Source organism: Oryctolagus cuniculus, chromosome 2 (assembly GCF_051225735.1).
Source record: "Oryctolagus cuniculus isolate XC-2025 breed Fujian yellow rabbit chromosome 2, ASM5122573v1, whole genome shotgun sequence".
NCBI classification, from domain to species: Eukaryota; Metazoa; Chordata; class Mammalia; order Lagomorpha; family Leporidae; genus Oryctolagus; species Oryctolagus cuniculus.
This window is the reverse complement of record NC_142868.1, coordinates 137,771,055-137,908,465: the sequence shown is the minus strand read 5'-3', so window position 1 is coordinate 137,908,465 and position 137,411 is coordinate 137,771,055. Positions and strand designations below refer to the sequence as shown.

At 48.3% G+C, this 137,411-nt stretch overlaps 1 protein-coding gene and 1 non-coding gene across 51 annotated transcripts; one reads left to right on the top strand and one right to left on the bottom strand.

Moving 5' to 3' along the window:
* Window positions 1–29,036: 29,036 nt before the first annotated feature.
* On the bottom strand, window positions 29,037–132,284 carry LOC103347661 (uncharacterized). Of its 50 annotated transcripts, XR_016229298.1 has the most exons (9): window positions 130,910–131,127; window positions 130,410–130,495; window positions 127,626–127,774; window positions 120,306–120,609; window positions 113,420–113,443; window positions 104,103–104,217; window positions 94,546–94,634; window positions 91,566–91,700; window positions 54,307–54,504 (listed from the first exon to the last, which is right to left on the bottom strand). It is a non-coding gene; the product is annotated as an uncharacterized LOC103347661 (transcript). The 50 variants fall into 50 exon arrangements; XR_016229293.1 differs by lacking the exons at window positions 120,306–120,609; window positions 130,910–131,127 and adding an exon at window positions 132,130–132,284; XR_016229312.1 differs by lacking the exons at window positions 104,103–104,217; window positions 120,306–120,609; window positions 130,910–131,127 and adding exons at window positions 55,934–56,025; window positions 132,130–132,281 and having other exon boundaries at window positions 127,596–127,774.
* Window positions 132,285–132,562: 278 nt separating this feature from the next.
* Window positions 132,563–134,044, top strand: PCBP1 (poly(rC) binding protein 1). The gene has a single exon (NM_001082124.1). It carries the CDS (start codon window positions 132,593–132,595, stop codon window positions 133,661–133,663), a length of 1,071 nt encoding a protein of 356 aa, NP_001075593.1. The 5' UTR covers window positions 132,563–132,592; the 3' UTR covers window positions 133,664–134,044.
* Window positions 134,045–137,411: the final 3,367 nt, after the last annotated feature.

Sequence of the window (137,411 nt, the reverse complement as noted above, 5' to 3'; positions counted from 1 at the left end):
TACTCTGGCATCACCCAACCACGCTGTGAGACCCTCACCTGCTGCTGCGGTCTCCCGTGCCTTCCACCAGACGCGGTGAGCCAGTGGAGAGGCAGCTGGGTTCACACCTCTCAGCTCAGCTGCCTGGCTAAGGTGGGGCCGTGGTGGCATTCCAGGCGCCCAGAGGAAGGGGAAATAGAGTCACTGGCAAGGTGTCAAGACCAGGTGGGTCTCGGAGAGGATTGCACAATGATAGCACCTGTGTCCAGAGACAGGGCCTGGCAAGAACAGGAAACCCCTTCTGCAAATGGGGTTTGTGGAGAGATTCCCAGCCTCTGGGATGGGTGTTGTTCTGTGACCCAGGGCACAGACCCTGTGGCTTCCTGGCTCCCTGGTACTCACCACATCAGACACCTGGTCCCCGGAAGTGGGAGTGAGTGAGGAGGCGAGCACGTGACCCAGGGAGGGGGACCTGTCAGCACATACACTCGGATGGGGCCATCCCCAAACGCCTTTCAAACCACGAGGGTAGATGTGGAAGTCAGCACTCACCATGACTCTTAAGCTACGAAGAGGTGGTCCCTTGGGATGTCCCTAGATTTGGTTTGATCTCACTTTGGCAAAGTCATTTCATATCCATCACCTGTGTGAGCGTGGGTGCCTGCAAGGCACACCAGCCCTTACTCCAGGACTCTTGGGCACAAGGAGCTTAAACAGCCTTTCTCAGGCACTGAGCCAGCCAGAGGCTGGGTAAGAGCATTTTGTAAAGCCAAGGAAGTGGGGTGCTGGGCTCAGGAGAGAGATCTTAGGTCTGGGGAAGTCTGGGAGAGATCTTAGGTGGGGGCTTCTGATTAGGGTAGTGGGCTCAGTGGCCAGTAGGCAAGAATTGATTGTTAAATATTCAGGAACAGCCAAGTGGCAGCTTGAAATTGGGCTTGGTGTGAGTATTTATACCACAAAAATTGGCAAATGATGGGGCTGGCATTGTGGCGCAGCAGGTCGGACCGCTGCCTGCACTGCTGGCATTGCAGATGAGCGCTGGTTCAAGCCCTGGCAGCTCCACTTGCGATGTGGCTCCCTAATGTGCCCAGGAGGGCAGCAGAAGATGGCCCAAAGTGCTTAGGCCCCTGCACCCACATGGGAGCCCCAGATGAAGCTCCTGGCTTTGGCTTGGCCCAGCCCAGCTACTGCGGCCATTTGAAGAGTGAATCAGAGGATGGACGATCTCACTCTGTTTCTTCCTCTCTCTCTCTCTCTGTTAACTCTGCTTCCAAATAAATAAGTCTTTTAAAAAAATTGGCAAATGCTAAATCTAGACTCTTTTCTTCCCTGGAAAGCCAGTTTGTCATCACTCCCTTGTATGGTGGCCTTGGTGACCTTGTCTGATGCAGGCAAAGCCCTGTGACCAGTGCTGAGTAAGTCCATAACAGTTCCCACCCCACCTCAGCCACGTGGGCCTAAATCACTTCTCTGAGCAAAGACCTGGCACCCACCTTGCCCCCTCCCCCATCTCCATGTCTCTGGGTTGCTGTGACTTGAGGCAGGCCGCCTCCCCAGGGAGGCCTCCCAGGTTGCATCTGTTCACACAGCTGCACCCTGGGATCTTATGGGAGGAGTCGGGGTCAGCCTGTGGCTGAATTTGGGAGCCTGTCCATGGCTAGGATCAGAGCGTGGTGGAGGAGGGGCTCTCATGTACCCTTAACTCCTGGGAGATGCCAGTACCCCGGAAGTACCCAAGGACCTTGGAATGGCTATGCTGCTGGTACGTGAATGAGCTAAACCAGCCGAGCCAGGCCAGGTGGCATTGCCTCCTCCCAGCGCCCAGGAAATTCCAGCTAATTATTGACAATATCGGTATTGAGGCAGAACACCCTCATTAGTACCCATTAGCATCTCCTGAGTGTGCTCGGAAGCAGGCACGCTGCCCTTGACCCGAGAAGAGGCAAACCAGGACAATCAACAGGAAGGACTGGGGCATCCCCGCCCGCCACACTCCTGCCTGCAGGGTTGTGGGCTGGGAGCTCTGCCAGCGAATTCTGCCCCGCTGCTGCTCGGCTCCCCCAGGAGCATTCAGCAAATCGTCGTGAGCCAGGGCGGCCTCGGTTTGCTGCAGGGAAACCCCTGCTCCCCAGACAGATGCTGCTGTCTGATGACTTCTGGGGTGCACAGTTCCGGGGGGAGAGGAGCCTGAAGGGTGGCAGGCGGGGACCCACAGTGCAGGTGGGAGTGGTGGGCTGACAGAGTTAGACAGTGGGAGAGAGAGAGACAGAGAGAAAGGTCTTCCTTCTGTTGGTTCACCCCCCAAAATGGCCGCTACGGCCAGAGCTACGCCGATCCGAAGCCAGGAGCCAGGTGCTTCCTCCTGGTCTCCCATGCGCGTACAAGGACCCAAGCACTTGGGCCATCCTCCACTGCCCTCCCGGGCCACAGCAGAGAGCTGGACTGGAAGAGGAGCAACCAGGACTAGAACCCGGCACCCATATGGGATGCTGGTGCCGCAGGAGAGGATTAACCAAGTGAGCCACGGCGCCGGCCCAGGGACCCGACCTTCTAAAGAGCCGGCTCTGGCGCAAGGTGCTGAGGGTGACAGACAGCCCATGGAGGCCCCGAATGGAACGGGAGCGTCAGCAGAGGCCAGGTCCTGGCAGCCGCCCCTGCAGCCCCTCTGCAGGCTGCCTCGGCCTCCTCCCCACCCTGTGGGGCTGCAGTCACTGGGAGGGCAGAGGGGGCGCCAGGATTTTTCAAGGAGCAAGGAGGCTGAAGGGCGACGAGACAGTGCACTCCCTCCCGTCGGGCCTGGCACCAAAGGTGGGCACCTCCCCTGAACACCAAGAAGCCCCTGGCTTAGTCTCATGCCCTGTGGTTGCCCCCTGGAAATTCAGGCCCACACTCTGGTTTTTGCACCAGGCCCCTGCAAATTACGGAGCTGGTTTTGTCTCCAGCCAATCTGGTGGTGGAGTCTTTTTTTTTTTTAAATAACCATGGTCCATGTTTTCCTACTGCACTTTTATTTATTTATTTATTTGACAGAGTTAGACAGTGAGAGAGAGAGACAGAGAGAAAGGTCTTCCTTCCATTGGTTCACCCCCCAAATGGCTGCCATGGCTGGCGCTGCGCTGCGCTGATCCGAAGCCAGGAGCCAGGTGCTTCCGCCTGGTCTCCCACACAGGTGCAGGCACCCAAGCACTTGGGCCATCCTCCACTGCCTTCCTGGGCCACAGCAGAGAGCTGGACTGGAAGAGGAGCAACCAGGACTAGAACCCGGTGCCCATATGGGATGCTGGTGCCGCAGGCGGAGGATTAACCAAGTGAGCCACGGTGCCGGCCCCAGTGGAGTCTTTTATTTATATTTTTTTCATTTGAAAGAGACAAAGATCTCCCATTTGCTGGCTCACTCTCCAAAGGCCTACAACAGCCAGGACTGGGCCAGGCCAAAGCTGGGAGCCAGGAACTCCGTCCAGGTCTCTCACACGAGTGGTGGGGACCTAATGATTTGAGCCATCACCTGCTGCATGGTACCCATTAGCAGGAAACTGGAGTCAACAGCAGAGCTGGGACTGGAACCCAAAGCGCTCCAATGTGGGACATGGAGATCCCAATCACTGACCAAACACCTGCCCTTGGTGGTTGATTCTCTCTCTCTCTCTCTCTCTCTCTCTCTCTCTCTCTCTCTCACACACACACACACACACACACGCACATAGCATACTCCTTTCCACACACACTGTCCACAGAAGCACACTCACCACACAGTACACAGCCCTGCACCTGTAAAACAGACATACACAGTCACACTGCAGCTCTCAGTTCAAAACAGCTCAGAAATTGTGTAACGCGCATGAACAGCTCGACTCCCACCTTTCATTTCCCAGGTTTATTTGCACCCACACGGACAGTGAGTGTTAAAATCCTATTTATTGGCAGCGTCTGCTGTTTATTAGCCTCTGGGCACACTTGCCGCTTCAGAAAAGCAGGCGGGGCTCTGTGGCTCACAAGCTAATGAAAACAGGATACGGACGTTTAATAGCCAAGTTTTGAAGAGTTTAAGATCAACGCGTATATCCAGGCTGACCCACTTAAAGCAGCCCCTGTCTCAGCCACGAGGCTTTGAAAGGAGCCGGTTTCTAAGTGGGTCAGCCTGCCTTCTGCTCCCTGAAACCCTGTGAGGGCAAGCACAGGAGGCCCCCTTCTCCCTTCCTTTGGGCACACTTCCCAACAGCTAAGTCCCCTTCCCGTGCTTGCCTAACCCCCGTCCTGTACAACTTAGCACCGGCCCATCCCCAGGTGCCCCATGCCTAGGCTGGTGTGAGCATGCGTGCATAGGGTTGGTGCCACAGCTGCATTCTGCTGCCAGCATCCTGCTGCAGGTGCATGGCACCAGGTCAAGCTGACAAGAGAAACCAAGAGGTGAATTTGCCACAAACATCAGGTCGGGGGTTCTGATCCGAGCCCAGGCTTCTGGGTGTGATGAGAAATCCGAGGCCCCAGCAGGCTGCTTCTCCCCAAACCAACGGCCCGCAGACCCCGGCACTCACGCCCAGCCATGACCACGGCTGTTTTGGCAGGACGCCTTCCCCACACCTGGCCCCCTCCTGGGGCCCCTGCCATGGCCCTCACCAACAGGCCATTGCTCCACTGGGGACCTGCGTGCTCCCGCCCCTGGGGCACATCCCCGACTCTCTGCTGGTCCAGAGCCTCACTTCCCCCCGGGCGGCCTGCCCTCACTCCCTTACTGCTCAGCTTGGGAACCTGCCCACCAGCAAGGATTGTCAGCGATGCCCACCACAGGATCCAACGCCAGCAGACAGCAAGATGTCTGGTGCCAAGTCCTCACCCTGGGAACACTCATCCTGGGCCCCCACGCCATCCAGAACCCTCCAGGCCTGGGGTCGGGGCCAAGGCCAAGGACTGTGGTCAGAAAAGGGTGCTAACTCTTAGAAACCTAATTTTGCCAAAACAGGTTCTCTCCGTTTTTATCTCTCAATCAAATATCAAGATTACTAAGACATCCTGAAGGCCTCTCCTGTCCCCTACCCAGGGCCCAGCCCTCCCAACTGGGTGGGAACCTTTTCCTCAGTTCCTTGTGCCCTCACCCTGACCAAGCCCTCATCCCTTCCTGTCCCAGTTCCTGCCACCCTCCTCAGACCACGGAGGTCCAGGGCTCCAAGGAAAGACCCAGGCAGACCCTATTCCCCTCCCCCACCCACCACAGGGTCCCTGCCACGCAGCCAAGGTTGGGGGCAGGACTTGTAAGACAGGTCCAAACAGCCTTGGGGACATTAAACTGCCTTTGACAAACGTCCCTGCAATTTATGAACTATTCAGGCAACCGAAAGATACGCACTGGGTCATCTCCAGGTCCGAGCGGGCTCCTAATGAGAGCGGACAACTCGGCTGGGAGCTGGACATGTGTGGGACTTGCATACAGCTTTGAATGCCTCAGAGGCAACCTCCAACTGATCTCACTAGCACTGAGAGCGAGGATGTCACGGGACCCTCTCGGCCGGGAGCTGCTTCTTCGGACTCCACTGCCAGGCCAGCTTTGCTCCTGACACTCGGAGGTGGCGGGCGGCGGGCACTGAGGGGCACCTCCCTCCGGCATGAGAGGAAGCGGGAGAGGCAGGGAAGGGAAGCAGGCAAACCCAGCAGAGCCCTGACATGCGTGCAAGTCTCCATGGCCTCAGCATTCAGTGAGCAGCTGCCACGTGCCGGGCACCAGGCTGCTGGTGCAATCCGGCGTCCGGCGCTTGGAGAGCCATGGCATGCATGGCGACGGACAGCACCGAGTGAGTGGGCTGACGGAATTCCACACACATTTATCGAGGCCGACTCTGCCTCACCCTGGGAGATGAATCAGACCCGAGCCCTACCCTCCCGAGTTCACAGGTGAGATCTCAGCTGCAGATCCTGAGAATCCAGAGACGAGTGCGAGAGGCGCACCACACACAGTGGGAGGCTGGGGGCCAACACGATGGCCCCGGGAGCACTGGGTAATGCCTCCCACCAGCAATCAACCAACAGCACCGAATACAAACAAAACTCAAAGGAATGTTCCAGGGGAAGCTTGCCTGAGCGCCAAAACCAGGAACTGAGGGCATCCACAAGTCCAAAGCTTGGGCTGATTCTGCGGCTGACCATCCAGAGCAGGGCTTGGGGAGTGAGACCCGGGCCCTCCGTGCAAGTGGACGCCCAGGCAGGAAGGCTTCTGCGGGCGGGGTCAGTCTGCAGACAAATGGTCTGATGGATGTCCGCAAGTGGGTTAAGCCTGCTTGGACCCCTGCCACTCATACGGGAGACCCAGATGGAGTTCACGGATCCTGGCGTCAGCCTGGCCCAGCCCTGGCTGTTGAGGCCATCTGGGGATGAACTAGCAGACAGAAGATACTTCTTTCTCTCTGTCACTCACTCTGCCTTTCAAATAAATAATCTTTTAAGAAAAAAAAAACTCACTGTTTTAAACATATTTCATACATATGCATAAACACGATCAGAAAGAACCATACCAAAGCAGAGACAGTAGTGCCTTTGGGGTAGCCGCTCATGATCTTAATGGTATCTTCTCTAAGAAAGTCATTTAAATGTGAAGGAACTTGGGTCAGATATTTGGCCTGGTGGTTAAGATGCCGGCTAGGACACCTCCATCCCATAGCAGAGGGCCTGGGTTCGAGTCCTGGCTCCACTCCCGACTCCAACTTCCTCCTCCTGTGCACTCTGGGAAGCAGCAGGTGATGTCTCTCAATACTTGGGTCCCTGTCACTCATGTGGGAGACCCAGACTGAGTCGTGAGCACTGGGGAGTGAACCAACGACGAGAGCTCTCTCTGTCCATCTCCCCCACTCTCCTTTTCTCTACCTCTCAAATAACATAAAACTCGAGGCAGGTGTGGTGGTGCAGCAGGTTAAGCTGCCACTTGCGTGCTCTCGGCCTCAGGGGACTCGGGTCTTGTGAACCTTTGCATTGTGGACTTTCCTCCAGGCCTTCTCTGCCTGCTGGTTTCTGGGACCCGGGTGTTGGAGGGTCTATCTGTACGACCACCCGGCTCCGTCTGTTGTGGGCACGTCCTAGAGGTGGCTCCCAGAGTTCGCACTATGAACCCTCCAAGGCCAGGGGCCTCATGCCCAGGCTGCATCCCTGGCCTCTCCTGTCTCCTCCATCCTGCTGCCCACCTGGCACGCCCTCCCACAAGCGCACCCTTCAACATCACACTTGTCATCGCTCCAGCCACCCTCTGCAGCCCGTGCTCTGTGCTGGTCACATGGCACCACTGTCCAGCCAGTGGGTGGAGTCAGCAACACCTCCCTTTTCCTCTCCCCACCCGATCTGAGTCTCCTCCTCCACCCACCCGCCCCAGCCGCCCTCACTCCACTGCCCTAGTTCAGGCCGCCCTGGTGCTGTAGCTGTCCCACTGGTCTCCCCACTCGTCGGCTCCTCGGGCTGATCTGCCCTCCTCAGGGCCGCGGGAGTCATCCTCCAGAGATGTGAGCCCACTCAGTCACTCTGCTCGGAATTCCTCCAGGGCTCCTCATGCCAAAATGAAGCCTCCCTTGCTAGCACGGGCTCCACCTACACTCGATGCTTGCAGAGCCCCGAACAGGACAGGCATTCTCCAGCCTTTTCACAAGACACTCATCCGCCAGCTGAGTCCTCCCCACCCCCTGTTCTGACGACCCAAGTGCTTCCCTCAGGAGTCAGCTGAGGCACTGCCACCTCCAGGAGACCCCTTGATTTCCCCTCCTTAGAGACTCCCTCCTCTAAGCTCCCATCACGGGACTACATCCTCAGGCCACCTGAGCGCTCCCGAGGGCTGGACGCAGACTCCCAGAGCTGCAGCACTGGCCAAGTCGCGGGAAGGGCATGATGTTTCTGGGCTTTTGCTCGTACACAACCAGGATGTCCAAATCCAGCTCATCCTCACCCTCTTCCCACAAAGCAGTGCCTGACCACCGTGGCTTTTTTTTTTTTTTACTGTGGCCCTGGTAAATAAGGCATTCTTCATCTTAATTGCATACACAGATGCATTAAATTACATGAAATTCGTACACTTACTGCAAAAGAAATGTCAGGAGAGTGAAGAGGCAACCGACAGAATGGGAGAAAACATTTACAAATTATGCAACTGATAAAGGATTAATAACCAGAATCTACGAAGAGATCAAGAAACTCCACAACAACAAAACAAACAACCCACTTAAGAGATGGGCCAAGGACCTAAACAGACATTTTTCAAAAGAGGAAATCCAAATGGCCAACAGACACATGAAAAAATGTTCAGGATCACTAGCAATCAGGGAAATGCAAATCAAAACACCATGAGGTTTCACCTCACCCCAGTTAGAACGGCTTACATACAGAAATCAACTACCATCAGAAGCTGGTGAGGATGTGGGGAAAAAGGCACACTAATCCACTGTTGGTGGGAATGCAAACTGGTAAAGCCACTATGGAAGACAGTCTGGAGATTCCTCAGAAACCTGAACATAACCCTACCACACGACCCAGCCATCCCACTCCTCGGAATTTACCCACGGGAAATTAAATTGGCAAACAAAAGAGCTGTCTGCACCTCAATGTTTATTGTAGCTCAATTCACAATAGCTAAGACAGGGTATTAACCTAAATGCCCATCAACAGAAGACTAAAGAAATTATGGGATATGAACTCTCTAGAATACTACACAGTGGTTAAAAAAAAATGAAATCTGGTCATTTGCAACAAAATGGAGGAATCTGGAAAACATCATGCTGAGTGAAATAAGCCAGTCCCAAAGGGACAAATATAATATGTTCTCCCTGATCTGTGACAAATAACTGAGCACCTAAAAGGAAACCTGTAGAAGTGAAACTGACACTATGAGAAACAATGACTTGATCAGCCCTTGTCTTGACTGTTCAGGAACAGCTTACTATTCTATTCTTTTTAGTATTTTCTTTTTCTACTTAATGCCATTGGTTGAACTCTTAACACACAATTATTCTTAGGTGTTTAAAGTTAACTGAAAATTGATCCCTGTTAAAAATAAGAGTGTGAATAAGAGAGGGAGGTGATGTACAGTTCAGCACATACTCACTGGGACTTACTCCTAATGGTAGTGCTAGAAACGTGCCATGGGACTCCAAATCCCATTAAGTTGGCAGGTACCAATACCATCTTACTAGTTAAAGTGATCAGTTTAAGTTCATAATTGATCATAAAGATAGGATTAAGTATCAAAGGGATCACATAAATAAGACCAGTGTCTGCTAATAATTGTTAGAATTAAAAAGGAAAGAATGACCCAACATGGGAAGCAGGATACACAGCAGACTCATAGAATGGCAAATGCCCTAAACAACACTCTGGCCTCAGAATCAGCCCTTAAGGCATTCAGATCTGGCTAAAAAGCCCATGAGTTTCTCAGGCATGGAAAGCTAAGACACTGTGGCAGAAAATGACCTAAATGAAAGATTTCTGTGAGTGAGATCTCGGTGGAAAGAAGGGGCCATCAAAGAAGGAGGTACCTTTCTCTGAAGGGAAGAGAGAACTTCCACTTTGATTATGGCCTTGTCTAAATAAGGTTGGAGTTTGTGGACTCAAGAGGCTTCCATAGCCTTGGCAACTCATGACAAGAGCCTCGGGTGATTACTGACATCATAAAAAAGAGTGTCAATAACAGGAGACACTGTGCACTTACTCCCCATGTAGGATCTCTGTCCTTAATGTATTGTACTATGCAAATTAACAGTAAAACTAGTACTCAAACAGTACTTTATACTTTTGTGTGTCTGTGTGGGTACAATCTGTTGAAATCTTTACTTAGTATATATTAAGTTGATCTTCTGTATATAAAGATAATTAAAAATGAATCTTAATGAAGAATGGGATGGGAGAGGGAGTAGGTTTGTGGGTGGGAGGGTGGTTATCGGGGAAGAACTGCTATAATCCAAAAGTTGTACTGATGAAATTTATATTTATTAAATAAAAGTTTTCTAAAAAAAGAAAAAAGAAATTCGTACACTTGTTTGGCGCAGTGACTAAGTCACTGCTTGGGAATCCCATGTCCTGCTTCAGAGTGCCTGGGTTTGAGTCCCGGCTACTCCACTTCCAACTCCAGCTTCCTGCTCCTGTGCATTCTGGGAGGCAGCGGGTAATGGCTCCATCACTTGAGTGCCTGCCCGCCATGGAGGAGCCCTTGATTAAGTTCTGGGCTCCTGTCTTCGGCCTGGCCCAGCCCTGGCTGTTGCAGTCATGTAGGTAGTCATTCAGCAGATGGAGGATCTCTATCTACCTTTCTGTCTCTGCCTTTGAAATAAAATGAAAATAAATAACTGAAACAAAATTTACTGCATGTAATCTATTCATATTCTGATATTTTCTATTTGACTGAAATTCTCCTCTTCTTGATGCCAGTAATGCCACACTAGATCAATCTCCCCAACCTCTACTTGGTCCCCACCCTTCGTTCGAGCCGGTGGGGATCACCAAGGGTTTGCAGCAGGGAAGCAATGTGAGTAGCAGGGCTGGGTAGGACAGGGCTTCTCGGATGTTCTAAGGGATGGGAACACCTCTGTAAACTTCCGATCTGTGATGGACTTTGCTTCTTAAAAATATGGTAAAAATGAATTATTCAATATTCTTTAAAAAGTAAGTGCCAATGTGCCACAGTTGCATTCCCTGGACAAGGAAGAGTAGAGAGAGCATCAGCGGTAGGAATGTGCTGGAAGGTGGACGCCAGATTGGGGCCAGAGATGTGAGGTGGCTTTGCTAAGCCTTCCGATGCCCTCAAGCCCTTGATATGTGGCTACACCTGCCCTGGCCATCTCCAAACAGGAGCAACTTGAACTTGCCTCCTCTGGGGGGCTTTGCCATGGATGATTCAGCTCTGCACAGTCCCCTGCCTTATCAGCTGAGCCAGGTGACCTGGAGTTCAAATCCCGAGTCAGCCACTCACTGGCTGCAGGCAGAGTCCTGCTTCCATCCTGGAATTGTCCTGGAGGACTACCCAAGCTGGTCCCGCTCCACCTGCTCTGCGCTCCACCCTCCCGCTCTGGGGGCTGGAACCCTCAGCCTCTGGCTTCCCCCTGGCTCAGCAGCCTTCTTGGCCTCCACGTCCTCCCAGCTCCCTTCTGTGGGCCCCACGCTGACCACTGAGGCCAAGCCCTCACAGCCCTTCAGCACCTCATCTCTCTGCCTCTTGCTCTCCTATGGTGCCTTGCCTCCTACTGGGCTGAGAAAGCCACCTGCCCTGCCCCCTGGGCCAGGCCCTCTCCACCCCGGCCTCCTCTGTCCAGCTTCCTTTGCTGGCTTGGAGTCTATCTTGCACCCGAACACCCCTCCTAGGGGCCTCCTGCCATCGGGGACTCCCTCCCTGTCCTGGGAAGCCTTCTAGAAAGTCACCTGCCTAGTGGGGTGTTGGTATGGGGAAGAATGTGGATATTATTATGAACTGTATGACTATAAAAGTGATAAGTGAGTGTTCTCCCATCATGAATGTTGGTTGACACTTTTCTTTTTAAATTTGTCTTCAATTATTTGAAAGGCAGAGAGAGAGAGAGAGAGAGAGAGAGAGAGATCTTCTATATGCAGGTTTACTCTTTAAATGCCCACAACAGCTGGGCCTGAGACCGGCTGACACCAGCAGCCAGGAACTCTCTGTGTCTTCCCACAAGGGTGGCAGGGACCCATCCACTTGAGTTGTCACCTGCTGTCTCCCAGGGCTCACATCTGTGGAAAACTGGAATCGGAAGCAAAGGCAGGACCCAAACCCAGGCATTCCCAAATGGAGTGCAGGTGTCTCCAAACACCTGGAGGAGGAGGGACCGGGCAGGAGGCAGCAAGCAGCTGGAGGCCTGGAAGCTGAGCAAGCGGAGGGTGGGGTGGTGATGGGTGGCTTGGGTCAGCATCATGGCACTGTGGGTAAAGCCACCACCTGCAGTGCAAGCATCCCACACGGGTGCCAGTTCGAGCCCTGGATGCTCCACTTCCAATCCAGCTCCCTGCTAATGCAGCTGGGAAGCCACGTGGGAGACCTGGAGGGAGTTTCTGGCTGCTGTGGCCATTGTGAACCAGCAGATGGAAGATCTCTCTCTAACTCTGCTTCTCAAATGAATAAATAAATTTTTATTTATTAAAAAAAAGAACTCTTAGGAGAGGCTTGGATTGCAGGGGCAGGAGTCTTGGATTGCTCCAGAGCAGAGTTTGGGAAGGTTCCAGTTCTGGTGGCAACCATGCTGGAGGGCGTGGAGCCATGAGGTCAGGCTGTCCCCAGGAGGCCGGGTCATGGAATCATGACAGCTTCACACCCTGTCACATCTCTTGTCAGGCAGCTGCCCTACAGTGCCATGTGCCACCGCCCAGCAGAGCAGGCCCTGGCTCACAGGCCTGGCAGTACCACCACCAAGACGCTGCCAGGATAGTCCAGGCTAAGGCCTGATCCTCGGACAAGTGGAAGCTGGGGGCCCGGGACAGAGGCACCACAAGATGGAAAGTGGTCCCGTGGCCTCACTGGGAACATGTGGGCCTTGCTGAGTGTACAGGGGAGAGGATGGAGTGTGAAGGAGCTACAAGCCAGAACACTCCTCACTACACACGGCACATGGGAGGTGCTCAAAGACTGCGCTGGCTGACGGGCCCGGGGGCTAGAAGGGCAGCTGATTGACTGCCTCCACGGCCTCCCCAGTGGTCCGTGAATTTACTTCTGGTTTTGGACTTGCTCTGACTGAGCCAGGGTCAATTTCTGCGTAGCCACAGGGCCACAGGCAGGTGTTGGAGACGGCATACCTCAGGGCATGAGGGGGTTACACCTGTTCTTGCTCCAAAGTCACGGAAGTTGCTAAACAGCGCAAAAGAAGAACTGGTGCGCCTCCTACTCTCTCAGCCCCCACCCTCCTCTGTTGCCTCACGAGGGGCCAAGCACCGAGATACCATCTGCGGGACTCACCGCTCCAGAGGTCAGGAGTTAGACACGTGACCACTGTGGCCCCGCCCCCAACACGATGACCAGCTGCTCCCACAGTGTTAGGGTGCAGGTCAGGAGGGGTGGCAAGCTCTGGGCCTCCACCACTGCTCTCACCCTGGCTGCAGGCATCTTCCTTGGGAGCGAGGCCCAGCCCCGCAGCGCCTCACTCCCTCCCGTCGGATCTGGATGAGTTGGTCATGTGAACAGGAAACTTCACCCTGATGCCCAATCCCAGGAGGCTCAGAAACCAGCCCCTGCAGCCACCTGCCAGGAGTCAACTCTGGCACCCTTGAGGCTAACTGGGAGCCCTCAGGCAGGCCTTGGGCCATGGAGGGGCTGAATTCTCTCCTAAGTAGGAGGGAATATAACCACGCCATTTGGCTGGGTATGAAACAAGCCCTGGCTGGTCCTGACACAGAACTTCTGCCCGGAGGTGATTTTAAATTTCTATTTATTTATTTAAAATTGAGAGGCATCTTGTATGCACTGGTTCACTCCCCAAAATGCCTACACCAGCCAGGGCTGGGCCAGGCTGATGTCAGGAGTCCAGAACTCCATCCTGGTCTCCCACATGGATGGCAGGGACCCAAGTACTTGAGCTATTACTCGCTCCCTCCCAGGGGGCACAATAGCAGGCAGCTGGAGCTGGGAACTTGAACTCAGGCACTCCAGTATAGGAAGCGAACGTCCCAAGCAGTATCTTCACCATTGTGCCAAATGCCTGCCCCCAAGAGGTAATTTCTTTTCTAAAAAGAAAAAGATTTATTTTTATTTATTTGAAAGTCAGAGTTATACAGAGAAGGAGAGGCAGAGAGAGAGAGAGAGGTCTTCCATCTGCTGGTTCACTCCCCAACTGGCCGCAATGGCCGGAGCTTCACTGATCCGAAGCCAGGAGCCAGGAGCTTCCTCCAGGTCTCCCATGTGGGTGCAGGGGCCCAAAGACTTGGGCATTCTTCTACTGCTTTCCCAGGCCATAACAGAGAGCTGGATTGGAAGTGGAGCAGCTGGGACTCAAACCGGCGCCCATGTGGGATGCCAGCACTACAGGTGGCAGCTTTCCCCGCTATGCCACAGCGCTAACCCCTAAGTCATTATTTCTTAACTGTTCTACAAAACAAATGAGTGAATGAATGTGCAGACATTGACAATGATGGGTGACAATGACCCTAATTCAGAAGACTTCCACACCTGTATGCTGTGGGTTACCGAAGCCCTCCCCAGCCTCCTTCCTTTCATCCGGGACATGGCAGCCCCCTGGCTCTCCAGGCATGGAGCGGCCCCAGCCAGCAGAATGGCCTGATGTGGCCTCTCCACCCTCCTCACCGTTCCCCTCCTCTGTCATTGTGCCCCATTCAAAGCACACACAGAAAATGCCAACTCATATCCACCTATGTGAAATGGTCTGAAGATAGAAAGTGCTAGAATAGCCCCTTAGAAAACACACGCACAGAGAAGAAACAAGAACTGGTAGTGTGGGGTGGGGTATAAGAATTCAATTTTACCGAGTCTTTTTTATTATTATTATGGAAATTCCCAGTTTCTCAAAAGAGAAATGCAACCCCCAGAGAAGCACTCACAAGTAAACAGCGTGAAGATACTGGCAGGAGGCCAATGTGGGTGGGAAATCACCAGCGCGGGGAACTCTGCTCCCCTCTGCAACTTCTGTGATTGTCTCAGAGGAGTGATTCCTGCTTCTCCAACCACACAGTAAGTTGTGTAAGAGGCTGTCGAAAGAGCACGAAGCTGAAAGGCAGGAAGCTCAAGCTCCAGGGTCCAGACCGCCCCATAGCTGTGTGACCTTGGGCGAGGTCCTTTGCACCTCTGGGCTGTTGTGTGACCATCTGCAAAATGAGGATTTCTGTTGTACTCTCACAGTGCCTGGCCCAGTTCCACCTGAGAAAGTCTTCACAAGTACAAAGAAAAAGAAATTGCCATGGCCAGCACTGTGGTGCAGGAGGTCAAGTCGCTGCCTGCAGGGCCCAGCTGCTCCACTTCTGATCCAGCTCCCTGCTAATGCGCCTGGGAAAGCAGCAGCAGCAGCAGATGGCCCTGGCTTCGATCTGACACAGCCCTGGCTGGAGCGGTCATTTGAGGAGTGAACCAGTGGATGGGACATCTCTTTCTCTCTCCTCTCTATAGCTCTGCCTGCCTGTCTTTCTTTCTCTCTCTCTCTCTTTCTTTCTTTCTTTCAGAATTATTTTATTTATTTGAAAGACAGAGTTACAGAGAGAGGTAGAGCCACAGGGAGAGAGGTCTTCCATTCTGCTGGTTCACTCCCCAAGTGAGTCTGGCAAAGGTAAGAATTGGTTAAGTAAGGAAGCATTTTTCTATAAGTTCATCAAGAAAGTTGGAGGAGAGGCAGGCATTTGGCCTGGCAGTTAAGATGTCCATATCCCATATCCAAGAGCCTGGGTTCAAGCCCTGGTTCCACTATCAATTCCAGCTTCCTCCTAATGCATAACCTAGGAGGCAGCAGGTAATGACTCAAGTAATTGGGTCCCTGCCGTTCACGAGGGAGACCTGGGTTGAGTTCCCAGCTCCTGGCTTTGGCCAGGTCCAGTCTGGTCTATTAAGAGCAGTTAAGGGCCAGCGCTGCGGCCCACTAGGCTAATCCTCCACCTGCAGTGCCAGCACTCCGGGTTCTAGTCCCGGTTGGGGCGCCGGTTCTGTCCCGGTTGCTCCTCTTCCAGTCCAGCTCTCTGCTGTAGCCCAGGAAGGCAGTGGAGGATGGCTCAAGTGCTTGGGCCCCTGAACCTACATGGGAGACCAGAAGGAAGCACCTGGCTCCTGGCTCCATAGCAGCCATTTGGGGGGTGAACCAACGGAAGGAAGACCTTTCTCTCTGTCTCTCTCTCTCTCTCACCAACTCTGCCTGTCAAAAAAAAAAAAAAAAAAAAAAAAAAAAAAAAAAAAAAAGAGCAGTTAAGGGGTTGGCGTTGTAACATAATAGGTTAAGCCTCTGCCTGAAATGGAAGCATCCTAAATGGGCGCTGGCTCAAGTCCTGGCTGCTCCACTTCTGATCCTGCTAATGTGCCTGGGGAAGTGCAGGATGGCCCAGGTCCTTGGAGCCCTTCACCCAGGTGGGAGACCCAGATGAAGCACCTGGCTTTGGCCTGGCCCAATTCTGGTCGTTCCAGCCATTTGAGGAGTGAACAAGTGGTTGAAAAACCTCTTTCTCTCTCACTCTGCCCTTCAAATAAATATAATAATTTAAAAAAAAAAGAGCATTTGTGAGTGAACCAGCAGATGGTAGCTCTCTGTCTCTGCCCCTCAAGTAAAATTTTTAAAAATATGGGGCCGGTGCTGTGACACAGTGGGTTAACACCCTGGCCTGAGCACCGGCATCCCATATGGGTGCCAGTTATAGTCCCAGCTGCTCCACTTCCAATCCAGCTCTCTGCTGTGGCCTGGGAAAGCAGGAGAAGATGGCCCATGTCCTTGGGCCCTTGCACCCGCATGGGAGACCTGGAAGATGCTCCTGGCTTCGGATCGGCGCAGCTCTGGCCGTTGTGGCCAACAGGGAGTGAACCATCGGATGGAAGTCCTCTCTCTCTCTCTCTCTCTCTCTGCCTCTCCTTTCTCTGTGTAACTCTTTCAAATAAATAAATAAATAAATCTTAAAAAAAAAAAGAAGAAAAAACAATGAGATGAGGGTCAGTGCTGTGGCATAGCAGGTAAAGCTGCCGCCTGCAGTGCCGGTATCACTTATGGGCACCAGTTCAAGTCCCAGCTGCTCCACTTCAGATCCAGCTCTCTACTGTGGCAGCTGTGGCCACTGCAGCCATTTAGGGAGTGAACCTGTGGATGGAAGACTCTCTCTCTCTCTGCCTCTCCTCTCTCTGTGTAACTCTGACTTTCAAATATATATATATATATATATATATTTTTTTTTTTTGGACAGGCAGAGTTAGCAAGAGAGAGACAGAAAGGTCTTAAAGGTCTTCCTTTTTCCGTTGGTTCACCCCCCAAGTGGCTGCTACGGCCGGTGTGTTGTGGCCAGTGCGCTGTGCCAATCCGAAGCCAGGAGCCAGGTGCTTCCTTCTCGTCTCCCATGCAGGTTCAGGGGCCCAAGCACTTGAGCCATCCTCCACTGCCTTCCTGGGCTACAGCAGAGAGCTGGACTGGAAGAGGAGCAACCGGGACAGAACCGACGCCCCAACCGGGACTAGTACCCAGGGTGTTGGCGCCCGCAGGTAGTAAAACCGTGGTGCTGGCCCAAATAAATAAATCTTTAAAATATTTTTTATTTTATTTTTTTTTATTTTTATTTTTTTTTTATTTTTGACAGGCAGAGTGGACAGTGAGAGAGAGAGACAGAGAGGGAAAGGTCTTCCCTTGCCGTTGGTTCACCCTCCAATGGCCGCTGCTGCAGCCGGCGCACCGCGCTGATCCGATGGCAGGAGCCAGGAGCCAGGTGCTTCTCCTGGTCTCCCATGGGGTGCAGGGCCCAAGCACCTGGGCCATCCTCCACTGCACTCCCTGGCCATAGCAGAGAGCTGGCCTGGAAGAGGGGCAACCAGGACAGAATCCGGCGCCCCGACCGGGACTAGAACCCGGTGTGCCGGCGCCGCAAGGTGGAGGATTAGCCTATTGAGCCACGGCGCCGGCCTAAAATATTTTTTTTTTAAATAAATTTTAGGGGCCGCCGCATTGGCTCACTTGGTTAATCCTCCACCTGTGGCACCGGCATCCCATATGGGTGCTGGGTTCTAGCCCCAGTTTCTCCTCTTCCAGTGCGGCTCTGTGCTGTGGCCGGGAAGGCAGTGGAGGATGGCCCAAGTGCTTGGGCCCTGCACCCGCATGGGAGACCAGGAGAAGCACCTGGCTCCTGGCTTCGGATCAGCGTAGCTCCGGCTGTAGTGGTCATTTGGGGGGTGAACCAACGGAAGAAAGACCTTTCTCTCTGTCTCTCGCTCTCACTGTCTAACTCTGCCTGTCAAATAAATAAAAATAAATATAAATTTTAAAAGAAGTTGGATGAAGCACACTGTTGAGGGCCACCAGGTCTTGGGATTTTTTTCTCCACGGATCACTCACCTAATAGGAAGGAGACAGGTGGGATCAGCAGGAGTAGGTGAGGGGTAAGGAGGAAGGATGTCACAGGAACTCCCGGGGGACGCTTGAGCAGTACCATTGCAGGCATGTCGGCTTTCCTCCCATTCATGGGCTCAGAAGAGAGCATGTGTGTCCTCCTGCAGATGGACCCAAACCCAAGTTCCACCCGGCTCAGTGAGGCAGCCAGCTGCACTGTTCTGGGGCCTCCTTTGCGGGCTGTGCACTGGCAGGGTCCCCTGCCTCATGGCCAGCCAGTGACCCCAGCACTCTGAGAGCCTTGTGCCAACCCCCAGGGAAGCTGAATCCCCAGGGGACTCCATGGCCCCCTAACCCTCCCCACATCCTCTGTCCTCAGGGACATAGGGACCCCGAAGGCTACTTAGGGAGGGTTTTCCACGCCTGTAGCTGACTTTCGGTTTCTCTACCCCACTGAAGGTACAGACCCAGAAAGCTGGAGAGCTTGGCTTGGGGGTCCGGCCAGCCCTGGCCACTCCAGCTGGGCCTTTCCTTTCTGCACAGAACGTAAACAGGTCCAAGTGTGCACGCAGCTCCGCAGTGTCTGTGAGGGGCCATGCTGACCCCTGGGGCAGCCGGGCACCTCACAGATGAGCCCAACAGGCCGCCGTCCAGCTCTGTCAGCAGCCATGACAAGGGTGTGGCCTGTGGGGCAGGGAAGGGCCTCTGCAGGGTCTAGGGTCTGGGGCTGGTTTTTTTTTTTTTTTTTTTTTTTTTTTTTTGACAGGAGGCAGAGTGGACAGTGAGAGAGAGAGAGACAGACAGAAAGTCTTCCTTTACCATTGGTTCACCCCCAAATGGCTGCTATGGCTGGCGTGCTGCAGCAGGCGCACCGCACTGATCCGAAGCCAGGAGCCAGGTGCTTCTCCTGGTCTCCCATGCGGGTGTAGGGCCCAAGCACTTGGGCCATCCTCCACTGCCCTCCCGGGCCATAGCAGAGAGCTGGCCTGGAAGAGGGGCAACTGGGACAGAATCCGGCGCCCCGACCGGGACTAGAACCCAGGGTGCTGGCGCCCCAGGCAGAGGATTAGCCTATTGAGCCACGGTGCCAGCCTGGGGCTGCTTTAATTGGAGGTCACTCAGGCCTGCCCACACTTTGTACAACCGAGGGAACTCTAGCTCTGAGGGGGCACGCTGGAGGCCACAGGGAAAGTTCCGGAAGCTCCGGCAAGAGGGCAGACCGTCCTGTTTCTTCTCCCTGTGGCATGATGGTTTCCTCCCATACTCACTCCCATCTAGACCGATGCATTTTTCCTTTCCCTCTCATTCCAAGAAGGTCATGGGCCTGTCCTCTTTGGGCCCCTGGCCTCAGGGGAACCTCTGGGTTTCAGGAGAGGCCGAGGCTGGCCCCAGGCCCTTCCTGACTTCGGGCCTCCCTGAGTCCTAGCCCCTCAGACCCTGGGAGGGGGGAGCAAGAGGGAGATGGGAGGAGGCGGAGGAGCAGAGGCTGCTTCTGCTCTCCAGGGAGCCGGGGCAGGCCTCTGAGGCCAGGAGGCTGGTCCCTAGGAAGGGCACAAAGGCCCCCACGGCAGCCTGGGGCAGGGTGCGAGCCTCACAGGCCTATGGGAGTGAGCGCCCGCCAGGGTCCCACCGGCCCTCCTGCCTCCATTTTCCCGGCGGCAGCACCGACCTCCTGGATGGGTTCTAAGGTGGCCTTTCCCTGGAGGAGCAGGAATTTCCTCCTTGTCCAGCAAGATGTGGGCTCAGACTGGAGCGAGGTTGATTCCAGGAGTACCTGCGGCCAGTGTTCTGAGGTCATGCTCCCCACAGGAGGTGCGGCTCAGCCCCTTCCTGTGCACAGTGCTTCACAAAGCCGCTTCCACGGTGGTCCTCCCATTCCTGCACAGGCCTGAATGCGTGCCCATTTAACAGATGAAAAAACCAGAACTCAGAAAATGGGACGAATTTGCTCAAGTTGACACAGGCAGGAAGAGAACCAAGAGGAAACCCCAATCTCTGTCATCTGGTGTCATCTTCATCGGGGCTGCACTTCTGCCTGGCTGGAGCCCGTGTGCTCGGTGACAGCAGGAGAGACCAGTAGTGCAGGGGGCATACGCAGTCTCGGAGACTCAGCCTGAGCAGCTGCGGCTTTCAAAAGCTCACCCCACACTGGTTGTGTGTCACCTTGAATGGTAGCTAAAAGCCTAGACGTTGACAAAACCCCCTACAGGTGATTGGGAAATCAAACATACAATTAGGGGCTAGTGCTGTGATGTAGTGGGTAAAGCCGCAGCTTGCACTGCCAGCATCCCATATGGGTGCTGGTTCATGTTCCAGCTACTCCACTTCCAATCCAGTTCCCTACTAATGCTCCTGGAAAAGCAGTGGAAGATGGCCCAGGTCCTTGGGCCCCTGCACCCATGTGGGAGACCTGAAGGAAACTCCTGGCTCCTGACTTCAGATTGGCCCAGCTCCAGCAGTTGCAGCCATTTGGGGAGTGAACCAGAAGATGGAAGACCTTTCTCTCTGTCTCTCTGTAACTCTGCCTTTCAAATAAATAAATCAATCTTAAAAAAAAATATTGTAGGGGTCAGCACTGTGACATCGCAGGTAAAGCTGCCACCTGTAACACTGGCATTCCGTATGGTTGACTTTTCAAGTCCTGGCTGCTCCAGCTCCCTGCTAATGTGCCTGGGAAAACAGCAGAACATGGCCCAGGTCCTCAGGCCTCTGAACTCATGTGGAGACCTAGAAGAAGCTCCTGGCTCCTAACTTTGGACTGGCCCAGCCCTGGCTGTTGTGGGCATTTGGGGAGTAAGCCAATAAATGGAAGATCTCTGTCTCTCCCTTTCTTTTTGTCATTTAAATAATTTTTTTTAAAAATCTCCTTTTTAAAAAGTCTTATAAATATTCACACCCTAAATACAACATGGTATCTTGGATTGGATCCCAGAACAGGAAAAGGACATTCATAGAAAAAAAAGTGAAATCAAAATAAAATCTGAAGCTGAGTTAATAATATCATATCAGTGTTAATTTATTAGTTTTGGCAAATGTCTTTTGGGTTAGGTGAGATCATAACAGAGGAAGCTGGGTGAAAGGTAAGTGAGAACTCTCTGTATCAATCTTTGCAACTTTTCTGTAAATCTAAAATTATTTCCAAATAGAGGTTTATTTTTAAAAATGTTCACACTCTTTTTCCCAGAATCTCACTTCTAAGATTTAATCTCAAAACTTATCAGAGATGCAGAAAGACATGTGCGTACAAGGATGTTGCATCACTTGAGATAATCACAAAAACGTAAATTATCTACATCTCCCAGCACAACAGGTAGACTCAATAAGTTCTGATGTGTCTGGTGACAATACAGTATAAAAAGAATCCCATTATAATAAGATTTATTGAAGTGGAAAAGACTTACAGTAGAAGGTAAAGTAAAATAATTAGGACTCAAAACCATGCATAGTTTAAACTTAATACGTTTTTTTTTTTTTTTTTTAAAGATTTACTTGTTTGAAAGGCAGAGTTACAGAGAGGTAGAGGCAGAGAGAGAGAGAGAGGTCTTCCATCTACTGGTTCACTCCCCAGATGGCCTCAATAGCCGGAGCTGCGCCGATCCAAAGCCAGGAGCCAGGAGCCTCTTCAGGTCTCCCATGTGGGTGCAGGGGCCCAAGGACTTGGGACATCTTTTGCTGCTTTCCAGACCATAGCAGAGAGCTGGATCAGAAGTGGAGCAGCCGGCACTAGAACTGGTGCCCATATGGGATGCCAGCACTGCAGGTGGCGGGGCTTTACCCACTATGCCCCAGCACCAGCCACCTTAATACAGTTTTTATGTACTTAAGAAAGATATAAAGGAAATATATTAATATATTAAAGACCATTTATTAATGGGCCACATCATTACAGTTATATTCTCAGTTCATTTACATTTAAGTTTCTCAATAAATGTATGTTTATAATCAGGAAAAAAATATTGAAAATCCCCTACATATGGCAGTTCCTCAAAAAGTTAAACAGAATTATCACATGACCTAAAAATTCTGGTACTAGGTATATGCCCAAGAGAACTGAAAATTTATGTCCACAAAACGAACTGTACATAGCAATGCTATTCGTGAGAGTTAAAAAGTGGCAACAACTCATCAAGGGAATCAAATGTAGCAGGACGTTACTTAGCACTCAGCACGGAAAGCCTGGACAGTGCTGTGCTGAGTGAGAGAACTCACACAGGTCACATACTGTATGACTCTTTTATACGAAATGTCCAAAATAGGCAAAGCAATAGATGCAGAAAGCTCATCAGTCATTGCTGGGGACTGAGGAGTAACACTTAGAGGCTCTGAGGTTTCTTTTAGGGGTGAAGAAAACATAGAAGGGGCTGGTGCTGTGACATAGCAGGTAAAAGCCGCTGTCTGCAGGGTCAGCATCCCATATAGGCGCCAGTCTGAGTCCCAGCTGCTCCACTTTCCAACCAGCTCCCTGTTAATGGGCCTGGGAAAGCAGCGGATGATGGCCCAAGTGCTTGGGCCCCTGTACCCACGTGGGAGACCTGGAAGAAGCTGCTGGCTCCTGGCTTCAGCCTGGCTCAGACCTGCCCATTGTTGCCATTTTTAGAGTGAACCAGCAGATGGAAGTGCTCTCTCTTGCTCTCCCTTGCCTCTCTGTAACTCTGCCTTTCAAATAAATAAATCTTTTTTAAAAATATTATGGAATAAGGTAGTGGTCAAAGTTGTACAACTTTGTGACTACCATAAAACCACTCAATGCACACTTTAAAGGGTGAATTTTTGCATTACTATATCTCCAAAGGAAAGGAAAGGGAGGAAGAAAGAAAATATGGAAAGAAGGGACAGAGAAAGGGAGGGCGAAAAGGAGAAAGGGAAACAGAAAAAACAAATCCACTATCCAAAAGCCACATCTCACAGCTTCTCACAATTTTTTGTACTTCAAGACGCTCAGGTTGGTAGAGTCCTGCTGCCCCCAGAGCCAGGAGCAGACTCAAGAAGTGACTGTGGCTGGAAATCTCTCCCTGCCAGTGCCTCCCACGATTTTCTCCCCTTTCTGCTTCCACCCACCCAGTCACACATCCACCCATCCATCCATGCATAAATGCATCTAGCCACTCAAGTTACATGCAGCCACTCTTCCAACCTCCCACCTACCCATCCACCCACGCATGCACGCATCCGTCCACCAATCCAGCTATGCATAAATGCATTCACTCACCCATCCATCCATGCACTCAACCACCATCCATTCATCCATTCACCCACCTTCCATTCAGGAATTCATCTACCACCCACCCACCCATACACACATACATACATCCTCTCAACCACTCATCATCCATGCAAAAATGCATGTACACATCCATTCATCCACACTTCCATCCATGCAAAAAGTTATCTATCCATCCATCCATGTATCCATCCATCCATCCATTCCTCTTCCTCCATCCCTCAGACACTAAATCTACCCTGCCCAGGGGGCCTCACAACCAAGAACTAATCCTCACAGTTACCCTTTGAAATTGGCGCTCTGTCATTTAATCTCCCCTATTAAAATACAAGTTTTCCGAGATTTAAAAATGTACCACATATGTGAGAATTAACTCATCAGGGGTTTGTAGCCACAGAGGCAGCTGAAAGGGAAGGAGACACAGGAGAGACTGGTTTTAATAAGGGGGAAGGGTAGGGGGGAGGTTGGCAGCAAGTGGTTCCACTGGCATCAACAGATCTCGGTGGGAAGATGAGGACATGGGACACTAGGAATCTTGGGGCAGGAGGACAAAGGCGGAAAGACACAAATATTGACTTACCAGTCCTCAGGGAGCTTGGAGGCCCTTTAAGGACACCCTGAGCAGCTGTTCTTGCTGTGACAGAATATTGGACCAGAGAGGGCTGGCGCAGCTGGGCGCCTCCCCCAAGCCTTCTCTCCCATGCTGTGGGGGCCTCAGGAACCCTCCGTGCTCCTGGTCTCCATCAGTCCCAGTGGAGCACCTTGTCCTACTGGATACCGTTCTCCTAGTGACCTCCCTGAGAACATATTTTCTGTAGAATTTGGCCAAGAGTAAGTGAAAGAAAAAAGAGCCAGTTTTGGAAAAGCAAAATCAGAAAGAAGCAAATGGAATGTAACAATTGGTGTGAAGGTCTTTCTTTAAATATTTACTTATTTATTTGAAAAGAGAGATGGAGAGATAGGGAGAGAGCGCTTCCATCTGCTGGTCTACTCTCCAATTGGCTACAATAGCCAGGACAGGGCTGGGCCAGGTGGGAGCCAAGAGCCAGAAGCCAGGAGCTTCCGGGTCTCCCAAACGGGTGGCAGGGACCTAAGCAGTTGGGAAATATTCCATTGCTTTCCCAGGCGCATTAGCAAGAAGCTGGATCAGAAGTGAAGTTGGGACCACTGCTGTTGGCCTCACAGGTGGCAACTTAATTTGCTGTGCCACAACACTGGCTCTGGTAAGAGGGTCCTTTGTGTGGGGTGAATAGAGCTGTGCAGAGAATAGATGAGCACCTGGCCTGGAAATCTTGGGGGCAGATGGGAGGCAGCAGGAGGCCCTGCACAAAGCTGCCACTCTCCAGCCAGGGGCTGGACAGTGTGTTGAAACTGCAATCAGTGGAGGAATGTGAAGAATGGGAGAGGGTGGAGGCGGTGGTAATTACACAATTCTGCACATGAAGGGCAGCCTGGCAGAGCCTACATGGGCACCAGAGAGGAGGGGGGATTTTTTTAAATTATTGTTTATTTATTTTACTTGAGAGGAAGAGAGACAGAAAGACAGACAAAGCAATTCCCATTATTTGCTGAGTGTCTGCCATTTGGCAAGAACAATGGGAGGCTCACTGCGTACATCCATTGAATTCTTGTTCCACAAAGGCAGAAACCAGGACTCACAGAGTAATGCCGTGTCTAGTTATACAATTAAAAGAAACAGAAAGGAGATTCAGGTTCAGCTTGATCTGGCTTCCAGGCCTAGGCCTTTGCTTCCTTCCTCTCTCCTTCCTCCCCTCTCCTCCCCTTCTTTTCCTTCGTCTTCCCTCTCCTCTCTTTTGCATTCAGACCTCATGAGAGAGGGCTGAGTTACCCACATTCCTCAGTTCCCAGCACTTGTCACCACTGGTCCATGCAAAGCCTCCCTCTTGTTTTATCACCCAGGTTCTTCCCACCTCACTGAACCACTTCCCACAGCCCGTGGTTACAGATCACATGTGGTAGGGGCTGACCTTTTGCTACTTGGCGGCTGAGTCAAACCTTTGGGCTTCTTTGTTTTCTCCAGGATCAAAATCCAGCTTGGGGGCATATGTTTGGCCTGGCAGTTAAGACACTCAGAGTGACAGAGCTCGAGTCTCATCTCTGGCTCTTGACTCCAGCTTCCTGTGACTGCAGACTCTGGGAGGCAGTGGTGATGGCCCAAGTAGTTGGGTCTCTGCCATACATCTGGGAGACCAAGATTGAGTTCCTAGTTCCCGGTTTCAGACTGGCCCAGTCCTACCTGTTGTGGACATTTGGAGAGCTAATAAATGGGAGCGTGCTCTCCTCTCTCTCTCTGACTGGGACACACTCTGGGGCCTCGGCTCTGTGTGCCTCGGCTCTGTGTGCCTCTCACTGTGTGGGAGAGGCCTGGGAAGTCGTTAGTGTGCAGAGGGTTATGCTGCTCCAGGCTGGGTGGAGAGGGGGTCCGGTCACAGCCCAGCTCTGCAGAGAACATGTGGCTTCCTCTGGACTTGGAGATACGAGTGGCCTTGGATTAGGAAGAAAGGAGAGGAACAGGAATGGTGTGCCCAGGAGGTAGAGCAGCCTGAACAAAGGTGCTGAGGATGGGAAGGGGAGTGCGATGGGAAGCCTGGCCTGAGTGAGAAGGCACAGGGAAGGAGAGTTCTGGAAAACAAGAGCCTCCCCAGTCCAGCCTCCAGCTCCTCTCCTGCAGCACCAGGTGCAGGCAGGGGTCCAGCAGTTATGACAGCTTGAGACACGCACATCCCGTATCAGTCCCTGCGTTTGGGTCCCGACTCTGCTTCTGAGCCAGCTCTCCACTGTTGCACACCCTGGGAAGCAGCAAGTGATGACTCAAGTGCCTGGGCCCCTGCTACCCTCATGGGAGACCTGGATGGAGTTCCAACCTCCTGGCTTTAGGCTGACCTAGACCTGACTGTTGTAGGCATTTGAGGAGTGAACCAGCAGAGGAAAGATCTGTGTCTGTGTCTCTGTCCATATTTCTGTCTCTCAAATAGATGACAGGTAGACAGATATAGCTAGACAGACAACAGATAGATGATAGACAGATGATGGATGATAGAGGAGATTAAAATTTGGAAGGGATGCTTCCTGAGGGCCAGGTTCTTCCGGGCATCCCCTGTGTCCCTTCTCCCACCCGAGCTATGCAGATATTTGGGGAGTGAACGAGCAGATGGAAGGTCTCTGTCTGTATCTGTCTCTCAAATAAGTAACTTTTAAAAATTAAAAAGGGCCAGCGCCACGGCTCACTAGGCTAATCCTCTGCCTGCAGTGCCAGCACCCCGGGTTCTAGTCCTGGTTGGGGTGCCAGATTCTTTTTGTGCCCCTCTTCCAGGCCAGCTCTCTGCTGTGGCCAGGGAGTGCAGTGGAGGATGGCCCAAATACTTGGGCCCTGCACCCCATGGGAGACCAGGAGAAGCACCTGGCTCCTGGCTTCAGATCAGCGCAGTGCGCCGGCCACAGCAGCCATTGTGGGGTGAACCAATGGAAAAAGGAAGACCTTTCTCTCTGTCTCTCTCTCTCAATGTCCACTCTGCCTGTCAAAAAAAAAAAAAAAATTAAAAAGGAAAGTAGGATTGTGGTCGCCAGAGATGGCGGCTGGGGAGTTAACAGGTGCAGACTTTGAGTCTGGGCTACTGAGGAAGTTCTGGGGATGATGTTGGTGATGGCTACACAATTTGTGAATGTACTTAGGGATACCGAAGTGCACCCTCAGAAATGGCTACAATGATAAATTCTGTGTTATGTATATTTCCCCACAATTAGAAAATAAGCCAAAAACAAACCCAAAGCCTGCTGCGTGGGACTCAGGGTCCCCAGGGCTGCCGGAGAGGAGCTCATTATCAGCTGCAGAGCGCTGCACCCAGGACCCCGCTCACACACAAATGCGGCTCTGTAGAATCCTCACAAGGGCGGGTGTGAGGGATCTGTCCTCACCTGGAACAGTCCCCTTCTACCTGTTGTCAATTTTGAGCACAACAGATAAAATTTGGTTTGAAACAAAGACCACCCTGGGTTCTAAACACTGTTTTCCTAAACCACTGCAGCCGTCTTCTGTGATGATTGCTGAAAGAGAAGGGAGTCCGCCAGCAGGAGCAGGTGGCTCCCCCCGCTGGAGGGGTCTGCGGCAGCCTCCCGCCCTGGCCCTGCTGCAGTTCCATGGTTCCATCTCATCCTGGAGGGCAGGGTCAGCTCCCAGCTGAGTCAGCTCCGGCGAAGCCCAGGGTGGGGTACAGCTACGGCACCTGATTTGGGCACTGGAAATCTTGGCTCCGAGTCTTGGCTTGGTCCTTTATGCGACACTTAAGGTCCCAGCCTGTTTTCCTAGCTGTAAAAGGGGGATGACCCTGTCACCAGCCACGGCCCTGGGTAGGACAAGTCACTGTGTCACACTGCAGCACAGAGGATGCCGGCGCGTGTACACCACCCAGGGGGCTTTCTGTTCGGCCCGAGACCCAGTATTAGGGGGCTGCGAGCACCAGCTGTGCCAGGAGGCCCCAGTGCTGGGCCCTGCCTCCTGGGACCTGCCTGGCCGGCTAGGCCAGTCCTAATATTCCCTTGGGGCATGGAGGGGGCGCCCTGTGCAGCCACCCCCAGAGCAAACAGCCAGGAAAGCACAGGACCAACAAAACACCGCATGCCTCGGAGCCGCGTCACAGTTTCAGGAGCTGCTTTCCAAGACGCCAGCTGGCCCACTGCCCCAGAGGACTTCCAGGCTGACCCTGTTCGGGTGCCAGCACTACGTCCCACGAAGTCCCCTACCCAGCCCCAAGGTGACAGGCCTGTGCCTTTCTATCCAGGGTGGTGACTTCTTGAAGGCCCTCCCCAACTCATCTCTGCCCCCCCAGCACAGACAGCCTCCTCACTGCGTGGTGAGTCACTGATGATGCTGGTGACAATGACAGTCACAGCAGCTATCCAGCACACAGCCTTGCCCTGGGTGTAGCCCAGTCCAAGCACCTTGATTTAACTCCTTTAAACCACCCCCAAATCCTCACAGGTGTGCATTGTTCCATGCCCTCCTTTTTTTTTTTTTTCTTACTATTTATTTATTTATTTGAAAGGTGGAGTTACAGAGAGAAAGGGAGAGACACACAGAGAGATCCTGCATCCGCTGGTTTGCTCCCCAAATAGCAGCAACAGCTGGAGCTGAGCTGGTCCAAAGCCAGGATCCAGAAGCTTCTTCTAGGTCTCCCACATGGGTTCAGGAGCCCAAGTACTTGGGCCATCTTCTGCTGCTTTCCCAGGCAATAGCAGAGAGCTGGATAGGAAGAGGAACAGCTGGGACTTGAACTGGCATCCATATAGGATACTGGCACCTGAGGAGCAGGGAGTGGACAAGCCTGCAGCCCCCTCCCCTGTCCTGGACCCTTGCTCCGTGAGTGGCTGGCTGTCCCTAGCCTCCCACTCTGGGTCCACATGGAGCCTTGCAAAGCCAGCCTCCCCTGACCCGTAGGCCCCCATTACCCACTCAGACGATTAATTTTAGTGAATTCAAGTATTAAATATTACATCCCTCTTTGTAAAAACTTTCTCCTTCTATCCCCACTCTGACAAAATTATTTTGAATCCTGACTCTGTAACCCCACAGCTATTTACTGTCCCTCCCAGGGCTGGGCCATCTGCAGCCCGCAGAAGCCTCCCTGCAGGGTGTTTCTTGAAAAAAATAAACCAACTGCTGGGCGGCACGGTTTCTGGTTCCCTCGTCTATGTTTAAATCTGGACTAACGCATGGAGTTGTGTCTGGATAAGCCACCTCTCCCCAGAAAGACTGCTTCCAAGGCTCTGGGCCCTTGGGGGATATGACAAGTGGGGTCTTGCTCTGAGAAGGAGTTGGGGGGCTCCACTAACATTCATTTCACTCTTTAAGATATGTATGCCTCTTCATTTTATTTGAAAGGCAGAGAATGAGAGCAAGAGTGAGAGATCTGCCATCTGTGGCTCACTCTTCAAATACCCACAACGGGAGGGACCCAGCCAGGCTGAAGCCAGGAACTCCATCCACACCTCCCACATGGGTGGCAAGGACCCAAGTACTTGAGCCATCAACGGCTGCCTTGTAGGGTGTGCATGAGCAGACACTGGAATCAGCAGCAGAGCCGGCACTTGAACCCAGGCACTTGGATAAAGGATGCAGGCATCGCAGGTGGCGTCATCTCCGCTGAGGCAAAGCCCCCGCCTCCCTCCGGCCCCTGAATTTCACCTTAGTGATTTTCATGTCGTGCTCTGTTCTCAAGGGCAGTTGAGGTGGAAACAAGATGGGACTCGGGAACTTCTTCCTTCTCGATGATGTTAATGCTTCGCAGCTCCCCCAGCACAGGACAGCCACGCCGTGCCCCTCCTCTTTCTCCAAAGAGACAGGGAAGGAAGCAGAGGAACCACCTTGGAGCCAACCAGGATTCCTTGACAATCCCTGCCGATTCTGGGCATCCTGACATCTCACGATGAATGCATTCTGCAAACGAGAGAAATGAGAGACTTGGTGGGACCTGAGCTCAGGTGGCTGATATGACTGCTGCCTGCCCCTTTTGCTTTCTAGGATTTATTTTATTTCTTTGAATGGCAGAGTGACAGAAAGAAAGGGAGAGACAGAGACTGTTCATCTGCTGGATCACTTCCAAATGACCATAGGGGCTGGGCCAGCCTGAGGCCAGAAGCCTGGAATTCCATCCCAGTCTCCATGTGGGTGGCAGAGACCCAAGAAATAGGGCCATCATCGGCTGCCTTACTGTGTGCTTTAGCAGGGAGCTGGAGGGGAAGTGGAGCAGCCAGGACTTGAACCACCAATCACATGGGATGCCGTGTTGCAGGTGGTGGTTTAACCCACTGCGCTAGGACACTGGGCTGTGCTTGCTCCTTTTCTCCCTATGAATATCATTTGTGATTTCACCATCAGGATGTAATGCCCACCAGTTAGAGTACTTGCATTGCAGAGGCTTTTCTCCACCGAGTACACATTATTGCATTCCCACTGAAATGGGAATTCCGCAGGCAGTTTCTTGAGAGCACTCCTGAGATGCGCCCTGCCCCGTGTCCATGTCATGAGCGGCTTTGTGAGCCCTCTGTAGTCTCTCAGACTTGTGATGCTATGATCTGAGAGAACTGCATCTTAACCTCAGTATCTGCAGGGGGTCAGCTTCACACCCTCCATGGATACCAAATGGTACAGAATCACGTAACGTTTGCGTATAACCTACACACATCTTTCTGTATCCTTCAATTCATTCCAGATTACATCAGGTAATAAGGACAAGGGGTGGGGGGAGTCTGCTTGTGTTCAGGACAATTTTTTTTTTTTCCAAATTTTTTGGTGGAGCTTGCTTGAACTTGCAGAAATGGAAGCTGTGGTGCAGAGGGCTGACTGTGTTGCTATGTATTGTTATCCCCCCATCGGAGGGAAGTTTCAGAGTGGGCATTTGGCAAACTGGCTGAACCTCTGCTTCCAATGCCCAAATCCCATGCTGCAGTGCCTGCGTTCAAGTCCTGGCTCAGCTCCCCATTCCAGCCTCCTACCATCGCACACCCTGGGAGGTAGCAGCAGACAGCTCAAATGGCTGGGTCCCTGCCACCCATGTGGGAGACTTGGATTAAGTCCCAGCTCCTGGCTTTGGACTGGCCCAGCCCTGGCCATTGTGAGCATCTGGGAAATAAACCACTGGACAGGAGATCTGTCTTCCTCTCTGTCTTTCAAACAAACAGAATAAAATTTCTCAAAAAGCAGCAGCAGAGTCCGGCGCTGTGGTGTCGTAGGTTAAGTCTCCACTTGTGGTGCCAGCATCCGATATGGGTGCTGGTTTGAGTTCTGGCTGCTCTACTTCCAATCTGCTCCCTGCTAACGTACCTGGGAAAGCAATAAAAGATGGCCCAAGTGCTTGGACCCCTGCACCCACGTGGGAGACCCAGAAGAAGCTCCTGGCTCCTGGCTTCAGACCGGCCCAGCACCAGCCATTGTGGCCATTTGGGGAGTGAACGAGCAGATGGATGGCTTCTCTCTGTGTCTGTAACTCTGCCTCTCAAATAAATAAATCTTAAAAAAAAAAAATCAGCTTCACTATTTTGTAATCAAACAGCATGTGCAATCGGCAGTGTGCTGCTACAAGGCATGTGCAGTCATCTGCTGGAAAGACAGCCTCCTGGGCAGTCACAGATCCTCAGCCTGCTGCTCCCACCTCAGGCCGCCTGCCTTTTCTCAGCGACACCTGGCTGTCCTGGCAGGCCCCCTCACTGATTGCAGCAGCCCTGAGGTCACCAGCGAGTCACAGGTGCAGATATGGGGAATGAGTAGCCAGAGAGCCTTGAGGGGACAGGCGAGTAAGGACACAAGGAGCCCGCCCGCCTCGTGTGAATGGGCTGCCCTCTCTTGGACAAAGAGGTGAAGAGGCTGGACTCTGGCTTCAAGCCCACTCCACACTACACCCCAAACCCAAACATCTGTCCCCTTGCACTCACCCCCACCCCCACCTGCCAGACCAGGACTGCCATCCCTAGGGACTGCGCAGCTGAGAGCCCTCTTCCACACCTGTCTCCAGGGCTCAGCAAGCTTGCAGCCTGAGGAGGAGTCACTCATGCACTCAAGCTGGACAACAAAGGAGCCCGCCAGTGACTGGGCTGTGAGGCACACTGGGCTGGGCGAGCATGGCTTGCCCAGCGCCTGAGGTCACCCCACGAGGGCTCTACACAGTCTGTGCACTCCCAGGCTCGGCAGCTTCTTTATGATCTGGATCATAGAGGGTCCCATGAGTGAGTTTTTCTGGAAAGTAAAAGCTCAATCGCCAAGGAACTGTTTCAACCATGCTGAAGGGAAATCTTGCTAAAAGTGGCCCACAATGCCCTTAATCCTTAAAAACAAACAAACAAACAAAACAAAACAAAAAAAAAAAACACAAGCAAACGAAAAACCTTGGGCTAGCACCATGGTGCAGCAGCAGATCAAGATGTGGCTTACAGCATCTATATCCATATTGGCCCCTGGTTCCAGTCCCAGCTGCTCTACTTCTGATCCTGCTCCCTGCTAATGTGCCTGGGAAAGCAGTAGAAGATGGCCCAAGTACCTGGGCCCCTGCACCCATGTGGGAGAGCCAGATGAAGCTCCTGGCTCCTGACCTCAGCCTGGCCCAGCTCTAGCCATTGCAGCCATTTTGGGAGTGAACCAGCGGATAAAAGCTCTGTCTCTGTAATTCCACATTTTCTTTAAAAAAAAAAAAGTTAAAAATCAATAAACAAATCATCTCCTTTTCCCACTGAAGTGGTGGTCGTGGTTTCAAGCTCTCCCTAGGGAACCAGCAGGCAGTGCTGTGCTAGCTTGGTAGCCTTCCCTGCTCCCAGGCCTTATCTTCCCTCATACAGAGTGGGAAAGCAGAAGGCCACTCCTGCTAACACAGTGGTTGGGAAGTGGCAGTGGAGCTTGGTTGGAGGCAGGGATTTTGATGGAGCTGTGTGAGGGGCCTGTTTCCAGGACTGCCAGTTTGGAGCTAACATCCAAAGGGAGATGAGACTCTAAGACTCATGTGTGTCTTTATCCCCAGCAAGTGAATAATTCAAATGGGTGGCTTCCCCCTAGGAACAAGACATCTTTCATTACTTCTAGGGCACCTATGATTCTAGATACAAACGCTTCTAAAGGAGGCACTGGAATGACTCACACACTGTCTTAGCCAGTCTGAGGAGACAACCCCTTGGGGGTGCAGGGATGTGGGAAGTGGAGCCACGCCCCTCACCTGGGGAAGCTGCTGGAGAGGGTTTGGAAACCTCGTGACCCGAGTGGGAAGGAAACGACCACGGTGTTATTCAGTTTCAGAGGAGGAGAGTTTACTGCAAGTGCTCAGTAGCAGCTTTAGCAAGCTCTTTACGTCTGGGGAGCGTGGAGTGAGAAGCACACACAGCCCTTTGCACGAGGGCTACCTGTGAACTCCCCTCCCTCCATGCGGGCTCTACGACCAGGCCACACTGATGCCTCCCAGAACCACAGCACCTGGCCAAGCCTAGAGAAGTAAATACTAACTCATCACCTCCATCAGGAGCCCAAGAGAGAGGCCACATTGTCCCCCGTCCCCAGGCCCACCACTCTTCTTCCTGTACCCCAATCTGGCTCCTCCTCTACATGCTCCTACCCTGTGAGTCACCCTGTGCCCCTCCCTTGTCATGGTCACCACCTCTTGGTCACCTCACACTCCACCTCTGTCTGCCCAGCTTGGCATCTTCTCCAGCCCCGCCCAACTCGAACCTGCCCTGCCCTGCCTCCTGCTGGTCTCCGTGCTTGCAGTCACGGCCACCTTCATCCCAGTGTTCTTCAACATGGATGAGCAATATCATGACCTGTGAAGGTGTCTGAAAACTGGCTCCTGACTCAGGGGCCCAGCTGGGTTGAGCGTGTGTATTTTGCGCAAGGGCCCCAGGTGATTCTGATGCATACTCTCAGTTAAGAACTCCTCCTCCTCCTCTTCCTCATGAGTAATAACAACAAAAACAACAATTAGCATTTTTTGTGCACTTACCTGCACTGTTCCGTGTAATCTGCATGACAGGCCTGTGAGGCAAGACCTAGCATCTGCTCCCATTTCACAGTTGTTGCAACCAAGGTACAGAAAGTCTCATGACTTGTATGGAGGAGGGCCAGAACACAATGCCAATCCCAACCCCACAGCCCTCCACACCCCTTTATCACCTGACAGCTTTAGATAGTTCTAGAAAAAAAGTCAGTATGAGGACACCTGCAGTATCCCCTTCCCCATCCAACCTCCCACCATTAGCTTCTCCACTCTGAAAGAAACATCTTGATGGGGAGAGTAGTTCCACAGGGAGTATCTATGGGAAAATTCACTGACATGTATGCTCGGGAATTGGGACTTCATGATCCTTAGGTGTCAATAAGAAAGCTCCCGAAAAAAGCTCAGTTAAGGAAAAAAAGAAGGGGGACCAGCACTGTGGTGCAGCGGGTTAACACCCTGGCCTGAAGTGCTGGCATCCCATATGGGCACCGGTTTGAGTCCCAGCTGCTCCACTTCCGACCCATCTCTCTGCTGTGGCCTGGGAAAGCAGTAGAAGATGGCCCAAGTCCTTGGGCCCCTGCACCCACATGGGAGACCTGGAAGAAGCTCCTGGTTCCTGGCTTCGGATCGGCACAGCTCCGGCTGTTGCAGCCAACTGGGGAGTGAACCAGTGGATGGAAGACCTTTCTCTCTCTCTCTCCCTCCCTCCCTCCTTTCTGTGTAACTCTAACTTTCAAATAAATAAATAAATTTTTAAAAAAGAAAAAAAGAAGGAACCCCAGCAAATGCAAAACAGGGGGAGACACACACCCACCAAAGAAACCAGGAAAAAGTCATCAAAATGCCAGCAGCTGTGAAGAGTTCTCTCTGGCAAGAACATGGATGAGACAGATTAAGAAACGATGCCCAGAGCTCACCCACAGGAGCCCAGGCTTGAGGGGGCACTGGCTGAAGGCAGGAGAACCTCAACACAGAGCCCTGGGGAAAGTCGAGGTGCAGGGTGGGTGCCATAGCAGCAGTAGCAACACAGGGACTCTGAGGGGCCACAGATCTGTCTTAGGGCCAGAGGCTGAGGCTTTGCCACTGGAAGGGCAGTGACAGTGGGGAAGAAGGCCCAGCCCCACCCAGCCCAGTTCCTGGTTCATCTGATGTTTGCAGACACCAAGAGTCCACCAGGGACCCACAATCCCAGCTCCCACTGAACAGTCCCCAGGAGTAGGGCTTGGCAAAATGACTTAGAAGTCCATTCTTTTTTTTTTTTTTTTTGACAGGCAGAGTGGACAGTGAGAGAGAGAGACAGAAAGAAAGTTCTTCCTTTTCGGTTGGTTCACCCCCAATGGCCACTGTAGCACCACACTGATCCAAAGCCAGGAGCCAGGTGCTTCTCCTGGTCTCCCATGGGGTGCAGGGCCCAAGCACTTGGGCCATCCTCCACTGCACTCCTGGGCCACAGTAGAGAGCTGGCCTGGAAGAGGAACAACCAAAAAAGTATCCTGGGCAAAAAGTGTGAGGAAGTGCACCTGCCCCCGGCAAGTATTGAAGTCTAGAAAGACAGTGGGTGACAGAGACGAACTGATGTGGGAACGGAGTTCTACAGAGCAGGCCACGAGAGAGGGACACCTGGAAATGGGGCGGCCAGGAGAGAGACTGTAACCATGGGTGACTTCTGGAGAACGAAATTAACTCCTCCTGTTTCACAATTCACCAAAATACCACCTGTTCCTCAGACGTTTAAACTTCAATGCAGGCCGGCGCCGCGGCTCACTAGGCTAATCCTCCGCCTAGCGGCGCCGGCACACCGGGTTCTAGTCCCGGTTGGGGCGCCGGATTCTGTCCCGGTTGCCCCTCTTCCAGGCCAGCCCTCTGCTGTGGCCAGGGAGTGCAGTGGAGGATGGCCCAGGTGCTTGGGCCCTGCACCCCATGGGAGACCAGGAAAAGCACCTGGCTCCTGGCTCCTGCCATCGGATCAGCGCGGTACGCCGGCCGCAGCGCGCCAGCCGCGGCGGCCATTGGAGGGTGAACCAACGGCAAAGGAAGACCTTTCTCTCTGTCTCTCTCTCTCACTGTCCACTCTGCCTGTCAAAAAAAAAAAAAAAAAAAAAAAAAAAAAAAAAACTCCAATGCAGAAAAACCTAGGACAGTGTTAAGGCACACTTTATGTGAATATATACTTCTGTAGCAGAAAGCACCCCTCTGAGCCCAATAAAAGGACAGAAACTGGCCCATCCTAGAAATCCAACCAGGAGCCTCCTCTCAACCATCTCAAAGGGCATGATCCCAATCTGTGTCCCCTGCCCTGCGCTCTCTGCCTCCACCTGCCCACTCCTCATCCAGGTCAGCACCCCATGAGTCATCCTGAGCCCTCCCACTGCCTCCTTCCCCTGCCAGGTCACCACCTCTCCAGCCCCACCTCTGCCTGGCAGAGTTTGGAGAGCCTACGTACGCTGCCTTGATTAGGGGCATTCTAGACTTAAAAAGCTTTTAAGAGATGGCAAAAAAGCAAATGGCCATCTAGGATAAAATATTTCTTTTTTTTTTTCTTTTTAGGATAAAATATTTCAAACACTAGCCTAAATACAGATCAAGCCCTCTTGTAAGTAAAAACACAACAGAAAGAACTCACTGTACTAAATAATTTTCGAAAACTGTACCAGTGCAATGGAAACAACAGAAAACTAGATAAAGCACAAAACTGGATAATTCATCACCAACAGGCCTGTCAAAGAGTCATAGTACTAAAATTATAAAAAGGAAAGCAAACTAAAACCACAATGAAAGACTCCTCCCTCTTTTTTTTTTGTTTTGTTGATCAAGTTTAAACAAATGTAATACCTAATATTGGGTAGGAAGTAGTGAGAGAGACACATCACAGGACTGGTGGCAGGAGCCTACGCTGGTGCATGCTTTCTGGAAGGCGACTTGGCGATATGGATCAAAATCCTTGCAACCATGCTCATCCTTTGACCTAGCAATTCTACTGATATTGCGTGTTCTAAGGATAAAAATAAAAATGTGCTGAAGTCCGTATTATACATATGAGAAGGCTTCAAAAAGTTCCTGGAAAATGGAATGAAGAGAAGTTTATTTTGGTGCCAAAAAAAAACATGAAAGCCATGCATAGTTTTTTCATACAATGCATTTTCCAGGAACTTTTTGAAAACCCCTCATATCAGGATTTCAAATTTTTTGCACGGGGGGCCAGTGCCGTGGCTCACTTAGCTAATCCTCTGCCTGCAGTGCCGGCATCCCATATGGGTGCCGGGTTCTAGTCCTGGTTGCTCCTGTTCCAGTCCAGCTCTCTGCTGTGGCCCGGGAAGGCAGTGGAGGATGGCCCAGGTGCTTGGGTACCCACACCCGCATGAGAGACCAGGAGGAAGCACCTGGCTCCTGGCTTCAGATCGGTGCAGTTCCAGCCATAGCAGCCATCTAGGGGGTGAACCAACGGAAGGAAGACCTTTCTCTCTGTCTCTCTCTCTCTCACTATCTAACTCTGTCAAATAAAAACAAAAAAAAATATTTTTTGCACCAAAATAAATTTCTCTTTAAACTCCATTTTCTCAAGAACTTGTTGAAGCACCTCCCCACCAGCCACACACACACAGCCCCAGGGTGACACAACTGTTACCAATCTAAAGCGACAACCATGAAGGATGAATTACATCAGGGGAAGTGTATAGTACATAAGAAGTCGATTTACTGGCCAGGAAAAGTGTTCATAATTAGTTGCTAAGTATGACTCATTTATGTAATAAAATATATCACGCACACACACACACACACACACCTAGGAAAAAAGATCATATAGGACAGAACCAAAATCCTAACACTCTGATTCTGGCAAACGTTACTAGCATGTCTTCTTATTTTCTTCTTTGGGTTTCCTGCCTCTTTCACAAGAAGCTCACTGTGTGTTCTGGCCACACCTCCCAGGAATGCAGGCCCCCACACCTGGCCAGTACACAGCTCCCTTTTGTTTTTCTTTTTCTTTTTTTTTTTTTTTAAAGATTTATTTATGTGGTTGGTGCTGTGGCACAGTGGGTGAAGCCCTGGCCTGAAGTGTCAGCATCCCATATGGACACCGGTTCTAGTCCTGGCTGCTCCTCTTCCGATCCGGCTCTCTACTATGGCCTGGGAAAGCAGAAGAAGATGGCCCAAGTCCTTGGGCCCCTGCACCCACATGGGAGACCTGGAAGAAGCTCCTGGCTCCTGGTTTCAGATCAGCACAGCTCCAGCCATTGTGAACATCTGGGGAGTGAACCAGTGGATGAAGACCTCTCTCTCTCTGTCTCAACCTCTCTCTGTAACTCTGCCTTTCAAGTAAAATAAATCTTTTTTTAAAACATTTATTTTATTTATTTGAAAGAGAGCTACAGAGGTGGAGGGAGAGAAGGAGGAAGGGGGGGGAGGGAGAGAGAGAGAGAGAGAGAGAGAGAGAGATCTTCCATCTGCTGGTTCACTCCCCAGATGGCTGCAATGGTCAGAGCTGCATTGATTCGAAGCCAGGAGCCAGGAGCTTCTTCCAGATCTCCCATGTGGGCACAGGGGCCCAAGGACTTGGGCCATCTTCTACTGCTTTCCCAGGCCATAGCAGAAGGCAGAAGAAGGCAGAAGAGCTGGATCAGAAGTGGAGCAGCTGGGACTTGAACCAGCACCCATATGGATGCCAACACTGCAGGTGGTGGCTTTACCCGGCTACACCACAGCGTTAGCCCCACAACTCCCAGTCAGCTGGAGTACTCCCACCTTGCCTAAGGGGCAGAGGGGATTTCTCTTGGGGTGCTGTCTTAACTTTTCAGGCTTCATCTTGTCTCCTCGGTTCACCAGACCTCAGGCAAGGCTCATATTTCTCCTGGGCCCGTCAGTGCCTGGCTCATCACAACTTCTCAGCACATACTCGTCGCCCAGGAAAGACGCATCACTTCTGCACCCAGGCCCCTGTGGGTTGGCCAGGCCAGGGCTGGTCAGCCCCACAGGTGTGGCATTCAAGCCCAGTTCTCGGCCAGCCTCGAGGCTCTGTGTTGTGGGCCACCTGTCACTCTAGTTCTATGATGAGGCCCATTGTCGCTGCTAATTATGGGTGAGTGATGGGGCTATCTGTTTAAAGCGTAGGTTACTGTCCCACACCCAGAGCCAAAGCCAATCCGATGGCATCCTATAATTAATGAGCCATTAAGTGTTTCCGCCTTGCCGCTAGTGCAGATTTGGCTTTGATCCAAACATACCACTTCCCACTGCTGCAGCTATACCCTGTGAACACCCTCACGTCTTAACTGGGGGAGGCCCCCTCCAAACTGTGGGCCCACTCAGAGCAGCCTGTGGCCCAGTGGCCTCAGTGCAGATTCAGCAGCCCGCCCTGGCCTCTGCGGTGATGAAGTCTGCTCTCAAGTCTGTGCAAATCTACTACCCAAACAGCTCAGCTGTTCACAGGGGACACAGTCTGTCCTTTTACAGCCAAGGTATCTCAGCCTGGGCACTACTGACACTCTACTAAGTCTCTGCTGCGGGGCTGAGCTGTGTACTGCATGATGTCTATCAGCATGCTTGGCAAGGAGTGTGAGCAAGCCTGCATACACACACACACACACCCCAGCTGTGACAACCAAAAGTATCTCAGACATCACCAAATGTCCCCTGCTGAGAGCTGCAAGAGCAAAATTGCCCATCTGAGAACCACTGATAATAGTCCCATAAATACCACAGCTGTGGGGCGGGCACCCAACCTAGCAGTTAAGACCCTGGTTAAGAAGTCCATGTCCCATACTGGAGTGGCTGAGTTCAATGCCTGCCCCTAGTTCCTGACTTTAGCCTCCTGCTAACATAGACTGGGGGATGGAGGTAGATTGGAGAAGCAGTGGTGATGGCTCTATTGATTAGTTTCCTGTCACCATACAGAGATCTAGTTTGAGATTTTTTAAAGATTGATTTATGGGGCCAGTGCTGTGGTGCAGTGGGTAAAGCCACCACTTGCAGTGCTGGCATCCCATATGGGCACCAGTTTCAGTCCCGGCTGCTCCATTTCAGATCCATCTATGCCCTGGGAAAGCAGTAGAAGATGGCTCAAGTCCTGAGGCCCCTGCACCCGCATGGGAAGACCTAGAAGAAGCTCCTGGCTCCTGGCTCTGGCTATTACGGCCATTTGGGGAGTGAACCAGCAGATGGAAGACTCTCTCTCTCTCTGCCTTTCTGTAAATCTGCCTTTCAAATAAATAAATAAATATTTTTTTAATAAAAAAGACTATTTATTTGAAAGCCAGAGTTACAGAGAGAAAGGGAGAGATAGAGCTAGGGACAGAGAGAAGAGAGATCTTCCATCCGCTGGTTCACTCCCCAAGTGGCAGCAACAACCAGGGCTGGGCCAGGCCAAAGAAAGGAGCTTCATCTGGGTCTCCCATGTGGGTGCAGGGGCTGAAGCAATTGGGCCATCTTCTGCTGCTTTTCCAGGCACATTAGCAGGGAGCTGGATTGTAAATGGAGCAGCCATATGGGATGCTGGAGCTGCAGATGGTGGTTTAACCCACTATGCCACAGTGTTGGCCCCTGGATTGAGTTCTTAGCAACCAGGTCCCAGCTTCAGTCTAGCCCAGCCACAGCTACTGTGGGCATTTGGGGAGTGGACCAGAAGATAGACTATCTTTAAAAAAAAAAAAAAGAAAGAAAGAAAGAAAAAAGAAAAAGAAAAAGAAAAAAGATTGATTTATTTGAAAACCAGAATCACAGAGAGACAGAAAAAAAGATCTTCTGTCTACTGGTTCACTTCCCAGATGGCCACAATAGCCAGAGCTGAGCCAAACTGAAGCCAGGAGCCAGAACCTTCATCTAGTTCTCTCACATGGGTGGCAGGGGTGCAAACACTTGGACCATCTTTTTTTTTTTTAAACTTTTATTTAATGAATATAAATTTCCAAAGTACGATTTATGGATTACAATGGCTTCCCCCCAATACTGTCCCTCCCACCCACAACCCTCCCCTTTCCCACTCCCTCTCCCCTTCCATTCACATCAAGATTCATTTTCGATTATCTTAATATACAGAAGATCAGCTTAGTATACATTAAGTAAGGATTTCAACAGTTTGCTCCCACACAGAAACATAAAGTGAAAAATAATAGATGATTTTTTTTAAATGATGATGAAATCAGATCAGACCTATTGTCATGTTTAATCCCAGTGAGAGTCAAGTTGGGAGTTGATCCTTTCTTTTTTTTTTTTTTTACAGAGGATCAGTTTAGTATGCATTAAGTAAAGATTTCAACAGTTTGCACCCCCATAGAAACACACAGTGAAATATATTGTTTGAGTACTCGTTATAGCATTAAATCTTAATGCACAGCACATTAAGGACAGAGATCCTACATGAGGAGTAAGTGCACAGTGACTCCTGTTGTTGACTTTACCAATTGACACTCCTGTCTATGGCATCAGTAATCTCCCTATGCTCCAGTCCTGAGTTTCCAAGGCTATGGAAGCCCTCTGAGTTCTCCGATTCTTATCTTGTTTAGACAAGGTCATAGTGAAAGTGGAGGTTCTCTCCTCCCTTCAGAGAAAGGTACCTCCTTCTTTGAAGACCTGTTCTTTCCACTGGGATCTCACTCACAGAGATCTTTTGCCAGAGTGTCTTGGCTTTCCATGCCTGAAATACTCTCATGGGCTTTTCAGCCAGATCCGAATGCCTTTAGGGCTGATTCTGAGGCCAGAGTGCTATTTAGGACATCTGCCATTCTATGAGTCTGCTGAGTATCTCACTTCCCATGTTGGATCACTCTCCCCTTTATTTATTCTATCGGTTAGTGTTAGCAGGTACTAGACATGTTTATGTGCTCCCTTTGACTCTTAGTCCTTTCATTATGATCAATTGTGAACTGAAATTGATCACTTGGAATAGTGAGATGGCATTGGTACATGCCACCTTGATGGGATTGAATTGGAATCCCCTGGTATGTTTCTAACTCTACCATTTGGGGCAAGTCAGCTTGAGCATGTCCCAAATTATACATCTCTTCCCTCTCTTATTCCCACTCTTATGTTTAACAGGGATCACATTTCAGTTAATTTTCAACACTTAAGAATAACTGTGTATTAATTACAGAATTAAACCAGTCATATTAAGTAGAACAGACAAAAAAACTACTAAGAGGGATAACGTATTAAGTTGTTCATTAACAGTCAGGGCTATGCTGATCAAGTCACCGTTTCCCATACTTGGGCCATCTTTTGATGCTTTTCTCAGGCCATCAGCATGGAGTTGGATAAGTGAAGCAGCCAGAACTCAAACTAGATACCAGTTACCAGATCCCAGATGGAAGATCTTTTGCTCTGTGTCTCCTCCTCTGTCACTCTGCTTTTCAAATAAATCTAAAAAAAAAAAAAAAAAAAAAAAAATCCACAGAGAAGCCAGGCCTCGCACTCTGACTTCTCACCCCACTGCAAGTCTGGCAGGGACCAGGGCTGGGCGGTCGCAGGATGGGGCCCCTCGTGGCTATAGGTAGGGATGGAATGTGGGGAAGGCAAGGAGCCAATTCAGGTTCTCTCTGGAGCTGCCACTTCTCCTCTTGCAGACAGAATAGGTTAAGAGGCCTATGTGGCTTCTAACTGGGAGGGACCCTCCCCTTGGGGGAACGAAGAGGAGCAGAGAAGAGGAAGCTGGGGGAGGACTTCTCCAGCAGCCTTTGGACATGGCTTTAGAGGGCACGAAAAGGGTTTCCAAGGACCCTGGGAGCCCAGAGGGAAGAAGGCAGGATAGGGTTCTGAGTTGAAGCCCTGACCAAGCAGGAGGACACAACTTCCTCAAAAGGGCTCCTGGGGGCCGCACTGTGGTGTAGTAGGTAAAGCCACCACCTGCAGTGCCAGTATCGCATATGAGCGTTGGTTCGAGTCTCGGCTGCTCCACTCTCAAACCAGCTCTGTTATGGCCTGGGAAAGCAGTGGAAGATGGCCCAAGTCCTTGGGCCCCTGCACCCACGTGGGAGACCCAGAAGAACCTCCTGGCTCCTGGCTTCAGAGCCACTGTGGCCATCTCAGGAGTGAACCAGCGGATAAAAGACCCCTTTCTCTCTCTCTCTCTCTTCTCTCTCTCTCTCTGACTCTCTGTAACTCTGCCTTTCAAACAAATAAATATTAAAATGAAACTACATACTTCCCATACTTCTTTAAAAAAAAAATAAGAAGGGCTCCTTGACACAAAATAGCAGGAAAGAAATGGGCTCTGGGCGGCCGGCACCGTGGCTCACTAGGCTAATCCTCCGCCTAGCGGCGCCGGCACACCAGGTTCTAGTCCCGGTCGGGGCGCCGGATTCTGTCCCGGTTGCCCCTCTTCCAGGCCAGCCCTCTGCTATGGCCAGGGAGTGCAGTGGAGGATGGCCCAGGTGCTTGGGCCATGCACCCCATGGGAGACCAGGAAAGGCACCTGGCTCCTGGCTCCTGCCATCGGATCAGCGCGGTGCGCCGGCCGCAGCGCGCTGGCCGCGGCGGCCATTGGAGGGTGAACCAACGGCAAAGGAAGACCTTTCTCTCTGTCTCTCTCTCTCACTGTTCACTCTGCCTGTCCAAAAAAAAAAAGAAATGGGCTCTGGGCTTGCTTATGAAAAACACAGTGTGGGGCCGGTCCTGTGGCACAGCAGATAAAGCTGCTGGCTTGCAGAGCTGGCATCCCATGAGTGCTGGTTTGAGCCCAGGCTGTTCCATTTCTGATCCAGCTCTCTGCTATGGCCTGGGAAAGCAATAGAAGATGGCCCAAGCACTTGGGAGACCCAGAGGAGGCTCCTTGGCTCCTGGCTTCGGATAGGCCCAGCTACAGGTGTTGCAACCATTTGGGGAGTGAACCAGCAGATGGAAGACTTCTCTCTGCCTTTGCGTAACTGTCTTCCAAATAAATAAATGGAAGGAAGGGAAGAAGGGAAGAAGGGAAGAAGGGAAGAAGGGAAGAAGGGAGGGAGGGAGGGAGGGAGGGAGGAAAAAGAAAGAGAGAGAGAGAGAGAGGGCACAGTGCATCACTCTTTCCATAAATAACATCCTGATCTGTCAGCAACGTCAAAGTGTAAAAGTTCCTATCTTGACCCAGCAGGTGCACAGCAGCAGGTATACTTTATGGAACAACCAGCAGAAGTGCCTGAAGTCTCCAAAGGGCTATGCATGGAACCCATGCTTGAGACAGATTGCCTTGGCTCAAATCCCAGATCCAGCACCAACTAGATATGTGAACTTGCAGAAATTATTATGGACCTCTCTGTGATTCATTTGTTCATGAAGTAGGAGCAATAAGAGGGCCAATAACACTGGACTGTTATCACCTGCCATCAACAGTGTCTGTGGCCAATACATGCTAAGTATTCCTTCTTATTGTTTTGATACATAATCATTGTACATATTTATAGTGCACATCATGTTTTAATGCATGTACACTCTAACAATTCTCATGTCCACTGTGCACTTAATTTGTAATAGCCAGAAATCTGGATACTTAAATGCCAATCAACTGATCAACTACACGGGACACATCCATTCTATGGAACACTGGGAAGCCACTGAAAGAAATGAAGGAGAATATTTAACAGTTAAGCAATAGGGGCCAGCGCTGTGGCACAGTGGGCAAAGCCACACCGGTATCCCATGTGGGCTTCGGTTTGAGTCCTAGCTGTTCCACTTCCAATCCAGCTCTCTGCTAATGCTCTTAGGAAGACAGTGGAAGATGGCCCAAGTGCTTGGGCCCCTACACCTGCTATGGGATACCTAGAAGCAGCTTTTGGCTCCTGGCTTCAAATCAGCCCAGCTCTGTCTATTGTGGCCATTTGGGGAGTGAACCAGCAGATGGAAGATTTCTCTCTCTCTCTCTCTCTCTCTGTAACTCTGCCTTTCAAATAAATAAATAAATCTTTTTAAAAACAATAGTCATAAATAAGGCCGGCGCCATGGCTCAATAGGCTAATCCTCCACCTAGAGGCGCCAGCACACCGGGTTCTAGTCCCAGTCAGGGCACTGGATTCTGTCCCGGTTGCCCCCCTTCCAGGCCAGCTCTCTGCTATGGCCAAGGAGTGCAGTGGAGGATGGCCCAAGTGCTTGGGCCCTATACCCGCATGGGATACCAGGAGAAGCACCTGCCTCCTGCCTTCGGATCAGCGCAGTGCGCCGGCCGCAGCGTGCCGGCCGCGGTGGCCATTAGAGGGCGAACCAACGGCAAAAGGAAGACCTTTCTCTCTGTCTCTCTCTCACTGTCCACTCTGTCAAAAAAAAGTCATAAACAAAAGTATACTATGTATAATAAATGATGGGAAAGTTTCTATTACATATAATAGAAAACATAAGTGCAGAAAAACATACATAGGTTGAACTTTTTTGTATATACAAAGAGCTAGGGGGAAAAAAAAAGAACCAGGGGCTAGTATTGTGGCTCAGGGGGTTATGCTGCTGCTTGAGACACTGGTATCCCATATCAGAGTGCTGCTTTGAGTCTTGGCTATTCCATTTCTGATTCAGCCTCCTGCAAAGGCACCTGGGAAAGCAGTGGAAGACAGCCCAAATACTTGATCCCCTGTCATCAAAGTGGGAGACCTGGATGGAATTCCTGGTTTCTGGCTTTGGCAACAGCCCTGGCCATTGCAGTCATTTGGGAGTGAAGCAGTGGATGGAAAACCTCTCTTTCTCTGTAACTCTTTCAAAATAAATAGATATTTTTTAAAAAATTGTTTTGAGTGGCAGAATACAAACACTGTAAGTCAGGGGAGTGAATCTCAGCTCACAAATCCAGGTGTGTAAGACAGAAAATACTAGTTACTGTAACTCAACTTAGTGTTGATGGCAAGCTTCCATGTGAAGATAGGAAACTTAATTTCAGGTGGGTCTGAAAGCCTCTGCTGCTCCACGCCTTTTGTGCACAGCTAGGAACCCTGTACCAAGTCCCTGTTTTCCCACCGCTTGGCTCAACCACATGCCTGCTGGGATAGATGGTGGGGTGGAACTCCAGATAGGGGAGCTAAGGGCTGAAAAGAGCTGGGGGACTCTTCCTTAGAGGAAAATCTTCTACCGTATGTCTGGTTAAGCCAGTCAGTCTGTACATGAATCCTTGTCCTCTGATGAACTACTCAGCAAGTCCCTGAGGACTTAAGCTTCCAGCACAAAGACCAGAGGTGTTCACAGGTGGATTCCATTTTCTAACCTGAGTTACTCTTGGGGAGGTAATGAACTCCATGAATGTGAGGGCAGGAAAGGAAAACATTTGGGGCATTAAAAAGATAAACTGGGGCTGGCGCTGTGGCACAGCAGGTAAAGCCACCGCCTGTAGTGCCAGCATCCCATTTGGGCGCTGGGTTGAGTCTTGGCTGCTCCACTTCCGATCCAGTTCCCTGCTAATGCCTTGCGAAAGCAGTGGAAGAAGACCCAAGTGCTTGGGACCCTGAATCCATAGGGGCGAAACACAAGAATCTCCTGGCCTAGGCCTAGCCCAGCCCCAGCCATCACAGCTGTTCTGCAGGTGAACCTGAAGATGGAAGCGCGCTTTCTATCTCTCACTCTCTCTGTAACTCTGCCTTTCAAATAAAGACAAATAACTCTTCTAAAAAGGAAAAAGATAAATTTCATGGTCAAAGTTGTGGAGCAGCAGGTTAAGGCACCACTTGCAACACTGGCATCCCATATTGGAATGCCAGTTAGAGTTCCAGCTGCCCCACTTGCGATCTAGCTCCCTGCTAATGCTCCTGAGGAGGCAGCAGATGATGGCTCAAGTGTTTGGGTTCCTGTCACCCACATGGGAGACCCAGAAGCAGTTCCTGTCTCTTGGCTTCAGCCTGGCCCAGCCCCAGCTGTTGCAATCATCTGGGATACCAGTGCGTGAAAGATCTCTCTCTCTCTGTCACTCTGCCTTTCAAGTAAATAACTCTTTAGAAAATAAGTAAAAACATAAATTTCCCAAATGTTATTTCAGCCATGTGTGTGTGTGTGTGTGTGTGTGTGTGTAAATGCACTGCAAATACCTGAACACTTCTACCAAATAATTCCCAGCACCTACCTGTGAGACATGCTTTCAGATGGGGGAGGGGACGTGGGAGAGTGTTAGCTTCTTATTCTATATGTTTCTAAATTGTTTGGGCTTTTTAATGATGAGACTGTATATAGCTTTGTTTTCATAACTTATTACCTAAATAGATAAATAAATGCCCACATGTCTTTTGCCTCCAGGTGGTGATGGAAGCCAGGGCTGGCCGTGCCTGTCTGGCACGCTTGTGAGCAGCCCTTGGGAATCCTGTTTGCACAGAGGCTGAAAGGCCCTCTGGGAAAGAACTCTCTCAAAGGGAAGAAGGAAACAGGCACAACAAGCTGGCTCAGAAACAAAGCCTTGCTCAGTGGAAAGAAAGTGACTGGGGTTTGTGACGTAGATACACCTGTGGGGCCAAGTCCCATGGCTCTCTAGTGGGATGGGACCAGCAGTCCCACAGCACTGCTCCCACAGGGAGACCAGCAGGAGAGGCAATGACTCCTGCAGGGGCAGCATGTCTGGCAGGCGTGGCAATGTCCAGCAGGACTGATACCTCCCTGGGGTGTGGTAGGGGCAAAGGGAGGTTACAGAGCTGGAGGAGGGGAAATGAAGGGGGTGGTAATGGCAGTGGTCTAACCTTGTCCACTAGCACATGGGAGACACATACCCTGGGGGTACCCAATAAGCTAGCAGGGAGAGGATATGGGAAGCAGGCAGGGGCTGGGATCCTGCACTGGCACTCAGGAGCAAGAGACATCCACGTGGACAAGCTCTAACACAGGGACAAATGCAAAGTGGCATGTGTGTGTGTGTATAGGTGGGGAGCATGCACGAGCCACAAAGTCTACAAGGGAGGGGTCAGTGCAGGTGATTCAGAGGTCGACAGGCAACAGGGAGTGGGGTGGGAAGGGCGGGAGGGCATGAGGAACCAACCATCTGTGCCCACGCCTGGAGCTGAGAGAGTGAGAGAGTGTGTGTTTGGGAGAACTGAAAACAGCTCAGGCTGATTACCGTGACGACAGGGAAGTGGTGGAAGATGAGGCCACAAAGGTTATGTTCTGTGGTAAAGAATTTGGACTTTACCCCACAGGCAGCAGTGAAGCTTGGCAGAAGCCATTCAGCAAGGAAATGAGATGACGGAACTCACCAGGAAAGCCTCTCCCTGCCACACTCCCACCCAGCTGGAGAGCTGCTTCTTGCAGGACGCACTACCCAGCTGCCTACTGGAAGCAGCTGGTCCTCAGCTAACACTGCCAGGGGTTCCCCAGCACCTCAGACATCTCTCCCCAGTATGCCGTGTCCTAGCAGCTCATGCTGGGTGCTCGCCTCTCCTCCAGGCACTGTGTCGGCTGGAGGTCGGCAGCTGTCTGTTGTGTCGATGCCACACTCCTCCCCCTGCATAGCGCCTGGCATGCTAAGTCCGCAGTATAGATCGACTTAATAGAAGACAAAAATGTGAGGAGAGAGCTCTATGGTTAGAAGTGGGTACTGGGGGGACCAGGAAGCAGGCTCTTGCAGGAGCTTGGGTGGGATGAGACACAGGCCTGTGGCAGAGCCAGAGAGCAGGCAGAAGTTTGGAAAGTATCTAGGAGGAAGAGCTGATGGGCCTAGGTGATCAGATGAGGCAGCCAGATAAGGGGAGGGGGACTCCCCGGCTTCTGACTGAAGCAGTTGAGTGGACGATGGATCAACCAAGATAGGCTGTTCAAGAAGAGGCAGCCATGGGGAAGCTGAGCAGATCAGTTTAGATCTGCTGACTGCGACCCACCCATAGAGCATAAAGGTGGAAGCCTAGAACTGGAGTCTGTGACAGACATCACCTTGAAGATTAGAGCTTGATGGGGAGCTGTCAGCCTGCAGTGACGGTCCAGGGCCAGGGAGAGAAAGGGGTGAACAACATGGAGGATGTCAAACTGTAAGGGGCGAGCTGAAGAAGGGCCACAGAGAGAAAAGGAGGCAGCAGGCCTGCAGTTGCTAAGGGAGAAGTAGCTTCCAGGACCAGTGCACAGGGGCCAGCATTGCGGCCCAGGCCACCCCTGCCATTGAGAAAACAGAGCCAAAGGGCTGATGAGGCATTAGAGGCCATGGGCTGGTGGTGCTCACGAGCATACAAAACAATGGCCTGCAAATCATGATCCCTGGACTCCTGGCAGCCCCATGACCCTTCCATCGGTGTCCATGAGGTCACAGCCATTTTCATAAAAATACCAAGTGGTTTTTTGCTTTGTTTTGTTTTTTCGCAATATTCACTTTATGGACATTTGCCACAGTGGGTAAAACTTCTGGGGACTTCACCCAGCTTCCATGGTACCAAACTGAACCAGGAGTCACATTCTTCACACCCACATACTCAGTTTAACAAAAGGGCCATCTTCGTGTAGGAACGTCCATGATGGAGCAATAATTATGGAACTTAGAACCCTTAGGCCAGCGCCGCAGCTCAGTAGGCTAATTCTCTGCCTGCGGTGCCGGCACACCGGGTTCTAGTCCCGGTCGGGGTGCCGGATTCTGTCCCGGTTGCCCCTCTTACAGGCCAGCTCTCTGCTGTGGCCAGGGAGTGCAGTGGAGGATGGCCCAAGTGCTTGGGCCCTGCACCCCATGGGAGACCAGGAGAAGCACCTGGCTCCTGCCTTCGGATCAGCACGGTACGCCAGCCAAAGTGCGCTGGCCACAGTGCGCCGGCCGCGGCGGCCATTGGAGGGTGAACCAATGGCAAAGGAAGACCTTTCTCTCTGTCTCTCTCTCTCACTGTCCACTCTGTCAAAAAAAAAAAAAAATGCTTGAAATCATCAAAAGCACAAGCAAAAATAAACAAACAGACAGGACTACATGAAACAAATATTTCTGTATAACAAAAGATATAATTAATACAAACAATTAGGTAATCCATGGAATGGAATGGGAAAAACGTTGCAAATATCTGAAATGAGTAATACCCACAACATATGAAAGTATTTCTAAAATTCAACAACAAGGGGCGGGGCTGTGGTGTAGTGGGTAAAGCCCCTGCCTGCAGTGCCAGCATCCCATATGGGCACCGGTTCAAGACCCGGCTGCTCCACTTCTGATGCAGCTCTCTGCTATGGCCTGCGAAAGCAATAGAAGATGGCTCTTGGGAGTTCTTGGGCTCCTGCACTCATATGGGAAGACCCAGAGAAAGCTCTTGGCTCCTGGCTTTGAATCAGCGCAGCTGCAGCCATTGCAGCCAATTGGGGAGTGAACCAGTGGATGGAAGACTTCTCTCTCTGCCTCTCCTTCTCTCTCTGTGTAACTCTGACTTTCAAATAAAAAAAAATAAAATCTTTAAAAAAAAATTCAACAACAAAAGGCAAAAAAAAAATTATTTTAACAAATGGCAGGGGCAGGACTATGATGCAGTGGGTTACACTGCTGCTTGGGATTGCCCACATCCCATATCAGAGCGCCTAGTTCAAGCCCCAGCTACTCATCTACTCAGCTCCTGACCCAGCTTCTGGCTAATACACATCAGAAGGCAGAAAATGATGGCCAAGTACTTGGACCCTTGCCATTCAACTGGGAGACCTAGATGGAGTTCCAGGCTCCTGGTTTTGGCCCAGTCCAGGCCCAGCTATTGTGGACATTTGGGGAGTAAACTAGTAGAGAAAAGATCCCTCTCTCTTTCTCTCTGTCATTCTGCCTTTCAAATAAGTAAATAAATCTTAAAAATTAAAATGGTTAAAAGACTTGAATACACACTTCTCCAAAGAAGACATACAAATGGCCAACAAGCATATGTAAAGATGTTCAACATAACTGATCACAGAGAAAAGCAAATCAAAACTACAGAGGTATCATTTCACATCCATTAGTTTGGATACTACCAAAATGCTTAAAATAGACCCAACTATATGCTGTCTATAGGAGACACACTTCACATTTAAGAACACACAGAGATTGAAGGTGAAATGATGCAGACAGTCCATGCAAATGGGAACAACAAAAAAAGGTGTAGAGATAGCTATCCTTAGAAAAAAAAATCTGAAAATTAAATAAGGGGCAGATGTTTAGCTCAGCCATAAATACACCAATCTGGAGGCCTGGATTCCATATCAGAGTGCCTGGATCCAAGTTCTGGCTCTGTTCTCCACTTCAGCGTCCTGCTAATGTGCACCATGGGGGGCAGCAATTCACCCATGGCTCAAGTAGTTGGACCCAGTGTGAGTTCTGTTTTCCTGGCTTCAGCCTGGCCTAGCTCTAGCATCTACAGGCATCTGGGGAGTCAAACACAGGAAGGAAAATCTCTGTCTCTCTCTTTCAAGATAGTAATGTTTTTAAAATGTAAAATAAGGGGATGGCACTGGCACAGAGGATAAAGCCATATAAGAAGCATCTTATATGGGCACCGTTTGGAGTCCTGGCTGCTTCACTTCCGATCCAGCTCTCTGCTATGGCCTGAGAAAGCAGTGGAAGATGGCCAGAGTCCTTGGGCCCCTGTGCCTGCATGGGAGACCCAGAAGAAGCTCCTGGATCCTGACTTCAGGTTGGCGCGGCTCTGGCCATTGCGGCCAATTGGGGAGTGAGCCAGCGGATTAAAGACCTCTCTTTCTTGGCCAGCGCCGCAGCTCACTAGGCTAATCCTCCGCCTTGCGGCGTCGGCACACTGGGTTCTAGTCCCGGTCGGGGCACCGGATTCTGTCCCAGTTGCCCCTCTTCCAGGCCAGCTCTCTGCTGTGGCCAGGGAGTGCAGTGGAGGATGGCCCAAGTACTTGGGCTCTGCACCCCATGGGAGACCAGGATAAGTACCTGGCTCCTGCCATTGGCAGCACGGTGCGCCGGCCGTGGAGGCCAATGGCAAAGGAAGACCTTTCTCTCTGTCTCTGTCTCTCACTGTCCATTCTGCCTGTCAAAAAAAAAAAAAAAAAAAAGACCTCTCTTTCTCTCTGCCTCTCCTTCTCTCTCTGTGTAACTCTGACTTTCAAATAAATAAATAAATCTTTTTTTTAAAAAAAGGCAGCAGCTGTTCTTCAAAAAAAATGTAAAATAAGACAAAGAAAATCATTATATAACATTATATAATAAAGGGATCAATTCATCAAGATGACATAAAAATTGTAAATATAAATGCTCCTAACATTTGGAGCTAAATAAATAAAATATTAATAGATCTGAAAAGAGAGAGACTGAAATTCAATAGTAAGGAACTTCAATACTCATGGACAGATCCAGACAGGGAACACTGGACCAAACGAACCATAACAGACGCCCATAGAACATTCTCATCCAGCAGCACAGAACACATCTTCTTTTCAAATGCACACTCAACATTTTCCAGCTTAGATTGTGTTACACCACAGAACAAGTCTTAACAAATTTAAGACAACTCAAATCACATCAAGTATTTTTATAAACCACAACGATAAGAAACTAATAATAGGGGCCGCTTCTGTGGCTCAGCAGGTTAAAGCCCTGGCCTGAAGTGCTGGCATCCCATGTGGCTGCCAGTTCTGGTCCCGGCTGCCCCACTTCCGATCCAGCTCTCTCTGTAGCCTGGAAAAGCAGTGGAGGATGGCCCAGTGTTTGGGCCCCTGCACCCACGTAGGAGATCCAGAAGAAGCTTACTACCCAATCTAGTAAGTCCACTCTGGTCACAGACACAACAGAATGGAAAGCAAGGTCTCTAAGAGACATTTGTACGTTCCTGATTCTAGCAGCAGCATCACAATAGCAAGCAGGTACAAGCAACTAAGTGTCCATAAACAGATGAATGGATGTGTAAAATGTGGTATACACAAACAGTGGGGGTCTGCTCAACCATAAGCAAGAAGTTCTGAAATAGACACACATGAATACTGAAGATACTGTGCTGAGTGACGGATGCCAATCACCGATGTACCCTACAGTTCCATTACTTGGGGTGCCTACAATAACAATTCATGAAGACAGAGGGTATGGTGGCAGCCAGTGGTGGGATGAAGAGGGAAGAATGGGTACCTCTTATTTAATGGATATATGGTTTCAGTCATTAAGATAAAAAGAGTTTTGGAGATGGATGATGGTGATAGCTGCGTAACAGTATATAATATGTAATACCACTGAATTGCACTCTTTAAAACAGTTAAGTTTGGGTCAGTGCTGTGACACAATGGGATAAGCTCTGCTTGCAATGTTATCACAGGCCTGATTCCAGTCCCAGCTGCTCCACCTCAGATTCTTAGCTTCCTACTTCCTGCTAATGCACTTGGAAAAGCAGTGAAAGAAAGCCAGAGTACTTGGGCCCCTGCCACCCACATGGGAGACCTGGATGGAGTTCCAGGCTCCTGGCTTGCCCTAGCCCAGCCCTGGCTGATGTGGCCATCTGGGGAGTAAACCAGTGGATAGAAGATATCTCTGTCTCTCCCTCTGTCACTAGGCCTTTCAAACAAATAAATCTTAAACAAATAAACAAATAGGGGCTGGTGCTGTAACGCAGCAGGTTAACGCCCTGGCCTGAAACGTCAGCATCCCACATGGGTGCCGGTTCTAGTCCTGGCTGCTCCTCTTCCGATCCAACTCTCTGCTATGGCCTGGTGTCGCTCCTCCGCGAGCGGAGGAGTGGCACTGGACCGGACGCTGTTATTCCCTTTCAGTCGGTTTTTTCTACACAGTAAAGCAAGCACAAATAAAGAGAAGAACGAACAAACGAAATAACGAACTACCCAGTGAGCTCTCCAACCAACTCCCCACCAGACCGGAGACAGTAGTTGTCCCAGAAAGTACAGTTGAGTCCCCTTTTATAGTCCTCTTCCACCAATCCGCGCTCCGCTGCCCGCATGCTGAGCACACCGCTTTCTTCCAGTCAGAGGTAGGATCAGCTCCTGCAGCTCTTAGTCAAATTGATGAAGCAGCCAAAGCCAAATTTGTTTACCCCCTCTCAGCGCCATGTTGTGGGAGCCGGGCCCTGCTTCCCACAGCCTGGGAAAGCAGAAGAGGATGGCCCAAGTCCTTGGGCCCCTGCACCCGCGTGGGAGACCTGGAAGAAGCTCCTGGCTCCTGGCTTCGGATAGGCACAGCTCCAGCCATTGTGGCCATCTAGGGAGTGAACCGGTAGATGGAAGACCTCTCTCTCTGTCTCTACTCCTCTCTGTAACTTTGTCTTTCAAATAAATAAAATAAACAAAATGCCAAACATACACAAAAGAATTTCAGAGACGATGGGTGTGTTTAGCATCTCAGTTGTGGAGAAGGCATCACAGGTGTATCACATACCCAAACTCATCAAGATGTTTATGTTTAGCAGGTGCTGGGTTTTATGTAGCAATCATACCTCAATAATGATTTTAAAAGGAGTCAGACAGTGTGAAAGTGTCCTGAGACCTGCTGACAAAGCCTACCCGTTTCCATTCCGGTCTCCTGATTCCTGAGCTCTGCTTCCACACACCTACCCTTTCCACTCCCTTCTCCACAGAATACAGAATTTAAAAATTCTTTAACGAAATCAAAAGCAAATGCTGGCTGAAGGACTAACACAACAGCAGGCACTGTTAGCCCAAGAGAGACTAAGGCTCTCTCTCTCCCTCAAAATCACTTTCCTTCAGTGGCAGCCCTGTGGGTAACTCTGCCAGGTCAGGCTGGGCTCAGCCTCAACCTTCCCTGCTGCCACCATGGAAGAAGCTTGGAGTAGGGCCTGGGGAGTGTCCAGGTGTCTTATCTCCTCCACACTCAGTATCTGAGATACAACAGTCACAGAGGTAAGACAGGTGGGGTCATTTTTTATTAGTCACAACTTGCAAGAGAAGAAACAGAAGTCTTGCCTCACGCCAGTAAGTACGAGACAGGGCTGGGAGCTGGACGGCCTCCTGGCAGCAGTGCAGTCATGGGCACTGGCTGTAACAGGTCCCAGTTTCCTCTCTTCTCTGCAAGGCCAGAAGTCTGCCATTAAAGACAGGGCTGTAGGAAAGAATTAATAAGCAATGTCAATGTCTTTCAAAAACAAGATTTATTTATCTGAAAGAGTTAGAGAGAGATGGGGGGGGGGGAGAGAAAGAGAGAGAGAGAGGTCTTCCATCTGCTAGTTCACTCCCCAGAGGCTTCAAAGGCCAGGACTGAGCAAAGTTAAAGCCCGGAATCAGGAGCTTCTTCTGGGTCTCCCAGGCAGGTGGTAGGAGCCCAAGCACTTGGATCATCTTCTACTGCTTTCCCAGGCCATTAACAGGTAGCTGAACCAGAAGTGGGGCAGCTGGAACATGAACTAGTGCCCATATCAGATGCTGGCATTGTAGGCAGTGGCTTAACCTACTGTGTCACACTGGCCCTTGTCAATGTCTTTCTTAATCTTTGTCCATTCTTTTAGATTGTTGTTTTTTTTTTTTTAATAATTATTGGTAAGACAAAGTGATCCTCTACTACTTTCCAATTACAAGATGAGTTTCTAAGTGATTCAAAAGTTAATAAAATAGAAAAACAATAAAACATTCACTCTTAGAGAAAGAGGACAGACCACTTAGAAAACTGATCAAGAATAAAGGCTGACACATTAAATAAGTGGTATTTGGAATGAAAAGGGATGGTGAAGTATAGTAAGGGTTTGAAATATACCACTATTAAAATCTTATGCTAATAAGTTTTCAAGCTTTTTGAGAAAAGTAAAAATTACCAAAGTATGAAGGGGCTGGTTCTGTTCTCAGCAGTCACACTACTCCAAGATGGGACCACACTAGCAACACATCCTCCAGCTGCTTCTTCAAGAGGGGGCACCCCTTGCTCAGCCCATGCCATGCCCATAATCCCCTCCTCATTCCTCCTGTCTCCTCCTCTTCCCCATCTTCATTGCTCTTTCTGCTTCCCCTCTCCTATCTTCTGTAAGCAGATAGGTGATAGCTGTCCAGCTCTTAGCCCTGGTAGTGGAATACAAATCCACCATGTACACCTTGCATTGTCTGTAGCCCACAGAAATGTCCCATAGATGCAAACACTACTGTATTTCAATTTGTCAGTGTGGTTGGATGAAATATACTTGTTATTCTCCACATACCAGCTTGTGAACACTTATCTCAATAAACACACTAGAAGTTGCTACTGTGACATGCATATTTGTGTGTGTGTGTGTGTGTGCTGGGGATGGAAATTCATTAATATTTTGATGACAGAAAAGACCCATCTACTTTAGGAAAATTATGGGGATGATCAGAGTCCATGATATTGCCATGGTCAAGTTTTGATGTCTCTTTATGGTCCTATCCACAGGGTAGGTGGGAAGGGGCCACAATGAAGAATTTCAGTTTTGGGAGACAGGACTCCTTTGCAGATCCTGCCAATGATTCAGTACCCCATAAATCCTTAGCAGCCCCTAAGCAAGTGTAACAGGTAGATTCCCTACCTTACTCCAAGTCTGATGGGTAGGAGGGAATGTGGAAGGCAAATATGACTTGTGATCCTCAGTGCTAACACAGAAGGTGTGGAGTGGCACACCTGTCCAGATACAGAAAAACTGATGCTGTAATGACAGTAACCATATTCAAGGCCTCATTCAAGAACTCAGATGTTCAAGTGCATTAATGGACATAGTAGGTTGGTAGCATTAAAATCTGGACCATAGGGACAGGCATTTGGCCTAGCTGCTAAAAAAAACATGTTGTTTAAGACACATGCATTGGGACCAGTGTTGTGGCATAGCAGGTAGGGCCAGCATCCCATATGGGTGCTGGTTCAAGTCTCAACTGTTCTATTCCAATCAAGTCCTCTGCTGTGGCCTGGGAAAGCAGTAGAAGATGGCCCAAGACCTTGGGCCCCTGCATCAGCTTGGGAGACCCGGAAGAAGCTCCTGGCTCCTGGCTTCAGATCCATGCAACTCCAGCCATTGTGGCCAAATGGGGGGTGAACCAGCGAATGGAGGACCTCTTTCTCTCTCTCTCTCTGCCTCTCCTTTCTCTGTGTAACTCTTTCAAATAAATAAATCTAAAAAAAAAAAAAAAAAAAAAAAGACACGTGCATTCCGTTTCAGAGGACCTGGATTGCATCCCCAGCTCTGGCTCCTGCTGATGCAGACTCTGGGAGACAGTGGTGATGGCTTAGGAAGCTGGGTTCCTGCCACTCATCTGGAAGAGCTGGAATGAGTTCTGAGCTCCCAGCCGTGGCCCAGTCCAGTCTCGGTTGCGGTAAGCATTTGGGAAGTGAACCAGCAGACAGGAGCTCTCTATCTCAAAAAATATATATTATATATAATATTGGTATCTTGGTGAGAGTATGGCTAGGAATCAGAGAACTAAAACCCTACAAGAATAAGAAAGAGATGCCTTGGGCTGGCATTCTGGTGCAGTGGGGTAAGCCACTGCTGCAACTATGCCAGCAACCCATACCAGTGTGCCAGTTCAAGTCCCGGCTGCTCCACTTTTGATCCAGGTCCCTGCTAATGTACCAGGGAAGGCAGCAGATGATGGCCCAAACACACTGGACTCTGCTACCCACACATGGCAGACCCTGTGGCTGCTGGCTTAGGCCTGGCCCAGCCCCAGACATTGCCACCATCTGGGGAGTGAACCAGACATTGCCACCATCTGGGGAGTGAACCAGCGGATGAAGATCCCTTTGTCTCTCCCACTTTCTATGCCACTCTGCCTTTCAAATAAATCTTTTACTAAAAGGGGGGGGGGGGGGGGGTCAGGGGAAAGAGATGCTACAGCATGAAGCAATTCTGTGTCTAGGGCACCGTGACTGAAGGTCCCAGATTCTCCTTATCTGGTGAAATGATGCCTAACATCCCTAATGAGAGCTGTCTTCCTTTTACTGCAATTCTAACAGGCTGGGCAGTGCTGGGTCAGGCAAGGTGGAGGTGGGACTGAGCTGTTGGAACTCCTCCTCTCCAGTGTAGATGCAGGCTCTCAGAGTAGAGTGTTATGGTGTAGCTATAGGAGTGGACGGAAATAACGAAGAGAAGACAGCCTTCTAATACTTCCTGTGACTAACCCTATCGACCACCTAGACTCTGGTCTCCCTAACCACAGTGAACCTCTCTGTGCAGTCTTTGGCAATTAATGAGCTGCTTTCTCAAAGTAGCCACTACTCCCTACAACCTGAGTGTAGAAGTAGGATGCTTTCTGCATGGGTTCCAAACAGGCTCAAGGGCTGTTAGTAAGTGATTAACTCAAAACCTCCCTCCATGGGTGCTTCTGGACGTAACACAGTAGGACATTTCATGTCTGTGTGTTTTTTATTTTTATTTTTATTTTTATTTTTATTTTTGACAGGCAGAGTGGACAGTGAGAGAGAGAGACAGAGAGAAAGGTCTTCCTTTGCCGTTGGTTCACCCTCCAATGGCCGCCGCGGCCGGCGCGCTGCGGCCGGCGCACCGCGCTGATCCGATGGCAGGAGCCAGGAGCCAGGTGCTTTTCCTGGTCTCCCATGGGGTGCAGGGCCCAAGCACCTGGGCCATCCTCCACTGCACTCCCTGGCCACAGCAGAGGGCTGGCCTGGAAGAGGGGCAACCGGGACAGAATCCGGCGCCCCGACCGGGACTAGAACCCGGTGTGCCGGCGCCGCTAGGCGGAGGATTAGCCTAGTGAGCCGCGGCGCCGGCCCATGTCTGTGTGTTTTTTAAAGATTTATTTTTATTTATTTGAAAGGCAGAGTTACAGAGAAGGGAGGACAGACAGACACACACACACACACACACAGAGAGAGCGAGCGAGCGAGCTTTCCATCCATTGCTTTATCCCCAAAATGGTTGAAATTGCCCAAGTTGGGCCAGACCGAAGCCAGGAGACTGGAGCTTCTTCTGGGTCTCCCACATGGGTGCAGGGGCCCCAAGGACTTGGGCTATCTTCCACTGGCACACTGGCAGGGAGCTGGATCAGAAGTAGAGCTGCTGGGTCTTGGACCAGCACCCATATGGGATACCAGCATCACAAGCAGGGGCTTTACCTGTATGCCACAATGCTGGCCTCAAAGCTTGGTATTTTACTGCCATCTGTCAGGCTCAGCAGTTCTCCTTCCAAAAACGTCCTCCTTGCTCCAGACCCAGCTGGCACCTACCGTTTTACAATTACGGAGTCCTTAAAGTTGCTCAATAGTGCTTCAAAAAATTCCAAATATCCTGGCCAGCGCCGTAGCTCACTTGGTTAATCCTCCGCCTGTGGCGCCGGCATCCCATATGGGCACTGGGTTCTAGTCCCAGTTGCTCCTCTTCCAGTCCCGCTCTCTGCTATGGCCCGGGAGGGCAGTGGAGGATGGCCCAAGTCCTTGGGCCCTGCACCCGCATGGGAGACCAGGAAGAAGCACCTGGCTCCTGGCTCTGGATTGGCACAGCGTGCCGGCCGTAGCAGCCATCTGGGGGGGTGAACCAACGGAAGGAAGACCTTTCTCTCTGTCTCTCTTTCTCACTAACTCTGCCTGTCAAAATAAAAAAAAAAAAAAATCCAAATATCCTTTAACTCAGGGTAGGAGAAAGAATCGATGCCAACTTCCACAAGAACAAACCTGTGGTAGCCCTGGAATTCCTCCATTAGGGGCAATCCAGTGGGGAAGGGGTAGGGGTTGAGAAGTGACAAGGTTAGGGCTATCCATTTTAAAGCTGTGCCCTCAAAGTGGGTACACAGTTTTTTCTTTTGTTTTGTTTTGTTTTAAGATTTATTTTTTTATTTGAAAGGTAGAGTTACAGAGAGGCAAAGGCAGAGAAAGAGGTCTTCTATCCACTAGTTCACTCCCCAGATGGCCACAATAGCCAGAGTTGTGCTAATCCAAAGCTGGGAGCTTCCTTTGGGTCCCCTATGTGGGTGCAGAGACCCGAGGACTTGGGCCATCTTTCACCACTGCTTTCCCAGACCATAGCAGAGAGCTGGATCAGAAGAGCAATAGCCGAGACTTGAAGCAGCACCCATATGGGATTCTGGCACTACAGGCAGCGGCTTTACCCACCAGCCCCAGATACATAGTTTTTAATCACAGTGAGTATTTATTTGGGGCGACTTTGGCCAAAGAATAGATAGAGATTTGACAAAGACTCCTTGTTAGTAAAATGGCGCAGTCTCATCTATGGTGCAATCCTGGCACCCCCTCCCCCCAAAAGTTTTAAAAGGACCTGTTCCTGAACACGTGCGTGTCCCCCTCTCTCTCGTCTCCTGATCTCTCTCCCTCTTGATCCCTCTTACGCTCTGCCTCTCTTTCTCCTTCTTCACCCCTTCTCTCCAGTCTGTTGGGTTTTCTCCAATAAACACTTTCCCTTACTCCAGTGTTTGCTGTGTTTTGTGGTCCCTTACACTCCTCCCATCGGGCCAGTGTTGTACTGCAGCGGGTTAAGTTGCTGCCTGCAATGCCTGCATTCCATACAGGAGACCAGATTTGATTCCCTGCTACTCTGCTTCTGATCCAGCTCCCTGTTAATGCGCCTAGGAAGGCAGCAGAAGATGGCCCAAGTACTTGAGCCCCTGCTACCTATTAGGATACTTGGATGGAGTTCCTGGCTCCTGGCTTTGGCCCGGCCCCAGACCACTGAAGCTATTTGCGGATGAACTAGATGATGGAAGATCTTTCTCTGTCTCTTCCTTTCTTGCTCACTCTGCCTTTCCAAATACATTGTTAAAGACAAAAAGACACCCTCCCCCTAATAAGTCACCCCTTGACTCCATCACCTCAACAAGCTGAGTGGAAAGACCCTGGAAAGCAAGACAGGCGTGCTGGATGTGCTGGGGAGGATATCAAACTCAACCACCTCCCCTCAGCCAATGTGCCTGTCAGAAGCAGGTAGATACATCTAGATTGTGTTAAGAAATATCCTCCGGGGGTGTTGTCCTCAGAACCCTCAGCACAGCCCCTTCCAGGGAGGAGGCTGAGGAAGTGAGCAGTGCAGGCCCTCAGGCCAGACGGCAGGAAAAAAGCACAGTAAATTGTGGGCTGTATTATCCAGTCACATGATGTGACCTCATTGCTTGTCACATGATAGCTTTTTTCCCTCCTCCTCTGCTCTTTCCCTCCCCTCCATTTGCTCTGTTTTGATTTGGTTAAAATAGATGCAAACTCTGGTCTTTTCTATTTTAATACCCAGCCATTACATAATCCACACCGTAAGTGCTGACTTGAAAAACTATTGGCAACAGTAGAAAATCCCCGGAGTTTTAAACAGGAAAAGGATTATTACGGCACAAAAGCTTCTGGCAGCTTTACTGACTGGTAAACGGTCTGTTCTCGTCACTTGCCAGTGGAAGTCACATGGGTCCTGGGAAACACTGCCCCCACCTCAGGGAAAGCAAGCTGGGGGAAGGGATGAAATGCCTGGGAGGAGGCAGGCTGGTGGGTGGGGAGCTCAGACTTGAAGGTTTCTCCAGCCAGACATGCTAAAGGAGTGAGCTTCAGATCACCCCAAGGGCCACCTTTTCTTGTTTGTTTCTTGGTAGGAGTGAAGTCCCCAGCAGCCAGGGCCTTTCCTTCAGCAACCTCCTGGCCTCCCTAGTGCCTCCAACAATTCCTGCAAGAGCCTGAGGAAGGGTGGCCTACCCCCAATTAAGTGGGTGATTTTATACAGACACAGGAGCCAGGTAGGCTGCTTGTTAATCACAAAGGGCTTCTGTGAAGATAATTGGGACAGACTACACACTCATTCTTCATTAAAATGATCCAATAAAAACATCAGAACTAGTGGTTTGATAAAGGGTTTCACAACCTGATAGAAATTAAACCACCTCAGTGAAACCAAATCCTTTATGTGTGGATTGTGCAGGAGATATGGAGGGGACAGGGACTACTGTCCCTGACTTCTGCCAGTTCTGTCATAATCCTACCCACAGTAATCAAGAAGCATCAGTCCAACTCAGATACTAATACAGGACACACTGGATTGAGTGCTGGGGATGGAGCAGTGGGCAAAATCACTGCCTGCAGCGCTGCCTGGTCAGTGAGGGAGACAGACTTTCATCAGATTACAACACACCCCTAACATGACAACCATGAGGCATTTGGAACCAGGGTACCAGAGAGAGTCCTGGACTTCAGAGTCTGCCCCTCCTCATTCCCCTCCTCTCACCCTCCACCCTTTGCTTCTTGGAGTTGAGATGTACTGTTTTCTCCTAATGTTAGTTTCTTTACATACATGGTCTCATTTGCTTCTTAAAATTTACAATTCAGCACTTTAAAGGAAAGGATCTACTGAGAAAAGCTGAACAGTGTTCTGTAACAAGAACTACATACAATTCATGGCACAGTTAAGACTCTTCTGGCTAAAGGTGACAAAAATTCTAATCAAACTTTCAGAAGGAAAATTTTAAAAACAAAAGCTTGGTCTCATGTAAATGAGCAGGTTAAAGCTTGGTTAGACGTAGGTACCCAAGAAGTGTCATCAGGTCTCCATCTCTCCATCCCACAGCTCAGCTTTCTCCTGTGCTGGCTTCCCTCTCATCCTTAGCAGTGTTCCCGCTGGGCTGGCAAGAGGGGCCCCAGAACTGTGAGGCTTCTATTCTACAGGTTTGGCAACTCAGCTAGAAAATAACTAAGAGTTTGTTTCTTAATAGTGCCAATGAAAATCCAAATGGCCCTGACTGGCCTGAATCTGGGACCATGTACACACCAAGTGCTGCTCTCTGATCAGCAAAGGCCTGTGTCCTCCAGTGGATGGACTCACCCCAAGCAAACCTGGTCTGAGAATGCGGAAGGAAGGAGTAGTCTCCCAAAGAAAAACCAAAGTGCTCTAAGGGAAAATGCATGTGAGCAAAGCCCACTTGTCTCTACTGCCCTCAAAATTTAGAATTACAGTAGGCCAGCGCCGCGGCTCACTAGGCTAATCCTCCACCTGCGGCACTGGCACCCCGGGTTCTAGTCCCGGTCAGGGCACCGGATTCTGTCCCAGTTGCTCCTCTTCCAGTCCAGCTCTCTGCTGTGGCCCGGGAGTGCAGTGGAGGATGGCCCAAGTCCTTGCGCCCTGCACCCACATGGGAAACCAGGAGAAGCACCTGGCTCATGCCGGCTGCAGCAGCCACTGGGGGGTAAACCAACGGCAAAGGAAGACCTTTCTCGCTGTCTCTCTCTCTCACTGTCCACTCTGCCTGTAAAAAAAAAAAAAAAAAAAAAAAAAAGAATTACAGTGGAAGACTATACAGTATGCTCTTCCAGGAACCAGGCATTCCTCCTTGAGGAATGAGAAAGAGTGACTGTCCAATGTGGTCTTGCCTGGATTCACCCTGGTCTGACCCCAGTAGCTCAGAGACCTTGGCTTCTTTCTCTAGGGTACTCACTGGAGTCTTTTTTCCCCCCCAAGATTTATTTTATTTATTTGAAAGGCAAAGTTAGAGAGGGAGAGGCATAGAGAGATCTTCCATTCACTGGTTCATTCCCCAAATGGCCACAATGGCCAAGGCTGGGCCAGGCCAAAGCCAGGAGCCAGGAGCTTCCCCTGGGTCTCCCATGTGGGTGCAATGCATTAGCAGGGAGCTGGGATTGGAACTGGAGCAGCCAGGACTTGAAATGGTGCCAATATGGGATGCTAGTGTCACAGGTAGCAGCTTTACCCGCTATGGTACAGCACTGGCACCTCACTGGAGGTTTTTTTTTTTTCTTTTAAGATTTATCAATTTATTTGAAAGGCAGTTACAGAGAAGGAGGGTGAGACAGAGCAAGAGAGAGGAGAGAGATCTCCCATCCACTGGTTTACTCTTCAAATGGCTGCAAGGGCCGGAACTAGACTGGTCCAAAGCCAGGAGCCAGGAGCTTCTTCCAAGTCTCCCACGTGGGTACAGGGGCCCAAGCACTTGGATCATCGCTGCCTTCCCAGGCATGTTAGCAGGGAGCTGGATTGGAAGTGCAACAGCCAGCACTTGAACTGGCATCCATACGGGATGCTGGCATCACAGGTGGTGGCTTTCCCCGGCTCTGCCACAATGCCGGCCCATCACTGGAGTCTTGATGTTTGCTTAGATCCTCACTCAGGGCAGGCAGACTTACCTGAAGACTTTGCCCACCCCCTTTTACTCCTAAGTGATGCACCCTTATTAGTGTGGCTAAGGAGGCTGCAGTTTTCTGATTCTTTAACCAGTGTCCCTGGGTTCTGTGTAACCCACAGGGAGAGAAGACTATGACACAGTCCTTTATTAGGAAGTTTTGCTTCTCTTTTGTAGTCTGAACTGAAAATGGTTCCCACAAAGTAGAAAGAAGGAATAATGCAATAGCTAACGAAGCATCCACACAGCAGGATCTCACAGGATCCCTGTTAAATATGCTGAGTTACCCCTACTACAGAGGGGTATCAGAGTCAGCTGCAACCATCCTGTTTGGGCATGTCTTAACAGCTGCCTGGATCCCCTAAGATCTGCAAGAAGTCCAAAGACCTTCAAAGAATTTCTGCAGATTCCCAGTAGCAAATGCTCTTACAGTCACTCTGGGGCCGGCGCTGCAGCTCACTTGGCTAATCCTCCACCTGAGGCACCGGCACCCGGGGTTCTAGTCCCGGTTGGGGCGCCGGGTACTAGTCCCAGTTGCTCCTCTTCTAGTCCAGCTCTCTGCTGTGGCCCAGGAGGGCAGTGGAGGATGGCCCAAGTGCTTGGGTCCCTGCACCCGCATGGGAGACCAGGAAGAAGTACCCGGCTCCTGGCTTCCGATCGGCGCAGCGCCAGCCGTAGCAGCCATTAGGGGAGTGAACCAATGGAAGGAAGACCTCTCTCTCTCACTGTCTATAACTCTCTCTCTGTCTCTCTCTCTCTCTGTCTAACTCTGCCTGGCAAAAAATAAAAATAAAAAAATAAAGTCACTCTGGCTCCAACTCTTGCTGGACTTGTGACCACACTCACATCTCACCTCTGAGGCTGGTCTCTTCCCTCTTATCTAATCTGTCCCAGATATAGGACTTGGTTCCCTGTTTCCATGCTTCACCAAGAAGAAAAAAATACAAATATACAAACTCACTCAAAACACTGTGTGGGGGCTGGCGCTGTGGAGTAGTGGGTAAAGCTGCTGCCTGCAGTGCCAACATCCAATATGGGTGCCGGTTCAAGTCCCAGCTGCTCCACTGCCAATCTAGCTCTCTGCTATGGCCTGGAAAAGCAATGGAAGATGATCCAAGTCCTTATACCCCTGCACCTGGGTGGGAGACCAGGAAGAAGCTCCTGGCTCTTGGCTTCGTATCAGCGCAGCTCCAGCCACTACAGCCAATTGGGGAGTGAACCAGCGGATGAAGGATCTCTCTCTCTCTCTCTCTCTCTCTCTCTCCTTCTCTGTGTAACTCTGACTTTCAAATAAATAAATAAACCTTAAAAAACCCAAACCACTGTGTGTTCATCAGAACTTCTCCTGAAGTGTCCCTGAGAGACACAGAGGTCTTAGATTACCATGCTGCTTGGCCCCTTCACCTTCTCATGCTGTATGCTGGGAGTAGGGGTAGTATCTCCCCTTTCCTCAGGAAATTCAATTCCTTTTATATAATTCAGAGCAACTCAGCTCTCCATCCCCCTTCCACAGCTAGGGTCAGCCCCACTAAAACCCATCTACTCCAAGTTCTACCCATGACCAGCACCAAGGAACAGAAAGAGTTTTGAACTTTTGGTCTCTCACTACCCACATTCTGTAATGGCAGAGAGAATGCAATAACTTTTTCCCTGTGAGAATGGATTATGCCACTCCTCTCCAGAGGCAGAACTGGTCACAGCTAGTTTTAGAGTTTCTGCTTGCTTTTGAAGTTTTTACTTATGTATTTCAGAAGGAGAGAGACAGAGATAGCCTGACAGAAGGAACTGTTAGTCTGCTTATTCACTTCCAAAATGCTCTCAGCCAGGAGCTAGGAATTCCATCCAGGTCTCTTAGATGTTTTGTTTTGGTTTTGACAGGCAGAGTGGATAGTGAGAGAGAGAGACAGAAAGAAAGGTCTTCCTTTGCCATTGATTCACCCTCCAATGGCCGCCACAGCCGGCACGCTGCGGCCGGCACACCGTGCTGATCCGAAGGCAGGAGCCAGGTGCTTCTCCCGGTCTCCCATGGGGTGCAGGGCCCAAGCACTTGAGCCATCCTCCACTGCCTTTCTGAGCCACAGCAGAGAGCTGGCCTGGAAGAGGGGCAACCGGGAAAGAATCCAGCGCCCTGACCAGGACTAGAACCCGGTGTGCCGGTGCCGCTAGATGGAGGATTAGCCTATTGAGCCACGGCGCTGGCCTCTTAGATGGGTTTTAGGAACCCAACCACCTAAGCCATCACCTGCTGCCTCCTAGGGCCTGCAAGCTTTAGTCAGGAGCCAGAACCAGGTATGGAGGCCAGTACTCCGGTACAGGACATGAACATTCTAACCAGCACCTTATTAACTTGAAGGCCAAGTGCCTGCCCCAGGGTAAGTATTTCTTTGGATGAAATTGCAATTTGCTCTGCTGTGATTTCTCTATTTGTATTCTTTGCCCATTTCCTGTTGAGTTTATTATCTTTTTCTTACTGATTTGTAGGAATCTTCAATAGATTACAGATACTAATCCATTGTCTAATATGTATATTGAAAAATATCTTCTCCCAGCCTTTTGGTTGTCTTCTTTGCTTTTTTTTTTTTAATTAATTAATTTATTTGACAGAGTTACACAGAGAGAGAAGAGGCAGAGAGGGAGAGAGGTCCTCCATCCACTGGCTCACTCCCTAATTGGCCACAATGGCTGGAGCTGCGCTGATCCGAAGCCAGGAGCCAGGAGCTTCTTCTGGGTCTCCCAAGCTGGTGTAAGGGCCCAAGGACTTGGGCCATCCTCCACTACTTTCCCAGGCTGTAGCAGGGAGCTAGATCGGAAGTGGAGCAGCCAGGACTTGAAACAGCGCCTATATGGGATGCCAGCACTGCAAGCAGTGGCTTTACCCACCATGCCACAGCACGTGCCCCCACCCTTTTTAAGATTTATTTCTTCTTTGCTTTTAATGACTTCTCCCAGACAGAAGTTTCTCATTTTTATGTGGCAAAATCCATTACAAACTATTTAGAAAGTACTGAAACAGGCTGGTGTTGAGGTACGGCAGGTTAAGCCTCTACTTGTGATGCCGGCATCTCATATCAGTGTGCTGGCTCGAGTCTTGGCTTCTTTGCTTCCAATACAGCTTCCTGCAAATGTGCCTGGGAACTGTCACTCATGTGGGAGACCTGGATGGAGTTCCTGGTTCCTGGCTTCAGCCTGGCCCAGCCCTGTTGCAGACATTCGGGGAGTGAACCAGTAGATGTAACCGGTGGAGGCACACCTAATCGCTTGCGCTGGCGCTCTCTCTCTCTCTCTCTCCTCCCACCCCTCTCTTCTTCCCTCTCCCTCTGTTACTCTTTCAAATAAATAAATAAATCTTAAAATAAAATGTTGCAACAGCAGTATATGCTAAGCTCTGAGCCACACAGCCTCTTCTGCTTAGGTTCCTATGGTGAAATGGCTGCTTAGGCAATTATTTTCTGAGCTGTTCACATCTGGTTTTGTAGTAAGGGTGGTGGTGAAAATGGATCAAGTTAAGGAAGGCAAAAAGAATTGTGAAGATTTTTATTTGTTTGTTTGAGCTATTTGGAGGTTTCTTTTTTAAATGTTTGGAGTCATCGACTAACAATGTTGAAAGAATCTTGAACCACTGAAAATTCAAAAACTTCTTAACAATTATCTGAGTATTTCCAGATTCTTTCAAACTATGTTGGCCTCAGGGCATTATTTGTTGTCACCATGAAGGGAATGACTGAACACAGCCCAGGAAAAATAAATTTCAGACCCCACAGGAATGGAAAGGCTCAAAGTCCACTGACTCCTACAGTTTTATGCAAGAAACTTTTTAAAAGTTTCCATTCAACCTTTCACAGAAGATCAGCACTGGACCAATCTGATCCTGAACAGTTATAAAACAAAACCTACTGGGCAAATGGGATTTTGCCTACAAGAGGTCGGTGAGCTTTTCCCCAAGATTACTTGGCCCTTGCATCTGCAAAGGCAGGCCCAGGACTTTGTGGAGATGATCCTGCTAGGCCAGAACTCACACCCTGCCCCCATCGAAACTCTACATAATTTAGGCAGGCAGTGCTGAAAGCAAGCCTGTAAGATGGTCAGGGCCAAGTTCCCTCTAGCTTAAACCTGACACCCCTTTAGGAACTTGCTTTCTGGGCAATGCACGTTACACCATAAAATCATTCTTTAGTATCTAGCAGTACTAGGAGAAACAGACTTTGTGTCTCAATGCTGTTTCAAAGCCATTCTTCCCACAACCTTACAACAATTCCTTTCTTTGCTGAGGCTCCTGCAAAACAACTCCTCACTGTTGTCATCCGTGACCTGCTCATCAAAAGCTTTGAGCCTCTTGGTCAAGGTCTGTCTTTACACCTCAAGTCAGCCTCTGCATGGTCATGACCTCTTGTATTTCTGGCTCTCCTCACCTTTACTTCTACAACTTTTGTTCTTACCTTCATTGAGAATTCCAGCCCACCAAGCCCCCTCTCCATAATTTTGCTGCCCATTAGTCCTCTCCTGGATTTCCTTCTCTAGCCAGCCAGAGGACAACCACTCCCTTGCCAACGCCCTAGACCCTCCTCCTATTCCATGCCTTCCATCTGCCTCACAAAATGCAGGCTCCTGACTGAATACAAATATCTTCCTCTTTAACTCCCAAGTTATTTCATGCTGCTAAAGCAACCATTAAGTCACAAGGACTGCTTCTTTCTAACTTCATGGTCTCCAACACTGGCTGGGTCTTTAGCATTGCTCAGTTGTCCTACTAGAGAAGCTTTGCAAAACCATACCCACTTGCCCCTAGATGATTAACCTCAGCTTCTCTCAGAGAAAACAAAGCTCAAAAGAAGGAAACCCAACTTTCTGTCTCTCCAAATCTTAGCAAATCCCTCTACCTCTTTACATCCTCTGGCCCTATCAAATAGGACTTAAAAGCACTCAGCAGTGTTGGTAAAAGGCAGGAAAGCAGTAAGTGATGGTAGTGGTGGTATTCATCTAAGTTGGCATGTTCCTTTTTTCAGTTCAAATCAACAGAGGTATATGCTGTGGCCCGGAGGTTGACCTGCTGCTTGGAACACCTGCAGGTCACACTGGAGTGCAGGTTCACAACCCAGCTCCTCCAGTTCTAATCCAGCTTCTTGCTAATGTGCCTGGGTGGTAGCCAGATCAGAAGTGGAGCAGCCAGGACCCAAACCAGCGCCCACATGGGATGCCTGCATCGCAGATGGCTGCCTCACCTACCACACCACAGCACCGGCCCTACTTCTCACTTCTAAAACAAGGAAGACTATCTAGAAAAAAAAAATATCAAAGAATTTTTTCTGATGCCTGTGAATAACTGCACATTACTTACAATTTGAAACTCAGATTTTATTTTGAAAAGCATATCTGATACTTACAGAAACCCTGTGGTAAATCCTCTTCTGGTAAAAATACCCTCCAGGGGCCAATGCTGTGGTGTAGTGGGTAAAGCTGCCGCCTGCAGTTCCAGCACCCAATATGGGTGCTGGTTCGAGTCCTGGCTGCTCTACTTCCAACCCAGCTCTCTGCTATGACCTGGGAAAGCAGCAGAAGATGGCCCAAGCCCTTGGGCCCCATACCAGCAAGGGAGACCTGGAAGAAGCTACTGGTTCCTGATCAGCTCGGTTCTGGCCATTGTGGCAATTTGGGGAGTGAACCAGTGGATAAAAGACTTTCTCTTTCTCTCTCTCTCTGACTCTGCCTCCGCCTCTCCGTAACCCTTTCAAGTAAATAAATAAAATATTAAAAAAAAAAAAAAGAAGAAGAAGAAGAATATACTCCATGTTCCCCAGAGTCTCACTACAACTGTCAGACCATCAACAGAGAGACTGTAATTCTCCCAAGGCACAGCGTGGAAGCTGCTGTCAGGAGCTTCTCCCCTAGCACTGGCATTCCCACACACCCTCCACCTCTACCCAGTCTCTGAAGAAGCAAGTCCGTCATCCTTAACAAGGCAGAATTATAGGCTGGAAGGAAGTGAGTTAAGGGTAAAAAGGTGGCCAGGAATGCATGCCAGCAAACACATCATAGGGTCAGGTGACAGGCCCCACTTGCTCTGGAGCCAGAACTAGCACCTCTCAAGTTTGCTCTACCCTAGTGGAAGGTATTTCTAGCAGGGCTAAAAATTGCCAGTGTCATGTGGCCAGAGGGCAGGGCCAGGCTTGGTAGGAAAAAGCTAGAGATGAACCAGAGAGCCTCCTGATTTAAAATCAGGTAGTGGGGCTGGTGCCATGGTTCACTTGGTAAATCTTCTGCCTGCGGCGCCGGCATCCCATATGGGCACCGGGTTCTAGTCCCAGTTGCTCCTCTTCCAGTCCAGCTCTCTGCTGTGGCCCGGGAGTGCAGTGGAGGATGGCCCAAGTCCTTGGGCCCTGCACCCGCATGGGAGACCAGGAGGAAGCACCTGGCTCCTAGCTTCAGATCGGCACAGTGTGCTGACCATAGCAGCCATTTGGGGAGTGAACCAATGGAAGGACGACCTGTCTCTCTCTCTCACTGTCTAACTCTGCCTGTCAAAATAAAAAAAAAATAATAATAATAAAAATAAAATCCAGTAGTGAGGAGGAAGAGGGTGGAGAGGTTTGTGCAGAGGGCCCATCAAGCAGGTAGGTAAGATCCAAGTCCCCAGTAGACAGTCTCCTACCTCCGTGGGCCTCCCATTGGCTCCAGACTCTCAGCAACCTGATCTTTTAGGAGGAAAGATCATGTGACTGGGACCCAAGTGACACCAGCTTATCAGTTTTGGAAACGCACCTTCTCTGTGGAGTAACCAGCTCACAGAGCAGAAACTTCCCATAATGCCTTTATTCTGCCTTCACCACTACGATCTCTAAGCAATTATGACTTGTCTCAGAATAACTGGGCAAGGCTGTAGTATGCAGCTGTGGGAAGATCATTCCAGACTTCAGCATGCCTTAAGAAAAAAGAACCTGTCAGTCCATTGCTCGTGCACTCACTCACTCATTCGACACTGCTTCCTGACTGCCCAGTGCTCCAAGTGCTGGGCTACAAGGATGCCTTGCAGATCACAGTCTAGCAACTGCAGGGGCACACAGCCCTGTTGCTTCAAAACTTGTGACAGGAGATAACTGCATTTTGTATTTATGCTATCAGGATGGGTTAAATAATTGAATATGTTAAGAATGACTGCAGGGGCCGGTGCTATGGCGCAGCAGATTAACCCTGGCCTGAAGCACCAGCATCCCATATGGGCGCTGGTTCGAGACCCGGCTGCTCCACTTCCCATCCAGCTCTCTGCTATGGCCTGGGAAGGCAGTAGAGAATGGTCCAAGTCCTTGGGCCCCTGCACCCATGTGGGAGACCCAGAAGAAGCTCCTGGCTCCTGGCTTCAGATTGGCACAACTCCGGCCGTCGCAGCCAATTAGAGAGTGAAGCATTGGATGGAAGACCTCTCTCTCTCTCTCTCTCTCTCTCTCTCTCTCTCTGTGTAACTCTTTCAAATAAATCTTAAAAAAAAAAAAAAAGAATGATTGCAGTTTGAATACAGTGTTTTCTACTCATTAAAGCAGGTCCTCTTATGATCTCTCCCAGCTAGCAAATATACAAGTGGAGGTACTATGGGATTCGAAAAGTAAACAAACCTAATGAAACTTTTTTTATTTTAACTAAGTCAGACAAGCCCATCCCTCACTGGTCTAAGTCAATACGCTTTTACTGTATTGCTTTCAAAGGAATGAAGCCAGAATTCAATAAACCACTGAGCCACCACTAACTCTGCCATAATCAAACTGGACAACCTACTTCTAAAATACCTCACAGCTATTTATGGACAGGTTAGGAATTTTTTTTCCCTTTTTCCTTTGCACTTTAATAGAACAACCAACATTCTCTGGTTTAGGAAAATGTCAGGGTCAAAAAGGTCCAGAGGACAATGCAGCGACTTAGTAAGGGCTACGGTTCTGGCCTTGTTTTTCCATGCTGCTGCTTTTGCACTAACTTTTCTTTCCTTAGAAAATTCATCTCCAAGAGATGGGGATACAGAGAAGTGGGAATTGGATTTGAGGCTAAGTACCTAAGTTGCAGTCTTAAATGTATTTCCTAATTGAGCTCAGTGTCCATATAAAAGGAAAAAGTAATACACAAAGTATACAGGACGGTGTTAATGAAGGAACTCCATCTGATAGTGAAATGCTGCTGTGGCTGTTGTTCATGATGATGACTACTGCCCATCACCACCTCTTCCCAAGCTCTGCCCTCAGGTTCTGACTGAGAACAACGCCACATTCCTCATCAGTTTCTCCCAGCAGGAAAGGGAGAACAAGACACCACCATCTTTCCCCACACTTGTCAACTTAGGGATTCTCCAATCACCTACTACTTTTGTTTTACAAGTAATATCTTCTCTAAATGGAAATCCCTAGCCTATAGAGCATTTCCCCTTGGATGCACCTCTAGCTCTTCAAATTTAACTCCAGGAAACAAATTTATCTGTCACTTCTCAAAGAGTAGTTCCTCTTTACTTCTAATTTCACAGGAAAGACAAACGCCTTGCATTATCAGTGAAATATTATTTTTTTTCCTCTTCCTGCCTGCTTATCAAATCAGTGGCTGTTTCACAAAATGTCTTTAGCTTGATCCTTCTCCTTATAATCCCACTGCCCAAACTAGTTGATGCCTTATTATTGCAAGCTTGTATGGTCACTACAGCTTCCCTTGTGGTTTCTCTACCTCATTTTCGGCTTCATTCATTTCACATAATGTACCATAAACCTTCCTGCTAATCACTACTTCCATCACCACTATCTACTCAAGAGCCTACAATAGCTCTTCAGTATTTGGTTCACCAAGGTAAAATAATTTTGTCACTACCCTCAAGTCAGAAGCTATCTGTTGTTTCTTTAATATGTATTGTCAAAATTTTTATTTATTTTAGAGACTAACAGAGACAGAGACGGAAAGAAAAACCAAGAGTTAGCATCTGCTTGTTCACTCCTCAAATGCTCACAACAGTCAAGGCTGGGCCAGGCAAAAGCCAGGAGGCAAAAACTCAATCCAGGTCCCCTACATGGGGACCCAACTATTTTAGCCATTACCTGCAACCTCCCAGAGTCAGCCTAGCAGGAAGCTGGGATCTGGAGCTGAAGCAGGGAATTGATCCAGGCACTCCAATATGAGATGTGAGTATTGTTGACGGGCATCTTAACTGCTAAGTCACTATTTTTTTTTTTTTTTTTTTAATTTTTGACAGGCAGAGTGGACAGTGAGAGAGAGACAGAGAGAAAGGTCTTCCTTTTTGCCATTGGTTCACCCTCCAATGGCCGCTGCGGCCGGCACACTGCGGCCAGCGCATTGCACTGATCCAAAGCCAGGAGCCAGGTGCTTCTCCTGGTCTCCCATGCAGGTGCAGGACCCAAGCACTTGGGCCATCCTCCACCGCACTCCCGGGCCATAACAAAGGGCTGGCCAGGAAGAGGGGCAACCGGGACAGAATCTGGCGCCCCGACTGGGACTAGAACCCGGTGTGCCGGCGCTGCAAGGCGGAGGATTAGCCTATTGAGCCGCGGCACTGGCCAAGTCACTATTTTTTTAAGTGGCTATTTTTTTTCCAAATCAGAAAAAAATTATTTCTGTTAACACTGTGTTATCTGACTTAAAACTATATACATATAGCTATGGCTATATTCATTTATTTCAACTGAAAGAGGTTCATATGTTTTTTTCAAGTGCATCCTGTAGCCATCTTTCCTATCAATATTATAGACCTATCTCATTTGTCAACTTATGTATATATAATAATCTGGTCAGTTCCTTATGATTGCTCATTTTAATTGCTGTCTATAAACTTTGCAGTACCAAATATCCTCATACATATATCTGTATATATTTTCCCTTGAAATAAATACCTAGAAGGCAAATTCCTGGCTGAAAAGCATGTATATGGGGCAGGTGTTTGTTCTAGTGGTTAGGACACTGCTTAGGACACCAACATCTCCTATTAGAATACCTGGGGTCAAGTTCCAGCTCTGCTTCCAATTCTAGCTTCCTGCTAGTGTGCACTCTTGGGAGACAGTGTGATGGCTCAAGTATTTGGGTCCCATTACCCACAAAGGAGACCACAAAGGGTTCTCGGCTCCCAGCGTGGCCCAGCCTCAGATGTTACAGGCATTTGGGGAGTGAGCCAGCAGATGAGAACTCTCTCTCTCCCTCTCAAATTTTAAAAATATTCAAAATGTATACACCTTAAATTTTGACACATGGTAAGGCATTTGGCACAAAAGTTAGGACAACACTTGGGACACCTTCACCCCACAAGGAGTACCTAGTTCAAGTCTCAGTTCTTCTGGCTTCTAATTCTAGCTTGCTGCTAATTTACAACCATGGAGGCAGCAGATGATAGCTCAAGTACTTGGGTCCTTGCCACCCATATAGAAGACCTGGACTGAGTTCCAGGCTCCTGTCTTTGGCCTAGCTTTTGCAGGTATCTAGGGTGTGACCTAGCAACTGAAAGATTCCTCTCTCTCAGCCTTTCAAATAAAATGAAAAAAAGTAAATAAAAATTTTAAAAGATTTTCATACACACTATCAAACGTTAACTTTAGAGATACTGTACTAATTTATACTTCCAAAATCAAACTTTGAGTTCCTGTTTGTTCAAGCCCTAACAGCAGTAGGTATTTTCTCCATTTCAGCATTTTTCAATGTATTAGGTGAAATATGGAATCTCACGTGTTTGTCTTCTGGATTGTAAGTCAAACAGCCTTTTTCTATATGTTTTGTTGGTCATGTATGTTTATTCTACTATGGCTTTGGCCCATTTTGTTTTTGTGGTACTTGTATTTTCTCCCTATTGATTTGTTAAGAGCTTCATGCATAACAGAGATGTGTTGAAAATTCTAACCAGTTTGTCATCTACTTTTAATTTTTTTTGTGGTATTTATTGCTTTTTAAAGTTATTTATTTTCATCTACTTGAAAATCAGAGTAAAAGGACAAGAGAAAAAGAGAGAGAGAGAGAGAGAGAGATCTTCTACCCACTGGTTCACTTTCTTTTTTTTTCCCCAGGTGCATTAGCAGGGAGCTGGATCAGAAATGGAACAGTCAGGACTGGAACTGGCACCCATATGGGATGCCAGCCAAAGGTTTAACCTGCAGTGCCACAGTGCTGGCCCCTAGTTCACTTTCAAATGGCCTCAACAGCCAGGGCTGGGCCCAAGCTGAAACAAAGAGCCAGGAACTCCATCCAGGTCTCCCACATGGGAAGCAGGGTCCCAAGTACTTGGTCCTTCTGCCACCTTCCCAGGTGCATTAATAGGAAACTGAATCAGAAGCATCTAGGATGCCAAAATCCATCATCACAAGCAGCAGCCTAACTTGATGTACCACAACAGAGACACCATTTTTTTTCTTTAATGCTAATCTATCAAACTTTCCCCCTTACAATTTCTGCCTTACTAACAAGGAAGCTAATTACCTTGAAGCTCATTTATTATTTTGCTCTATGGTGACAAAGTATTTTTTTTTCAGTGGTGAGCTGGTTGTCCTATATCTTTGGCCTAATATTATTCCTTCCCAGTGAAACCTAGGCCTGTTTCTGGACTTTCCAACATATTCTGAACTCTACTTCTCAACAAGAACTCTTTTTCTTCTAGTTAGATTAGGTTTTTTTTTTCAATATCTACAACAAGTTTTATGAAGGTTGCTATCTATATTCATATTTTTGTCCTTGCCTGAATAATCCTCTTTCCTCCATAAATCCTTCAATGCAAAAATCATTATGGAATAAGTAGTAGTAAATGCTATTTAAAACAAGAAATGCAAAATCACAATGAGGTATCATCTCACCCCTGTCAGAATGTCAATTATCCAAAAGGCAGACAGCAACAAATGCTGGTAATGAGATAGAGAAGGGAAAATTCTTATATACTGTTGGTGGAAATATAAATTAGTGCAGCCACTGTGCAAAACAGTTTGAAGGTTTTTTTGTTTTTGTTTTGTTTTTCAATTAGGGTTACTTTTTCTTACTGAGTTTCAGGAATTGCTTGCATATTCTAGATAATAATTTCTTGTTAGTTTTAGACACTGCACATATTTTCTCCCATCTTGTTACTAACTTTTATTATTTTTTTAAGATTTAATTTATTTATTTGAAAGTCAGAGTTATATAGAGAGAGGCACAGGGGCTCTCGAGAGGAAGAGAGAGAAATCTTCCATCTGCTAGTTCACTCCCCAAATGGCCACAATGGCCAGGGCTAGACCAGGCAAAAGCCAGGAGCCAGGAGCTTTACCCAGGTCTCCCACATGGATGGCAGGGGCTCAAGCATGTGGGCCATCTTCCATTACTTTTCCCAGGTCATTAGCAGGAAGCTGGATGGGAAGTGGAGCAATTGGAACATGAACTGGTGCCCATGTAGGATACTGGCATCACAGGGGAGGCTTTAGCTGTTTTTTTTTTTTTTTTTTTAACAGGCAGAGTGGACAGTGAGAGAGAGAGACAGAGAGAAAGGTCTTCCTTTGCCGTTGGTTCACCCTCCAATGGCCGCCGCGCTGCGGCCGGCGCACCACGCTGATCCGATGGCAGGAGCCAGGAGCCAGGTGCTTTTCCTGGTCTCCCATGGGGTGCAGGGCCCAAGCACCTGGGCCATCCTCCACTGCACTCCCTGGCCACAGCAGAGGGCTGGCCTGGAAGAGGGGCAACCGGGACAGAATCCGGCGCCCCAACCAGGACTAGAACCCGGTGTGCCGGCGCCGCTAGGCGGAGGATTAGCCTAGTGAGCCACGGCGCCGGCCCGGCTTTAGCTGTTATACCACAATGTTGGCCCTGGAGATTTCTTAATAAACTAGAAATATAAGTATCATATGATCCAGCAATCCCATTACTAGGTATATACTCAAAAACACAAACTCAGCGTATCAAAGAATTGTCTGTTCTGTTTATAGAAGCACTGTTCACAAAAGCCAAAATATGGAATTAACCAAGGAGTCCAATATCAGATGAACAGACATAGAAAGACAAATGCTATGTGCTTTCTCTTGTATGTTGGAGCTAAAGTTAAGGGGAAAACCTCAATCTGAATATAGAATGTTGATTATTAGAGGCTGGGGGGGGGGGTGGTAGAGGAATCAAAGGAGTTTGGATTTAAAAAAATAGAAAAAAATGCCTTTAAAGAGGGAAGACAACACCAGAAAAGAATATATCAGAGATTCTACAGGTGATCCTTTGTGAGCTTGAAGAAATGGGTGAGCTATTTATTCAGCTTAGCCCTGTGGTAGGCTTTGGACATACAGAAATGAACCCAGAGTTCAGCTAGTGAGAGTGCAGCTGCTTTGTAAAAATAGAGTGAGAAACATTTAGAGTTCTTAGTGGTAATATGGCAGGTAAGGTCTGCAAAGGAAAAAAAGAAGAGAGCAAAGTCATACACATGGGTGTTATGAACAGTGATGAATTTCAAATGGAGAGGTGGGTAAAGAACTTTCAAGGAGGACACCAGTATTAGAATTTAAGTTGTGCAGGCTGGTGTTGTGGTGAAACAAGTAAAGCTGCCACCTGCGATGCTGGCATCCCATTTGTGTGCCCATTTGTATCCCAACTGCTCTACTTCCCATCTATCTCCCTGCTAATGGCCTGGGAAAAGCAACGGAAGATGGCCCGAGTGTTTAAGTCTCTGCTACCCATGTTGGAGACCTGGATGAAGCTCCTGGTTCCTGGTTTCGGTCTGGCCCAGCCCTGGCCCTTGTGGCCGTTAGGGGAGTAAACCAGCAGATGGTAGATCTCTCTCTGTGTGTCTCTCCCCCTCTCTAACTCTGCCTTTCAAATAAATAAATAAATCTTTAAAAGAAAAAGGTATTATTTAGGGGCCAGAGTTGTGGTGTAATGAATTAAGCTGCTAAGCTGCCACTTGCAACATCAACATACCATATGGTGGCTGGTTCATATCCTGGCTGTTCCACTTCCAACCCAGCTCCCTGCTAACCCCCTGGGAAAAGCAGTGGCAGATGGCCCATGTGTTTAAGTCTCTGTCATCCATATATGGGAGACCTAGATGAAGCTCCTGGCTCTTGGCTTCTGTTTGGCCCAGCCTTGGCAGTTGCGGCCATATAAGGTGTGAACCAGTGAATGGAAGCTCACGCTCGCATGATCGCTCTAGCTCTCGCTCCCTCCTCTTCTCCCTCTCTGTAACTCTTTAAAATAAATAAATAAATCTTTATTTTGAAAAAAAGAACATAAGTTGTATACTTTGTTACAATGTAAAATTCTTCCCATTACCCCAAACCTTAAATAAAATCTGCTACACATATAGGCTTCTTCAAAGATTTCTATATCTGGGTCAGTGTGGATGGAAACAGGGACAGCATGCTTGAGACAGTAAATACAATAATCTGAACTAATTTAGTGCAAGCAAGAGTTTAAAATCAGGCCAGTGTGGTGGTGCAGTAGGTTAATCCTCTGCCTGCGATGCCAGCATCCCATATGGGTGCCAGTTCTAGTCCCAGCTGCTTCTCTTCCAATCCAGCTCTCTGCTATTGCCTGGGAAAGCAGTAGAAGATAGCCCAGATCCTTGGGCCCCTGCACCTGCATGGGAGACCCGGAAGAAGCTCCTGGCTCCTGGCTTCGGATCAGTGCAGCTCCAGCCATTGCAGCCATTTGGGGAGTGAACCAACGGACGGAAGACCGTTCTCTCTGTTTTTCCCTCTCACTGTCTGTAACTCTCTCTTAAATAAATAAAAAAAAAAATCTAAAAGAGTTTAAAATCAAAGTTACCATAAATACAAGAGCTTCCAGGAACTTAAAGAAATCTAGAAGGTAGAATCAGACTTTCTACATATTGTAGAATAATACTTTGAGCTAAAATTTTACATGTTCCCATTTAGGAAGAATGATAGGGTAGGCCAGGAATATTCCATCTTTAGAACGTTTTAAAAAGAACCAAAGTGCATGAAGTTCAGTAGACTTTTGGAAGCAGCAAGCAAGGGGATGCCAATTTCTCTGCTCACACAAGGAACAAACTAAGGATCATGCGCCCCACCTTTTCGCTACTCTTCTCCCAAAGGGGTCCTTTTGGCCCTTACTTCACTAATGGGTGGCCTTGATCAACTCTCACCTCTTCCATAAAGTTTTGTTCCAAGGTTTTTGCTGTCAGATGCTTCCTTCCTAGAACTTACATTTTACTTAAACCTGAAACTTACTTTAACTTTTTTTTTTACAGATTTATTTATTTATTTGAAAGTCAGAGTTTCAAATAGAGAGAGAGGAGAAAGGAGAGACAGAGAGAGAGGTCTTATATTCACTAGTTCACTCCCCAGTTGACCACAATGGCCAGAACTGCGCCGATCCAAACCCAGGAGCCAGGAGCCAGGAGCTTCTTCCTAGTCTCCCACATGGGTGCAGGGGCCCAAGGACTTGGGCCATCTTCTACTGCTTTCCCAGGCCATAGCAAAGAGTTGGATCAGAAATGAAGCAGCTAGGACTCAAACCAGCGCCCACATGGGATGCTGGCTCTTCAGGCCAGGACATTAGCCCACTGTGCCACAGCGCTGGCCCCACTTACTTTAACCTTTAATTTTTCTTAAATATTTTTCCATTAACTGTAGATGTCTTGCAGATAAGAACTATTACTCCCCCTTCCCAAAGAGGAGGTAGGTGGAAGGGAGGATACAGACAGAATGAAACAACATCCTAAATATCTTTTTTCTTTTGTTTTTAATTTAACAGGCAGAGTTAGACAGTGAGAGAGAGAGACAGAGAGAAAGGTCTTCCTTCTGTTGGCTCACTCCCCAAATGGCCGCTATGGCTCGCGCTGCGCCATTTCGAAGCCAGGAGCCAGGTGCTTCCTCCTGGTCTCCCATGCGGGTACAGGGGCCTAAGCACCTGGGCCATCCTCCACTGCCTTCCTGGGCCATAGCAGAGAGCTGGACTGGAAGAGGAGCAACCGGGACTAGAACCCAGCACCCATATGGGATGCCAGCACCGCAGGCGGAGGATTAACCAAGTGAGCCACGGCGCCAGCCCATCCTAAATATCTTACATTATACTTACAGCCTATTATATACAGGGGCTAGGAAAGGGGGTAGTTAACAGGCATCTGGCACCACATTGGAGTGCCTGGAACTGAATCCAGGCTCCACTTTCAATTCCAGATTTTTGCTAATGAGCACCCTGGGAGGCAGCAGGTGATGGCTGAAGTACCTGGGTCCCAGCCACCTACATGGGAGACCCAGATTGAGTTCCAGGCTTCTGCTGCCTTCAGCTTAGCTCAGCCCCAGCTGTTGCAGGTATCTGGGAAGTGAACCAGTGGACAGAAGTTTTGTCTTTGTCTCTTTCTGTTTTTCAAATAAATCAAAATCATATATATATATATATGTATGTATGTATATGTATGTATACACGTAAGTATATAAATATACGCATAAACACACATACATATGTATCTTTGTGTGTGTGTATTTTTTTTCTGGTGATGAAACAATGGAAGATAGTGAGGAAAAAGCAAGTTAACAAATGATTGAAGATGATGATGCTCCTAAGTCAAGGATCAAAGGAGGAGCAGGTTTGAAATATGAGAAAGAAAATGGGTTAATAATCTGCCTTGGAAACTGTTAACTTTAAGATGCCCAAGAGTCACTGAGGTTAAGGAACTCAAAAGAGAGATCTGAGTAGGAAACAGAAGTTTGAGAATGTTTGACATATCAGCAGTAGCTGAAGCCATACCCACTGATGACATCACCGGGGGTAGAATACAGAAGGAAGAGAGAAGTAGGCCAAGGACAGAATCTTAGGAAATGGTTTCACTTTAAGAGCCTGTTAGAAAAAACAAGTCTTTGGCTACAGGCCAACTGATACTTAACAAAAACCTACAGGTGGAACAAATAATTGGTTCTATTTAAGCTTTCTTAAGGCCCATTTCATTTTAAAAAGATTTATTTATTTATTATTTGAAAGGCAGAGTTACAGAGAGGAAGAGGCACTGAGAGAGAGAGGTCTTCCATCCGCTGGTTCACTCCCCAATTGTCCACAATGGCTGCAACTGTGCCGATCCAAAGCCGGGAACAGGAGCTTCTTCTGGGTCTCCCACATGCGTGCAGTGGCCCAAAGATTTAAGCCATCTTCCGCTGCTTTCCCAGGCCATAGCAGAGAGCTGGATAGGAAGTGGAGCAGCCAGGACTTGAACCAGTGCCTACATAGGATGCTGGCACTGCAGGTGGCAGCTTTACCCACTACACCACAGCACTGGCCCCTCATTTTTTTTCTAAAGATTTATTTATTTATTTGACAAGCACAGTTATAGACAGAGAGGGAAGGAGAGACAGAAAGAGAGATCTTCCATCACTGGTTCACTCCTCAAACGGCTACAACAGTTGGAACTGGGCCAATGCAAAGCCAGGAGCTTCTCTGGGGTCGCCTATGTGGGTGCAGGAGCCCAAACACTTGGGCCATCCTCCATTGCTTTTCTAGGCCATAGCAGAGAGCTGGATCAGAAGTGGAGCAGCTGGGACTTGAACTAGCACCCATATGGGATGTTAGCACTGTAGGTGCCCTGAAGTCCCATTTTGTTGAATCTAAGGGCCAATGATGTCTGTGGTCTTGGTGGTATCACCCCACTTACCACTTCCCATTTCAACTGGAGGAAAGGGGAAGAAGATCAAAAGGGAGAGAAAGAATGGAGAATCTTTACCTCCTCACCACCTTGGAGTTCCACTCCAGATCAGAGCAAGCTTATACCAAGAAACAGTAAGCAAACACAGAGGATGAAATGCCAGCAGAGACAGCTACACATTTGGTGCCGAAGAGTATCATGAGGTATTTCCTGCATCTAACGGATTTCTTTCATTGACTAACATATTGCCTTTACTAGTAATTACTCCATTTACTATCTATTCTTTCTGCTGTACACTCTTTCTGCAAGTATATTCTACCAAACCCCATATTGTGTGAGGTCTAATATCCAGGGGCTGGCATTGTGATGCAGCAGGTTAAGCTGCCTCCTATGGCACTAGCATCCCACGTTAGAGCAGGTTTGAGTCCTAGCTGCTTCATTTCTGATCTAGCTTCCAGAACATGGCCCAAGTGCTTAGGACCCTGAAACTCATGTGGAAGACCCTGATGGATTTCCAGGCTCCTCATTTCTGCCTTACCCAACCCTGGCTGTTGTGCCCATTTGGGCGAGTGAACCAGAGGACAAAAGATCTCTAGCTCCCTCTCTTTCTGTAATTCTGCCTTTCCAATAAATAAAAATCTTTAAATAAATAAATAAATATGGCTCTGGGGAGAAAAATAAGTGGTTCTCTAGTTAAATAAGGCTGGAAAACGATACAGTCCTTATTTCCATTTTGGAATTTCACAGTAAATATTAAGATCTTTTTGTGGGGGTCAGCGCTGTGGCATAATGCGTAAAGCTGCTGCCTATGGTGCCAGCACCCAATATGGGCACCGGTTCAAGACCCGGATCCTCCAATTGTGATCCAGCTCCCTGCTAATGTGCCTGGGAAAGTAGAGGCAGATGGCCCAAGTCCTTGGGACCCTGCACCCACATGGGAGACCTGGAAGAAGCTCCTGGCTTCTGGCTTCAGATCAATCCAACTCCAGCCGTTGCAGCCATCTGGGGAGTCAACCAGTGGATGGAAGTGTCGCTCCCCCTCTTCGTGGAGGAACAACACAGGACCCTGCGCTGTTCTTTCATCTGCTCGGCCCCTCCCGGGTTTGCTGCTGGTTCTTCCCGGGTTGGCTACTATCCCTTCCACCTCCGTGGAAGGGCAGTTCCCCCTGGCCGCATTCCCCACTTCCGCAGGGGAGCGGCACACCGCCGGCCGGCTTTCTCGGGGGCTGCACGGGTTCCCTTAGATGTTCCCCATAGATGTTCCTGGTGCATGCCGTCTCTCTCCTCCTTTATAGTCCTCCTCCGCCAATCCCAACTCGGCTGCCCACACGCCGAGTACGTTGCTCTCCTCCAATCAGGAGCAAGTCCTACAGTTCCTTGGTTGAACTGGAGGCAGCTGTGTAGAAGCCTCTTTCTTCTCTCCCAGCGCCATATTGTGGGAGAGCAGATGCATAGAATAAGTCTTAATTCCAGTAACAATATAGTCCGAGTTGCTCCCCACAGTGGGAGAGCAGATGCATAGAATAAGTCTTAATTCCAGTAACAGTATAGTCCGAGTTGCTCCCCACAGATCCCCCTTTCTTTTTATTTTTTTTTTTGGCGTTGATACGCGCCTGTCTTCGGTGTCCCGCGGCACACACTCTGCTCTGCTTGCTAGAGTTGCCACAGGTTCTTACAAGTCCTATCAATCAGGCAAACCGAATCCGGGTCCTCTCTTCGCCATTGTGAGGAGGTTTTTAGGCACTGATGCATGCCTGTGTTCGGTGCCCTGCAGCGCATGCTCTACTCTGCTAGAACTGCCTGCAGGTGCTTACAAAACCTATCAGGCAAACCGAATCCAAGCCTTCTCAGCGCCATATTGTGGGGAGGCTTATTGGTGTTGATTCGTGCCTATCTTCGGTGACCTGCAGCTCATACTCTGGTCGAGCTGCCTGTCGGTGCTTACCGCCCTAATCAGGCAGACCGAATCCAAGCCTCCTAATTGTATTGTGGGGAAGCCTTACTGATGTTAATTCGTGCCTGTCTTCGGTGACCTGCGGCGCATAAGCTGCTAGCCGCCCAGGTGCTCATCGCCTCACTTAATCAGGCAGACCGAATCCAAGCTTTCTCATTGGCATGTTGAGGGGAGGCCTTTCTATTTCTCTATTTCTCTATCTCCGGGCATTCCTATTTCTCCCATTTTACTTCTATCTTCCAGCATTCCTATTTCTCTCACTTTACTTCTAAAACTTCTGTTTCTCTTATCCCTGCGGCTTTCCGGCGCCCGCCCCGAGACTGCTTCTCGGCGGCTTCCCGGCTCTGAGCCGCTTCAGCCCGCGCTTCTCCGATCTGCGCGGCTTCCCGGCTTTGCGCGGCTTCCCGGCGCCTCGCCCCGCGGCAGCTTCACGGCTCTGCGCGGCGGGTTCCCGGCTCTGCGCGCACGCTCCGCGGTCTCCACGCACTTCGCGCCCGCACCACGGCCTCGCGCCAGCCCCGGCGTTCCCCATCTATTCACGCCCCGTGCTCTCTCTGCACGCGGCGGCTTCCGCGAATGTTTCCGCCACCACCGGCATTCAGTCCAAGTTCCCCGGACTAACCTGGCGAATTTCAACCTGGCGGCCCACGTCTCTGCCTCTGGTTCCAGATCTTCGCCTCTTGCTCCCCGGGGTGACTTGAAGAATTCCAAGGTGGCTTATATCTCCGCCTCGGCCTGCACTCGCGGCTTCATCCTCCCTAACATTTTTCTCTACCCGGTATGTTTCCTTAAGTTTTCTTCCAACAATATTCCTCTCATTTCTCCTGGCCTCTCCCCACAGTCCGTATCCGAGTCCAAGCCTCCTCCAGGTTTCACTTTCGCTTTCAATCTCCTAGCTTCCCCGCCATAGTCCGCATCCGAGTCTATGAAAGCTTTCACTTTCACTTTCAATCCTAACTTCTTTCCCACAGTCCATATCCGAGTCTATGCCTAGGCTTTCAATAGCTTCTTCCAGCACCTAGGCTCTTTGCTAGTCTCTCTCTCCGGTATTTTCCCATTTCTTCCCGTTTCTTCCCTCCTAAGTTTCATATCCGTCCTAGGTTTCCTATCCGAGCTAGGTTTCCTATCCGAGTCACGGCACCATTATGTCGCTCCCCCTCTTCATGGAGGAACGACACTAAACCCTGCCTAGGCTTCATATCCGAGTCACGGCACCATTATGTCGCTCCCCCTCTTCGTGGAGGAACAACACAGGACCCTGCGCTGTTCTTTCATCTGCTCGGCCCCTCCCGGGTTTGCTGCTGGTTCTTCCCGGGTTGGCTACTATCCCTTCCACCTCCGTGGAAGGGCAGTTCCCCCTGGCCGCATTCCCCACTTCCGCAGGGGAGCGGCACACCGCCGGCCGGCTTTCTCGGGGGCTGCACGGGTTCCCTTAGATGTTCCCCATAGATGTTCCTGGTGCATGCCGTCTCTCTCCTCCTTTATAGTCCTCCTCCGCCAATCCCAACTCGGCTGCCCACACGCCGAGTACGTTGCTCTCCTCCAATCAGGAGCAAGTCCTACAGTTCCTTGGTTGAACTGGAGGCAGCTGTGTAGAAGCCTCTTTCTTCTCTCCCAGCGCCATATTGTGGGAGAGCAGATGCATAGAATAAGTCTTAATTCCAGTAACAATATAGTCCGAGTTGCTCCCCACAGTGGGAGAGCAGATGCATAGAATAAGTCTTAATTCCAGTAACAGTATAGTCCGAGTTGCTCCCCACATGGAAGATCTCTCTCTCTCTCTCTCTCTCTCTGCTTCTGCCTCTCTGTAACTCTGCCTTTCAAGTAATTAATTCTTTAATGGAAAATAAAAAAGAGAGCTCAATAAGTCCAAAGAGTACTCAGTTTGGAGGCTGGTACTGCAGCCAACAGGTTAAGCCACAGCCTGCAGCACTGGCATCCCACAGCACCATAGGATGGTCTAAGTGCTTAAGTCCTTGTACTCATGTAAGAGACTTGGATGAAGCTCCTGGCTCCTGGCTTTGGCCTGGCCCAACCCTGGCTGTTGTGGCCATTTGAGGAGTGAACCAGCAGACAGAAGATCTCTGCTTCTCCCTCTCTCTAACTCTGCCTTTCAAATAAATTAATAAATCTTTAAAAAAAAAAAAAAAAAGTAGCGGGGCCGGCGCCATGGCTCATTTGGTTAATCCTCTGCCTTCGGCACCAGCATCCCCTGTGGGCGCTGGGTTCTAGTCCTGGTTGCTCTTCTTCCAATCCAACTCTATGCTGTGGCCAAGGAGGGCAGTGGAGGATGGCCCAAGTGCTTGGGCGCCTGCACACGCATGGGAGACCAGGAAGAGGCTCCTGGCTCCTGGCTTTGGATTGGCTCAGCACCAGCCATAGCAGCCATTTGGGGAGTGAACCAACGGAAGGAAGACCTTTCTCTCTGTCTCTGTCTCTCTGTCTCTCTCTCTCTCACACACTGTCTATAACTCTACCTGTCAAATAAAAAAAAAAAAAGTAGTAGGTGAAGTTAAAAATGGTTAGCACAGGGAGATCTGTGTACAGGCAGGTCTCTACCTACCGATGCCTAGATGCAAGAGAAGGCTCTTGTATCAGAGAAGCACCTTAGCTGAGGCCACAGTCCCTGGTGAAGGACTGACAGCGGGGTCATAGTCCTGGACAAGGGCAGAGAGTCCAGGCAGAGCAATTGGACAGAGTGTGGTATTCCTAGGTTAAATCTTAAATAAAGGTGACATGGAGGGAAAGTAGAGAATTGTCCTTCAGGGCATAAAACACATACTCAAGGATCTCTGCTGGCTCCAAAATCCAGGCAATCAATAGAACCAGCTATGTCACTAGATTTTGTGTATGAGACTGGTGGGTTGGTTGGGAAGGAAGGAGAACTTCCACAGAGTTGTACTGCTTCATATAAGGAAGAAGGTGCAGCATTTTCAAACTCTGTCGGGGGAGGTTGGTGGCCATTTCTAGGAGAGCCCACTGGAGAAATGTGCTAAGAAAAATGGGTTAGAATCCAGCAGGCCTGAGAGAAGCCAAAAGTCTGGGTCCAATGGAAAATGTTCTGGAATTAGGGCAAGGATATGTACAGAGCTGAAGGTGAAGTCCAGTATAAAGGGCATCCATGAACCCCACTATGAGGAGCTGGGAAAGGAACTAAAATCTGAAATCCCTTTGTCAAAGACCCACCAGGGAAGGAAAAGCTGGAAGAATTCAAATCCTAAAGGCAGCTTGAGAGTATTAATGCATGAAAGATGATGCCTGGTCAACCAGGAGGTTTTCTTTTTAGAGGAAGTCAGGCCAAGAGTATTATGTCTAAATCACAGGGAATATCCTCGCAACTTCTGCATCAACTATGTTGGTTCTAGTTAGTAGATGGGGAAACTGAACCTTTGTGTGGCCACCCTGAGAGTCACTGCTTTTGACATGGCTTATTTTGTTTTCCGGTAAAGCCCTATCTCAGCACAGCTCATTGGGAAACCGAGACCAGAAGTTGTCTGTGACCAGTAGCCACTGAGGAAGTGCCTTACCCTTGTTGTCAGTGGCAGCATCTTTTGCGCCACCATTTTGCATCATTTCTGGGAAGCTGTGCCTCTCCCTTCCTAAGATCTATGACAGTCCTGCCTGAGGACATCACAACAAACCACAAACCCAAAAGTCCTACACTCTGGGTTACATTCTGGCTGTCAGCTGCTCTCCAGACTACACTGTGCCTGCATCCCAGCATGCTGGCAGGAAATCTCTATCCAGAACCCCCTCTTTTTTTGGTCTGTCCCTAGCACTATTAGCTGCTGTCTTTCATCACACAAAACCATAAAGGAAACAAAATGTTTGTTAGGGACCCAACTGCTCTTTTCAGAACCTTTATCTCAAACTTGCTGGTGACTTCTTACTGTCCCTACAACTGAGGAACAGGACCCTTCCTCTCTATCCCTTCCTTACTCTTGTTCTCAGATACCAACGTCAGGGGCCAGCATTATGGCACAGCGGGTTAAGCTGCTGCCTATGATGCTGACATCCCATATGGATGCTGGTTCAAGTCCTGAGTGCTCCACTTCCTATCCAACTTCTTGCAGAGGAAGATGGCCCAAGTCTTGGGCACCTGCCACCCACATAGGAAACCTGAACAGAGCTCCAGGCTCCTGGCTTCGGCCTGTCCCAGCCCCAGCCATTGTGGCTATTTGGGGAATGAACCAGCAAATAGAAGATCTCTTTGTCTAACTCTACCTTTCAAATAAATATTTTTTAAAAATCTCATAAGCTCATTCATTCTTCCACTTAAAAGACCAAGATACAATCAAATCCCTTCCTGGAGTCTCTGCATTTTTAACAGGGTCTCAAAGATTTAAATCAAGGGGGAAAAGTTTCATTTCTGGAATTCCAAGCAACAGCAAACAGCTGAGGCAAGTCCTTAAGGGGCAAGGCATATTCTTGGTGCCCCTGAAATTACACCACTAGACAGTCCAGCCATCTTCTGATTCTGTCACTATCTTCTTTGCTAGCCAAGAAGCCAAGATCTCCTGGATCTGTGCCAGCACCCTTACCATCTGGTCTTCCTTGGAAGGGTGAAAGAGAGACTTCTCTTGTTTACTCAGTAATAATGCAGTCTAATAAGTCACGTAACTGGTGCCACCAGCTCCAGTACATACAGTAAGGGCACACCACACCCTCACCCCTGCCCCTCAGGGCTTACTCCTTGGGACACATCAAATTCTATAGGACAGAGTCACTTCAGCAATAAACCAGTTAACCAGTGGTGTTTTGACACTTGTGGGCCACACTGAAACAAGGATCTAAAGAACAAATACTTTTTTTAAATCCTCCCTTAAAGCCAATTGGCATCTTATCCACACATGTTGCTGCAGCATCTCTATATATAGAACCTCATATTAAATGGAATGCTCTGGCTAAGCACATCACAACATACAAAATAGGTAGAGAAACATAGCATCGCTCTAACTCCCATTCTTTCCCCTACCCTCCTTTGCAAACTCTCAGAGACAGAAACCTGCATGGGCTTTGAGGCTGGACAAACCTGAGGAGAAATAAATCCTAGCTAAACCTTTTATTAGCTTTATGACTGTGGTTAGGTTACATAACTTCTTTGACTTTCAGCTTGCCCACCTGCAAAAATGAAGATAATATTTTATTGGTTTATCTTTAAGTAAGAAAATATACTAAGAGGGGCCAGCGCCATGGCACAGTAGGTTAATCCTCTGCCTGCGATGCCAGCATCCCATATGGGCACTGGTTCTAGTCCTGGCTGCTCCTCTTCCAGTCCAGCTCTCTGCTATGGCCTGGGAAAGCAGTAGAAAATGGCCCAGGTCCTTGGACCCCTGCACCCGCATGGGAGACCCGGAAGAAGCTCCTGGCTCCGGATCGGTGTAGCTCTGGCCATTGCAGTCATTTGGGGAATGAGCCAACGGAAGGAAAACTTTTCTCCCTCTCACTGTCTATAATTCTAACTCTCAAATAAAATAAGTAAGAGAAAGAAAGAAAGAAAGAAAGAAAGAAAGAAAGAAAGAAAGAAAGAAAGAAAGAAAGAAAGAAAGAGGAGGGAAGGAGGGAAGGAGGGAAGGAGGGAAGGAGGGAGGGAAGGAAGGAAGGAAGGAAGGAAGGAAGGAAGGAAGGAAGAAAAGAAAGAAAAGAAAGAAAAGAAAGAAAGAAAAGAAAGAAAAGAAAGAAAAGAAGGAAGGAAGGAAGGAAGGAAGGAAAGAGAAGAAAGAAAGAAGGAAAGAAGGAAAGAAGGAAAGAAGGAAAGAAAGAAAGAAAGAAAGAAAGAAAGAAAGAAAGAAAGAAAGAAAGAAAGAAAGAAAGAAAGAAAGAAAGAAAGAAAGAAAGAAAGAAGGAAAGAAAGAAAAGAAGGAAGGAAGGAAAGAAGGAAGGAAGGAAGGAAGGAAGGAAGGAAGGAAGGAAGGAAGGAAGGAAGGAAGGAAGGAAGGATACACAAAAGTTATCTATTACACGCCTGGCTCTCAAAGAATTTGAGTTTCTGTTCTTAGCCATCAAGTTCCTCCTGTACCTGGTGGTACCCTTAAGCTATTCTCTGGCTGTCCAAAGTCATGGTGTGTGCCCCACACAAACCTCCCTTCTTGTCCTACACCCTATCAAAGTTTCTACCCTTTATAGGACTTCTCTAATTACATTGTTACGAAGAAGGAAATTATGATTAAATGAATTCAAGTAAAACAAATAATATAACTGGGTTCCTGTATTAACTCTGAAGGTGTTACTGTTTTTAAGAAAGAAGCCTGGGCCGGCACCGCGGCTCACTTGGCTAATCCTCCTCCTGAGGCGCCGGCACCCCAGGTTCTAGTCCCGGTTGGGGCGCCGGATTCTGTCCTGGTTGCTCCTCTTCCTATCCAACTCGCTGCTGTGGCCAGGGGAGGCAGTGGAGGATGGCCAAGTCCTTGGGCCCTGCACCCGCATGGGAGACCAGGAGGAAGCACCTGGCTCCTGGCTTCAGATTGGCGCAGCGCGCCAGCCGTAGTGGCCATCTTGGGGGTGAACCAACGGAAGGAAGACCTTTCTCTCTGTCTCTCTGTCTCTCTCTCTAACTTTGCCTGTCAAAAAAGAAAAAAGAAAAAAAATAAAGAAGCCTGGAGGGGTAGGCATTTGGTATAGTGGTTAAGAGGCCACTTTGGATGCCCATATCCTATACAGGAGTGGCTGACTGGCTTTGGTCCTAGCTCTATTCCTGATTCCAGCGTCCTGCTGATGTGCCTTCTGGGATGACGGCTCAAGTAGTTGGGTCCCTGCCACTGACATGGGAAATGTGGATCAAGTTCCTGGTTCCTAGGCTTTAGTCTGGGTGCTGTGGGCATTTGGGGAATAAGGTGGCAAATGGGAAATCTTTCCCTTTTCTCTGCCTTTCAAACAAATTTTAAAAATGTATATTTTTTGGAAAAAAAAAAAAAACAAAACTAAACTAAAAGGAGCCTGGAATTTCAAGTGAAAGAAAGAACATTTCATGGTAAGACTCTTCTAAAGGACAAGGGACCAGAGCATCACCGCTTTCCCTGTGAGTACAATATCTATTACTCTGTAATGGAGATGAGAAATCAATCAGAGCTACAGAATATCAGCTCAAATTGCTAAATGTCACACCTGAAATCAACAGCAGGTCCAGAATAGAACTTGGGAACCTCAATGACCCCTCCTGCTCTAGCCAGCACACACTATTTCCTCAGCCAGGAAGTTACAGTGATACTTTTTTCCTAGAACCTTTCCAACACTATTTTAAACTCTGGAATCAAGCAACAGGGTTTGACTATGGTCAAAGCGTGGAATAGTCAACAGTGAAAGGCCTGGGCCTCACTTCTAGCATCACACCTTTCTTTTCTGAATGTTCTCAACAAGGTCTAGATTAATACAAGAGGCAGAATGGGCCTGCATGTTGACTTTTCTCTCAGTGATCCAGGAAAGAGGGCCACAAGGAAACTTCTAGGCTTTCCATTTACATTGTCACAAAAGTAAATTACAGCTGAAATCTGCCTAAGCATAATCACCTGGCACATTCAGTATGGTGTTCTCATGAAGCACTCTTTAGAAGTGTGCATGGGGGCTGGCGCCATGGCTCACTTGGTTAATCCTCTGTTTGTGGCACCGGCATCCCATATGGACACTGGTTCTAGTCCTGGCTGCCCCTCTTCTAGTCCAGCTCTCTGCTATGGCCTGGGAAAGCAGTAGAAGATGACCCAAGTCCTTGGGCCCCTGTACCCACATGGGAGACCAGGAAGAAGCACCTGGCTCCTGGCTTTGGATCGGTGCAGCTCTGGCCATTGCGGCCATTTGGGGAGTGAACCAACAGAAGGAAGACCTTTCTGTCTGTCTCTCTCTCTCTCACTGTCTATAACTCTATCTACCCAAAAAAAAAAAAAAAAAGTGTGCATGTTCTAACTGTCTTTCCTGCGAAGCCCCCAGGGAGCCAGAGGCTCTAGCCAAGGCTGGAGTCTCAGGAGCCAGACACCCTTGGGAGTACAGAAAAGGCCCCTTCAGCACATGTGTAAAGAAGAACTGAAGGTGAAGTCTAGGTGAGGGAGAGATTGATCCAGCCAGGATTACCCAACAGCATGTGCTTAGAGAACCAGTGCCTAAGCAGAAATAACAACTACAAACATCCTAAATTATTTTACAAAATAGTCATCAGAATTTTGCTGCAGCTTCCTTATACTTGTTGGATTTTACTTAATTTTGTTTCTGAAATATATACTGAGGGCAGAAAGCATGAGGGACATCACAGTATTTCTATTGCTTAGGATCCTAATGTTTTTAATCTGGTCTCTGGCTTCAGGAAGAAGCATGGAAAACTAAGAGTTTGAAAGCTTTAAGGTCAACATTAATTTCTTTGTTCAACAGACATTTCTAGAGGGGCTCTTAAGTGCCAAGCTTCTGCTCAGTCCTGAGACAGAACAGCAAATAAAACAGACGTGGTTCCTATTTTCCTGGAGCTCATAGTCTAGTAAGAGCAGCTGACAGTAAGAATGGGATCCAAAGCCAGAGGTCTATACTGGAAACCAGGCATGCTTCAGCAGCCAGCTGAGAAGAGCCCCTGAGCAGGCAAGGGGCTGATCAGGGGGATCATTACCTTGGCCATGGGAGAGCACCACTGTGGTGGGCTGAGTCCATCAGTAACATGATGACTAGCGCTCTCACAGTCAGTGATGCCAGGAAGCTCTCCTTCTCTGCCCACCGCCATGAACTGCCATCTATATGCAAGATTCTGAAAGAGATAAAGAAAAGCACAAGACTTGAGCTGTTTTCTGATAGGAATTCCAGCTGATACAAGCCAGAAGTGAGAAGCATGAACACACCTACCACAAGAGGCTGAGCAATCTCCCCTCTCCACTAACTCCGCTAACCTCCCTTCTCTGACACTACATAGAAAAGAAAAATAAAGGTGGGGTGAAGAAGGGACCTGGTCAAATGGTCAGGCTGCAGCCAGATGCCTCCTGAGAAGTTTCTGCTTGGCAGTGTGAGGTCGGCAAGGATGGAAAAGCTATGTGTTAGAGAAGGGAGCCACTCCAGCAGCTCAGCTCCAGCACTGCCAGAGGTTGACAGCTGTGGTGAAGGTGGAGTGCCAACAACAGCCACCTCAGGAGTTAGAGTCAGTATACAGACCACAGAGCAGCGGCCTACAGAAATCTCAAAGTATTTGACATCTCTGGGCCTCATTTTCATTTATCTGAAAATAAAGATGAAAAGAGCATGTAATAGTTTCCTAGGACCACTGAAACAAATGATCACAAACTGAGAGATTAAAACAACAGAAATGTATTCTCTCACTGTTCTGGAGATTTCACAGCCTGAAATCACAGTGTCAGCAGGGCCAAACTCCCTCTAAAGGCTTGAGAGGAGAATCTTTCCTGGTTTCTTCCAGCCTCTGGAGGTTGCCAGCAATCCCTGGAGTGCCAGAGCCATTCCTTAGCTAAACTCCAATCTACCTCCATCTTTCCAAGGCATCTGCCCTCTGTATGTGCCTCTCTCTTATAAGCCCACTAATCAATGTATTAGGATCTGACAAGACTTCATCCTAACCTGACTACATGTACAAAGTCTATTTCAAGTAAGACCATTTTCCTAAGTTCTGAGTGTGAACATGAATTTGGGGGATAAATTCATCTCAGCACAGAACACCTACCTCAGAAGGAGAAGGTCATGTATATAAAGTTCTTTCGTCTGTGCCTGGCACATGTGTGTGCTATGTAAAGGTTAGCTACCTTTCATCATTTCTGGAAGACAGCAGCTACCCATGTGATATGTGGATGTTTTGTCATACAAGAATCACTCTTCTTCCATCATGAGTCAGAGGCAAGACAATAGATGGAAATACCCACAAAACGAGCTGCACAGTTTATAACCATTTGGGGTAGGTGCTATGGCTTAGTAGACTAAGCCTTTGCCTGCAGTGCCAGCATCATATATGTGCCCAGGTTCAGGTCCCAGCTGCTCCACTTTCAAACCAGCTCCCTGTTAATGGTCTGGGAAAGCAGCAGAAGATAACCCGAGTGCTTGGGCCCCTGCACCCCCATGGAAGACCCAGAGGAAGCTACTGGCTTCAGCTTGGCCAAACACTAGCCCTTGCAGCCATTTGGGGAGTGAACCAGTGGATGAAAGACCCCTCTCTCTATCTGTAACTATTCCTCCAAAGTAAATAAATCTTCATTAAAAAATAAGTTTATGATCATTCAATAACCCCTCATCAATATGCTATTAATAACCTCAGACTGGAATGAGGAAGTATTTGTTGCAGTCACAAAATATATCTATCCAGGCCAGCGGCACAGCTCACTAGGTTAATTCTCGGCCTGCAGAGCCAGCACCCCGGGTTCTAGTCCCGGTTGGGGCACCGGTTCTGTCCCGGTTGCTCCTCTTCCAGTCCAGCTCTCTGCTGTGGCCCGGGAAGGAGAGGATGGCACATGCTTGGGCCCTGCACCCGCATGGGAGACCAGGAGGAAGCACCTGGCTCCTGGCTTCAGATAGGCACAGCGTGCTGGCCGTAGCGGCCATTTGGGGGTGAACCAACGGAAGGAAGACCTTTCTCTCTGTCTCTCTCTCTCTGTCTAACTCTGCCTATCAAAAAAAAAAAAAAAAAAAAGCCGTATATATGAAATTTGTCCCCTCTATATAAATAATATATATATAATACATATGTATGTGTGTGTGTGTGTATATATATATATATATATATATCTCCAAATGAACAATGAACACTTTAAAACAGTTCCCTTATTAGGATCTGCTTTGGAAGGGTCCCCAGAGCTACAAGACAGACAACAGTCTCGTCACTTAAGAGTCAGACTGACTTCTGATCCAAAACTGCTTCGCATAGCATACTCATCCCACAGGTTGGCCACCTATATGACCTTTGGCTCCATCCAAGCATTAAATCCATTCTCTGAAATGAAGATTTGCTATGTCTGAGGCTATGATAGTCAAGGCTTGCTCCTTCTTCAATAAGTTGGTGTCAAACAGCTACCCAAGTGAAAAGGGCCAGATCTCAAGTACTCTTTTCAGATCAAAATATATTTCAAGTGGATCAATGATTTAAATGTAAAGATTGAATGTAAACATTTAGATATATATACACAGAGTACTCAAAAATAACAAGTAACCTTTCATAATTTTGAGGTATGGAAGCATGCTTTCTTCACTGGTTTTGTAGGAAATTATCTAAAAATTTAAAACTTTCAGACAGAAAAAAACTATAAACTAACTTGAAAGGCAAATGAAAAAATGTAAATAATTCTGCCTTTTACATGACAGTGAACATGTTAACTCTTTTAAGTTAATAAGGTGTTAAAAAATTAATGTGCGAAGGACATGATTAAGTGCTCCAAAGAAAAAATATAAATGTCTAAAATAATTTCAATTATGTTCGATCTTTACTCTTCAAAGAAATGCTAATCAAATCATATTTGCTGAGTGCTATAATCACTTGCTACTCTAATCATTTACTTGGATTAACTGATTTATTCCTCACAATAACCCCATAATAAAATAGATGTTATCATTACCCCTACTTTACCAAACATGAAACTGAGTTACTGAGAAGGTAAATGACTTACCCAAGGTCACACAGTAAATGGCTGATCAGAATTCAGGCCCCTAGGAAGCTGCCTCCAAAGTTACAATGTGCAACAAGATTATGTCTCACCTGTCAGATGGAGCAAATGAAAAACACCACCAGATGTTAGGAAAACTGTCAGGAAGCAGGTACTGTTGGTAAAGTTCACATTCTTTTTTTTTTTTTTTTTTTTTTCTGAAAGGCAGAGTTAGAGAGGGAGGGACGGAGAGAAACAAAGAGGTCTTCCATCTGCTGATTCACTCCCCAAATGGCTGCAATGGCTAGGGCTGGGCCAGACCAAAGCCAGGAACCAGGAGCTTTTTCCAGGTCTCCCATGTGAGTACAGGGGTGCAAGCACTTGGGCCATCCTCTGCTGCTTTCCCAGGTGCATTAAGCAGGGAGCTGGATAGGGAGTAGAAGAGCCTGGACTCAAACTGGCACCCCTTTGGGAGGCCAGAACTGCAGACAGAGGCTTAACCCATTATGCCACAGTGCTGGCCCTCAAGTTCACATTTTTAAGAACAGTTTGACTCGAGGAATTTACATTCTAAACGTGAATATGTTTTAACTCAGTCATTCCTCCACTTCTTGGAATTTATCCTAAAAACAGTGGAAAAGTATGAAAAGATATATATACCAGGATACTTATCACACAGTACTCACAATAGACAAAATACTGCAAATAAAAAAACCAACAAAAAGTGCAACAAATTCATTCACTCAACAAATTTTATTGAGCTCAGCTGCCTATCAGGAATTATTCTAAATACCAGGTATAAAGCAGTGGTATAGAGCAGGACAGAAAAGTAAAATAAAATAAAATCCTATCTTTACAAAGCTTACATTCTAATGGAGGGAGTCAAGCAATAAACAAATAAAAAGGAATAGCATCCATTATAACAGTGATATTAGATGCTATACATAGAGAGAAACAGAGAGTCAGAGACGGAGAGAGACAGCGAGCAAGCGCGCACACATGGGTGCATACAATGTTCCATCTGTTGGTTTCACTCTCCAAATCCCTGCAACAGCTTAAGCTGGGCTTGAGATTGTTAGGGAGAAGTTAGAGAATATTAGTACTAGACTGTTCCTTAGTAAAATGACCTTCTTAAGAAAATATGAACAAAATCTACAATACCATAAAAGTTGAAAGGTGATTGAATAGAACTGCTTCTTGGGCCGATGCTGTGGTGTAGCAGGTAAAACTGCTGCCCGCAGTGCCGGCATCCCATATAGGGCCTGGTGCAAGTTCCAGCTGCTCCACTTCTGAACCAGCTCTCTGCTGTGGCCTGGGAAAGCAGCAGCAGATGGCCCAAGACCTTAGGCCCCTGCACCCGCATGGGAGACCCAAAAGCAGCTCCTGGCTTCTGGCTTAGGATCGACACAGCTCTGGCTGTTGCGGCCAACTGGGGAGTGAACCAGCAGATGGAAGACCTCTCTCTCTCTCTCTGTGTGCCTCTCCTTCTCTATCTGTAAATCTGACTTTCAAATAAAATAAATAAATCTTTAAAAAAAAACTGCTTCTTGACCATATTAGAAAACTAATGCCACTCTGCAAGCTAATAAAAGAAACTCTTACTTTGTGTGTACCTTTTCCTATTGCTTTTTTTCCAGAGCTGTGCAGTGAAATATCCCATTTGTAAAGTCTACTAAAGGGAATCAAATTTTTCACCACGAGTGCATGCATACACACACACAAACATTCCCACTTTGAGCCACTGAAGAAGCCCAAGTCACATTCAGGTCCAGTTGTCTCACTGACCATTAAATATCCAGGTTTGATATTAGGAAAAATATAGAAATCTGAGGTTCTTCTCAGGGCTGTGACAGAAAAGTCTCTCTACATACTATCAGGCCGGAGCCTTCAGGCCCAATCAGACTTCTATTCCCTTTCTTGGGCTTTCAGCAGGGGTGTGCACACACACACACATAAATACACACACATTCGTATAAACTTTTCAGAGTCATATTTATAAAGGGAAGCAAAGCGCTTTATTTTTCTGTTTATTTATTTGAAAGGCAGAGAAACAGAGAGTGATCTTCCATTCACTGGTTTATGCCCCAAATGCCTGCAACAGCCAAGGCTGAGCCAGGCCAAAGGCAGGAGCAAGGGACTAGGAACTCCATCTGGATTTCTCACATGGGAGGCAGGGACCCAAGCACTTGAGTCATCATCTGCTGCCTCCAAAGATGTGCTGTAGCAGGACACTGGATCAGGAGTGGAGGCAGGACTCAAACCCAGGTGCTTTGATGGGATACAGGATGCTAATGTCACTCCCAGGCAGTGGCTAAACTGCTATGCCACAATACCCACTCCCAAAGTACTTTAAAAGGAGAGAAATTCTGTTACATGCTATAACATGGATGAACCTTGAGAATATTGTTAAGTGAAATAAGCCAGTCACAAAAAAAGACAAATACTCTATGATTCTACTTATGTGACATACTGAAGTAATCAAATTACTAGAAACAGGGCCAGCGCCGAGGCTCACTAGGCTAATCTTCCGCCTGCAGCGCTGGCACCCTGGGTTCTAGTCCTGGTCGGGGCGCCAGATTCTGTACCAGTTGCCCCTCGTCCAGTCCAGCTCTCTGCTGTGGCCCAGAGTGCAGTGGAGGATGGCCCAAAAACTTGGACCCTGCACCTCATGGGAGACCAGGATAAGTACCTGGCTCCTGCCATCCGATCAGCGCGGTGCACCGGCCACAGCGCACCGGTCGCAGTGGCCATTGGAGGGTGAACCAATGGCAAAGGAAGACCTTTCTCTCTGTCTCTCTCTCTCTCACTGTCCACTCTGCCTGTCAAAAATAAATAAATAAGTAAATAAATAAATAAATAAAAATGATTAGAAACAGAAAGTAGAATGATGGTTACCAGAGAGAATGAGAAGGAGAAAGGCAGAGTTTGTTGTTCAATGAATATAGAATTTTAGTTTTAACGATGAAAAAGTTCATGAACTCTGTTGTACAACAATGTGAAATACCTAAAACTACTGAAATGTAGACTTAAAAATGGCTAAAATGGTAAATTCTATGTATGTGATTATTTTTTACCAGTTTGGTTTTTTTATTTTTTTATTTTTATTTATTTATTTATTTTTTTTGACAGGCAGAGTGGACAGTGAGAGAGAGAGACAGAGAGAAAGGTCTTCCTTTTGCCGTTGGTTCACCCTCCAATGGCCGCCGCGGCCAGCGCGCTGCGGCCGGCGTACCGCGCTGATCCAATGGCAGGAGCCAGGAGCCAGGTGCTTTTCCTGGTCTCCCATGGGGTGCAGGGCCCAAGCACCTGGGCCATCCTCCACTGCACTCCCTGGCCACAGCAGAGAGCTGGCCTGGAAGAGGGGCAACCGGGACAGAATCCGGCGCCCCAACCGGGACTAGAACCCGGTGTGCCGGCGCCGCTAGGCGGAGGATTAGCCTAGTGAGCCGCAGCGCCGGCCCTGTTTTTTTTTTTTTTTTAAAGAAAAGCAACATCCACATGAGTTAAAAAATTTTTTCAGGGGCTCGCATGTGGCACATGGGTTGGGCTATTCTGCTGCAATGCTCACATTCCATTCTAGAACAGGTTCGAGTGCCAGCTGCTCCACTACCCTGCTAATGCACCTAGGAAAGCAACAAAATATGGCCCAAGTGCTTAGGTCCTTTCTACTCACATGGGAGACCAGGATGGAGTTCCAGGCTCCTGGCTTCCACCTGGCCTAGCGCTGGCCTTTGTAGCCATTTGGGAAGTGAATCAGCAGATGGAAGATCTCTTTGTCTCTCTCTCCTTCTCTCTGCTTTTCAAGTAAAAAAAAATCTTTATTTGAAAAAAATGTTTTCAGTCGGTGCTGTGGCACCGTGGGTTAATGCCCTGGACTGAAGTGCCAACATCCCATATGGGTGCCGATTCGAGACCCAGCTGCTCCACTTCCGATCCAGCTCTCTGTTTTAGCCTGGGAAAGCAGTAGAAGATGGCCCAAGACCTTGGGCCCCTGCACCCACGTGGGAGATCTGGAAGAAGCTCCTGGTTCCTTGCTTTGGATAGGCGCAGCTCTGGCCTTTGTGGCCAATTGGGGAGTGAACCAGCGGATGGAAGACCTCTCTCTCTCTCTCTGCCTCTCCTCCCTCTGTATAACTCTTTCAAATAAATAAATAAATCTTTTTTAAAAAATGTTTTCAACAATACAGAAGAATATTTTTTAAAAAACTCCAGGAACAGTCTGGGTATACACTAAGTATAAAGAGTTCTCCCTCTTTTCATACAAACACTAATACTTGCACACGAGTCATAAATACTATTCTGTACTTTCCTTAGTTTTCTATTATGACAGATCTTGGAGACTGCTCCATATCAGTGTTTGCATATATCTGCTTCATTTTTTAATAATTTCATAATATGGCACTACCCACTAAAACTTACTCAATAAGCCCTTTGTCAACATATACTAAGATGTATTCTTTTTTTTTTTATTTTTTTATTTTTTTATTTTTTGACAGGCAGAGTGGACAGTGAGAGAGACAGACAGAGAGGAAGGTCTTCCTTTGCCGTTGGTTCACCCTCCAATGGCTGCCGCGGCCGGCGCGCTGCGGCCGGCGCACCGCGCTGATCCGAAGGCAGGAGCCAGGAGCCAGGTGCTTTTCCTGGTCTCCCATGGGGTGCAGGGCCCAAGCACCTGGGCCATCCTCCACTGCACTCCCTGGTCACAGCAGAGGGCTGGCCTGGAAGAGGGGCAACCGGGACAGAATCCGGTGTGCCGGCGCCGCAGGCGGAGAATTAGCCTAGTGAGCCGCGGCGCGGGCCATATTCTTAAGTTAAATATATATTAAAGGCTTATTTTTCCATCAACAAAAATGTTCACATTTTGTTGTTTATGTATGTTCTAAGAAACTATGAACTGATAATTGTTATTTGCTTTAATTTACATTGAACTGTGTTTCCGCTCATTCCTACTGGGATTATGTTGGCTTTGTCAATATGACAAGAAGTCACCAAGGAGGGCTGGCACTGTGGTGTAGTGGGTAAAGCCGCTTTCTGCAGTGCCGGATCCCATATGGGCACCAGTGCAAGTCCTGGCTGCTCCACTTCCAATCTAGCTCTCTGCTATGGCCTGGGACAGCAGTAGAAGATGGCCCAAGTCCTTGGGCCCCTGCACCCGTGTGAAGAGACCTGGAAGAAGCTCCTGGAGATCAGCACAGCACCAGCCACTGTGACCATCTGGGGAATGAACTAGCAGATGGAAGACCTCTCTCTCTCTCTTGCCTCGCCTTCTCTGTGTAACTCCAACTTTCAAATAAATAAATAAATCTTTTTAAAAAAATAATAATATCATTTAGGGTTGAGACAGACCAATTTAAAATTAAAGTCACCCTTTACTCTGTCATCCTTATTAATGACTCATCAATAGTATTCACTTTACTGCATTTAACTCTGAGGAAATAAAAAATATTTTTAAAAATTTTTATTATTTAACTAAAAATAAAGTTATTTTACCCCAGTGAATCTGGGTCTGCAAACTGGTTTTCTTAGAAGGACCACAGTAAGATAGAATGAGAGGTCCTGAGACACATCAGGGTTCAAATATCAGTTCTGCCATCCCCAAATTAATCAAGCAATCAGAGTTCTGGCTTGTCCTCTGTAAAACAGAAGCAATTCCATCTAACTCCTACCTAGATGAAACCATAGCATGGTGTGAAAAGCCCATTCAAGATTAACAAAATGCTGTCTCTGTGGAACTAGCACTACTTGGGGAAGTCAAACAAGCGCTCAGAAAAGCAGTAAAGGACAAGAAAGAACCTGACACAAGAGAAAGGGTGACAAGAGAAAAGGTGTTTGTGCCTAAGGCAATGGCCCCCATGGTGCAGCACTTAGGGCCACACCTGAGATGCCTTCATCCTGGGCAGGCAGAGGGGAAGTCTTCCACTTCTGATTCAGCTTCCTGAAAATGTGCACCCTGGGAGCAAATGATGTTTCAAGTACTTAGGTTCCTGCCACTCACATGGGTCCTATTCTCCTGGCTTCAGCCTGGCACAGCCCTGACTGCTGCAGGCATTTAGGGAGTAAAGCAGCAGATGGAAGCTCTCTGCCTTTCAAATAAAATGAAAATAAATAAATAAATAATATTGAGTCCAGCACTGTGGCCTAGTAGGTTAAGCCTCTGCCTACAGTGCCTGCACAGGTTCAAGTCCCAGTGTATGGGCACAGGTTCAAGTCCCAGCTGCTCCACTCTTGATCCAGCTCCCTTCTGATGGCCTACGAAAGCAGCAAAAGATGGCCCAGTTTCTTGAGGCCCTGTACCCATGTGGCAGACCCAGAAAAAGCTCCTGGCTTCAGATCAGCCCAGCTCTGCCTGTTGCAGTCATTTGAGGAATCAATCAGCAGATGGAAGACCTCTCTGTCTTTCCTACTCTTTGTAGCTCTGTCTCTCAAATAAATAAATAAATCTTTAAAAAAAAAAATAAAGGGGAAAAAAGGGGGTGGGCCCAACATTGTGGCACAGTGGATTCAACCACTGCTTGTGACTCTGGCATCCCATATCGGAGTACTGGTTCAATCCCAGCTACTCCACTTCCAAACCAGCTCCCTGCTAAGGTGCCTACAAAAGCAGCAGAAGATGGCCTCAGTACTTGGGCCCCTGCCACCCATGTGGGCAACCTCGGTGGAGTTCTAGGTCCCTGGCTTCAGCCTGGCTCAGCCCTGCCCATTGTGACTATTTGGGGAGTGAACCAGAGGATGGAAGATCTCTGTCTCTGTCAATCTCTCCCTCTCTGTCACTTGTGCTTTTCAAATAAACAAATCCTTAAAAATAAAGTTGGAGGGGGAGACTTATCAGAGTACTTATTGAGTGCCTCTACCCACTAGGCACTTAAAATACAATAATGAATGAGAAGGTCTCTGCCCTCAAGGAGATTATCTACTTGTCAGAAAGACAACAGGTAAATAGCAGTAAGTGGTTGAATGGAAGCAAACTGATGCTAAGATAGTTTCTTTTTATAGAGCAGTCAGAAAGTGATCAGGAAATAACCCATCATTAACAGCTACAGGCAAGGATAGTTAAGGAGGTGAACAGCAGAGTAAAATGTGTTTCAGGAAGAAACTTTAGAATCCTGCAAAAGCCCTAATGAAAGCCAGTTGGAAAAGAAGTCCAGGAATTATGAGCTGATGAGCAAACCCACAGCAGGGAAGGAGGTGATGGGCCTGGGATAAGACTTGAGAAATATGCAGGGACCAAGATATTATAGGACCTTGTAGACCACAATTTGGACCAAATTGTGCAAAAGTGTGTATTCCAACTTGAGACATTTGGACTTGTATAACAATCAGGGATGCAAAAGGAGATTTTAAAAGGAGAAATACGAGATGAGTTTGTTTTAAAGGGGGATGGGTAGAACTGGTATGGAGGAGGCTGGCTACAATGGGGAATAAAGACAGCTTTTAGAGACCACTCAAGAAAGGCCTCCCCTCCCCTCCACCCTCCTGTCTGTCTCTCTCTTTCTACCTTTCAAATAAATAAATAAATCTTTTAAAAAAATAAAAGGCCTAAGGAAGAGTCAATATACACAAAGAACTCCAGAGGCAAATCTAAAGTGTGACTGGAAGCCCTCAGGTTCTACAACCTGGCCTGTTAGTCCCAAAGGTACTGACCTGCAATGGGAGAGCTGTTTAAGCCCTCCACTGCATCGGGGCTCTGACCCTACTGTGACAACAAGAAGGGGGACCAGTACACAGAGATAATTATCCACTGTCTCTCTGACAGATGACAGACTAAGGTTCCCAGGACCTTTGGATTCAAATTCCCTTCCTGCCCCTTTAGGGGTGAAGCACTGGCAGATCCCTTTAAGTCAATTTCTCCAAATACCAGGGGCTTCAAAATATTCATGGAAAATTCATATTATAATGTTATTTTTCCACAAATTTTATGAAGCCTGCTCACATGGTCTGCAGATGATGACTGGTGTCAGAATCACCCGGGAGTTTGAGCAACCTGCAGAAACCTGGTCACCATCCCATACCTACTCAATCACAGTTATCCAGGAGTAGAAAACTAAAATCTGCATTTTAACCCAAGTATTCTATCTTCTATCTTCACTCCCATGGATAAGTCTGACTGGAAAAAGGCCCTTACTTGAAGCTGGCTGGCAATGTCAAAATGAGAAGATTGTATAGAGCCAAAGCGTCAAGCCTACACACAGAATAAGGATCTGGAAAGAGATGTCATGAATAGATTAAGGAATTTGAAGGCCCCAAAGCAGAAGGCAGAACATCAGAACATGGGGCTTAAAGAAAGGGACTAGAGTTGGGCTGCAGTGGGTTGGTTAAGCTATCACTGGTGATAGCTCATCCTATATGAGCACAGGTGGAGTCCTGGCTGTTCCACTCCTGATCCAGCTCCCTGCTAATGTGCCTGGAAAAGCAGCAGCAGATGGTCCACGTATTTGAACCCCTGCATCCATGTGGGAGACCAGATGGAGTTCTGGTTCCTAGTTTCAGTCTGCCCCAGCCAACTGAGGAGTAAACCAGCAGATAGAAGATCTGTCTGTAACTTTCAAATAAATAAATATTAAAAAAGGAAGGGAGGGAGGGAGGGAGGGAGGGAGGAAGATTTCCTTGGGGAAATCACCAACAACGGTCACCATCACCAGCAACCTTGGGTTGGTTTCCCAGAAGAACTCTAAGAGGACAGTGCAGGTGCCTCACCTTGCATAGGCCGGATGACTGGGTCATAGATTACCCAATCTGTGCACACAATCACTCTACCCAACCTTCAGAAGAGAACACACCCCTCTTCATTAAGTACTATTTCTGTACTCACAATCCTCTCTCAGCCTGTGGGGAGAGCTCCAGCCCACACAGAAAAACACAGAGAAAACTGCCACTAAAGGCTACTGACTAGCACTACTCACCAAGACTGTCAACTTGGCATGTCAAGGACCATTCCACATCACAAACCTTGAAGCCCACTTCTACATACTCTCAACTCCCACCATCTATGCCCATCTAGCTAGTCTTTTACTGTTTACAATCATGTCTTAGAGAATCCCACCCTATATTCTCATAATCTTCCCCAAAATTCAGAGAAATTCCACAGGATCAAGCTCAGCAGACTCCTGAACTCTAGAAGCTGCTAAAGCCTGTTCCTCTTCTGCCTGGTTCAGTGGGACAAGCAGAAGAGGGGAGAGGAGAGTACTTACTCCCTTCATACCACCTAAAGGGAGCTCCAGGACTGCTGCAGGCTTCTGTATAGGAAATTCATTCCAAAGATAAGCTAGCTGAACTTGGTATATTTTAAAGAACACAGAGTAGAATCTTGGCAGCAAAAGGTGAGATGGGGTGGGGGGCAGTGGAGCAAGGTAGGATTTCTGGGGATTTGATTTTAAAGTAAATAGCACGCCAGCGCCTTGGCTCACTAAGCTAATCCTCTGCCTGCGGCGCCGGCACCCCGAGTTCTAGTCCTGGTTAAGGCGCTGGATTCTGTCCCGGTTGCTCCTCTTCCAGGCCAGCTCTCTGCTATGGCCCAGGAGTGCAGTGGAGGATGGCCCAGGTCCTTGGGCCCCGCACCCGCATGGGAGACCGGGAGGAGGCACCTGGCTCCTGGCTTCGGATTGGCACAGCGCGCCAGCCACAACGCGCCGGCCGTGGCGGCCACTTGGGAGGTGAACCAACGAAAAGGAAGACCTTTCTCTCTCTCTCTAGCTCTGCCTGTAAAAAAAAAAAAAAAAGTAAATAGCACAAAAAATGCAAAGAAAGTAATAGGCAATCTCACTCAAACCCTTATATGTCAAATAGTTGATCCTTCCTATAATCCAAAACCTGGTCCCAGATTAAAGAGGTAATAATAATAAAGATGACTGAAGTAATCCCCAAGATTATTTATGACTCTAATCCTGATTCACTTGTCCTGTCCCTTTTTACACTCCACCTACTATCTTAATTCTCTAAGTTTCTAAGCCAGTGATTCAGCTTCCTGTTTCAGTTTTGCCTTACCTTATCCCTCAGGCCTTTTGCTTCTTTCCTTGTTTAGGATTGCACTCCACTCTGAATTACTCTACCTTCAGCCACCCAGAGTAAACAGACTGCCTACTCAACTCTTCATTGCACATGTCCCCTCGTTCAGTCTGTTTACCCTGTGTTCGTGAATGTGACTTGGAGAGACACACACATGTTAGATGGCTCATCCTAGTAAACACTTTGGAATCACCAAAGACCATTGGGTAAGGGAATGACAATGAGCCAAGGACCAAATTCTGAATGCAAGAGACTACAAGCAAATATGCAAATAAGCCAGAAAAAAAAAAAAAAAACCACAGACTGCTATGCTATGCAAAGAATTAAAGTAAGTTATGGCACAGTGGGCTAAACTGCCACTTGGGACATCACCAGTTCCAATTCTGACTACTTGGCGTTTGTGGTCTAGCTCCCTGCTAATGCACCTAGGAAGCAGTAGATGATGGCTCAAGTATTCTGAGGTCCTGCCACTCACGTAGGAGACCTGAATGGAGTTCCTGGTTCATGCCTTTGGCCTGGCCCAGCTCTGGCTGCTGTAGCCAACTGAGGAGTGAACCAGCAGACAAGAAATGGATCTCTCTCTCTCTGTCACTATGCCTTGCAAATAAACAAATATTTTTTTAAAAATAAAAGAAGGTAATAATAAGGTAATATGAAAGTATATGGGTGGCTACTGAGAATCATTGGGTGGTCAGGGAAAAGCCTTTCTGAAAAGATGACATTTAAAAGCAACTATCTTGGCCGGCGCCGTGGCTCAACAGGCTAATCCTCCGCCTGCAGTGCCAGCACCCCGGGTTCTAGTCCTGGTTGCTCCTCTTCCATGCCAGCTCTCTGATGTGGCCCAGAAGTGCAGTGGAGGATGGCCCAGGTGCTTGGGCCCTGCACCCCATGGGAGACCAGGAAAAGCACCTGGCTCCCAGCTTCGGATCAGTGCAGTGCGCTGGCCGCAGCACGCCAGCCGCAGCAGCCATTGGAGGGTGAACCAACGGCAAAAAAGGAAGACCTTTCCTTCTGTCTCTCTCTTTCTCACTGTCCACTCTGCCTGTCAAAAATTAAATAAATAAATAAACAAATAAATAAATAAAAGCAACTATCTCAATAAAATGAAGCCAGCCATCCAAAGACCAAAAAGAAAAGCATTCTAGGTGGGGCTAACAACATGTGCAAAAGTCTAGTGAGAGTACCACTGACATTTCTGTATAATCAAGGAATGATATCACAGTCATTTTCACATTTTATAAAGATCACTCTGCTAAAGTGTGGAAAATGCAATGCAAATGGGGTAAGATGAACTCAAGACTAGAAGCAGAGGTGACAGCAGGTTATATGGACTAAGAGGAAAGGACAAAGAGATTACGACTATATTCATATAGCATTTACTGGGCATCAATCTATTGTTCTAAGCATTTTGCTCCATTTAATCCTCAAAAATGTTCTATTTTATAAATAAATAAACTAAGGTACAGGGTAGTAGCAATGAAGAAGGAAAGTGATTAGACTGAATAAATATGGAGGAGGTAAGGTGGACAAGTCCTGGTGACTGAGAGATGTGAGAAGGTAACAAAGGTCTTACCAAACACTAGCAGGTTTTGACAAACAGCTTCTGCATAGTGTTTACAATGTGTATGATATAGCACCAAAGAAGGAGCAAGTGGGAAAAAGCAGGGGGCCTCATTTTGCCATGTCTACAGGACATCTCAGCAGAGCTGTTCATGTGAGTAGTTAGGAATTCTGGTATTAGGTGTTCTGCACTGGGGACTTTGGAATTATCTATATGCAGACGGTAACTGAAGTTGTCAGAGAGGTTGAGATCATCCTGGCAGAGTGCAAGAAAAGGCCATGGGCAGAACGCCAACACAATAAGGGGGAACCAGCACTGTGGCACAGTGGGTTCAAGCCATGGCATGTAATGCTGGCATCCCATATAGGCACCAGTTTGAGTCCCAGATGTTCCATTCCCTATCCAGGACCCTGCTGATGCACCTGGGAGAATGGGGGAGGATGGCCCAGGTCCTTGGACCCCTGCACCCGAAAGGGAGACCCAGACAAAGCTCTTGGATCCTGGCTTTGGCCTGGCCCAGCCCATGGTTACGGCCATTTAGGGAGTGAGCCAGCAGATGGAAGATCTCTGTCTCTCCTTCTCTCTGTAATTCTGGCTCTCAAATAAATAATATAAACCTTTTTTTAAAAAAAGAAAACACAAGGATCACTTCTAAAGAACAAAAGCTGGAAATGCCTTAATTTTTCTCCATAGGAAAATAGCTAAATAAAACACATATACGCATTCCATGAAATTCTATACAACAGTTAAAAGAGTAAGATATATCTTTAAGAACATGGAATACTATCAAGATACATTATTGAATCAAAGCAGCAAATATCTGAATGCTATATAAAATGTGATATTATTTGTATAAATAAGTAAAACAAAACAACCTTTAAATTTTTCTGTGCTCATATACCTATATGGAAATACATAGAAAAAGGTCTAGAAGGTACATTCCAAATCACTAACATGTCATCTCTGAAAGAATACAGAATAATTGAAATAGTGGCAGGTGACGGGATGGGGAAAAGCCAGTAGTAGTTAAAATATTATCAACAATGATTTCATATTTTCTTTTTATAAAAGATTATGTGTTGGGGTAGGCATTATGGCATGGGGGATTAAGCTGACACTTTGGATATCTGCATCCCATATCAGAGTACCTGGGATCAAGACTTGCCTCCACATGGCTCAAGTGCTTGGTCCCCACCACCCACCATGGGAGACCTGAATGGAGTTCCCAGCTCCTGGCTTTGGCCTGGCCCAGCACTAGCTGTTGAATTTGTTGAGTAAACTGGTGGATGAAAGACCTCTCTCTCATTCTGACTTCAGAATAAATAAGCATTTTTAAAAGATTATTTATTGGAGCTGGCGCTGTGGCACAGAAGGTTAAAGCCCTGGCCTGAAGCATCGGTATCCCATATAGGCGCCAGTTCGAGACCCAGCTGCTCCACTTCCCATCTAGCTCTCTGCTATGGCCTGGGAAAGCAGTAGAAGATGGCCCAAGTCCTTGGGTCCCTGCACCCACGTAGGAGACCTGGAGAAAGCTCCTGGCTCCTGGCTTTGGATCTGTGAAGCTCCGGCCATTGCAGCCAATTGGGGAGTGAACCAGTGGATGGAAGACCTCTCTCTTTCTCTCACTCTTGCTCCCTCTGCCTCGCCTTCTCTGTGTAACTCTTTCAAATAAATACATAAATCTTTTTTAAAAAAGATTTTTACTACATTCTCTATCCAGTAGTCTTCAAAATATTTTTTTTTCATAAAAGAAAAACCAGAAGAGGCAGTCTACAAAGGATATCTTTCACTTCAGATACTAAATGTTCTCTGTTCCTCCCACCCTCCACTGACCTTGATGCTCATTCTCATCTTCCAGCTTCCCATCTGCCTGCATCTGAAATGTTAATACCAAGGGGCTGGCACCATGGCTCACTTGGTTAATCCTCCACCTGCGGCGCCAGCATCCCATATGGGTGCCAGTTCTAGTCCTGGTTGTTCCTCTTCCAGTCCAGCTCTCTGCTGTGGCCCGGGAGGGCAGTGGAGGATGGCCCAAGTCCTTGGGCCACTGCACCTGCATAGGAGACCAGGGAGAAGCACCTGGCTCCCAGCTTCAGATTGGTGCAGTGCCAGCCATAGCAGCCACTTGCGGGGTGAACCAATGGAAGGAAGACCTTTCTCTCTGTCTCTCTCTCTCTCTCACTGTCTATAACTCTGTCAAACAAAAAGAAAAGAAAAGAAAAGAAAAGAAAAGAAAAGAAAAGAAAAGAAAAGAAAAGAAAAGAAAAGAAAAGAAAAGAAAAGAAAAGTTAACACCAAAATCCTTAATTCCACATTCTGTCATGAATCCTTGGCCCCACCAATCCTTCAGCCTGGTCCACCACCCCAGAAAGGGATACAGCCACACATGAGGGACATGGGTGCAGATGCCAGCTTTAAGAACAGGGATCAGGCTGGCGCCGCGGCTCAACAGGCTAATCCTCCGCCTTGCGGCGCCGGCACACCAGGTTCTAGTCCTGGTCGGGGCACCGGATTCTGTCCCGGTTGCCCCTCTTCCAGGCCAGCTCTCTGCTGTGGCCAGGGAGTGCAGTGGAGGATGGCCCAAGTCCTTGGGCCCTGCACCCCATGGGAGACCAGGATAAGTACCTGGCTCCTGCCATCGGATTGGCGCGGTGCGCTGGTTGCAGCGCGCCGGCCGCGGCGGCCATTGGAGGGTGAACCAACGGCAAAAGGAAGACCTTTCTCTCTGTCTCTCTCTTTGTCCACTCCTGCCTGTCAAAAAAAAAAAAAAAAAAAAGACCAGGGATCAGCAGGGCAGGTATTGTGGTACAGTGGGTTAAGCCACTTCCTGCAATGCCAGCATCCTACGTGAGCAGAGGTTTGAGTCTCAGCTGCTCTACTTCAGATCCAGCTCCTTGCTAATGCAAAATGAAGTACCTGGGCCCCTGCCACCTACAGGAGAGACCATATGAAGCTCCTAGCTTTGACTGGCCCAGCCCTAGCCATTGCAGCTATTTGGAGAGTAAACCAGCAGATGGAAGATTTCTTCTCTCTGTCTCTGTTGCTCCCTAACTCTGATTTTAAATAAATAAATAAAGCTTTAAACAATTTTTTTTAAACAGGCATCAGGTGCCCATGCTGATCAGCAGAAATCTCAAAGGAAAACATAGTTGAAGTTTTGGGAAAAGCTCTGGAGTGCTAGGGAAAAGGGCTTGGCATCAGTCAGGCAAAGTCAGGGAAGTAGTGTGAGGTGACCTACAGAGCGAGCTCCTTCCTTTGGTAAAGAAGTGCACTGCTGTAAACACGGCATAAACCAAACCTCTGGCAAAAGGAGCTGGGGCGAGCTGCATTCTGTGAAAAGCCTGGGGTGTGTGTGGGTGGGAAAGTGGGGGTGTCTAAGACAATCTACAGGAGTCACAACACAAAGCAGCAATTCCAGTAGGCACAGTATAAAATTGAATAGCTGGAACAGCAGGAGGAGGCTAGAGACTTGACTAGAAAGAAGGTAAGGAGACTCTACAAACAAGGAGAGAGGAAGCTGAGATAAAACCTTTCCTTCTTCAGCAAACAGATCACAGACAACTCTCAGGTGACTGTACTCCTAACTTTCAACTTTCTGTGGTTGAAAGACCATGTATTTAGTCATGTTTTCCTGGTTACCCAAAGAAATTATACTGCCCAGGCATTGCCCAACAGCTGATTCACTGTCAGTTAGTCTCTATCACAGCCTGTTAACCCTCACACCTCACATGGTCATATACCACACAACTCTGGAAAGAAAACAAGCCAATGTGAGCTGTCAAAGTCCTCTGCACACCTGACCTCGCCCTCTGGGGTAAGTTTCATTTCAAAACTGAAAGAAACTGCAAGCTGGGGAAATCCAAAGATCAACAAATCCAGGAATAGGTGGTTCCCAGCAGAAAAGGGTCCCAGGCTACAACTTAAAACAGAAACCAGACCACTGATAAGACATGGTTTATGATGTCTGTCTCCAAGCTTTCAGATTCCTTTTACAAACCTCATGTATATTTTCAATATTTACAACAGGGCATGGCCATACTTATCCAGTGCCTGACTATTAAACACCTAATTCTCCAAGTACTCAAGCAACTTCCTTGTTATTAAATTTTAGACCCACAGGTAGAGAACTCTTTCTACCAAAGGCCATTTGAATATTTATAACATCATTCATGGGCCATTCAAAATTGCCAACTTAAAAATTAGCACAAGCCGGTGCCACGGCTCAATAGGCTAATCCTCCGCCTTGCGGTGCCGGCACACTGGGTTCTAGTCCTGGTCGGGGCGCCGCATTCTGTCCCGGTTGCCCCTCCTCCAGGCCAGCTCTCTGCTATGGCCCGGGAGTGCAGTGGAGGATGGCCCAAGTACTTGGGCCTTGCACCCCACGGGAGACCAGGAGAAGCACCTGGCTCCTGCCTTCGGATCAGCGCGGTGCGCTGGCCGCAGCACGCCGGCCGCGGCGGCCATTGGAGGGTGAACCAACGGCAAAGGAAGACCTTTCTCTCTGTCTCTCTCTCACTGTCGACTCTGCCTGTAAAAAAAAAAAAAAAAAAATTAGCACACAATATTTATTGAATTTTGAGTCCTGCCTGCAGTTGCTTTGGTAGGGCCAGACCAAATAATGTTTCTACCCATTTTAGACCTTAGGGAGAGCTTTAGTAACTGAGAAACCAGGAGACTTGTGAATTCTTCAGTTCTTCAAATAAGTTAAGTTAAGTTTTAATTGTAATGAATTTAGCAATTCCTCCTTTTTTCATCTCCCCAAAAACCCTTGGCAAAGTGTTTTTTTTTTTTCAACAAAAAATTTATTTATAACTCCATCTGGGTCCTCCTATGGGGTGGCAGGGGCCCAAGTACTTGTGGCAGCCTCCGCTGCTTTCTCAGGTGCTGGGAGCTGGACTGGAAGCAGAGCAGTCAGGACTTGAACCAGCTCTCCAATATGGAAAGCTGGCATAAAAAGCAGCAGCTTAGTCTGCTGCACCACCACACTGGCCCCTTTGGCAAAATTTGTCAAAAACTGTCTAAGTTGTTTATAATGGCTCTCTCACTGAGCAATACTCAATATAAAAAAAAGTTTAGTTCATCAAAGGAGCCAGACTATTTGCTTGAGGTCCATTTGTGACTAGCTGTTTGACCTGGGGCAAGTCACTTCACCTCTCTGGGCTGAGTTGCTTCCTCATTTGTAGAGTAAGGAGGCTAGAAACAAAAGGAAGGAGAATAATAAAATGTCCCAGAACGAAAAACAGACTTTTAAGTTCCTAAGTCTAAAAGGCTCAACAGGTACCCAGCAGGGTTATTTCAAAAAGAAACACATCTTAGCATACTATGGTGAAATGGTGAAATTCTTGGTATAAATAAAAAATTCACAAGCGTCTAGAGAGAACAGGCTACTATTTACAAAGGAAAAAGAATCCTACTGGCACTGGATTTTTCATTTACAACACCAGAAATTCAAGACAGTGGAAATATCTTATATACTTTATATAAAGACTATGTCTGGTATCAAAAATTGTAAACCTTGGGCAGGCATTTGGTGAACTTGTTAAGATACCATTTTAGGAGCTGGTGCTGTGGCATAGTGGGTAAAGCCGCTACCTGCAATGCCAGTATCTCATATGGGAGCCAGTTCAAGTCCCAGCTGCTCCATTTCCAATCCAGCTCTCTACTAATGCACCTGGGAAAGCAACAGCAGATGGCTCATGTGCTTGGGCTCCTGCCATTCAAATGGAAGAACTGGTTGTGCTCCTGGCTCCTGGCTTCAATCTGTCCCAGTCCTGGCCATTGTGGCTGTGCTCCTGGCTCCTGGCTTCAATCTGTCCCAGTCCTGGCCATTGTGGCTATCTGGGGAGTGAACCAGCAGATGGAAGATTTCTCTCTCTCTGCCTCTGCCTCTCCTTCTCTGTAACTCTGACTTTCAAACAAATAAATGTTTTAAAAAAAGATGCTCTTCAGAAGCTGTATACCATATTAAAGTTTCTAGATTCAAGTTCTGGCTCTGCTTCCGCTTCTAGCTTCTTGCTAATATGTACCCTGGAAGACAACAGGTTGATAGTTCAAGTGGTAGGTCTATGGCAGCCATGTGGGAGACCCAGATTAGGATCCAGGTTCCTGGCTTTGGCTTGGCCCAGCCCAGCTGTTGTGGGCATTTAGGGAATGAACCAGGGAATGGACAATCTCTCTGTCTTTCAAATCCAGAGAATGGAAGACCTCACAGTTTTTCAAATAAAATGAAAATAAATAAACTTAAAAAAAAAAAAGGGAATCCCTAACTGAACCAAGACATCAATGAAGATTTTATAAAAATTGGACACTGTCTCTCCCTCTAACTCTTGCCTTTCAAATAAATAAAATAAATATAAAACCACGGTGGGGAGGAGGGGCAGCATTCTGGTGTAACGAGTTAAGCTACCTACAATGCCAACATCCTATATGGGCACCAGTTCATGTCCTAGCTGCTCCACTTCCAATCCAACTCCCTAGGAAAGCAGCGGAAGATGACCCAAGTCCTTGGGCCCCTGCACCCATGTGGGAGACTCCGATAAAGTTCCTGGATCCTGGATCCTGACTCCTGGCCTCGCCCTGGCCTAGTCCCAACTGCTATAGCCATTTGGGGAGTGAATCAGCAGATGGAAGATCTCTCTCTCTTCCCTTCTCTCTCTCTGTAACTCTGCCTTTCAAATAAATAAAATAAATCTTAAAAAAAAAAATTGGACAAATAGACTGTGAAAGTATTACCCATGCCCCTCTTCTAGGAAAATCACTCAAAAAAAAAAAAAAAAAAAAAGTCCCAGATTAATAATTAAAATTGGGACAGAACTGAGAAATACAAAATACACAAGAAACACATGTTTTCTCTCCCAGAAAAAAAAACTCTTAATGAGGTTGGACCAGATGACTTCTGATGGCCTTTCTCAGCACAAACTATTCTGTAGACAAGGCTCTGGCAGTCTGGGATCATGAGTTGGTTCATCACCTAGTGGTCTGATGAAGGAAATGCAGTTCCTCAAGTGCCCGGATAAACTTCCAGCCATTTTGTGAGCTCAGTGTGCAGGGCAGCAACCTCACCTCCAAGCAACTACAAGCATAAGAGACTGAAAACCTTGTTCACTCATTCATTCTCCAAGTATGTGGGGAAGGACCATTTTATGCCTAGATAATCCTAAGAAAGGGAACACAGATCTGTTAGGATGCATTTGCAAACTAGTGAAAGGTAAAGATTCTTTCTGTGCAGATAGCTCTGAATTGAAAGCAAGTTTAAATGCTATGACAAAACTGTAAATATGTCTTATAAACAGGAAAGTTCACAAGATTGGCATGTGGAAGATGGATTATATTTACCTTGTATGAGTCCACGAGACTGGCCTAAAATTAATGAGAAGTTTCAATTAGACTTCAGTTCAAAACACACATAACTTTCTACCAATAAGAGCTATTAACAAGCAAATAATGTTCTCAAGAAGTGATGACCACCTCATCTTCAGATATATTCACATAGAATTGGAATGATCATTTGTTGGGGGAACATTAGAAAGCTTTTTTTTTTTTTTTTTTTTTTTTTTTGACAGGCAGATTTAGACAGTGAGATAGAGAGAGAAAGACAGAGAGAAAGGTCTTCCTTTCCGTTGGTTCACCCCCCCAAATGGCAGCTACGGCCGGCGCGCTGTGCCAATCTGAATCCAGGAGCCAGGTGCTTCCTTCTGGTCTCCCAGCAGGTGCAGGGTCCAAGCACTTGGGCCATCCTCCACTGCCTTCCTGGGCCACAGCAGAGAGCTGGACTGGAAGAGGAGCAACTGGGACAGAATCCAGTGCCCCAACCGGGACTAGAACCTGGGGGGTGCCAGCACCACAGGCAGAGGATTAGCCAAGTGAGCCATGGTGCCGGCCTAGAAAGCATTTCTGTAACCAAATGGCATAATGGAGACCCGGAATATTGTATTAAATTACCTTACAGGCTCTTTCCAGCTCTAAGAGTCTATTGTTCCAATGCAGTGTTTAGTTTAGTGGTTAAAACATCCCTATCCAGGGCTGGCGCTGTGGCTCACTTGGTTAATCCTCCGCCTGCGGCACAAGCATCCCATATGGGTACCGGGTTCTAGTCCCAGTTGCTCCTCTTCCAGTCCAGCTCTCTGCTGTGGCCCAGGAAGGCAGTGGAGGATGGCCCGAGTGCTTGGGCTTCTGCACCCGCATGGGAGACCAGGAGGAAGCACTGGGCTCCTGGCTTTGGATCGGTGCAGCGCCAGCCATGGTGGGAGTGAACCAATCCCTGTCCTACACAGGAGGGCCTTGGTTCAAAGACCAACTCCAGCACCTGACTTCAGCTTCCCACGAATTTGGACCCTAGGAGGCAGTGGTAATGACTCAACTAATTGAGTTCCTGCTACCCTCATGGGTCATCTGGAATCAGTTCCAGGATCTTGGCTTCAGCCAGCCCAATCCTGGCAACCACAGCCATTTGGAGATGATGAACCATTATGGGAGCTCTTTCTCTGCTTCTTAAATAAAAATTAAAGAGTTTATCATCCTGGGTCTGACACTGTGGCACAAAAGGTAAAGCTGCTGCCTGTGGTGCCAACAGCCATATGGGCACCAGTTCCAGTCCCAGATCCAGCTGCTCCACTTCCCACCCAGCTCCTTGTTAATGCACCAGGGAAAGCAGCAGATGATGGCCCAAGTCCTTGAGCCCCTGCACCCTTATGGGAGACCCAGTTGAAACTCATGGCTCCTGGCTTTAGCCTAGCCCAGCCCTGGCCAATGCAGCCATCTGGGGAGTGCACCAGTGGATATAAGGGCTCTCGGCCAGCACTGCGGCTCACTAGGCTAATCCTCCGCCTTGCGGTGCCGGCACACTGGGTTCTAGTCCTGGTCGGGGCACCGGATTCTGTCCCAGTTGCCCCTCATCCAGTCCAGCTCTCTGCTGTGGCCCGGGAGTGCAGTGGAGGAAGGCCCAAGTCCTTGTGCCCTGCACCCCATGGGAGACCAGGAAAAGCACCTGGCTCCTGCCTTCGGATCAGTGTGGTGCACCGGCCGCAGCGCGCTGGCCGTGGCGGCCACTGGAGGGTGAACCAACGGCAAAGGAAAACCTTTCTCTCTGTCTCTCTCTCTCACTGTCCACTCTGCCTGTCAAAAAAAAAAAAAAATTTTTTTTTTAAAAAAAGAAGGGCTCTCTCTCTCTCTCCCTTCCTCCCTCCCTCCCTCTCTGTAACTCTGCCTTCAAATAAATAAACCTTAAAAATAAAAAACTCTACCATCCTAAGTAAAACAAAACCAAAACCAAAAGAAAACAAACAAAAAACACTATTAATGGTTCCTCCTTCTGCTTATATTTTTTTAAGAATCACCCAGGAAGGACAACCAAGTAACTAAAAATACAGGTTTGATAATATATTCTACTTGAGTAAATATGAACATGATATTTGACTCAATTTACCTCAATTTCATTATCTATTAATTTAAAACAGTTAACTGTCCCATCTCAAAACATTGCTGTAAAGATTAAATGACAGGATACTTTGCTGAGTACTTTAAATAGCACCCAATATATGAAATTGTTGAAAACTAGCAACTTGAAAAGAAAAGGGAAAAGGAAGGGGTGGGGGGCAGGGAGGAAGCAGAGAATGAAACCTAAATGAGCTGCTTGCTTTAGTCATCTGTACTGAAGTTTCAACTAAAGCATTCCTGGCTGTTGCTGGCCAAGAGACTGAGTTCCCTTGGCAACCAGCCTTTAAAAAGAGCCCAGATTTACCTTCTTCAGGGAGGCAGCTCATCCCTAACCCTGGGATTTGGCATCTTCCCTGCACAAAGCATACTTCCATGGACCTCACGAATACCACCGCCCCAAAATGACAGAGCTGAGCAGGTATTATTCTCCTTATCAATAACAGAACATCAGAGTTCAAAGGGACCTCAGATAGCATCTACAACAACCCCTTTGTTTAATTAATAATGACAAAAAGGCTAAGAAAAATGATGTCCTGGATAAATTGGTGACAGGATCAAGACAAGATCATAAGCCTCCTTATTCCCGGTCTGATAGTTAAAAATCTTCCCATTTTCGGATAGGAAAAACAAAACTGGCCCTACTACCTTTCATGCCACACAGCCCACACAGATTAATCTAAAGTTTAAAATGTTCCAAAATGTAAAATGCTTCTGATTCCAAGCACTTTGAATAAGAGATACTTAATCTGTACTAGCCTCACATTGGTCAGAGAAGACTAAAAGCAGAACACAAAGGTTAAGACCATGGACTTTGGAGCCAGACCACTGTATTCAAATGCCAGTTCTATCACTCACCGTAATTCTAAGCAAGTTCCCTAACCCCTCTTACAAAGTTACTTAAGAATCAAACAAAATAATCCACGTAAAGGACACAGCAACATAAAATGTTCCAAATACGTACACTGCTCTGCTTCCCCTCATCATCACCAGCTACGCTAAGACGACAGACAAGCTTAACAATGACACCAGACAAGCGGGCCCAAAGGTATTTATTTAAGTCCAGTTTCTGGCTCAAGAAACACTCAATCCCTCAGCAGCAGAAGACAACTAACCTATCACACATTCATTTATCTGGATCTAGGAAAAAGTCAGTTTGGAGAATCAAGACACATGCTATGGTGATAAGATGTTTAAGATCACAAGTGAACATTCTTCAGGTGAGTCAGAAATCTAAGCCTGACTTTGACTTCTACACTCACCTCAAGTTCAACAAGATTCAGTCTCTTCCCAACAGCTACTAAGGTGAGACAGTACAATGGTTAAAAATAAAAGCTCTGGAGTTTGCCTGGGTACCAACTCTGTTTCCAACATTTCTACAATGTATGACTTACGCACATTATTTTACCTCTCTCTGAGCTTTTTTTTTTTTTTTTTCAAGATTTATTTAGTTATTTAAAAGATTTACAGAGAGGCAGGGGCACAGAGAGAGAGGTCTTCCATCCACTGGCTCACTCCCTAAATGGCCACAATGACCCGAGCTGAGCCAATCCGAAGCCTGGAGCCAGGAGCTTCCTTTGGGAAAGTGTAAGGGCCCAAGGACTTGGGCCATCTTCTACTGCTTTCCCAGGCCATTGCAGAGAGCTAGATGGGGAGTGGAGCAGCTAGGACTGGAACTGGCGCCCATATGGGATGCCAGCACTGCAGGCAGTGGCTTCACCCGCTATACCACAGAGCCAGCCCCTCTCTCTAAGCTTTTGTTTCTCCATCTTTAAGTGAGGATTATAATTATGTTAGTTATAAAAGCTGACATTTAATAAGTACTATTTTCTTTTCCTTTCAAATTTTAGTTTATTTGAGTTATAGAGGGAGAAAGAGACAAAGAGGGAGAGGGAGCTCCCACTAGCTGGTTCACTCCAAATGCCCATTACATCCAGCACCGAGCCTGGGCCAAAACTAAAACTGGGAACTCAATCCAGATCTCCCATGTGGGTGACAGGAACCCCATTACTTGAGTCATCACCACAGCCTCCTAAGGTCTGTACTGTCAAGAATTTGGAGTCAGTAACTGGAACTGGGGATCAAACCCAGGTACTCCAATATGGGCATCTTAAGCAGTGCCTTAACTGCTAGGCCAAATGCCTGCCCTGGTAAGCAACTGGCTATATGCCAAGCACCATGCTAAGCACTCACAACAAGGCTCAAGTCATCTAATCAACACAACCACCTTACAAGGAAGATATTATTAGTACTGTCAATTTACAGACACAGATGAAGAAAATGAGGCACAGGTTTCTCATTCAGTGTCACAATTAGCTACCAGTAAAGCTGTCAGTGCAGGAGGTCTAATCTCAGATTTTATTCCTATACTGCTCTCCTTCTCAAAGTAATGACATCATGTTGTTTTGTTAAAACAAGACAATCCACTGTGCTAAAGTGGTTAGCACAGTGCCTGGCTCATTAAAATCAGGCATTACTATTACTATTGTTATTATCATCATCAATTCCTTTGCACCTTCCCAAGGATTACTACCTCCTAAGTTCTAATCTCAGTTAAAGTTAAGGGGTTGTTTGCCTATCCAACTACCAAGTCATTTGGTAGCTTGGGATGGGTTTCTCATGTAATGTAGGGGAAATATACCTGGTTGCAGAGATAAGGAAATACTGCAAATGTATTACTCTATAAACAGCAAAATACTAAAACCTCTATTTTTTTTAAAGATTTTATTTATTTATTTGAGAGGTAGAGTTACAGACAGTGAGAAGGAGAGACAGACAGAAACATCTTCCTTCCATTGGTTCACTCCCCAAATGGCTGCAACGGCCAGAGCTGCGCCAATCTGAAGCCAGGAGCCAGGAGCTTCTTCCGGGTCTCCCACCTGGGCACAGGGGCCCAATGGCTTGGGCCATCTTCTACTGCTTTCCCAGGCCATAGAGGAGAGCTGGATTGGAAGAGGAGCAGCCGTGACTAGAACCGGCACCCATATGGGACGCCAGCGCTGCAGGCAGAGGATTAACCTACTGCGCCACGGCGCTGACCCCAAAACCTCTGTTTTTAAAAATAAAATCTTTATGGGGCAGGCATTGTGGTGCAGCAGGTTAAGCCACCACTTGGATGCCCACATCTCATATCTGAGTGATAGTTTGATTCCCAGTTCCTCTGCATTTCTGATCCAGCTTCCTGCTAATGTATCTGGGAGACAGTGGATAATGGCTCAAATGCTGGAGGCCCTGCAATCCATATGAGAGACCCAGATAGTGTTCCTAGCTCCTGGCTTTGGACTGGCCTAGCCCTGGCTATGCAGTTATCTAAGGAGTGAGCCAGAGGATAGAAGCTTGTGGTCTCTTGCTCTCTCACTCTGTGTGTGTGTGTTTGTGTGTACCCCTCTGTCTCTCTGTCTTTCAAATAAAATCTTTATTACACTAAATAGAATACATTATGAAATTTTTCAAAATAAAATGGGTATATAATATTTACTTTAAAAATGATCAGTCCTCTACCTCCCTTCCTCTTTCCACCTTCCTGTTCTAAAAACCTATGTTAGTTAGGCATTTAATCCTCAAAAAAAAAAAAAAACAGACTGATGTCAAGAAGTGGGCATTGTGTAACTGGTTAGGTCACCCATTTGGGACATTCGCATCCCTTGTCCAAGCACCTGGTTCAAGTCCGAGCTACGCCAGGCTTCCAATCCAGCTTCCTGCTAATGCCCCTGAGAAGCAACAGATGATGACCCAGGTACTTGGGTTCCTGCCATCTATGTCAGAGACCCAGATGGAGCTTAAGGTCCTGGCTTTAGCCTGGCCTGGCAGCTCTGGCTGTTGTGGGCATTTGGGGAGAGAACCAGTAGATGGAAGTGCGGTCTCTCACTCTCTTGAGCTCTCTTGAGCTCTCTCCCTGTCATTTGCCTTTCAAATTTTCATATATAAAGACTGGTATTGTCATTATCTCCATTGGACAGGTATAGAAACTGAAGTTCAGAAAGATTCCAGGCCACACAGTTACTAAGTGGATGGCCAGGGTTACTAGCAAAGAACTTTCAGATGTGGACAAAAGCAAAGTTGGTAAACTCTCATCTTTCTTGAGAGGCAGTAGCTGTGTTAGAAGGTACCCCAAAAGAACAAAGGCTGATAAAAGAATTTTTAAGAAACTCTTGGAAAGGCCAAAGCTGCTCTAACGAGGCAAGACAAATCAGGAACTATAATTTAAAAAGCCAATAATGCAGCAACATATCATTAATTCTGCCCTCCCAGAAACAGTGCAAATTATTGATGAGCCTGACAAACCAAGACTTCATCTCTGATAGTATCCACACCCCTAAACACCAGTCCTCACCAATTGCAGAATGATGTAGCACTTTAGAGACCACAGCATTATTCAGATCAAAATAAGCATTTTTTAGGCCCAATGTAACTTGAGAAAGAGTGTCTTCTTATTCACCTAGGTCTTTCCCTCATTATGTAGTATACAGCTCAATATAGTCAATATACTTTTGTTTAAAACATGAATAAATTTCTTCATTCAACTCCTATGTTCCAGGCACTGCTCTAGGAGGCAGAGATAGAGCTATGAGTAAACCAATGTCCTATCATAACATTTATATTCTACTGAGGGGTAATAAATAATAAACTGTGGTAGAGAATCCCTAGAAAAATACCTGGCACACATTACTTGTACTCAAAAAGTAGCTGCTAAATAATAAATAAATGAAAAATACATTAAGTAGCAGCATTCTGGGAGAAAAAATAAAGCAAAGAAGGATAAGAGAGAAGGTAGCGAGAAAAATCTTACTTTAAAAAGGATGGAAGGGGCTGGAATTGTGGTGTAACGAGTAAAGCCACCACCTGCAGTCCCCGCATCCCATACGGGCGCTGGTTCAAGTCCCGACTGCTCCACTTCCGATCCAGCTCTCTGCTATGGCTTGGGAAAGCAGTAGATTGCCCATGTCCTTGGGCCCCTGCACCCACGTGGGAGATCTGGAAGAAGCTCCTGGCTCCTGACTTCGGATCAGCACAGCTCCAGCCGTGGCGGCCAGTTGGGGAGTGAACCAGCGGATGGAAGACCTCTCTCTGCCTCTTCTTCTCTCTGTGTAACTCTTTTAAATAAAAATAAATAAATCTTAAAAAAAAAAAAAAAAGGATGAAAAAGGACTACTTAGCTTAGCAGGGGAAAGTTAAACAGAAGCCTGAAGAAGGGAAGGGAGGAAATAATACTGATATCAGGAAGAATGTTGTTCCAGGCAAGGGAAAAAGCTATTTGATCCCAAGGTCTGGATTTTGGAGCAACTGAAAACATCAGCATGGCCAGATCACAAAGATGTGGCAGAAGACAGTCAGTACAGCCAGAAGGGTGGTTCTGTAGATCCTACAAGACCTTGTAATCTATGACTTTTAATCCTGATAAGACAGAGGATTCGAAGGATTACTCTTGTGAGTGTCAAGTTTAGGCTGAGGAGATCAAAAGCTAATAGAGGAAGACCATGTAGAAGATTATTCCAACAGCAACAGGGTAAGTGGTGAAAAGTGCTTAAATCTGGGATATATTTTAAGGTAATGCTGACAAGACCTGCTAAAGGACTGAACAAGGACATTAAGAGGAAGAGTAGAGACAAGGGAGACTCCCTTATGTAGTCAATACAACTAAAACTAAGATGAGGGGCCGCCACTGTGGCACAGCTAAAGCCCTGGCCTGAAATGCCAGCATCCCATATCAGTGCCGGTTCTAGTCCTGGCTGCTCCTTTTCTGATCCGGCTTTCTGCTACAGCCTGGGAAAGCAGTATAACATGGCCCAAGTCCTTGGGCCTCTGCACCCACATGGGAGACCTGGAAGAAGCTCCTGGCTCCTGGCTTCGGATCAGTGCAGCTCCGGCCGTTGCGGCCATCTGGGGACCTCTCTCTGTCTCTACCTCTCTCTGTAACTCTGTCTTTCAAATAAATAAAATAAATCTAAAAAAAAAAAAAACCTGAGATGAAGAGGAACTGCCAGGAAAGCAAGTTTTAGAGAACTTCTGGAGTTAGGTTTTTTAATAAACTGAAGAAGCTACTAGACACCCAAGTGGAGAAATTCAGTGAACAGTGAGTACTAAGAGTGTTGAGTTCAAATCTCAATAATCCACAAATGAAGCAGAACAGTAATCATTAAATATTAGATAATGTAAACATCCTTTTACCCTCCTGAAAAGACTATACTTTTTTAAGATTTATTTTAGGGGTCAGCATTGTAGTATAATAGGTTAAGCCACTGCCTGCAGTACAGGCATTTCATATGGGTGCTGGTTCAAGTCCCAGCTGTTCCACTTCCAATCCAGCTCTCTGCTAATGTACCTGGGAAAGTAGCAGAGGATGGCCCAAGTCTTTGGGCCCCTGCACCCATGTGGGAGACCAAGATGAAGCTCCTGGCTCCTGGCTTCAGACTGGCCCAGCCCTGGCCATTACAGCCACTGGGGAGTGAACTAGTGGATGGAAGTCCTCTCTCCAATTCTGCCCTTCAAATAATTAAAATAGATCTTTAAAAAAATAAAAAATAAATTTATTTGAAAAGCAGAGTTAGAAAGAAAAAAGGAGACAGACAGAAATATCTTACATCTAGCCGGCGCCGCGGCTCACTAGGCTTAATCCTCCGCCTAGCGGTGCCGGCACACCAGGTTCTAGTCCCGGTCAGGGCGCCGGATTCTGTCCCAGTTGCCCCTCTTCCAGGCCAGCTCTCTGCTGTGGCCAGGGAGTGCAGTGGAGGATGGCCCAAGTACTTGGGCCCTGCACCCCATGGGAGACCAGGATAAGTACCTGGCTCCTGCCATCGGATCAGCGCGGTGCGCCGGCCGCAGCGCGCTGGCTGCGGCGGCCATTGGAGGGTGAACCAACGGCAAAGGAAGACCTTTCTCTCTGTCTCTCTCTCTCACTATCCACTCTGCCTGCCAAAAAAAAAAAAAAAAAATCTTCCATCCACTGGTTCACTCCCCAATTGGCTGCAATGGCCGGGGTTGAACCAGGCCAAAGCCACAAGCCTAGAGCTACATCCAGATCTCCCACATGGATAGCAGGGGCCCAAGTATGTGAGTCATCTTCCATTGCCTTCCTAGGTGCATTAGCAGGAAGCTGAGCTGGAAGTGGGGCAGCTGAGACTAGAAATGGTGCTCATACAGGATGCCAGCATCGCAGGCAATGCCACAACGCCGGCCCCAAAATGGCTGCAACTTCTGAACAGACTGCTTCTGAGCCTTTGTTCCCTTTGCCTGGAATATCCTTCCATGCCCTCCGCCTTACATTCTGCTGATCTGGGACTTGGCCTAGAAATCAACTTCCAAGATCCCCTCCAAGATTACAGTAAGGGCCCTTCGTTTGTGCTCCCACTGCATCTTTTGCTGACTTGTGCCCTAATAACACTGTACGTATATCGTGATACTTGTTGGTCTCCCTCTCTAAACCAAAAACACGGTGAAGGCAGGAATAGGTTCTCATTCATGTTTAAATCTTAGTGTCTGGGATGTTTCAAGCAATCAATTATTATTTGTCAGGGGTAGATGTTTGGCACAGTGGTTAAGATGACCTCTAGGGGGACCTCTAGGGTGGCACAGTGGGTAAAGCTGCCGCCTGTAGTGCTGGCCTGAAGCACCAGCATCCCATATGGGTGCTGGTTCAAGTCCCGGCTGCTCCACTTCTGATTCTGCTCTCTGCTATGGCCTGGGAAAGGAGAAGAAGGTGGCCCAAGTCCTTGGGCCCCTGCACCCGCGTGGGAGACCCAGAAGAAGCTCCTGGCTCCTGGCTTCAGATCAGCGCAGCTCTAGACATTGCAGCCAATTGGGGAGTGAACCAGTGGATGGAAGACCTCTCTCCCTCTCTCTCTCTCTCTCTGCCTCTCCTTCTCTCTCAGTGTAACTCTGACTTTCAAATAAGTAAATAAACAAACCTTTTTTTTAAAAAAAAAAAAAAAGGATGACATCTGGGGCACCCACAATTCATACCTGAGTACAAGTCCTAGTTCCACTTCTGATCCTGCCTCCTGCTAATGCACACCCTGGGAGGCAGCAGGTTATGATTTAAGTAATTGGGTCCCTGCTACCCACTTGGTAGATGCAGATGGAGTTCTGGGTTCCTGGATTTAGCCTGGCCTAATCTGGCTGTTGCAGGCATTTTGGGAGTGAACCAGCATATGAAAGATCTCTGTCTCTTCACTTTTCAAACAAATGAAAAACAGCTTTTATAAAAATTATTGTTGAATGAATGATTACAATGGAATTTTACAGATTTATTTATTTATCTGAAAGGCAGAGTTAGAGAGAGAGAGAGAGAAAGAGGAAGATTGAGAGATCTAGAGATTGATCTTCCGTCCATTGGTTCATTTCCTAAATGGCCATAAGGGCCAGGGATGGGTCAAAGCCAGGAGCCTGGAGTTTTAGCCCATGTCACATGGATGCAGCAGAAGAACTTGGGCCATCTTCCACTGCTTTCTCAGGTGCATCAGCAGGAAGCTGGATTGGAAGTGAAGCAGCCAGGACTCTAACTGTCGCTATATGGGATGCCAATGTCACAGGCAGTGGCTTAACCTGCTATGCCACGATGCTGACCCTAACACAATGAAATTTTACCGGAAATATCCTCTGTGATTTTTTTTCCTTCCATGAGTCTATTAAATAAATAAATAAATTTTTTTATTCAAAAGGCAGAGAATCAGAGAGAATCTTCCACCTTCTGGTTCACTCAAGAAATGCCTACAACAGCCAGGGCTGGCTCAGGCTGAAGCTAGGAGTCTAGAACTCCATCTGGGTCTGCCATGTGACTGGCAGAGACTGGCTGCACATTAGCAGGAAGCTGGAACAGAAGTACAGTGATAGAGACTTAAACCAGGCGCTCCAATATGGTATGTGAACATCCCAAGTAACAGCTTAACTCTCTTCTGTGATTTTTATAATTTTTTAAAAATTTTATTTGCGACAGAAAGAGACAGAGATCCAGCTTCCCATCCATTAGTTTACTCAATTGCCTCCAATAGTCAGGACCAGGCCAGGGCCAGGTCAAAGCCAGGAATTCAATGCAGGGTCTCCCACATGGGTAACATCAGAACTTGCTAGATTGCTAGGACACAAATAGTTAATTCAAAAAACACTTGTATGATGAAGCACAAATAGCTACTATCAAACCTGACAATCAGGGCTGGTGTTGTGGCATACCAGGTTAAGCTGCTGCCTGCAATGCCAGCATCCCATACAAGTACCAGTTCTAGCCCTAGCTGCTCCATATCCTATCCCGCTCCCTGCTAATGTGCCAGGGAAAGTATCAGATGATGGCCCAAGTGCTTGGGACCCTGCATCCATGGGAGAGACACAGAAGAAGCTCCTGGCTCCTGGCTTCAGACTGGCTCAGCTCTGGCCATTGTGGCCATCTGAGGAGCAAACCAGCAGAGGAAGCTCTTTTTTTTTTTAAGATTTTATTTATTTATTTATTTGAGAGGTAGAGTTATAGACAGTGAGAGGGAGAGACAAAGCAAAAGGTCTTCCTCCCGATAGTTGACTCCCCAAAGGGCCGCAGCAGCCAGAGCTGCGCCAATCTGAAGCCAGGAGCCTCTTCCAGGTCTCTCACATGGGTGCAGGGGCCCAAGGACTTGGGCCATCCTCCGCTGTTTTTCCCAGGCCATTAGCAGGGAGCTGGATTAGAAATGGAGCAGCAAGGACACAAATAGCGTTTAAATGAGATGCCAGCATTAAACTGGAAACAGTTTAACCCAGTGCATCACAATGCCAGTCCTGTGATTTTTCTTTTCTTTTTTTTTTCTTTTAAAGATTTATTTACTTATTTGAAAGTCAGAGTTACACAGAGAGAGGAGAGGCAGAGAGAGAGAGAATTCTTCCATCCACTGGTTCACTCCCCAATTGGCCACAACAACTGCAGCTGTGCCGATCCAAAGCTAGGAGCTTTCTCCGGGTCTCCCATGTGGGTGCAGGGGCCCAAGGACTTGGGCCATCTTCTGCTTTCCCAGGCCACAGCAGAGAGCTGGATCAGAAGTACAGCAGCCGGCGCCTCAGCTCAATAGGCTAATCCTCCACCTAGCGGCGCCGGCACACTGGGTTCTAGTCCCAGTCGGGGCGCCGGATTCTGTCCCGGTTGCCCCTCTTCCAGGCCAGCTCTCTGATGTGGCCCGGGAGTGCAGTGGAGGATGGCCCAGGTGCTTGGGCCCTGCACCCCACGGGAGACCAGGAGAAGCACCTGGCTCCTGCCTTCGGATCAGTGCAGTGCGCCGGCCGCAGCGTGCCAGCCGTGGTGGCGGCCATTGGAGGGTGAACCAACGGCAAAAGGAAGACCTGTCTCTCTCTCTCACTATCCACTCTGCCTGTCAAAAAAAAAAAAAAAAAAAAAAAAGGAAGTAGTGTAGCCAGGACTTGAACCAGCACCCATAGGGGATGCCAGCGCTTCAGGGCAGGACACTAACCCGCTGCGCCACAGCACCAGCCCCATATTTTGTGATTTTTCTAACTCATCTTCCATAATAATCTACCTGAATTTAGGCTAATCTTAAAATTACTGATATCTGATCACATCCCAGTTGACAAAAAAATAAAGAAATTTCCCAATCTACCTGAGACTGGAAATAGAATATAAACAGGGGAAGTACATGCTACCCAGGTTGAGCTCAGGAGTTATCCTGCCATCTGCCAAGACTAGCAGCCTATGCCTCTCACATCAAAGTGGATAATGGACCTCCATATTGTTCTCTTCACTTTCTTTCGACTGATCCTGCATTTTCCTCTTCTCTCTACCCTCATCTTTTAGCTCTTTGCCTTTTTTAATCCCCCTCCATTTTCTATACTTACTTGCAGCCTGTTCTCATTTTTTCCTTTATCTTTTGTTTGTACTCCTTTCCCCATGCCTTATTTCAGGCAGGAGTACCATGGAAAATCCACAGACACTGCTTTGCCCAATTGGGAGCATTTGGGCCAAGGATGTTGCTGTATCTTTGTATCGTTGCTACAATAGACATCAATCTAGTGATTCTCAGGGAACCAAGAAGTGATCCCATTAACAGCAGTGCAGGGTCACCAGGTCTTAAGATCAAATCAGGCTACAGTAGCCTAGAAAGTAATAGGGAAAAGACCTTCTCAATTTAGTATTATTTTAAATAACAGAGAAGTAGGTTGGTAAGTCTGAAGGAGAAGAGAAAAATGAAACTTCTATTTAACTGCTGCATTTTGGTAGGGAACATTTAAATAACTATAGTACAGATGTTGTGTCAAGTAAGTTAAACAAAAGAAATATGCCCCCAACCCTGCGTCCTGGCATTCAGGGTCAAACCTGTCACTGCCATCCCATAACGGCACTGGTTTAGGTCTCAGCGGCTCTACTTCTGATCCAGCTCCCTGAAAATGGCCCGGGAAAAGCAGTGGAAGATGACCCAAGTGAGTCTCTGCCACCCACATAAGAGACCCTGAAGAACCTCCTGGCTTCAGAATGGCCCACCTCTGGCTATTGAAGCCATCTGGGAAGCGAAACAGCAAAATGGAAGCAGATGTCTCTCCCTCTCTCTCTCTGTAACTTTCTAACAAACAAATCTTTTTAAAAAAGAAAAGAGGCCTTTACTCCCAGGGAATTTAAGCTTTTTGAAGAATCATCCCCACCCTTTCTCAAACACATAAACACAGAGACAACAGAAACAACAGATAAGAGATTTTCTTAAACTAAGAGTCAGAACCCTAGGGGAACCAGATTGGAAGTTTTAGGACAAAAAAAAAAAGTTACTGGCGGGCAAGCTCTTTGAGTTGAAGGTAAAGTTATCTATGCATCAAAGCTCAAGCCACAAGCATCAGAAATCAAGGAAAAAACAATCCACAAGTAGGAGTCAGGAGACGCTGCTCAGATCCTAACAAGCTGTGTAAACTCAGGGAAGTCATTTCATTCGTCTGACCCAAAGGTGGCTCTTTCATAAAGCAGGAATAAATTTACTGGCCAAGTTGCCTGTGATGATTAAACAAGTAATGTGAAGTCACTGTGAAAAGTCTTATGTGACTTACTAACATTACTGTAAGAGGAAACAAAAACCATTCCTGTGTATAAATCCTGTGGTTCTACTTCCAAAGTCTAATTCTGACTCACCTTCCCAGTCTTGTTAAACCCTTAACCAACCTGTGGTCCCTCGAGTGGGAGAAGAGTCATGCGTGAGGCTCCAAGGGTGGGGCAGAGACTCTCAGTCAGTTGTCCTGTATCTCAGTGGCTTCCATCAATAAAATGGGCGGTGTAGAACTCACTCACATAATCCATAAGATAGCGCAGGTCTGAGGGAGGGAGTGGAGAATTTGCCAACAGTGAGTAAAATATTTACATAACCCTACCCCCCAGGGATAAACAATGACAGTCATCAAATATCATTACTCCTTGGTCAGCCTTAGAAGGGGCCTTAGAAATGGTTTAATCTCTAGCTGGCGCCGTGGCTCACTAGGCTAATCCTCTGCCTTGCGGCGCCGGCACACCGGGTTCTAGTCCCGGTTGGGGCGCCGGATTCTGTCCCGGTTGCCCCTCTTCCAGGCCAGCTCTCTGCTATGGCCAGGGAGTGCAGTGGAGGATGGCCCAGGTGCTTGGGCCCTGCACCCCATGGGAGACCAGGAAAAGCACCTGGATCCTGGCTCCTGCCATCGGATCAGCGCAGTGTGCCAGCTGCAGCTCCGGCCATTGGAGGGTGATCCAACGGCAAAGGAAGACCTTTCTCTCTCTGTCTCTCTCTCACTGTCCACTCTGCCTGTCAAAAAAAAAAAAAAAAAAAAAAAAAAAAAAAAAAAAAAAGAAATGGTTTAATCTCTGCTTTTACAGAAGGGAAACCTAAAGCCCAGATAGACAAACTAGGTTGTGTAAGATGCAGAGCCAGGCAGTGGCAGAACTGGGGTTAGGGCCCAGAGTTGGATTCCAAAGTCCAGCATCTCCTTGTCAGATCACAGCATCATCCATGGCACCTGTAGCGTGAATGACACATTACTGACACCAAAACACCTTACAATGTAATCAACAGCAAATGGGGGCCATAGTAGAGAGGGGGCTGCGTGCTAGGGGAGCAGGAGTATCTGGGAAAGAGAACGCTGTGCTAAGGAGGTACACTGAGTCCTGAATGTACTCAAGGAAGAGGAAATATACCAATATTTCAGGCAGAAAAAATCTTAAAAAGGCAGTCTTGGGAAGAAAGATCTAACAGCTGAAATTTTCTGTAGAGAAGCTAAAGAAGTAATTTCAGAGTACCAAAATGTTTTGAATCCAGATGCTGCTTGATTACATCCAATGACCTTTTTTGTTGTCTCCTGAGTCTTTAATATTCACTGATTTTTTAAAGTTTTCTGATCTGTTCTGTCTCCCAGCAAGACAAGGTCCTCTGCAGAGTCCACATTTAGCTTAGTGGTTAGCTATGTAGTTGCTGGGGGCAGCTGTTGTGGTGCAGTGGGTTAAGCTGCAGCCTCTTTGGATGTCTACATCTCAAATCATCGGAGTGGCTGATTCAAGTCCCCACTACTTCATGCTGCAGGATTCAGCTTTCTGCTAACTAGAAGGCAGTAGATGATGGTCCAAGTACTTGGGTTCCTATTAATCACATAAGAGATCTGGATGGAGTTGCTGGCTCCTGACTTCAGCCTGGCCTAGCCCTGATCATTGTGGCATCTGGGAGTGAACTAGGGTATATAAGCTCTCTGTCTCTCCCTCTCCCTCACTCTGCCTTTCAAATAAACAAATAAATCTTTAATAAAACAAACAAAGGTAGTATCTGGACTCAGACTGCCTAGATTCAAATCCTTGCTTTACTACTTACTACAAGAGCAATTCAAAAACTTTGTGAAAACTGGAAATAAAAGGTAAGTTTATTTTGAAGCAAAAAGTTTAATTCCATTCATACTCATCTGTGACTATGGACAAATTCCTTCACCTTTCTGTGCTTCCATAAATGAAAATAACATCACTGCCCATTTTGAGGTTCTGTAAGGACTGACCCCATATAGTGGGCACAACCTACAAAGGAGGTTTTAACAGCTCTAGTTATATTATGCCCCCCGTTTTTTTATAGAGAAAGAATATAAATTACCAGATACATTACAGGCAAGTACTGTTTCTGATGTGTAAGTCATGTTGTAAATGTAAATTTCTTATAGCATTTAGAAACTGCTTCTAGAAACGCGAGTCAATGAATTGATGCACAGAAGGAAGCTTAGAACCATGCCTAGCACATAGTGAGCACTTTTACATAGTGAACACAATTACAATCACTGTTGCTGTTACATCTTTATCAATTAAAATTGTTTGTGGAGTTATACAAAATAATGTGAAAGCACTTTGGGAAACCTGACATATGATATTAATGTACATTAAAACTAAAAAAATCTTCTGTGTCTGACACCAGTAGAAGCAGAGCTCCGTGGGGACACATCCACCAGCCATGCATTACATGGACGGGTCCACAGGCTCTGAATTATCTGTCATGCTCTGTCAATATTTGCAGAGAAATGGAGGCTTGGCACCAAAATGAAATAATTTATTTTTACCTGGTTGGGTCACTGGGGTGGGGAAGGCGGGAGTCCAGCCCCTGAGTGGCTGAGGAAAGCAAGTGAATCACACAGAGAATTATTTGCTCCCCCCGAGCCAGGTAGATTCAAATGTGCCACAGACAAGGCCAGAGTGACAAATACCTGAGACTCTGGGCAGGGCTGAATCACTTCCACTTCCCTATCCTCTCCCAAACACCTCATAAAATGGCACTGGAGCCCGCTACAGGTGTCACACTAGGAAAACTGGGAGCCCCCAGGCAGACACAAACACAGGCTTGGTCACGTCTAAAGGCTCTCTAACGGGTTTCTTCAACACTTGCCTAAACGTTTAAAATAGCATTTAAATTCTAAAAGCCTGGTTTATAGTAAAATCTAAAAATGTTGTGCTCACCAGGAAGAAAATCAGGTCTGGATTCCATGCCCGACACTGTGTGACCTTGAATTAAACCCTTCATGTTTCTAGGTTTGTATCTTCCTCTGTTAAAAAAAAGAGAGAGAAAGACAGAGATAACAATATCTACCTCAGAAGATCGTGGTAAAAAGATGGTATGAGTAAAATACCTAGCACAGGATCACAATAAATGTCTAAATCTTTTAGATTGAGTGAACACCACTTGTGGTCAGTTGAGGTTCACTGGGCAGCTGGCCTGTGAAAAAGCCAGACGTCCTACTCTCTTCAGGGAAGTTAAATCGTTTTTCAGAAGCAGCTTTTTAAATCCGCACATGAGCCTGTAAAGCAGAAATTTCCCACGTCATTCCTTAAAACAGTGATTTCTAAATGCTTTGGTACTGGGGGAGCATCGTTGCGGTTCACAAATTATTTCAGGGTACTGCGTCCTATTATCCACTAACAAAAATTTTTTAAAGCGATAGGATCAATATTGTGCCCACATTTCGGAGCTATTCGCGTTCCCTGCTCCAGTTAAAGGGGGTGGGGAACTCGTTCAAATCGGTCCACCAAGCGTCGGACCAGCCTGCGGGACTTCATCCCGAGCGGTCATAAGACCAGCGGCGCGGGGAGGGCCCAGGGCGGGGGCGCGCGTTCTAGAGCTTTCGGGCCCACCCCGATTTCTCGCTGGCGACGGATCGAGGCCACGTGTCGCCATTTTGTGTTCAGAAAACATGGCGGCCGCCCGCGTGGGGAAGGGGGTAGCGGTGGCGCGCTACGTTAGTCTTCTCCCCTGGTCTCTTGATGAACTTGGCGCACACCGTCTTTCCTCGTCTGGCTTAGCCAGAGGAAGAAAGGCAGGGGGCAAAAACCATAACTCGGACGCGCCAGCGTCTCGAGCGACATTTCCTTTGCGCAAGCAACGGCAGAAAAGCTGCCCAAGATGGCGGGCGCCGCCGCCGGGGGCCGCCCCCGGAGAAGCGGGGCGCGGCGGCCGCGCGGAAGGCAAAAGGCTGAAAGGCAGCCTCGGGGGCGTGGGCCGCGCGCAAAAGGCGCAGAAACAACCCAAAGCCCTGGTCCGCGCCCGCTCAGCACAGAACTACACCATTGTTTCAAATGTCTGACGAGGCCGCTGCGGTAGAAACGACACAAGGGCAGGAGGAGGGGTTTCTGTGGGTTTCACCGAAAGAAAGTTGCAAAATGCAAACAAAGCATTATGTAAATGGACGCCATTCTTTTTTTATGGCCACGTTTCCAGTATGCCCTACAAACGGTCCGCAGAGCCCAGACTCAGGCGGCGGCGGGGTGGGTTTCGGCCTTTCGGCTCACCGGCCGCCGCCGCGGGGCTGGGACAGGGGTGGGGGATAGAGCGGGGCGCCCGGACGCCGGGGACGAAAGGCCCCCACGTGCCCGCCCGCGCCCGCCCCTCCAGCCTCGCCTCGCCGCCCCTCCCCCCCGGAAGACAGCAGCGGCCCCTCCCGTCGCCCCCACCCTCGCGCACGCGCCCTGGCCACCTCACGCGCACGTTTTAAACCCGCGGCGTCCCGGCAGCTGCCTGCAGTTACCGCCAGGGCTGCCCGTGTCGCTCCGGACAGAAAACTCCTTTGCTAGGGCAGAAAAATAAAGCATGTCCTTCATACACAACACCAATATTTCCAGTCATCCTCCGGTGCCGTTAGCGTTAATAAAATTCACGGTCATTTTAAAACTTTGCCGGACTCACACTTTCCGTTCCCCGTGTGCTTTATTGTCAGTACCGCAGCGTTAGTTTTTTTTTTTTTTAAGTACCGCGTGGGGCTTGGCGCAATCTTGTGACCTAAAAACCACGGGTCCTCATTTTTTTTCAAGGGGTCCTGCGCAGCAAGCACTTCCGGGGTCAGAGGGTACGCGGGGTTGAAAGCGGGCTTCCCGCCCCGCCCAGACCGCCGAGGCTGCCGCCGGAGTCGCCACCGCCGCGCCCTCGCCCACCCGCCCGCCCGCCGCTCCCGGCCCCGCTCGCCCCCTCCGCCGCCGCCGCCCGCCCCTGCGACGACGCCGCGGCCTCCCGCCCGCGCCCGCTCGCTCCCGCGGCCCTCGCTCGCCTCGCGCCGGCAGTTTTGGGCCTACACCTCCCCTCCCCCCGCCAGCCACCAAAGACTTGACCACGTAACGAGCCCAACTCCCCCGAACGCCGCCCGCCGCTCGCCATGGATGCCGGTGTGACTGAAAGCGGACTAAATGTGACTCTCACCATTCGGCTTCTTATGCACGGAAAGGAAGTAGGAAGCATCATTGGGAAGAAAGGGGAGTCGGTTAAGAGGATCCGCGAGGAGAGTGGCGCGCGGATCAACATCTCGGAGGGGAATTGTCCGGAGCGAATCATCACTCTGACCGGCCCCACTAATGCCATCTTCAAGGCATTCGCTATGATCATCGACAAGCTGGAGGAAGATATCAACAGCTCCATGACCAACAGCACGGCGGCCAGCCGGCCCCCGGTGACCCTGCGGCTGGTGGTGCCGGCCACCCAGTGCGGCTCCCTGATCGGGAAAGGCGGGTGTAAGATCAAAGAGATCCGCGAGAGCACGGGGGCCCAGGTCCAGGTGGCGGGGGATATGCTGCCCAACTCGACCGAGCGGGCCATCACCATCGCGGGCGTGCCGCAGTCTGTCACCGAGTGTGTCAAGCAGATCTGCCTGGTCATGCTGGAGACGCTCTCCCAGTCTCCGCAAGGGAGAGTCATGACCATTCCGTACCAGCCCATGCCGGCCAGCTCTCCGGTCATCTGCGCGGGCGGCCAAGATCGCTGCAGCGACGCTGCGGGCTACCCCCACGCCACCCATGACCTGGAGGGACCACCTCTAGATGCCTACTCGATTCAAGGACAACACACCATTTCTCCGCTCGATCTGGCCAAGCTGAACCAGGTGGCAAGACAACAGTCTCACTTTGCCATGATGCACGGCGGGACCGGATTCGCCGGAATTGACTCCAGCTCTCCAGAGGTGAAAGGCTATTGGGCAAGTTTGGATGCATCTACTCAAACCACCCATGAACTCACCATTCCAAATAACTTAATTGGCTGCATAATCGGGCGCCAAGGCGCCAACATTAATGAGATCCGCCAGATGTCGGGGGCCCAGATCAAAATTGCCAACCCAGTGGAAGGCTCTTCTGGTAGGCAGGTTACTATCACTGGCTCTGCTGCCAGTATTAGTCTGGCCCAGTATCTAATCAATGCCAGGCTTTCCTCTGAGAAGGGCATGGGGTGCAGCTAGAACAGTGTAGGTTCACTCATAACCCCTTTCTGCTGTTTTCCCATGATCCAACTGTGTAATTTCTGGTCAGTGATTCCAGGTTTTAAATAATTTGTAAGTGTTCAGTTTCTACACTTTATCATCCGCTAAGAATTTAAAAATCACATTCTCTGTTCAGCTGTTAATGCTGGGATCCATATTTAGTTTTATAAGCTTTTCCCTGTTTTTAGTTTTGTTTTGGGTTTTTTGGCTCATGAATTTTATTTCTGTTTGTCGATAAGAAATGTAAGAGTGGAATGTTAATAAATTTCAGTTTAGTTCTGTAACGTCAAGAATTTAAGAATTAAAAATGGATTGGTTAAAATATGCTTCATATTTGAAAAAGCTGGGAATTGCTATCTTAAACTCTTTGTTGGTGCTTTTTTTTCTTCCCCTTTTAGCGGTAGGTGTTTGGAGGGAAGCGGGAGAAGGGGGGGGCCGGTCCGCGGTCATTCTCTCCGGCTCTTCTCACCTTATGGGTAAGATTCCATTCCCTCTGTGCGGCAACAAAGGAACCCCAGGCAGGTTGGGCCTGCTTTGGGCTGTTTTGCCCCACCCCCACTCCCAGTGACATCTCCCAAGTTCCAGAGAGAGGCCTCTGCCCATTTCTCTGGTAGGAAAGCAGGTTTTCTCTGGTGGAGAAAGTGCCCATTCACTAGGACCTCCGATGACTGGCAGAGCGTCCTCGCCCTCTAGCCAGTCTCCCTACCCCCCATCTCACATGAAAAACTTAGCCAGGAGCAACGACAAAAAAACTGAGGTGGGAGGAGCCTGGGGGGAGGGAAGGGAAGGGGTGGGTGAGTGGGTGGGGAAGGAGGGAGCCCACGCTGTGGGCTGGGGTGGGAGGAGGGCAACAGCTGCAGGCTGGTGGTGGGGAACCAGGGGTCTTTGGTTGCACATCAGGAGCATGTGGGACACACGTGGAACATGCACCTGTGGCAAGCAGCCTGTCAGGCTGTTAATACACCTGCCAAGTGGTGTATCCAGAAACAAAAGAGGCCCAGTTTCTAATTCTTCAGCTGTGTGCAATGCTCGAGAATCATGGCAGGAAATAATCCTGCCTAAATGGGGCAGGAATATAGACATCCATTGACCACAACCTAAAAATGACCTGGGTGTTAGAAATGTGGCTTCCTGGGGCCCATCCCAAAACCAGTCACAAAGCTTCGTTTTTAACCAAGGTCCCTGAGGGACTTCGGTTTCAGGGCTGCTGGTCTCTCTAAAAGTGGATGAGGGAGATCTAGCTGGGAAGGCCTGGCAGTCTAGTCCACCCCTCAGAGACTAGGCTGGGCCTGAAGAAAGAGTTTTTGCTAGGCAAAGCCAATACTAGAAACAAGCAAGACCATAGAGAATTAGGTTCCAAGATGGGAAGTTCAAACCCAGGCTCTGCGGGAGATCACTAAGGGCGCGGAATTCCTGAGGGAGGGGAGAGTTATCCCCGTAAATGTTCGTTGAGGCTTCTCTACAGGACGGCTGCTCCTTCCTCCTGAGCTGCGGGCTTGGTTCTGGGAGCCCCTGGAGGTAAGGTTGGGGTCTGCCAGACTCTACACACCCACCACGGGGTCAGGCAGGCAGTCGCTGGCAGGAACCCCCATTCTGGAATTAGACCTGCATTCACATTTTGACTCGGTCACTTTCCTGGGCCCGCGAGCCCCTCTGTAAAGCAGAGCAGTGCTCAGAGCACACTTTACAAGAGGCCACTTTGGGGTCATGGGGGTTGCCCAGAATATCTCCGCAAGAGATACCATAATTTTTAGGGAACCAAACAATGCATGTTAAATGCTGAGCTGAGGGAAGAGTTGGCTGAGGACTGGAGACAGGTGGGGGGGGGGGGGGCTTAAAGACACAGAAATGGGTACAGTGTCTGCTGGAATCCGTGAACACAAAGCAGGGCAAGGGTGGATAATGAGCTTGAACCCTCAAGACACCAAGCCAGATAGTCTAAAGAGTTGGTGAAACTTGTCAGGTCAGGCGGTTTGTGCCCCCACTGGACAGGAGGCCTCAAATTTTCCTCAACCTACTCCCACCAACACCTCTTAAAGGAGCAACGGTGTTAATTTTTTAAATAATTAAAGCTAAAAGGCAGAAGGTCAATTTCAGCTTGAAGAGAAATGACAGGAATAGCTATTAGAACATTACCTCAATTGCTTACACAAGTGATAAATGAAGTGATGAATATGCAAATTACCCTGATCTGGTCATTACACATAGTGTATCTGTATTGGAATGTCACACTGTACCCCATAAATGTGTAAGTCTGTTAATGTGTCAGCTTAAAAATATTTTTTAAGAAAACTACATGAAGAAGCAGCAAGCCCTAACATGGGTTGGAAAGAGATCAATAGGAATGCAGTACAAAGGGGCCAGTGACAGTGAGAGAGCCTGAAAGTGGGTGCGGTGGTCAGAAAAGATGGCAGAAGGGAGAGCATGGTGACATATGTGGAAGTAGAATTTACCCAGTAGCAAGAAATGGGAGAGAAGCTATAGGGAAGTGAGAGTGACATGGAGCCAGATGAAGAAGGGGGAGAGGGGGTTGAGATTGAGTTTCGAGGTATCTCCTTGGGCCAGGGACCTAGTTGTCTTGGTGACTGTAATCTACTGCCTGGAACAGATGGGCTCAGTAGATATTTGTAGAGTGAACACAAGAGGGGACAGGCGGTAAAGAAGACCAAAGGAGCAGTTGAAGCAGCGGAGAGAAGCCAAAGGGGGAAGATGCAGGGGTGATAGAGTGCCAATAATGCTGAAGAGTTGACCAGTGATCACCTGCAATGTGCAAAACACTTAGACCTGGTGATGCTGTGGTACACATGGAAAATGTCTAGTAGCCGATTGCAGTTAGAGCAGGACACGTCGTAAAGGGAGGAAAAGTAGCCAGAAGAAGCCACAAAGTCATTTGAGACTAAATTATCAACAGCCTTGACTGCCATAATAGAGGCTTTGAGCTTCATTCTGAAAACCACTGCTCTCCAAATGTTTTCTGAGGTATACACCTTCAATAATAAGCCTCTGACCTGGACCCTTATTACATGTTTATAAATTCTATATATGTATACTAATCATTATGCTTGTTTACATACAAGCAGAAATCTAGATACACACATAAAACAAAAAGTGAAATGTTCACAGTTAAATTTTAAAAACTAAATTTTAATAGTTTTTTTTAATCCTTCCCCCAGTCATTTAGGAGACCAAAGGAACACTGGGGAAGACAGTTTCAATGGAATGGGTATGCCTGGGGAACAGTTTTGTAAGAGTGTTGGAGGAAGCCAGATTGCAGTGAGAGGAGGAGGGCCTGGGAGGTAAGGAAGTGGAGATAGGCGTGTGGACCCTGCAGATACTTGGCGCGGTGGAGGAAAAGAGGGAAAAACCTGAAGGAAGAGTGAGGGGAAAGGTAGATAATAAGGAGCTACTAGGAGGCTGAAGGTTAAAAATACAGCAAGAGAGGCCTGGATGGGAGAAGTTCTTGGAGCAGTGAGTATGGCCTCTGGGATTTATCTCACTTTATCCCCGCTCCTATCAGGTGGTGCGGTTCAGAACTCCACGCATTTTCCCTTGTCTTTGGGCAGCTGCTGTGCTTCTCTTCACAGGCCCATTCCCCCTACCTGCTGTTAGGCCACAGACACTGCCTCAGTCGGAAGGAGCCTGGACAGGTTCGCAGTCACAGAAGTTTGTGTCATGGGCTTAGAAGGCCCAGCTGCCTCCAGCCCCCACCCGCACCCTTGTCCCACCC

Bases quoted from the DNA above. Each gene is read 5' to 3' on its own strand.
- PCBP1 (NM_001082124.1), top strand. From the start codon at position 132,593: ATGGATGCCGGTGTGACTGAAAGCGGACTAAATGTGACTCTCACCATT.